Source organism: Pipistrellus hanaki (assembly GCF_964339955.1).
Source record: "Pipistrellus hanaki genome assembly, chromosome: 18".
In the NCBI taxonomy this organism is placed as follows: domain Eukaryota; kingdom Metazoa; phylum Chordata; class Mammalia; order Chiroptera; family Vespertilionidae; genus Pipistrellus; species Pipistrellus hanaki.
Genome location: NC_140520.1, coordinates 33070111 through 33209201, shown reverse-complemented (window position 1 = coordinate 33209201; position 139091 = coordinate 33070111). Strand labels below are relative to the sequence as shown.

Genomic DNA, 139091 nt, shown 5'->3' with positions numbered 1-139091 from the left:
CTTCGTCCTGGAGAGGATTCATTCCTCTCCCCATGAGGGTCCCTCTAGGGCCCTCCAGGGAGGTCAGAACGTCTTCTGATCCTCCTGCCCGTAGCCTTCATGGTGCGTCCACCAGGCGTCTTCGGGCACCAATTCCATGAGGGGTTTTACGTCCCTCCAGAGCGCTCACACACCTACCGCGGCCAGTCAGACTCTCCGGATTGGGGTCCCTCATGGTCCTGGGTGGGGATCCCGGACGAGCCCCCATATGTTATGCCCAGACTTCGTGATCCCCCAAGGACCACCAGGGAGCCAAGTCCGATGCAATAAACAAAAGAGCCTTCACCATGCTAGCATGGGCCCTTCCCACCAACGCCGGCAGCATGGCGGAAGAGCGCGAATTTCTCCCAGTCCAGGGGTTTTGAGGGCCAGGGATAACTCCGCCCTGCGGGGTGGAGTCGGGAGCTCATCCTTGCCCCGCCCTGCCCTCTCACTTGCACACTGCAGATGATGGGGCTTATAATCAGTGAGCCAATTCCTTATGCTAAATCTCTCTCTCTACTTCGGTTTCTTTGGAGAACCCTGACTAATTCAGATTTTTGGTACCAAGAAGTGGGGAACTGGGAACTGGGAACTGGAAACGGGGTTGAGGTTGGCAGAGTTTTTGACATGTGTGCTGGAAATATGGATGTTAAGGGCAGGTGAGATCTCAGGTGGAGATGAGGAACATGCTACTAAAAACTGGAGGAAAAGAGATCCTTGTTATAAAGTGGTAAAAAAACAAAAAAAAAACAAAAACAACAACAACAAAAAAAACTTGGCAGAACTACGTTCTAGTATTTTGTGGAAGGTAGAGCTTACAAGCAATACTATTGGGTATTTAGCTGAGGAGATTTTCCAAGCAAAGTATTGAGGTGGCCTATTTCCTGCAAAACACTGGGAAAGGGATCTAACAAAGGGAAGATAGACAGAGGAAGGTACTTGTCTGTCAGTCACACCTGGGTACAGAAATCAGTGGCCAGGATGGGTGTGGCCATTGCGAGCATGTGAACATTTGGGAATACGTGCTCTCCTAGACAAACGACTTCACTCTCCTGTTTCTCTTCACTCGTGGCTCTTGGTTGTCTTGTTGCCTGTAGCTCACTCTCTCGGCTTCCTTGCATTTGCCCGTGTTTCCTTCACAGCCATGTGGCCCAATGGACTGATAAACTGCAGCGGGAAACACAAAAGAAGCTAGTCTGATGTATTAGGCTGTGCAGACATGGAAAGGAGGCTCTGGACACTGTCTCTGATGTTAGTTCTACGGAAGCCCCAGCTACACTTCCTCCACGACTGGAGTAAGGGGAATGGGACTTTGGGAAATCAGGGATTTACTTCCATGCAAATAAAAATCATTCCTTCTCCCATGTGAGTTTCAGAGAATAGGATATTGCAAGAAAACAACCCACCAGGGGAGAGGAGGACTTCTATCGGGTAGCAAGACAATGGTGCTATCTTCTCAACTTGTAGGAGGTAACGATACAAATGAATACAGTCAAATACTTAAAATTAAAGTTTATTTTTTCTCTCCCATAGTTTAGATTAAAAACAAACTCAAAACAACTTCGTTGGTGCCTACTTATAAAAAGCATCATTCACATGGTTGGTTTAATCCTAATATGTTAAATTTTATCATATTTCCATAAAGATTATCATGACTCCCATCGCAAAGTGTTCATTTGATTGTCTTCCTCTGTCAAAGCAGTTAATTCTCTCGGATGAAATGATCCGTGAGCAGCCATGTTTGGGAAGGAGGGGAGAATAGCTGGGCTTGCCATCTACCAACCAGTCAAACTGGAAAATCAGCTTTGCAGAAGTTTCCCTCTGACTCCTCCTAGGCCCTTTATCTGAACTGGCCTACACCCCCACTCTCCAGATTAGGGGAAGGCAGAGCAGAGAAAACAATATTGAGGTTTGGGAGAGACTGCCATTCAGCATATTTATAATTCATTCTGAATTCTCAGCCTCGGAAGACAGGGATAGCGGCATTATCATCATTTTTGCAACATTCAGCAAGCCACAGCAGCCACGGCAACCACAGCAGCAGCTGTGTTCTTAGCACTCCTAAACCACACAGCAGCACAGCCACTGGGCGGTTCTTGTTAGAGCCTCATATGCTCTCTCACCCCTTCAGCATGTTCCTGTGTGTTCCTGTGTGTTTTCTGACATAACCTAATCATCTCAGAACGGCTGTCTCTGGCCCATAGGTAGTCCTCTGGTCAACACACACAGGGTATGGGCACAGAGGATGGCACTGCCTTCCACAGTCTAAGAACGATCCTATAGGACCAAAGCAGTTCTCGCTAAGCAATGACTCCAAGTCCTCAAGAAAGTTCAACAAAGTAGAAATTAAGTTACCCGGGAGTTGGGGGTGGGGGGGGAGGGGGGAGGTCTACTCACAGAATGTTAATGAAGATAGCAGAATATGCTACCTCGAAATATGCAACTTTAGCATAAGGATTACTTTGATCTGAAGACAACTGAGAAGAATCAGACACAAGGAAAGCTCTCTGCCCTCCCCCTATTTGCCTAAAAGCCAGACATAAATTTGCAAAGATGTCCCTGTTCTATCAGGAAGGACAGAAGTAAATCACTAGAGACAACTACCCTGTTTCCCCGAAAATAAGACAGTGTCTTATATTAATTTTTGCTCCCAAAGATGTGCTAGGTCTTATTTTCAGGGGATGTCTCATCTTTCCATGAAGAAGAATAAGGTACACATTTATTGTTAAATGAAAATAAAGGAAATTTATTACCTGTATAAGGTACGGTAGTACGGTAGCTGTCAACACAAACCAGACAAACTGTGAATCCTACAGTATCAAGAATTTACTCATTTATTCAATGACAATCATGTCATCATCTTCTGGAACATCATTGTAACAATCCAATTCGTGAATTTCCTGGTGAATTTCTTGTGACTCCATTTCTTTCAGAATCAGTGGACCAAATCTCTCATGTTTAGCAATAGCATTCTGAGACAGAGCCTGGGGGGGCCCTTATTTTCGGGGGAATGCCTTATATTTCACTCAGAAGGAAACCTGTAAGTAGGTCTTATTTTCGGAGGATGTCTTATTTTCGGGGAAACATGGTAGACCCTTAGCCCAGAAATGGCCCTGGAGGTATCTACATAACAAACTTTACTAAAACAGCCCTATGATCCATTAGTGCTCCATATACTTACCTTCCCACCAATTGCTGACTTAGAAACTCAAAATCCTTTTCCTTTGTCTTGTTGCTTCTCCAAAAATGTATTGTTAAGATGTTATATAAGCCTAAGTTCTAACCACCCCTCTGAGTTACTCATCACTGGGTACTCCCATGTGCATGCGGCTATACATATTAATCAACTTCTATTTGTTTTTCTCTTGTTAATCTGCCTTTTATCAGTCTAATTTACAGGGCCCAGCCAATTAACCTAAGATGGTAGAATAAAAGTTTTCCTCCCCTATGTTAGAGAAATGCAAGGGTCCCTTATGGAGATGAGGGGAAGGTGACCCCAAAAAAGAGAGCCTTTGGAATTGTGAAAGGTGCCCTGGCTCAGTGGATAGAGCATCGGCCTGCAGACTGAAGGGTTCCAGGTTCAATTCTAGTCAAGGAGACATGCCCAGGTTGCAGGCTTGATCCCCAGTAGGGGATGTTCAGGAAGCAGCCAATGAATGATTCTCTCTCCTCATTGATGTTTCTATCTCTCTCTCCCTCTCCCTTCCTCTCTGAAAAAAAAAAAAAAAAAAAAAAAAAAAAAAAAAAAATATATATATATATATATATATATATATATATATATATATATATATATATATAGAGAGAGAGAGAGAGAGAGAGAGAGAGAGAGAGAATGAGAGAGAGAGAATATATATATATATATATATATATATATATATATATATATATATAAAGTTGTGAAAGGTGGAAAAGGGATTGCAGCTACTGCTGATGAAAATGTAGGGCACACATAAAATAACTATAAACCTGACCTCTTATTTTAGAGTAAATAATACAGGGATTTGTTTATTTGCTTGTTTGTTTGTTTGTTTGTTTTGCCCTAGTTAAACCCCTAAGTTAAACCCCTAGTTCTAGCATTGTGCACTATTTGCACCCTCCCGGTCTCCATGTTCTTGCTCGCTCCCCGACCTGAAGGACACCTGGGAGCAGGGAGGCTGTCAGTTTTAAAGACGTGTGTCCAGCTGGCATACAGGGGGTTCACAGAGACTGCCATCTGAATGACGCCTGCTGGAATGAGCAATGATGCGCTAGCCCCGTTTTTGCTTATCAGGTTGATGCCCTGTTGGTGAGGCACCAAAGTCACCACGCTCTTTTCCATAAGCCTAACTTGTGGTGCCTAGATTGCTCTTATTGTCTATTTTGTGACTCTGTCATCTTCAAAGAGAAGTAAAATCTCAGCCCACCCTTCACTTCTCCGGAGGGAGCAAGTTAGGCTGTGGTAGTGGACTACTATTTTTCTAGGTGAGAAGTTTTATTTTTTAAAATACATTTTTATTGACTTCAGAGAGGAAGGGAGACGAAGAGAATGATAGAAACATCAGTGATGAGAGAATCATTGACTGGCTGCCTCCTGCACACCCCATACTGAGGATTTGTGTCCTGACTGGGAACCGAACCATGATCTATCTGGTTCATAGCTTGACATTGAACCACTGAGCCAGCTGACCAAGCTCTAAGTAAGAAGTTCCAAATCCTGAGTCAAAATTATCTTATATTTAAATAAATGCAGATATATTTTCAATGCAATCCATGGGTGATAGGAGAAAATGATCTCTTTTTTCTTCAAAGTTCTGTTCAAAACTCAGGCATTTCCCCTAACTGGTTTGGCTCAGTGGATAGAGCATCAGCCTGCAGACTGAAGGGCCCCAGGTTCAATTCTAGTCAAGGGCACATACCTGGCTTGTGGGCTTGATCCCCTAGCGCAGGGCATGCAGGAAGCAGCCAATCAATGATTCTCTCTGGTCATTGATGTTTCTAACTCCCTCTCCTCTCCTCTCTGAAAACAAAAATATATTAAACAAAAAGATAAACAAAAAACAACAACAGAAAACGCAGGCATTCTAGGATTAAATCCCTGACTAAACTGGCTGAGCTGTGGTCATTGAACATAGCTTCTTTCTTGGGACTCATTACCTACCTAGCCCCAATTCATCTTTGCTCTCAGGTGTTGTTGTTATTGTTTTTTACTCATTCCTGGACCAAGTTTTCTCTACGAGTTAGCTTCCTGTTTCATTAGGCATAGAACTGTGACAGAAAGATCCCTCATCTAGTCCTGCCTCAGGTTTGAAAAAAAAAAAAAAAAAAATCAACAAAAAGTTCTTTAACAGCAATTGTGTACAAGACACAGTCTTGGGATGAGTCCTGGGAGATGAGCAAAGACATACAATGAGTTGGAGGGTAGTTTACATCTAGTCTAGGGGTGTCGAACTCAATCAGAGAAGGGGCCAAAATCTAAAATCCAGCCTAAATCGCGGGCCGAATGGTTTGAACAGTCATAAACTGACAATGTCATAAACTGACAGCGGAGTGCAGTGATGACAGCGCGGTGCGGGCCACATTGCAAGGCCTGGCGGGCTGGATTTGGCCCGCGGGCCTTGTGTTTGACACATGTGATCTAGTCAGAGAGATCAGCATAATCACATGTAATAGAGAAAATTGATATTATGAGATTTCAAGATGGTAGTAAAACAGAAGTGAGAAGAAAGCAGGAGAATGTTCCAAGATAAAGTCCATGTAGGATTTGTTGGGGAGGATCCAAGATGGCTGCTCGGGTATACACCTAGCCGCAGCAGCTCACAACAATTTCAAAGGAATACAACTAAAATGTAGAGTGGACATTGCCCAGAGCTACAGGTAGTCGACTGACTGAAAACTCTACAATAGGAAGGAGGGAGAAAACCAGAAGGAAAATCAGAGGAGCTGAAAAAAAGCCTAAGGTACGGAGACATGCTGCGCGCTCGCACGCACGCGCGCGCGGAGAGGTCGCAGCCGGAGAGGAGGAGAGGGCTGGGTGCTGCCTGGCGTTCCCTAGCAGGAAGGAAATAGAACCCCCAGCCTGGGCTGAACCCCCGAATCGGCAGCGCTGAGCCCCAAGTTATGTGCCAGACCCTGGGGACCCAGGCTCCGGCAGGGGGAGACAATCCCGGGGGACGGCGAAAGGCGGGGCCCCCGGAGTCGCGCGCACATGGCGCGCAGAGGACTGAATGTTGACTCTGATGCTGGATTACCCTAGCCGGAAGAAACAAAGCCTCCGGCGGCAGCTCTGAGCCTCAGTCCAGACCTCCCCGAACTCCAGGTCTGGGCCAGTCCCTGGGGACCCAGGCTCGGGCAGGGGGAGACGGGGCTGTGAGGTGGAGTCCTGGGAGCGTGGCGAAAGGCCGAGCCCCCGGAGTCGCGCACACTGTGCGCAGAGGACAGTCTGTTGACTCTGATCCTGGACTTCCCTAGTGGGAGGGAGAAAGAAAGCTCCAGACTGGAGGAACGCCACGAGGAGCAGGAGCCCCTGCCGGACACCGGCCAGCTGGGCGCCAGCAAGGAGCCGGGCGACGGGGCCCCCAGTGGGGGGGGTGCCCCTGAGCCTTCGACTGCTGAGCGCTGGCAACGGAGCCAAGGACGGGGGCTGCTTCCTGGGCGGCGCCGACCCCGGCAACAGGCTGGAGCAGCGCGGGAGCCCGCGGAGAACAAAGGGGTGCCACAGGCCAACCTGCTGAGCTCCCAGGACACGGAGGAAGAAACCAAAGAAGTTCTCAATGTGAAGAAATCAAGTGAGAGCAAATGATAGTAAAATTACTTAAGAAAGAATACAAAGAAGATCTTGAAAAATCAAAGACTAAGTCAGAACTCAACGCACCAGCCAACATTGCAACATAAATGCGTTTTGTTGTTTTTTTTAAAAAAAGAAAAAAAAAAGAAGAGAAAAAAGGGACAGAATGTTGGAACAGCGGCGACCAGGCCTAGAGTGGCCAGGCACAAGGCAGTGGCAGCTGGGCCCGGAGCAGCAGTGGCCAGGCCCCAGAACAGCAGCAGCCAGAACAAGAGCATCAACGGCCAGCACTGGAGCAGCCAGACCTGGGGCAGTGGCAGCCAGGCCTGAGGCAGAGGCGGCCAAGCCCAGGGTGGCCAGTCCAGGAACACCCAGACACGGAGTGGCTGGGCCCGGAGAAGCCCGGCCCAGAGCAGCCGGGTTGGGAGCAGCCAGGCCCAGAACAGCAGTAGACAACCACGAAGAATCCAGGCTGGGAGCGGCCAGGCCCGGAGCAGCTGGGTCTGGTGTGGCCAGGCCCGGAGCAGCGGCTGCCAGGCTAGGAGCGGCCAGGCCCGGAGCAGCAGCTGCCAGGCTGGGAGCAGCCAGGTCCGGAGCAGCCGGGTCTGGTGTGGCCAGGCCTGGAGCAGCGGCTGCCAGGCTGGGAGCGGCCAGGCCCGGAGCATCCGGGTCTGGTGCGGCCAGGCCCGGAGCAGCGGCTGCCAGGCTGGGAGCGGCCAGGCCCGGAGCAGCCGGGTCTGGTGCGGCCAGGCCCGGAGCAGCTGGGCCTGGTGCGACCAGGCCCGGAGCAGCGGCTGCCAGGCTGGGAGTGGCCAGGCCTGGAGAAGCGGCTGCCAGGCTGGGAGCGGCCAGGCCCGGAGCAGCCGGGACTGGTGCGGCCAGGCCCGGAGCAGCTGGGCCTGGTGCGGCCAGGCCCGGAGCAGCGGCTGCCAGGCTGGGAGCGGCCAGGCCCAGAGCAGCCGGGTCTGGTGCGGCCAGGCCCGGAGCACACGGGTCTGGTGCGGCCAGGCCCGGAGCAGCAGCTGCCAGGCTGGGAGCGGCCAGGCCCGGAGCAGCCGGGTCTGGTGCGGCCAGGCCAGGAGCAGCGGCTGCCAGGCTGGGAGCGGCCAGGCCCGGAGCAGCAGCTGCCAGGCTGGGAGCGGCCAGGTCCGGAGCAGCCGGGTCTGGTGCGGCCAGGCCAGGAGCAGTGGCTGCCAGGCTGGGAGCAGCCAGGCCCGGAGCAGCGGCTGACAGGCTGGGAGCGGCCAGGCCCGGAGCGGCCGGGACCGGAGCAACCGGGCCCAGAGCAGCCGGGTCGGGTGCGGCCAGGCCTGTAGCAGCAACAGCCAAGTCCAGAGCAACTAGGTCGGGAGCGGCAGTGACCAGACCCGGAGCAGCTGGTTGTGGAACGAACCAGAGCAACAGAGGCCAGGCCCGGAGCAGCCAGGCCCAAAACAGCTCGCTCCTCGCCTGTCCCTGCCCACGGCTGCCTCTCAGACATGGCTGGAAACTTTTGCGGGAACTTGAGGGTCTGCTGAATCAAGTGATGAAGGCTTAGATCTGGATGTGTTGAGTTAGTATAGCGCTGGGGTGTTGATCTGTAAGTGCCTTGGGTGGGGCCTGGATGAGGCTGGTTGACCTATTTGGAAATGTCTTTTGTGTGAAGTGTATCATTGGGCATGTGGAGGTATTATTGATATGAGATAATGCTAAGTAACAGATTTACTATCTGAAAAGGGATTTACTATCGGGGAAAGGGAGGGAGGAAGAGACTGAACATAAACTGTGCACCTATGGATGAGGACAATGGGGGATGGGGAGGGGGCGGAGGGTGGGGTGGGAACCTGGTGGAGGGGGGAAGAAATGAGGAACCTTTGTAATAATATGAACAATAAAGATTGATTAAAAAAAATAATAATAAAAAAAATAAAGTCCATGTAGGTAATTAAAGAGACCATGGAAAATAGATCTTGAAGCAAAGGTGAAATTAGCCAGACAGAAAGGAGAAAGAAGACAAAGCATGACCTCAGGAAATGATATAAACAAATTAAGGCAGTTCTGCTCTAAGGTTTGTATTTAAAACATGATTTGTTCCAACCTGAGTCATATATTGGGGAGTAGCTTGAGCATAATATGAAGTCTGCATTTGCCTATGTTTGATTTTGCTCTGAGAAACACTCAGGGAGTGAAGGAAAATGCACCCAGCGGAACCAAGGAAGGTGGCAATACGTGACATGTACATAGCACACCCTCAAGTTCCTACCTGTACCTAAGTTCAGAGTGTTATAACCAGACCTGTCCATACCTGCTCTTTCCAGTCTTGCAACCCTCCTTCAATCACTTCACTGTAACTCATAAGCTACACCCCTTCCAATACCACTTCCATATGAACAATCGGGTCAGTTTCAAGGTGTAGTGCTTTATTTATTTATTTATTTATTAACATGTGCTACCATTTTATTAGGTTCCTGTATTTTGTTGTTGTTGTTACTGGCAAAGTTTTTGAGTATTGTGATCTCTAACCCCATTTCCCCCCCTAAGCCCTGTTTTATTGTATAACTTTTAAATAGTGTGACAATTTTTAGGAGCATATATATTATGTTAATAATATAATATTAATATAATATTATAGAGCAGGACTGACTATACAGGTTTTAGAATAAAAATAATACTTGGAGTACCATGAGTAAATGATTAATATTATAACTGAATTTATCTAGGAGAAGTTCAGACAGAAATCAGATTTATGTATACATTCAATTGGCCAATATTTGTTGAGTGCCCACTATAAGCCAGACTCTGTTCTAATTGCTGGGAATATGGGAGAAAAGGGACAAAAATCCCTCCCCTCCAGAAGTTTATCCCTCCTAATTGAGGAGAGAGACCAACACAAGGTAAATAAATAAAATATCTAGTATGTTAGAGAGTAATCAATGGTAAGAAGAAAAAATTAAGTGGGGAAGTCAATATGATGTGCCAGGGAATGGGTTCAGACATGATGTCAGTATTATTTATTGCTGTATACCAAATTACCCCCAAACGTAACAGCTGAAGACTACGATATCACAGACTTTTGAGGGTCAAGAAGACAGAGTGGCTTACCTGAAATGGTTCAGGCTCAGGATCTTTCATGGAATCACAGTCAAGGTCTTGGCTATGAGCTCCATATTCAGCTCACACGGCTTTTGGCAAGAGGCTCCAATTCCTTGCTGCCCTGTAGGACTGGTGATGACATGGCACCTTGCTTTCCCGCAGAAAGAGTGATTCAAGATGGAAGCAGCAGGCCCTTATAACCTAACTCCTAAGGGCACACCATCACTTGTCATCACACCAACTAACCCTGGTACAACGTGGGAGGGGACAACAGGAAAACCCGAGACTACAAACATTAGGACATGGGGATCATTAAGAAAACGACCGCCGTAGCCAGTTTGGCTCAGTGGATAGAGCTTTGGCCTGCAAACTCAAGGGTCCTGGTTTCCATTCCTGGTCAGGGCATGTGCCTGCGTTGTGGGTTTGGTCCCCAGGATTCTCTCTGATCATTGAGGTTTCTATCTCTCTCTCCCTCTCCCTTCCTGTCTGAAATCAATTTTTCAAAAATTAAAAAAGGAAAAAGAAAATGACCTTTGGATTAACCCTTGAAGGAAGTGAGGGGGTAGCTCTAGAACATCTGGGAGAAGATCATTTGCTCACAGAACATGAGCAGACACACATGCCAGGTGTGCATGGAGGACAGCAGGGTGCAATGAGCGGGAACAGAGTGAATGAGAGGGAAGGAAGAAAAGATGTCAAAGAAGTGATGGGGCAGGGGGGTGATTCTACCTTTACCCCGAGTGAAGCACAAGTTGAGCAGAGAAGTGACATGATGTGACTTAGGACTTAACAGTGTACAGTATCTGATCGCTGTGTTGAGAACAATAGTAGACTGAATGGAAGCAAAGTCAAAAGCAAGAAGACAAGTTAGGAGATGAGAGGTGGTGGTAAGAGGTGGATGAACTAGAGGGGGAAAACCCTTCAGCCTCCTTGGCTCAGGGTGTGGATCATGTACACCACAGCTCGCCTTAGAACAGTATTTATGACCCCCAGGTAATAAGCTAACAGGAATAAGTTATTTTAAAGAGCAATTCATAAAGAGATAGATTAAAATAAATGGAAAATCAAAATTGTAATTAAAGACAAGATATCAAGAGGTAAACCATAGCCCTGACCAGTTTGGTTCAGTGGATGGAGCGTCGGCTTGTGGACTGAAGGGTCCTAGGTTCGATTCCAGTCAAGGGCATGTACCTTGGTTCCGGGCACATCCCCAGTGCGGGGTATGCAGGAGGCAGCTGATTGATGTTTCTCTCTCACTGATGTTTCTAACTCCCTCTCCCTCTCCCTTCCTCTCTGTAAAAAGTCAATAAAATATATATATTTTTAAAAGTGAATGATTAAAAGAATCAAATAACTTTTAAAACCTAAATTAATAAAAGTAAATAAAATATAAGAAACTAAGAAGTAAGAAATCATAGTAAGACTCTAAATATGGAGCAACAACAAATTCAAAAGCCTAGCAATCTGTATGTATGGGGGGAAGGAATGTTAAAATATGTACACAGATAATAATTTAATTTAAAAAAAAGGTAAAAAAAAAAAAAAAAAAAAGCCTAGCAATCTTATGCTAAAGTTAATCAGAGTTCCTTAAGCTGAAGCAACCATAAAATCTAACATACTATGTGAGTGTCTTCCTCAACTAGGGTTCCTTATCTGAACCAAAAAACAGAAAAATATCTGAGTGACTATTTTCTCAATAGTCCCAAGGATGGTACATAGCTAGTTCCATTTAAGTGCAAAGGAGATAATTTAATGAATTGCACATAGTAGGGCTTAACTCTCTCACCCAACTGGCTGATCTATGTCCAAAAGTATGCAAATGAGAAAGGATCCGTCTAGTTGGCATATTGTTCCGTGATGTTTTGAGAGACAAGCGTTACGTGATAGGTGGAAACTAAAGTCAGGTTCCTGGGACACTTTTCTTCTCAGGAACTGCTCAATCAGGTGATGACTGACTGAAGTACAAGTCATTTAGGGTCATTTACTACAAATAATAAAGCCATCAACTGATGTCTTGACTTCACCCAAAGGAATTCAGAGAGGTAGCAGAGAACATTCATTTATTTGATTATACTCCATCAGCCTCCTGGCCAAAGGCACAAGGGAGGAATTTTAAAAATAATAATAAGAAGGCTTTTCCAAATTCACACTGTGATGGGCCAAACCATCTTGTAAGTGAGGATTAATGCTAAACCAGCCCAAGATGCTCCTTTCTTTTTTTTCCCTCTAACATTACACAAATGAAATAACAAGTGTCTGCTAGTTTCACACGATTGTACTCCTCCTTGCCAAGGGACTTTATAAAACCTTAGCTGGACTGCCTGGAACAATCCTCCAGAACCCAGTGCCCACCAGAAGGTCACCATGGGCACAGCCTGCCAAATTCTGCTTGACTTCCTAGATGCATGGACATGTTTGTCCACTCTTCCCTTGAAACTCTTCCTCCCTATTGTATTAGTTATGTGTGTTGTGTAACAAATTACTCCAATGCTTTAGTCACCTAAAACAACAAATACGTATTACCTCACAGTTTCTGTAGGGCAGGAATTCCAGTGCATCTTAGCTGAATGCTTTTCTTCAAAAGTCATCTACTTGCTCTTGGGCTGTTGGCCGAGACTGCAGTCATCCAAAGACTTGGCGAGGACTGGGGACCTACCAAGATGCCTCATTTACATGGTTTTGGGGCAGGAGATTTCAGTTCCCCTCTGGTTCTTGGCAGGAAGCCTCAACCCCTGGCCACGTGGATGTCTCCACGGGCTGTTAGTGAGTCCTCACAACACTGCAACATTTCCCCGGGAAAGAAAAAGGAAGACTTCTCAGTCTCTTTATGATGGAGTCTCCAAATTAACATATTGCCATTTCCACTTTATTCCATTTCTTTTGTTGTTGTTTTTTTAAATATGTTTTATTGATTTTTTTACAGAGAGGAAGAGAGAGGGATAGAGAGTTAGAAACATCGATGAGAGAGAATCATCTATTAGCCGCCTCCTGCACACCCCCCACTGGGGATGTGCCCACAACCATGTTACATGCCCTTGACTGGAATCAAACCTGGGACCCTTGAGTCTGCAGACTGACACTATATCCACTGAGCCAAACCGGTTTCGGATATTCCATTTCTGAGAAGTGAGTCTATATGCCTAGCCCACACTCAAGGGGAGGAGAATTAGACTCTGCCCTTTGAAGGGAGGAATATTGTAGGGGAGGATCAAACTTTTCCCTCTACCCTCTTAGGTGTATTGGCTGGGCCCCTGCAAATTAGATTGACAAAGGAGATGAACAAGAGACAGACAGCTTATTAACACATGCAGAGCTCATGCATTCAGGAGAAACAGCGATGAGTAACTCAAAGGGGTGGTTAGAACTTAGGCTTGTAACATCTTAGCAAGAAACAATAACATCTTAGTAAAGAGAGAAGACAAAGGAAAAGGGTTTAGGCTTCCAAGAGGGGCAAACAAATATCCAGGGATGCTAATGGATGCTAAGAGTTATTTCAGTAAGGTTTCTTATGCAGATTCCTCTCAGTGCTGTCTCTGGTGATTAAGAGCCTAAGCCTGCTTTTAGGCAAACAGTGGGGGCTTTTAGGCAAATTACCAGAGAGCTTCTTTTGGTATTTGCTGTTTCTCAGTTGTCTTCAGCTCAAAATAATTCTTATGCCAAAGTGACATATTTTGGGGTGGCATATTCTGACCCCCTATAGTATCAAAGAATTTGTGGACGTATTTTTAAACAGCCACACTTACCTTCTGCAGTAACACAACCCTCCTGGTTGTCTTCCTATGTCTCTGGCATCTCTCCCAGTGCTCACCTATGATTTCCTGTATTATTCCTCCTGTTTGAATGCTGGGTTTCTGGGCATTCTGTTCTCACTCCACATGTTTGCTCTGGGCCATCCTACACTCCTACATATCACCTGTGGGCTGATAATTCTCTAACCCAGGAGTTGGCATACTCATATGTTTTAAGAAAGGGACATATGGCTTTGTGGTCCAAATGATCTCTACTGCAAATATTCAACTCTGCTGCTATAGTGCAAAAGCAGCCATAGACAATCTATAATAATAAAAGCATAATATGCAAATCGACCCAATGGCTGAACAGTAAAACAACCATCCAGATGACCATGCTATGACACACACTGGCACCAGGCCAGCCAAAAGGTGCGATGTGATTGGTCAGGGGCCCCGCCATTGCCTCACAATCACCCCGCTGAGGGAGGTCCAGGCCACCAGCCGGCAGGGCGATCAATGGGGGGGCTCTGGGATCACTTCAAAGAGGGAGGCTCAGCCACCCTCTGCAGGGAGATCGATTTTTGGGGAGGGGGGAGAGATCTGCGATTGGTTGCCCCGCAGAGGAAGGCCCAGGCCACTATCTGGTGTCATTACAGCAGGTGGGCAGGGCCTCCCTCTGCAGGGCGATCAATCATGGGGCTCCCAGACTGCGAGAGGGCACAGGCCAAGCTGAGGGACCCCTCCCCCCCTGAATTTTATGCACCAGGCCTCTAGTGCATAAATAAATGGCTGATGATACTTTATTTGCAAAATGGGCTGCCAGCCTGCTGGCCATAATCTGCTGACGGCTACTCTAACTTGCTAGCTATGTCACTCTCTCAGACCCTTCTCTTGGGCTCCATATTCACTCCCACCTGTCCTCTAGGTATTTCTTCTTGGATGTCTCAGAGGTAGCTCACACTCAGCTCCCTGTGAATTGGATTGCCACACCTGGTTTTTCTCTTATGTTCTCTCTCTTACAAATGACATTCCCATCTAGTCAACTGTTGGAGCCTGAGAGCTACAAGTGATCCCTACCCATCCCTCTCCCTCATCTCTCACATCCCATCAGTCAACTTCCTAAAATTATCTCAAAGCGATTCCCTTGGCTCCATTGCCACGCCCACTACTCAGTGTAAGCTATCATTGCCTCCTGCCTCAGAAACCACAGTAGCCTCCATGGATGGCAGATCAGTGGCCCCCAAAGATGTCCACGTTCTAACCCCCAGAACCTAGGAATGCGCCACCTAAACATAGCTAAAGGGACTTTGCATTGGTGACTAAATTAAAAATCTCGAGATTGTCGTGGATTATCTAAGCGGGCCCCAGTGTAATCACAGGGGTCCTTGTGAGAGGAGGCTGGACGGGCAGGCACAGAGAAGGGATGTGTTGATAGAAGCACAGATCGGTGTGATGCCCTTTGAAGATAAAGGAGGGGGCCACAACCCAAAGGATGCAGGTGGCCTCTGGAAGCTGGGAAAGACAAGGAAGCAGATTTTCCACTCAAACCTCCAGAAAGAACCAGCATGTCAACATCTTAATTTGGGGTCAGTGAGTCTGATTTTGGACTTCTGACCTCCAGAACTGCAGGAAAATCTATATATATAAAAGCCTAAGTGACCATTGCAACTGAATGGACAACGGGACTGACTATGTGGGGTGACCAGGCCCACAGTAGGGCCAGTTGGGGGCGACCAGGCCTTGGGGGGGGGGGCAGTGAGGGGTAACCCAGCTGGAAGAGGGGGGCAGTGAGGGGTGACCAGGCCCGCGGAGGGGATAGTTGGGGGCAACCAGGCTGGCAGAGGTGGCAGTAAGGAACAACTAGGCCAGCAGGGGGCACATTTGGGGGCAACTAGGCCAGCAGGGGGGCAGTTAGGGGCAATCAGGCAGACAGGCAGGTGAGCAGTTAGGAGCCAGTCATCCTGAATTGTGAGAGGGATGTCTGACTGCCTGCAGTTGGACATTCCCCAAGAGGTTCCAGATTGGAGAGGGTGCAGGCTGGGCTGAGGGAATTCCTCCCCCCACCCCTGTGCACAAATTTTGTGCACTGGGCCTCAAGTACATTTATATTGTTTTAAGCCACCACATTTGTGGTAATTTGTTACATCTGCAACAGGAAGTGAATACACCTCCAAACCCATCCTCCAGGCTTGCTCTATTCCAGTCTGTCCTCCACACCACCCAAACACACTATGATCTCTCACATACCCATCTAAGCTCTCCTGTGATTCTCCTGTATCTCTAGGATAAATTCCAAGCGTCTTACAAAACTCCATCACTGGGTCCCTAGCAGTTTATACTCCAAAAATTCATACAATCAGTTCCACTCTCCACTTTCCCCAATTAGACTCAGTGCTCCCCATCTGTCACCCGACTATCTACCTGGGGTTAGACGTCACTTCCTCGGTGAGGGCCCTGCCCTCCTACTGAGCTGGGTCCCTGTGCTGAAGGCATTACCACAGCTGTCCCTTCCTTTTCCAAGCCCCAGGCCACTTTCTTGCTGTGAGTTGTGAACTCAGAGATGGCACAGCTCTCCTGTTCACTGTGGGGCGCCAGCACCTGGTATGATGGCTGGCACACACCTGTGCACAGTGAATGCAAAGGTTTGGGTAAACGTAGGTTTGCAGTTATTCGTATAGAAAATAATACAATAAACCCTAACCGGTTTGGCTCAGTGGATAGAGCATTGGCTTGAGGACTGAAGGGTCCCAGATTCGATTCTGGTCAAGGGCATGTACCTTGGTTGCGGGCACATCCCCAGTAGGAAGTGTGCAGGAGGCAGCTGATTTATGTTTCTCTCTCTCATCGATGTTTCTAACCCTCTATCCCTTTCCATTTCTCTCTGTAAAAAGTCAATAAAATATATTTTTTAAAAAAAAGAAAATATAATACAACAATTCATAATCATGCAAGAACAAACTCTGTGTTTTGCATCCGTACAACTGGGAACCTACTTTTGCCCGGCCCTGTATCAGTGGACGGCTGGTGAGGAGCCCCAGGACTGCCCATGGGGGACAGATCTGGAGCTGACCTGAGGCAGGTGGAAGTCCGAACTGCCCTCATTTTCCTTCCTGCTCAGCCTCGTGGGGAAGGCGCTGGGAAGGGGAACTGGGCTTCACCGCCCTCCTGCTACAATTAGCCGAGCCTTTTATTTCTCCTGTACAAAGAGGAGAGAGCAAATCAAAGGGAGATAAAAGTGCACATCCCACAAAGGACATGGAGAAGAGGGGGTGCAGAGGGAGGGGAGTGGAGGAGAGAGGCAGCAAGAAGCCCTGTGGCCCAAACAAAAGCCTAAAACCAGCCGATCCCAAGGATCAGACAGTGGAGACGCAGGAACAGGAAGGGAGCAGGCCGCGCGGGGATCCGCAGCCATGGGCCCAGGGGAGAGGGAAGGAGGGAAGATAAAACGCCTATGTGAACAGCCGGGAGAGGGTGGAGCAGGACCCCAAATGGAGATGGGACAAAAGCATGAAAAGGCAAGATTTGCCTCCATCCCTTGAGCCGCCCACCTGGGCAAAGCAAGCAGGAGCTGGCAACAAAGCCGAGCAAGGAAGGCGGTGAGGGAGGGGGCGCAGCACCAGGTCCTGCTCTGGCTGCGGGCTGTGAGCACAGGGTCAGCGGTGCGTTCATGAGGTGGCCTATATTTGGTGAAAGAAATCCTACCTGATGAAGTTTCTTGTGTTTGAACTTTATATATAGATGTTAAAGATGAGCAAACCAAAGCAAGGTGGTCTTGAGCCTTCCAACAGTTGCTTTTGTGTCTGGCTTCTTTCTCTCGACATTATGCTTGCTGTATAATAGTCCACTATGTAAATATGACTCAATGTTGTTGTTTGTTTGTTTGTTTGTTTGTTTTAAAAAAATATGTTTTATTGATTTTTACAGAGAGGAATAGAGAGTTAGAAACATCGATCAGCTGCCTCCTGCACACCACCTACTGGGAATGTGCCTGCACCCAAGGTACATGTCCTTGAATGGAATCGAACCTGGGACCTTTCAGATGGCAGGCCAATGCTCTATCCACTGATCCAAACTGGGTTTGGCTGCCTCAATGTTTTTTGTTTTTGTTTTTTAATAAATTTTTATTGTTCATATTATTACAAATGTTCCTTTCCCCCCCTCCCCCCAATTGCTCCCCTCCACCAGGTTCCCACCCACCCTCTGCCCTTTCCCCACCCCCCATTGTCCTCATCCATAGGTGCACAGTTTATGTTCAGTCTCTTCCCACATCCCCTTCTCCCCTTTTCCCCAAGAATTGTCAGTTCACTCCCCTTCCATACCTCTGATTCTATTATATTCAATATTGTTCATCAGATTTTTTTTAAATTTCCTTGGTTTTTAGATTCACTTGTTGATAGTTACATATTTATTGTTCATAATTTTTATCTTTATTTACTTTCTCTTCTGAAAGAATCCCCTTCAACAGTTCATATAATTCTGGTTTGGTGGTGATGAACTCCTTTAGCTTTTTTTTATTAGTGAAGCTCTTTAACTGACCTTCGATTCTGAGTGATAGCTTTGCTGGATAGATTATCTTTGGCTGTAGGTTCTTACTATTCATCACCTTGAACATTTCTTGCCATTCCCGTCTGGCATGCATGGTTTCTGTTAAGAAATCAGCTGACAATCGTATAGGTGCTCCTTTATAGGTAACTACCTGCTTTGCTCTTGCTGCTTTTAATATTCTCTCTTTGTCTTTTGCTCTTGGAATTTTAATTATGACTTGTCTTGGTGTGGTCCTCTTTGGATTCCTTTTGTTTGGAGTTCTGTGCGCTTCCTGGACTTGTAAGTCTAATTCTTTCACCAGGTGGGGGAAGTTTTCTGTCACTACTGCTTTCAGTATGTTTTCGATATCTTGCTCTCTCTCATCTTCTGGGACCCCCATAATTCTGATGTTGGTTCGCTTGAAGTTGTCCCAGAGGTTTCTTACATTATCTTCAATTTTCTGGATTCTCTTGCCTTCTAGCTTCTGCGGAGGAGTGTCTTCTGGCTCTTTATGTTCCAAATCTTTGACTTGATTCTTGCGATCTTCCATTGTTTTTAGGACTCTGTATAATATTTTTTATTTCAGACAGTGTATTCTTTATTCCTTGTTGATCCCTTATCATTTCTTGTTGATTCCTTATTAATTCTAGTTGATCCCTTTTCATATCCTCATAGGTCTTATCGATCTTTTCTAGGAAATTCTTGAAAAACCTTATAAGCGTAGATTTGAACTCTATATCCAGTCGCTTTTTGTCCTCCATTTCTTTCTTTTGTGATCTATTTCGTTGTCTTGGCATTTTTGCAACTTCCCTGATGGGGCAGGGTTTCAGGGTGCAGCCTACAGCTTTGGCTTCCGTCAGCCCCGCCCTATGCGGCTCCTGGGTCTCAGGGTCCTTCAGTACTCGTTGCAAGCGCCTCTGAGAGAAAGGTGCCCTCGATTTTCGCCTGCTACCAAACAGTCTAGGCTCTTCCCCAATGAGCCTGGTATTGGGGTTCAGTTCAGTTGGAAGTGGAGTTGGAGGTGGCGTTCAGAGCAGTCTGGAGCCCCTGTCTCCTTCCCGCCAGGGCAATCCCGTGGCACAGCCGGCTGTCCCTTCTCTGTGCGCAACAGGCGCCGCTGGGACCTCCTTTCGCCGCTCCCCCGGAGTTCTGCCTTAGCCCGGCTCCCTATGGATGAGCCTGGGTCCCCGGGGTCTGGCCCAGAACTGGGGTTCAGAGCAGTCAGAACTGGGGCCCAGCACAGTTGGAGTTTTTATCTCCTTCCTGCTAGGGAATGCCAGGCAGGCACTCAGCCTCCTTCCTCTCCGCGCACCACATGTCTCCGTACCTTAGGCTTTTACAGCTCCTCTGCTCTTCCTTCTGGTTTTCTCTTGCTTCTTGTTGTAGAATCTCCAGTCAGTCGACTTTTTTGTAGTTCTGGGTAATGTCTATTTTATATTTTAGTTGTATTTTATTGAAATTGTTGTGTGCGGCTGCGGCTAGGTGTTTACCTGTGCAGCCATCTTGGATTCTCCCCTGCCTCAATGTTTTTAAATCCTCACCTGAGGATATATTCTATTGATGAGCAAGAGAGGGAGAGAGATAGAGATAGAGATAGAGATAGAGATAGAGAGAGAGAGAGAGAGAGAGAGAGAGAGAGAGAAACATTGATGGGAGAAACATCGATCATTTACCTTCTGTACTCATCCCAACCAGGGATGAAACCCACATCCTAGGTATGTGCCCTGACCAGGAATCAAACATGCAACTTTTTGGTGATTGGGATGAGAATCCAACCAATTGAGCCATACCAGCCAGGGCTGACACAATTTTTATATTCGCTCTTCTATCTGGTGGAGGGTTTTAATCAGGCCCACAATCTTGTATCTGAAACATCAGGTCCAGTTGTATTTCAGAACTTTAGAAAAATAATAAGGTGCATGCAGCTCCCTATGCAGAGTCTGTGCTAGAACCGTGTCATCAAACACATCGGCGTTTCTGCAAGGAAGTGCACGAGTATTCATTCTGGAAATAGCTTCACCCCAGTCCAGCTCAGGTTTTGCCACCCAATAAGTGCAGGCCAGATCAGGTTATGCCTCCATGTAAGGGATGATAACATTTTTGGGTTGGGGGATGAGGGGGAGTCCCAGAATTGAGAACCAATACTTTACTAGTTTCCAATTACATTTGCTTTGGGAAATCCTGGCATAAAGACAAATTGGATACCACCTTATGTATATCAGCCAAAATCAGAAACAATGGACCTGTGATGTGTAAGCAGTCAGGTGTGGTCTGGGAGGGGAGCTGGAGTTGGCTAAAACAGGGCTCAAAACACGCATCGAACCTGGGACCTTTCAGTCTGCAGGTCGATGCTCTACCCACTGAGCCAAACCAGTTTCGGCTATCTCATCTTTTTGTTTTTATTGTTATTGCGCTATTTTTTGGTGACTCGTTTGGAGGGGCCCCTCCCTTGGAGCCTATCGCTCTGTGCTTGGGAAAGTTTCTTTCTGAGGAGATTGCTGGGTGGTGGGCAGCCCTCAAAATATGAGCTCAGGCCTTAACCAAAAATTGGTTCTGGGACTTTCAAAGCCTTAGAAAACATCCAGGCTAAAAGCCAGTAAGCTCTTCTAAGGGGTGGGCGTTTATTTCTAGGCAAATATTTCTTTGTTCGGGGAGAACAGACCTCAGATGCATACACCCTTGTCTGTCTGCACATATGAGTTCTCATCACCCTTTATCGAGCTCAAGAATACTCCGCAGTGAGGACACAGCAGCATGTGTTTCAGCTTTCCCCTAGTGACAGGTGTGTCTTTCCTGCAGGGATGGAGAGGATGCTGCTCCTGTAAGCCTCAGAGACTCATAAGGGCCGAAGCCGGTTTGGCTCAGTGGATAGAGAGTCGGTCTGCAGACTGCAAGGTCCTGGGTTCAATTCCGGTCAGGGGCATGTACATTGGTTGCGGGCACATCCCCGGTAGGGGGTGTGCAAGAGGCAGCTGGTCGATGTTTCTCTCTCATTGACGTTTCTAGCTCTCTCTCTCTCTCCCTTCCTCTGTGTAAAAAATCAATAAAATATATTTTTTTAAAAAAAGAGAGAGAGAGAGAGACTCATAAGAGAGGAAGGACCCTATCTGGCTATTGCTACATGGGGCACAGAAGCTGCCAGAAGGAGGGCCAGCACTATATGTCTCCCCACGTGGCAGAGATGCCCTTTACCAGCCGGACTGAGGGACCTAAGGCCCAGCTGGGGAGAATACTGGCATCTCCTCAGGAGGTTGCTGCCGACTGAAGAACCCTGACTTTGGGAAGTGTATTAAATGGAGAGAGAGGCTGGTTAAACCCTCTGTTCAGAGCTGGGTCGAGTCCTAGACTATCACTTTGATCCCAAGGAACAATTCTCTCAATTGTTCTACGATGGGTCAGACCCCAAGAGGGAGGGAGATGTGGGAGCGGGGGCCTGACAGTGCTTTGGGGGAGGGGGGGGGGTGCTCAGAGGATCCTTCTAAGAAAGCCTGATGCCTCCCAACCCCCAACCCACATCTGCCCTTTGTGGAGGGAGAAGGCAGGCCTAGGGAACACGGGGTTGGGGGACTCGGTGCATCTGGTTCTAACCGGTCTCTCTACATCTCAGGCCCCTCGGAGGGGCCCAAGTCTTCACCCCGCTTGTGTCTGAGCAGCCCCTCCCGACGCCCGCTCAGCTGTGCACAACGCGGGAGCAGCCTGCGTGGAGACCTGCCCCTCCAGCCCGTCCTCCCGGTCAGTGCAGTCAGGACAATGCGGGCTCCGCAGAGACTGTGGTGGTGGTGCTGTTGTGACAGCCGGGTTATTGTTTATCAGGAAAGGGGTGAAGGGAAGACTAGATAACACAGGCATGCCACTTACACAGCTCTGCTCATTTGACACGCTCCAGGTCGGTTACCCACTGACCACCGGGGGAAGGGACTGGGCCAAAGCAGGTTAGACACAGAGGGATGTGGGAAGCTGCTGGCCTGTCTGCCAATCACACCTGGGAGCAAGTCAATGGCCAGAGTAGGCGTGGCCACTGCAAGGGTGGGAAACCCGAATTTTTATTTTATTTTATTTTTATTTTTATTTTTTTAATATATTTTATTGGTTTTACACAGAGATGAATTGAGAGGGATAGAGAGTTAGAAACGTCAATGAGAGAGATACATCGACCAGCTACCTCTTGCACCTCCCCCACTGGGGATGTGCCCGCAACCAATGTACGTGCCCTTGACCAGAATCGAACCCGGGACCTTTCAGTCCGCAGGCCGACGCTCTATCCACTGAGCCAAACCGGTTTCAGCTATTTTATTTTATTTTATTTTATTTTATTTTATTTTATTTTATTTTATTTTATTTGGTGGAGATGCCGGGGAATGAACCTGGAGCCTCATACATGCACAGGAAACCTGAATATTTAAACTTCTGAGCAAAGGAGAGCACTCTCTCTCTCTCACATGCCAGCCTCATGGCTCTCCTGTGGCAGGGGGTGAGCGCCCCTGTGCTCACGTGGCCCGTGGCCATGGGAGAATCCACTCCATGGACCAGTGGACCTGAATGACCTGATGCTGAGCTAGAACTGGCTGCACTGGGGAGCAGAAGCTCCGGACACTGGCCTTGCTTTCAGCTCTCCTGGGGCCCCGGCTGCACACGTTCCAGGGCTGGCTTAAGGGGATGGGACTTTACAACCCGAGGAATGGAACTCCATGCAGATCAAGTCTTTCTCCACATTTCCTTCTCCCGTGCCAATCTCAGACAAATCATGCTGTAAAGACGGCGCAGAGCGCTGCCCGGGAGCTGCAGGGTGGTCTGACCCGGTGTCCGTGTGCAGGCGGCCTCGGGGCTGACCGCTGAAGAGAGGAGGGCTGACAGGGGTTATCTCTAGTTCATTTCATCCCTTCGTTGCATACTGCTTTTTATATCTTTTTAATAATCTTTTTATTTCTTTCCACTCACTTCGTCTTTTTTATGGACAATGGTACTATTTTTTATTTCCTAATTTCTATTTCTTCTCCTCAATAAACTGGGTGCCAGGAGGCCACCCGAGCAAAGAGGCTGGATCTCTGCCCCGGTGGATGGGACCCCATGTTCCTTTACCTGGTGTGTCTTGTCCCCCATGGCTCACAAACTTCAACCTGTGCAAGGCAGGCCCCCCCCCCATAACCCCCCTCCCCCCCTCCCCCCCGCCTGGGGTAATGATAGGTGATAATACATTGACACGTACTGATAACATATTTGAACTAGGAAGATGATGTTCACACACACTGTTTTACTTAGAGAGTCTTCACCAAAAAAATGCAAATACGGAAGTCACTTATTTTGTCTTCTGTAGCGGTAGGCGATTTCTGATAATGTCCTGGTCAACGATACAGAAGCACAAACCTGTTTGGGTTTGGAGAACCCCTTGTACCTGGTACCATCCCTTCTCCTTGGGGACCAGCTGGAATGGGAATGTGATACCCAGAGCTCTGGCATCAGAGTGTGACCCTGAGAGAAAGGCCGAGGGAAGCACAAGATGCTCTCCCAACAGTGCAATGCCCTCCACCAAGGCCCGCTACGACAGCCTCCAGACATCTGTGATGTAAGGAAATTAAACCCCGATTCATCTTAACCTTTGTAGTTGGCCTCTCTGGGTCTTGCCATTGAAAAGCATCCCTCAGCTGAAACCGGTGTGGCTCAGTGGTAGAGCGTCGGTCTGTAGACTGAAAGGTCCCAGGTTCTATTCCGGCCAAGGGCATGTACATTGGTTGCGGGCACAGCCCCAGCAGGGGGTGTGCAGAAGCAGCTGGTTAATGTTTCTCTCTCATCGACATTTCTAGCTCTCTCTCTCTCTCTCTCTCTCTCTCTCTCTCTCTTCCTCTCTGTAAAAAATTAATAAAATATATTTTTTTTAAAAAGAAAAAGAAAAAAGAAAAGCACCCCTCAGCGATAAACTTGCTTGTTGATGTTTGCATCAGGAGGAAAGCTTAGCAGAGCCCTCAGCCTCCAGAGCCAAACAGAGATGAGTCCCCAAGGCCTCCGTCTAGGAAAGGAGATGTCCGGGAGGCAGCTTGCCCCCTCCGCAGCGGGCCTGGCCCTCGGAGGGAGCTCTGCTCAGACGCCCGTCCTGCCTTCATCGGCCCCTGATGAAGGGCTCTGTGTTGCTCACCCTGCAGGATCGATCTAGGCCTCCGGGCTGCATGCCAAAGAACTAAAAGAGACAGCGTCACCCTGATGGTCCCTCTGCCCCTGTTCCCTGAGGCTCCCACAGGGCACTCCTGAGGAGTGAGCCAGCCCCGGGCCTCGCTCCCCGGGCGATGGCAGGGCTGCTGCAGAGGCACATGGGTCTGCAGTGCCTCTGCCCTCCCTCTCCTGGTTCCTGGGAGCCATGAGACACACACACACACACACACACACACACCCAGGAGGCTTCCAGACAAACTCTGGGGATGCAGGCAGCCTGGAATATAAAGAGCAGGCCCCAGGGAAGAAGCAGAATGGAGCTGAGTTTTCACTATGTCATCACATTCCCACCTTTGCTAGGGGATGTGAATCCCCTAATTAATCCTCACTCTGTTCCTTCTCTCTGTCTTAAGGACACCTCTGTTTCTCCCCCTGGCCTGCCCTCTAGTCATCCTCCCTCCTCCGCCTCTGCACTCTCACCCCTCACGCTTTTCTGTGGCTTCATAGCTCCTAGAACCCTGGCCCTCCAGAGCCCCTGCCTCGGATACCCAGCTATTTCTTGCACATCTGCATCAGATCAATTGATTTCAGAGAGGAAGGGAGAAGGGAGAGAAAGATAGAAACATCAATGATGAGAGAGAATCATTCATCAGCCGCCTCCTGCATGCCCCCTACTGGGGATCGAGCCTGCAACCTGGACATGTACCCTTGACCGGAATCAAACCCAGGACCCTTCAGTCCACAGGCCAATACTCTATCCACTGAGCCAAACCGGCTAGGGCTCTATTCATATCTTGATGGCACTAATACCCACTATATAACAGCTATCTTATACCTCTCCCACATTATATATTGGGTGCGAAGGTGGTGAAGATAACTTACCTCTTTGTTTAAAGTGATTTTGTGTATATATAGCATGTACTCTTTTATATATATATACCGTGTTTCCCCGAAAATAAGACATCCGAAAATAAGACCAACTTACAGGTTTCCTTCTGAGTGAAATATAAGGCATCCCCCGAAAATAAGGGCCCCCTAGGCTAAACATGAGAGATTTGGTCCACTGATTCTGAAAGAAATGGAGTCACAAGAAATTCACCAGGAAATTCAGGCATTGGATTGTTATGATGATGTTCCAGAAGATGATGTGACATGATTGTCATTGAATAAATGAGTAAATTCTTGATACTGTAGGATTCACAGTTTGTCTGGTTTGTGTTGACAACTACCGTACTACCGTACCATATACAGGTACGGTAGTAAATAAATTTCCTTTATTTTCATTTAACAATAAATGTGTACCATATTCTTCTTCATGGAAAAATAAGACATCCGCTGAAAATAAGACCTAGCGCATCTTTGGGAGCAAAAATTAATTAATATAAGACACTGTCTTATTTTCGGGGAAACAGAATATATATATATATATTCATTTCAGAGAGGAAGGGAAAAGGAGAAAGAGAGACTGGGGATCAAGCCAACAACCCCAGCATGTGCTCTGACTGGGAATCGAGTGGTGACCTGGTTCACAAGTTGACACTCAACCGCTGAGCTACTGGCTGGCTTCTCTCTCTGTTTAACGGGAAGAGGAAGCGTTCCTGTGTCTGTACGTAAGGAACCAAGCCTGAGAGCCTTTACTTCCCGGGGACTGGATTTAGAGATACAGCCGGTGCTAAAGGAAGGCAAGGCTTCTGGTCTTTGGGCCTGCGGGGCCTTGCTTCCTGCTGGTGAGGAAGGGGTGGGGCCCATTCTGCACCTCCAGAGACTTGAGAGCCCCCACCTGAGTGAAGCTCCCTGTGTGACGTGACCCTTTAGGAGCCGGGTGGACTGTGGGCACCGGAAACAGCCTGGAGGTGGGCAGAGGGGCGAGCTCCATGGCCAGGCACGGGCACCCCAGAACAGCTCTCTGTTCATCTCCAAGGAGAGGCCACTGTCTCCTCGGCCCCTCCCGCTGGGCCCGATGGGCTGGACGGAGCTTCCACAGATACTGAGGCCTCTGCTCTCCCTCGCGGGATTAATGAACTGTGTAACGGCCTGTCCTACTCTCCGACCGCATCGTGGCAAGAAGGCATGTGCCAGTGAAAGGATGGGGGACAGCAGAGAACGGAATTAGAGGCAGAAACAAAGGGAGGAAGGAGAAGGAGAACGAGGGCCATGGCTGCGTGGCAGGATTGGAGACTCTTTCACTTAATTTTATTTATTTTTTAAAAAATATATTTTATTGATTTTTTTTTACAGAGAGGAAGAGAGAGGGATAGAAAGCTAGAAACATCGATGAGAGAGAAACATCCATCAGCTGCCTCCTGCACACCCCCTACTGGGGATGTGCCCGCAACCCAGGTACATGCCCTTGACCAGAATCGAACCTGGGATCCTTCGGTTACCACCTATCCTCGGAGCCAAACCGGTTTCGGCAAGAGACTCTTTCACTTTAAAACTCCCCCTCCAGCTCCCTGGACACACAGCATCGCCCCACAGAGAAAGGCCTTTCTCAGAACAAAAGGCCTGTCGCCCAAAGCATTTCTTTAACAACAATAACAGCAACACACACAAGGTACAAAAAACATTTTTCTCAAGAATTTTTCCAATTCAATTCAACAAATATTTATTTTCCTGAAAAAAGCGGGGAGATAGAAAGACATAGAAACATGTGGGTTTTTTCTCTTGTTTTTGATTGAAAAGCCTATCGGCACGACCGGGAGAGAACGAAAAGCATTGCCCCAGTGAGCCGGAGCACAATGGGAACGCGCTTTTAAAATAGAAAAGAGCACTAATGTATAAATACACCGAGGTAATTTTAAAGCGGCAGAACCTCGGTACTACAGGGAGGGGATGGGCCCAGTGCTCTGTCTTCTGTGCAAGTTGCTTGGAGCCACGGTCTAATCCAAGGTGAACAGTGAACTTCCATTGTCCTGTTACCAGACCATGTGATCTGGGGGTCCATGTAAAGCTGTCATCCATGAAGATACACTCGATTAGCAAACACCAATGGAAAAAAATAGTCTAGAAAGCAAAGGGGAGTCCAGAGACCCACCTTTGGGTGAGAAAACACATTTTCTCATCTGGAAAATGGACTCGGTGACCTCCACTGTTCCTTCAGGCACTGATAGGCGTGATCCCAAAGGGGTTACTCTGCCTCTAGATGGCCTGGCTCAGTGGATAAAGCGTTGGCCTGCAGACTGAAGAGTCCCAGGTTCGATTCCCATCAAGGGCCTATGCCTGGTTGCAGGCTCCATTCTCAGTAGGGGGCGTCCAGGAGGCAGCTGATCGATGAGTCTCTCTCATCATTGATGTTTCTATCTCTCTCTCTCCCTCTCCCTTCCTCTCTGAATTAATAAAAATATGCTAGCTGAAACTGGTTTGGCTCAGTGGATAGAGCGTCGGCCTGCGGACTGAAGGGTCCCAGTTGGATTCGGGTCGGGGGCATATGCCTTGGTTGCGGGCACATCCCCGGTGGGCGATGTGCAGGGGGCAGCTGATCAATGATTCTCTCTCATCGATGTTTCTAACTCTCTATCGCTCTCTCTTCTTCTCTGTAAAAAAAAAAAAAAATCAATAAAATATATTAAAAAAAAATAAAAATAGGATAAAAAATAGGATAAAATAAAATAAAATAAAGGGGTCACTCCAGAATGCAGGGCCAAACATAGGAAATTCCATTGGGGGCTCATCAAAGGCACCCGTTAGAAACGAAGGACCAGGCCAATGGATTGCAACCCCCACCTCTTCCGAGGACAGCAAGCCCATGGGTCTGGCCCAGGGCCTAGCAGGATGTGCAGCCCGTGTGCAAGGCATTCATCCTCCAGCGTTTGATCATCTCTGACATTGATCTCTGCCCCGCCGTGCGTGTCCATCCATTTTAGTGATGTGTGTGTCACGCAGAACGAGGGCCTGGGACGGTGGTGTGAGAGGGTACCGGGCAAGGCACCACCTGCCGCCAGATCAAGGCGAGTGGCATTGCTGAGCACACGCGGACTCGGCCAGGGTGGTGTCGGGGAGAGACAGCTTCACCCCAAACCTGGGAGGGCAGGGGCCAGCGCCCCTGGCCTCTGCGTCTGCGTGGACTGCGGCCGTGGGTGAAATCGTGACCCTGACTTGCTTAGTGTTGTTTGGAGTTCCTTGAGTCCCTCCCAGGATACCGCCAACAATTGCAGTATTTGCGAAAGTGCCACGAACCCTGTAGAGGAGGCGGAGGGCAGCTCTCCCAGGGGCTGCCTCACTGGGCAGCTGGAGGACTCGGAGGGCTCATCCGGGTTTCTTTCATCCCCGGAGCTCCTGTCTGCCTCGGCTGCCTCTCCATCTCTGTCCCGCCCCTCGCCCACACCGAGGCCCCAAGGAGGGGGCTTGCCATAGCCTCTGCCCCTCACCCCACGCCCACGGACAATTCTCCTTCTAAGGCCCTTCCCAGGCTTAATTATTTGCAGGTCTTCTTTCTCTTCCCAGGCTCCCAAAGTCCAAAGACTGTTGGGATAATTAAACCTGGAGGGACCGGGAGGAAGAGGCCCACCCCCTGGGCCTGGGGAATCGGGCTGGTGATTAGGTCATAATTGATCTTTATTGTTGCCGCGGAAGGTTATTTATTCCGCTCCCAGAGGAGCCTTTGTCCCCGCCTGCCCCTCCCCCAGCCCGCTGAAGCCCAAGCCGAAGGGACCTGCCTGGGCCTGGAGCCCCGGCCAGGGGCGGCGCTGGGCTGTGGACTCATTGGCTCTGCTCTCCACGGGGGCTTCGGCAGTCGTGTCCCCCACCCCCAGGCTTTCCTGCATTTCTCCGTTTCCGGTCTCTGCCACACCTTTTGTCTTCCCGGCCATCTCAGCTCCCGGGCCTCCTTCCTGCCTGACCCACCCTCCTGGGGACCAGAGCCCAGGGCCCGGGAGGAATCGGCTTCCGAAGGGCCCTGCGCAGCCTCCATTCCGACTTCTAAGCGCTTTCCCAGGCCTGGCCTGGAAAGGAAACTGGGGCGGAGGAATGAGGTTCCCTAAAAATACACTTAGATTTCCCAGCGGAGGGGCGAGCGGGAGGCGGGAGGCCGGGACTCTGAACTACACTGGACATTCGGCTCCACTCGGCTTCCAAGGTACAGAGGGTCCCCGGAGGAGGAGAACGGGCAGGAAAAATGCTTCTGCCCACAGACGAGCCTCTCAGGGCTGTCCTGGGCCGCGGAGACATTATTGTTTGTGATAGTAGTATGTGTTGTCGAGGACACTAAAGCATTCGAGCTGATTGCATTTTGCTCATCAGCATGACCTCATCCGTCTGGGGCAATGAGGCAGGGCAGGGATCCGAGTCAGGGGAACTGGGGCCAGAGCAGCTAAGTGACTTGCCCAAGTCAAAACCAGCCCCGGGCCCTGCCTCTCTGTCCGGGCTCAGTGCTGTAGCTTCCCTGTGATATATGGGCATCTCCTCAGGGAGGCCCTGGCTTTGACTTGCTGGGTTGAAGATTGCCTGGAGGGCCTCGTCAGTTTTGCTCAGTGGATAGAGCGTCAGCCTGTGGACTGAAGGGTCCTGGGCATGTACCTCGGTTGCAAGCTCGATCCCTGGCCCTGGTTCGGGTGCTGGCAGGAGGCAGCCAATCAGTATGTCTCTCTCCTCACTGATGTTTTGATCTCTCTCCATCTCTTTTCCTCTCTGAAATCAATAAAAGTATATTAATAATAATAATACTAATAATAAAAGGTTGCCTGGAGGTGCTTTGCTTCCCCTGGCAGAGGATGCAAGGTCTCCTATTCTTTTAAGCAGCAGGTCCTCCCCTAGCCAGTTTGGCTCCGTGGGTAGAGCGGACGGCCTGAGGACTGAAGGGTCCCGGGTTCGATTTCAGTCAAGGGCACATGCCCAGGTTGCGGGCTTGATTTCCAGTAGGGGATGTGCAGGAGGCGGCCGATCAATGATTCTCTCTCATCATTGGCGTTTCTATCTCTCTCTCCCTCTCCCTTCCTCTCTGAAATCAATAAAAATATGTTTAAAAAATAATAAGTAAGTAAGTAAAGCAGCAGGTGCTTCCTGGGCGCACCCATGGCATCTTGCTCTGGAGAGTCGCGTCCCTCAGAATGCAGAGGCGATCACACCATGACCAACACCCACTGAGTGCCAAGAGTTTACAGACTATCGCACACACCTCTCCCAGAATTGTGATCACTCTCCTTTCTTTCTTTCTTTCTTTCTTTCTTTCTTTCTTTCTTTCTTTCTTTCTTTCATATATTTTTATTGATTTTTTCTTTAGAGAGAGGGGAAGGGAGAGGGAGTGAGATAGAAACAGTGAGAGAGAAACTCTCGATCGGCTGCCTCCTACACCCCTCCCACAGAGGACTGAGCCCGAAATGGGCATGTGTCCTGACCGGGAATGGAACTGGCGGCATCTTGGTTCCTGCGTCGATGCTCAACAGCTGAGCTACACCGGCCGGGCTGGCCACTCTTCTTTCTGCGATGAGGTGATAGGTTCTGAGAAGCCAACCTGCTCTTGGTCACACCGCTAGTGAGAGGCAAGAGCTGAGATAGAAGCCCGGTCCCCCTGGGCTCTGGAGCAAAAGCTTTAACCATAAAAGATGTATTGTGCCGAAGTAGATATTCTCCGGATGGGGGTGGGGGGTAACACATCTAAGCGTATGTGCCACCCATTCGAGGAGGGACATTGATAAGACAAAGCAACGAACAGCAAAGATGAATTCAGAATGCAGGCGGGGCCCCTAGAGGTCACCTACTGATGGCCACGGGTATTGGTGAGGACAGGGAGGCCCACAGGCAGGGAGTGGTTTGTCCTGGAGCAGTGGTCGGCAAACTCATTAGTCAACAGAGCCAAATATCAACAGGACAACGATTGAAATTTCTTTTGAGAGCCAAGTTTTTTAAACTTAATCTTCTTCTAACGCCACTTCTTCAAAATAGACTCTCGCAGGCCGTGGTATTTTGTGGAAGAGCCACACTTAAGGGGCCAAAGAACCACATGTGGCTCGTGAGCCACAGTTTGCCGACCATGGTCCTGGAGCAGGTTCCCTGGCCTCCAGATGCACAGCTGCTCCTTGCCTCCTCCCTGGTCACGGCAGCCTGCTCCTCTAGCTTTACAGTTCCATCCCCTACGGCCTGCCAGCAGAGGCCTTCAGCTGAGCAGCGCCCCTTTTTAGGCTGTAGAGAAACCCCCTAAGACACAAGCAAGCAAGCAAACAATTCCTCAAATAATTAATGGGGTCTCTGAGTTCTGCCCCTACAAGTGTCCTCACAGATGCCCATGTTCAACTCACAAGGGGCCAAGGAGCCACATGTGGCTCGCGAGCTGCAGTTTGCCGACCACGGGCTTAATGCAAGCTACCTAACATTCCCGAACATTCAACACACTTTTGGGAGCTGGCATGGGCTGGGCCCAGCACACCATCAGCCTCCTGTGCTGCCCACGCGTGGCTCCCAGATGTCTGACGCAGGGGAAGGTCTTAGTTTTGTCTCAGCCCCTGGCAGGTGTCTGACAGTCTAGGAAAACCAAGGCCCAGACAGGACCTCTCCCCACGTTCTCGGGGCCCAACCACAGGGTAGAGAAGCAAAGCCTTCATGCTTAAAGGGTTTTTCTTCCAAGGAGTTCAAAGCAGTTGTTATGTCTGATCTTATCCTCCCCACACCCCGGGAAAGTGTGGAGACAGTGGGTAGGGTTTGGGTATCTTCCCGAAAGATGGGGGCCCGGGCCCAGAAAGCTCCGGAAGAGGGGTCCAGCCTCCGGCAGTCTGGAGCCGAGGCTGGAACGGGAGCCCAAGGATGCCTCTTTCTCAGCCTCCGGCTGCTTTCCCTCCCCACTGAACCGCCTTCCCGTGCCCCCCCCCCCCCAGCAAGAGGGGATGGAGAGGCATGAGATCCTCCTGTGGTTTTCCCAGACAGAAGCCAGGTCTCTACCTCCGGCTCCCCCAGCCTCAGACCACACACCCATAGCGCCTCCGCCTCCGGGGGAGCTGGCCCGACTGGCTTCCCTTGGGGTCCTGCCAGCTCCGTCTCCGCTCATTAGCAGGTCTGTTTCCAGGTGGATCACCATGGGGTCATTAAAGCAATAAACAAGTTCCCGGATGGCTGGGCTGCGGTGGGCCGGCCCTGGCACCGCCGCGCCCTGCATTGTGCGGAGTTCCAGCGGCCCACACGCCCCTGGAACAATGCTCGCTTCCTTCCAGGAAGCGCAGACCCAGGCCAGTCTCCCCGGCTCGCCCACGTGCTCTGGCCAAGCCATTGTCTCCGAGTCAGACGCGGCCAGCCATTCCCATGACCAGGGCAATGGCATCCTCGTTGCCACCCAAAGGAGGAGGAGCAGGGGCCAGGGGCAGAGAGCCGTGGCTCCCGAAGGATGCCCAGGTCTCCACGGCCCCTGGCCCCGAGGTCTGTTGCCTTTCCTTTGAGAAAGAACCCCCTGGGCTGGCCACCCTCTCTGCTCCCACCTGAATTTTATGCCTCAGTCTCTCCCTGGATCGGGGCTGCAAAGGAGCCCTGACCAAACATCTCAGCCCCCCGGCACCCCTTTCTCTCTGTTTGGCTAAGATGGCTCCCTAGGTTCCCTAAGGGTTGTTTACATATCTCCAGGTGGGGGCTGCGTGAGGCAGGAAATAGGGCCCATCAGTCATGTGAGCAACCGGAAGTGGTCCAGCAGGTCCCTTGCCTGGAGGGAAGGAGCACTGGCCAGCCCAGGGGGTTCTTTCTCAAGGGACCTGTGCCACAGTCACTGCCCACATGGGTTTCTTTCTTCTTTAAAAATATATTTTTATTGATTTCAGAGAAGAAAGGAGAGGGAGAAAGAAACATCAATGATGAGAGAGAATCATTGATCAGCTGCCTTCAGCACACCTCCTACTGGGAATCAGGCCCAGAAACCAGGCATGTGCCCTTGGCCGGAATCGAACCTGGGACCTTTCAGTCCTTAGGCCGAGGCTCAATCCACTGAGCCAGACCAACTAGGTCTGGGTTTATTTCTTTTTAAACAGTTCTATTTGGGGTTTCTTAAATGGAAGGATGTCTCCAGCTCAGGAGAGAACCGGGGCCAGAGTAAGTTAGAATCTAAAAATAAGATGAGACTCAGGGTGCAGGGGAGACCGAGCAGCCTGGGAGGGGCCTGTGCAACCTGATGCACAGCCCGGGAGCCTGGCCCAGGTGGTCCAGGGAGAAGAGGCGCTGAGGTCTGAAGGCAAAGGTCCCAGCGGCTCCGTGTGCAGTCTCTTGTTCTTGCCAAGACCCAGCAAGAGCTGGTGAGGCTAATGTGGTTAATTGAACACAGTTTGTTAGGGCTGCTCAGTTTTGGCCCCCAGCCCTTACCTGGGGAAGCACAGACAGCTCATCCTTCAGGCCTGGCTGGGATGGAGGAGGCTGATGGAGAAGTCCTGGCGGGGCGAGGCGGGAGGGAGACCCTCCAGAGAGAGGATCCCTGCCGTGGCTTTGGGTGAAGACGCTGGACAGATGCTGGAGGGAGATGGGAAGAAGGACACTGAGACCAGCTTCAAACCTCACTCCTTCAACGTAGGACACAGAACTGCATTTTTTTTTCCCTCTAAAAATTAACTTTATTGAGGTATTCGGTGGCCTTCCCTCATATTTGGCTGTGTGGGTTGGGGTGACTGGAGCCGTTGGACCCTCCGTGAGATGTTTCAAAGCCTCATTAAAAAGGTTTGGGTCCCCAATGAAAATGGTTTGGCTCAGTGGATGGAGCCTCAGCCTGCGGACTGAAGGGTCCCAGGTTCAATTCCGGTCAAGGGCACGTATGTTGGTTGTGGGCACATCCCCAATAGGGGTCGTGCAGGAGGCAGCTGATCGATGTTTCTATCTCTCTCCCTTCCTCTCTGTGAAAAATCAATAAAATGTATTTTAAAAAAATGTTTGGATCCCATGAAGCCCTCCTACACCTGGGTGTACCCAGAGGTCTGGGTAGAAGGGGCTGATGGGCTCCAGCATTCACAAAACCAGGGGTGCTGATGAGAGAGCTAAAGCTTTGAAAGCTTCCAGTCCCACGCCTGCTCTGGTCAGCACTGACCCGCTGAGCTGGGAGTGTCCAGCGATGGAGCGTGGGTCTGGCTGAAAATCACAGCTCTGTTAGATGAGAATGTGGGACGTTCTGTATATTGTAGAAGTCCCGTTTCCTTGCTGGCATGAATAAATGTACCTGCAAGACAATAATAATAATAATAGTAATAATAAAAATAATAATAACTTTATTGCCCTGACTGGTTTGGCTCAGTGGATAGAGCGTTAGTCTGCAGACTAAAGGGTCCCAGGTTCGATTCCGGTCAAGGGCATGTACCTTGGTTGCGTGCACATCCCCAGTAGAGGGTGTTCAGGAGGCAGCTGATCAATGTTTCTCTCTCATTAATGTTTCTAACTCTCTATCCCTCTCCCTTCCTCTCTGAAATCAATATATATATATATATATATATATATATATATATATATATATATATATATATATATATAAAATCAATTAACAAAACATGTGTGGCCTATTTCTAGACTTTCTATTCTTTTCACTGATATATTAATTCTTACACCTATAACTACACTGACTTGATTACTACAGATAAATTTGGGGAGAACTAACATTTTAACAATATTGAGTCTTCCTATCCATGAACATGGCACATCTCTTCATTTAGATCTTCTTTAATTTCTCAGCAGTAGTTTAGAATTTTTCATATAAGTGTCTCATACATCTTTCATTACATTTATCTCTAGAAATTTTGTTGATGCTACTGAAAATGGCAACTTTTCATTTCATTTTCCAATAGTTTATTACAAGTATATAGAAATGCAACTGATTTTTTGTGTATTGACTTGTGTTCTGCTATCTTGCTCAATTGACTTATTAGTTCTAGCAGGTTTTTTTGTAAATTGCTCAGAATTTTCTGCATACGTATAATTTTAGCTGTGAGTAAAGATAGTTTCATTTATTCCTTCACTGTCTATATGGCCTGCATTTCTGGACTGATACTTGGTCCTGATATATTGTATTTTTTATATATTTCTGTTTTTTATTTGTAACATTTTGTTAAGGCTTTGTTCATGAGGGATATTAGTCTATAGTTTTCTTTGGTTGTGGTGTCAGAGCAATGGTGGGCTCATAAAATGAGTTGGGAAGTGTTCCTTTCTCCTCTGTTTTATGAAGCAATTAATGAATGATTAGTATTATTTCACCCATAAATGATTGATAGAATTTTGACAGTTTTTTTTTTCAATTTTAAGTTCAAGTCTTTAATCAATAAAGGGCTATTCAAATTTTCTATTTCTTCTTGGGCCAATTTTTCTATTATGTGTGTTTCAAATAATTTGTCCATTTCATGTAAGTTGCAAGGTATATTCTATAAAGTTGTTAATAATACTCCCTTTAGCTGAAACTGGTTTGGCTCAGTGGTAGAGTGTCAGCCTGCGTACTAAAAGGTCCTAGGTTCGATTCCGGTCGAGGGCATGTACCTTGGTTGCGGGCGCATCCCTGGTGGGAGGTGTGCAAGAGGCAGCTGGTCGATGTTTCTCATCGACGTTTCTAGTTCTCTATCTCTCTCCCTTCCTCTCGGTAAAAAATCAATAATTATATTTTTAAAAAATTAAAAAAAAATACTCCCTTTAGTCCTTTTACTGTCTGTAGGATCTCAAGTGATGATTCCCCCCTTTCATTTTTGAAATTGATAATTTGTGTCTTTCCTCTTTTGTTGTTGCTCAATCTAGCTATAGGTTTATCGATTTTACTGATCTGTTCAAAGAACTAGCCTTTGCTTTCATTGATTTCCTTCATTGTTGGACTGTTTCCTAGTCCACTGATTTCCACTCTTATCTTTATGACTTTCTTCCTCCCATCACGTTTTGAATGTTGTAGATGGGCACAAGTCCCCTCTCTCATCTTCAACCACAAGTCATGGGACGTCTTAATGGAAAGGGGTCTTAGACAGGATCTTTCCAACCTCTTTTATTTCATCGGTGAACAGAAATCCTGGGAGGAAGACATTTTCCTCAGGCCACTAAGTTCTCTTCCCAGGTCAACTGGTTTGGTAGTTATTCCTTCCTTTAGTAATATATTCCTATTCATTCCTGTAAGATATATTTGTTGAACTTATCTATATGCCAGAGACTGTGCTCTGCTCTAAGAACAAATGAATAAGTCACAGTCTCTGCCTAATGAGGGAGATAGTAAATAATCAGACAATTACAGAGCTAAATAGCGTGACAGAGGTGCTCTCAGAGCGCCATGAAGGCACAGAGGAAAGAGTGACAAAGCCACCAGGAAGATGAGGCTGGAGGAGAGGATGGTGGGGGTAGATGTCAGAGAACATTTTTAAAATGGAATCACCAGCAAAATGAATTCACTCTTCTCTACCCCAGAAAGAGCTTTGCGAATCTACTAACTATTGGTTTAAATAAGGCAAATCGAAAACAATGCAAGTTTCAGTAAACAGCCATCAATTAATCAACTAGCTATTTTTGTGTCCAGCATCATGCTAGGAGGTTCGGGAGAATACAGATTATACAGATGACTGAATCATGATTTCCAGAGAATAAATATTCTCTCGGGTTCCCATTTCCAGATTTTCTTTTTTGCAGGTGGCCTATCCCATCCATAGGAAGTAAATATACTTGACGCCGTGGAGGTATCTATATTGACGTCCTTATCTATTATCTCCTTACCTGTTGCTGCAAACAAATTACCCCAAATCTTTACAACTTTGTTGTCATCCTACAGATATATTTTAAAAGATATATTTTTATTGATTTCAGAGAGGACGGAACAGGGATAGAGAGATGGAAACATCAATGATGAGACAGAACCATTGATCAGTTTCCTCCCTCACGATGCCACTGGGGACTGAGCCTGCGACCCAGGCATGTGCCCTGACCTGGAATCCAACCGTGACCTCCTGGTTCATAGGTCACTGCACAACTACTGAGCCACGCTGGCCAGGCATCTTAGAGTTTTTGAAGGTCAGGAAGCCAAAAGTGGCTTAGCTGAGTGTTTCTGAATCAGTGTCTATTGGCGGCTGTGCCAATCAGTGTTTCTCTCACATTGATGTTTCTCTCTCTGCCTCTCCCTTTCTCTCTCTCTCATGAAGTTAGTGGCCGGGCTTCAATCTCTGAAGACTTAACTGGGGCTGAAGGGTTTGCTTCCAAGATGCTCACAGAGCTGCAGGCAGGAGGCCTCAAATCCTCAGGGTGTGGGCCTGTCCACAGGGCTGCTGGGCACGGCAGTGGCTTCTCCCAGAGCAGACGATCCTGTCTTCATGACCTGGTCTCCAATCACACATGATCACTTCTGCTTTAGACGTGAGTCACTAAATCTATCTTATACTCCACGGGAGAAGATTACACCAGGGAAAACGAGTACACCAAGAGGTGGGGATTATTGGGGGCATCTTAGATATTTCCTTACCACGGAAACCCTCCTAAGCTAGCCACAGTTTAAAAATCTGGAACATTAGCGACATTAAGATGGAAATAGCCAATTAATCTTTGCCTCATTTTCCCACATAAAAATGTGAAGAAAAGGGTCTAATTATTAGCAATGAAATTATTTTGTAGAATTTAGTCCTCTTTATAAACAGTACACTGTTACATCCGCAAGTACAAAGTTTTTACTGAGAACCAAATCCAGCCCCATACTGAGAGAAATACCTTGGATATTAGCATGTAATGAACCTTCTGGAAGTGTGTAACCATTATCCCTTGACATTTAAAAATTATGCAGGATTATGACTCTATTTCTTTTAGAGGCTGAGGATACAGCAATGAACAAGACAGAGGGGAGTGGGGATGAGGGGTGTTATGGACTGAATGTCTATGTCCCCCCTAATTTGTATGTTCAAGCCTGAACCCCCAATGCGGAAGTGGGACTTTGGGGATATAAGTAGGTTTAGATGAGGTTATAAAAGTGAGACTCCAGCCAGAACCAGTTTGGCTCAGTGGATAGAGCCTCAGCCTGAGAACTGAAGGGTCCCAGGTTCGATTCCGGTCAAGGGCATGTATCTTGGTTGTGGGCACATCCCCAGTAGGGGGTGTGCAAGAGGCAGCTGATCAATGTTTCTCTCTCATTGATGCTTCTAATTCTCTATCCCTCTTCCTTCCTCTCTGTAAAAAATCAGATATATATATATATATATATATATATATATATATATAAATATATTTTATTAATTTTTTTACAGAGAGGAAGGGAGAGGGATAGACAGTTAGAAACATCCACCAGTTGCCTCCTGCACACCCCTCATTGGGGATGAGCCCGCAACCAAGGAACATGCCCTTGACCAGAATCAAACCGGGGACCCCTCAGTCCACAGGCTGACGCTCTATCCACTGAGCCACACTGGTCAGGGCAGTAAAATATATTTAAAAAAAAAAATTTCTGTTAAGCCACCCAGTCTATGGTATCTTGTTATGACAGCCCAAGCAGACTGCTGTCACCTGACCAAGGACATGCCAGGCTAACATCACAGTGTTTGGAGTCTACAGTTTGCCCTGGAGGAGGAATCATCAGAGTTCCCCAACAGCTTCTGTCTGCCGAGGGGCAGGACTGATGGCAGGGAGCACCAACCACTGAAAAAGTGACTGAAAATGTGACTGGAGAGCAGGGAAGTAAACATTTTAAGGGCCAGCTTGGAGCTCTAAGTCAGCAGTAGAAACTGGAGAGGAATCACATTGTCGGTAGGAGGGTGGGGTCAGTATCATTATTGGTGTAGCTTCCACTGGTGAAATTTTTTTTTTTTTTTTTTTTAACAGACTAGATTCTTCAGCTTGCAAAACATTTTGTCATGAAAAAGATATCTGAAGCTGGAACAAGCGCTAGCTTTCTTTCCCAGGCCTCGGGAGAAGGGGACTCAGTGGGAGGCTTGGCGGACTCAGAGGTCCAGCTATGAACTAAGCTGACACCCATCCTCATGCAGCCTGGTGACCAGGAAGGACTCTGGTTCTTACCTCCAGGAGGAACCCCGTAGCGATGTATCTAATTCTTCTCTAAAAGCTTTTGGAAAGATATGATTCCAGACTCACTTCAAAATAAGAGAAAGTCTTAGGGGAGACTTACATGCCAAAGAGAACCGATTCAGTTGCTGCAATAAAAGCCCATGTCACAGTGGCTTATGGAAGACTAGTGGCCCGGTGCATAAAATTCGTGCGGGGGGTGAGGGGTGTGGGGAGGGATGTCCCTTAGCTTGGCCTGCAACTTCTCCAAATCTGGGGGATGTCCGACTGCTGGTGTAGGCCCTATCTGGCAGTTGGACATCCCTCTCGCAATCTGGGACTGCTGGCTCCTAACCGCTAACCTGCCTCGCCCCTAACTACTGTGCCTACCGGCCTGCTCGCCCCAAACTGCCCCCCTCCCCAGCCAGCCTTCTTTCCCGCAACTGCTTCCCCTGCTGGCCTGATGGTCCCCAACTGAACCCCCTGCCAACCTGCTTGCCCCCAACTTTTCCACAGATACTGGGGGGCAGCTAGCAGCCTGATCACCCCAACTGCCCTCCCCTCCTAGCCTGATTGCCCCTAACCGCCTCTGCCTTGGCCCTGCCACCATGGCTTTTACCCTTTTATTAGTATAGATAACAGCTTATTAGTCTCTCCTGTAACTGTCCAAGAATAAGCGGTACAAAACTTTCGGGGCTCCATAGTATCAGAGACCAGACTCCTTTTCCTCTGCCTCCTTTCATCACAGGGACTGGGATAGCTACGACAGCTCCTGCCAGCATGCTTACAGTCCAGCCAGCAGAAGCGAAAATGGCAGAATGGGAAGAAGGATTGGCTGTCATTTTTGAAGCTAAAACTTGTATTATTCTACAAGGGAAAAACAGATACTGGGGGGCAGCTAGCAGCCTCTGACGTAATAACCTTCGGTAACCTTGCTGGAAAGGAAGGCCAAGGAGATCAGTCCTAGGCAGGCAAATGCCCTTTCATTGGACTTTGAACCTTCTGACAGGAAGGACCCTGGCTGTTTTCGCTCTTCACTTTACTGTCACTGTCTGGCACAATCCACGGCACAGAGCAGGCTCTTACTAAATACTTACCAAGTAAAGAAGTGAATGAGGGGCAGCTGGATTTGAGTTCCAGAAGGCCCTCCTTGTGCTTCTTGCCAAGGATTTTTGTTCCAAGGATCAAGACACCTTGGTTTCGCCCTGACCGTTTTTGGCTCAGTGGATAGAGCGTCAGCCTGTGGCCTGAAGGGTCCCAGGTTTGATTCCGGTCAAGGGCATGTACCTTGGTTGTGGGCACATCCCCAGTAGGGGGCGTGCAAGATGCAGCTGATTGATGTTAATAACTCTCTATCCCTCTCCCTCTCTGTAAAAAAATCTATATCTATATCTATATCTATATCTATATCTATATCTATATCTATATCTATATCTATCTATCTATCTATCTATCTATCTATATATATATATATATATATATATTTAAAAAGACACCTTGGTTTTGCCCTGGTCAGTGTGGCTCAGTTGGTTGAGGATTGTCCCATGCACCAAACGGTCCCTGGTTGGATTCCCAGTCTGGGCACATGCCCAGGTTGCTGGCTCCATCCTCGGTGGCGGCCGTGCAGGAGGCAGCCAATCAATGTTTCTCTCACATTGATGTTTTTCTCTCTCTCTCTCTGCCTCTCCCTTCCTCTCTCTCTCTCAAATCAGTGAAAACATATTAAAACAAAAAACAAACAACAACAACAACAACAAAAACTTGGTTTCTCGTTAAAATTAAACCTCAGGCCGAAACCGGTTTGGCTCAATGGATAGAGCGTCGGCTTGGGGACTGAAAGGTCCCGGGTTCGATTCCAGTCAAGGGCATGTACCTTGGTTGCGGGCATATCCCCAGTAGGGGGTGTGCAAGAGGCAGCTGGTCGATGACTCTCTCTCATCGATGTTTCTAACTCTCTATCTCTCTCCCTTCCTCTCTGTACAAAATCAATAAAATATATTTTTAAAAAATCTATAAAATTAAACCTCAGAAGGTATGTTGAAAGCTCTTCCCAAAGTGAAATTTCCCACCCGGCACTCCCACCCTGACAGGTATAGTGTGATTTCTTTATGGCCTTGGCCTAATGTCTAATCATGGCGGGTTTTAGATGACGTAGTGCACAAAGAGCAGTTTGATGGCAAATGGTGTGAGAAAGCCCGGCTCTTCCGGCCGTCCTAATGTGTTATCGCTCCGAGCAAACCAGGTGCCTTCCTGAGAGAATTGTATCCCAAGGTCTATATTGCACAGATCATTCTCTTAGCTGGGAGGGGCCAGCCTTGCCGGCTGGGACAGCTACGGGGAGGTGCGGAGAGCCAGCTGAGCAGGCAGAGCCCGGCCTCCTCAGCCCGAGGTGGGCTAGCCTCTCAGCTCTCCCCGGGGGGCCGTGTTTCCAGCCTCTGCATTTAATAAGCTGAGGGCATCGAAAACAGTAAAATGGGGGAGATAATACAACAGTCAATAAAAAGATAAAACAAACAGAGAAGAAATAAAAAGATGGTTAAAACCGTAAAAAAAAAAAAAAAAAAGGCAGCAGGCGAATGATAATATGACCTAAAAATAAACCAAATAAACTTAAAAGAAATGAAACGATAGAACAAAGACATAATAAGGCAAAGGTTAGAAATAAAAGATGGAGAAGAAAGAGGGAATACAATAACAATAAATCTAGAAGATAAGATGAGAGAATATAAAACGGCTAGAAGAAAGACAAAACGAAGATTAAAAATGACTGAGATAAGTGAAATAATTAAAGCCAGGAAAATAAAAGACTTCAAGGGATTAAAATAATAAAATGTGTTAAACCCAAACCACAAGGAATAAAAAATTTAAAAGAATGGCTACGCGGAGCAGTGCCACAGATTCAGTTCGTCTCAAGTTAAAATAATGCTGCAGTGCAAGGCCCTGAGCCTGATCCTCGTGCAGATATCTATATTTTTAAAAGTTTATTTTCATAAACTATTTAGATTTAGAGAAGTCTGAAACAGATTCATTTTTATTTTTTAAAAATATATTTTTATTGATTTTTTTTACAGAGAGGAAGGGAGAAGGATAGAGAGCTAGAAACATCAATGAGAGAGAAACATCAATCAGCTGCCTCCTGCACACCCCCCACTGGGGATGTGCCTGCAACCAAGGTACGTGCCCTTGACCGGAATCGAACCTGGGACTCTCCAGTCTACAGGCCAACGCTCTATCCACTGAGCCAAACCAGTTAGGGCAGACCAGGACCTTTGACCCCGTGCCTGCCGTGCCTGGTGGTGGGCCTCTGACACAACTGACTCCTTCCCTTCCCACCCCCCAACCCCCCTTGATTTTAGTTTCGGATTAATATTCTTCATTTCACTTGCAACCACACCGGGTGGTCCTGCTGAGCCCTGGAATAAGGCTCTGGAATCCCTAACCCATCTTCTCGCGGGAGGTCAGGGTTGCTGCAGGTGGGAGCTGTCCCAGCAGCCGGTGCCCTGTGGCTCCCACAGCGGCCCCCACAGGAGGCTGAGCTAGTGCCCTCGGCTTCTTGGGCCGGAGAACGTCTGCTTTGGCTACAAACGCCTGTGACACCCAAGCTCGCTGGTGGTGAGGTGGAGCTTCCTGCACACCTCCCTGTCGCCAGCCTTGCCCGCACAGGGAAGCCTGGCACAGCTGGGCACCAGAATGCCTCGCTCGGGGGCATGACCTTTCTGTTCTCCGTTTCTCTCTTGCTGTAAAGGTGGAGCTCAGGACGGTGTGCAGGAAGCACGGAGCCATGGGGTCACCTAGCCCAGTGGTCGGCAAACTCATTAGTCAGCAGAGCCAAATATCAGCAGGACGACGATTGACATTTCTTTTGAGAGCCAAATTTTTTAAACTTAAACTATATAGGTAGGTACATTGTTATGAACTTAATTAGGGTACTCCTAAGCTGGCCTTGGCTAAAAACTCAAGGGGCCAAAGAGCCGCATGTGGCTCGCGAGCCGCAGTTTGCTGACCACTGACCTAGCTCAAGTTCCTAGTTAGTAGTTGAAGAAATGGAAATCTAGGAAGGAAAGACTTCCCCCCAAAATAAGTGTTCTTGTCCCTCCCCCCCCTCACACACACACACACACACACACACACGCACACACACACACACACACACGCACACACACGCACACAGTGGGCAGGCAGAGCACACACACACCACACACACACACACAGTGGGCAGGCAGAGCACACACACCACACACACACACACACACACACGCACGCACACACACGCACACACACGCACACACACGGCAGGCAGAGCCCAGGCCCCAAGATGTCTTCTGACAGAGCTGGCTTCATAGCTCAGCCTGAATAAGGCCCTGTGCTCAGCAGAGCCCTGAGCGTGATTGAATGCCCCGCTGTCGCCATCTTGACTTTGTAAACATTGGGGAACAAGGGGCGCTGTGTGTCACGTTGCAGCGGGCCCTGCCACGCGGGGTGGCCGTCCCACCCCGGCTCCCCTTCCCACTGCGCTGCGAGGAGGACGGAGCCCAGCCTCCCACACTCCTGCCCATGCGCCGTCCGGAGCAGAGGCTGTGGGTGCAGGGTTAGCACAAGACAAGCCCTGCAGAACAGGATGAGGAAGGGGGCAGCCTTTCCCTGAGGCCCCAGGGCTCTCTGGCTCGCCTTAAGTCCCCCGGGGGTCTTAGCTAGGGCAGGAACCCGAGAGCCCCCATCTCTCATCTTCCGACCGGACCTGTTCCAGCCTTGTTCTCTTCCAGACCCCCATCCCCTCAGTCTGTCTCCCACGTGGCCCTGAGAGGAAGGATAAAAGGAAAGTGAAAGTATCAGCTTCTCTGGATGGCCCTTTTCTCCTCCTCCTCCTCCTCCTCCTCCTCCTCCTCCTCCTCCTCCCTCTCTCTCTCTTCTCCCCACCATCGTTGCCATGGAGACCAGAACAAAGCCTCTCTTTCCCCTCTTTTCTGGATTGTTAATTGTCTTTTCTCCATGGTGCCTTTGTTAATTGTTGCCAGTCCCGCCCAGGATGAGGATCTAGGCCTCCTCAAGACCGGAAAGAGGACTAAGAACAAAAGTTAGGTGGTGGGGGTGGGGCACATAGCCAGGTGGAGGGGGAGGTAGAGAGGAGAGAGGAGGCAGCCGCAGGGTTTTTAACTGGCCCAGGCTTCTGGGAAGGGAGCACCTCTTCACCTCTTCACCTCCCGGCCTCAATCAGCTTCCTGTCCAAGTAGGGCCCAGTGTCCATCCCCGCTATGGGAAAGGACAGGAGAGAATGGACAGAAGAAAGAAAAACAGCCATTGTGTGTATGCACATGTGTGTGTGTGTGTGTGTGTGTGTGTGTGTCTTTGCACTGCACCCATTTCCAAGTAAGATATGCAGCCCGGTCTTTACTCCCAGCATTTGGGACTACCGGTAACTAAATGTACAGAGAGCATCGACCTATGAGCCAGGAGGTCATGGTTCGATTCCCGGTCAGGGCACACGCCTAGGTTGTGGGCTCCATCTCTAGTCGGGAGGGGGGGGGGGGTATGCAGGAGGCAACCGATCAATGACTCTCTCTCATTGTTGATGTTTCTATTTCTCGCTCCCTCTCCCTTCCTCTCTGAAATCAATAAAAATATATTTAAAAACAACAACAACAAAACAACACTCCCCAGGCAGTAGGACAAAGAGTTGCTACCCAAACAAGCTCCACTAGGTTGGCCTCCCCTGGCCTCCCCTGGCCTGACCTGCAAGTTCCCTCCTCTCCATGTCACAGACAAAATGGCCCTTGGTTAGGGGAGAGCCAGGTGGGGGCAGGGGAGAGGGGAGCAGGAAGGCCTTCAGGCGAAGCAGTGAGAAAGGCTTTCAGTGTGGCTCCCTCCTTCTACCTCCTCCCAGCCTTCTCGCCCTCACCCTGCTCCCGGAGCACTGAGGAGAGCTATTCACATAATTTGGTGAATTTAATCCTGGTGTGACTTCTCCCAAGAGAATTTGCGTTTTACGTCTTACCTCTAACTTCAGAGGTTAAAAAAGTGCGGGGCACCCCAGGACCCTGGGCACCTGCAGCCCCCACCAGGGTCTCAGGATCAGGCTCGGCAGCCGCAGGAAACGGAGACTCACCGAAGCCAATCAAAGTCGTCCCTTCAGCAAGTATCTTTTGAGCGTCTACAGCAGGCCCTCAGACAACGTCGTTTGCTTATAGGGTTGTTGAGATGTCCTGGGAACTTAACTCTTCTTTATATCCATTAGCCTACAGTGACATTGGCTTCTACACCTCATTTTTCAAGTCCAAGAATCGCTGAAACCGGTTTGGCTCAGTGGATAGAGTGTCGGTCTGTGGACTGGAGGGTCCCAGGTTCAATTCCAGTCAAGGGCACATACATTGGTTGCGGGCACATCCCCAGTAGGGGGTGTGCAGGAGGCAGCTGGTCGATGTTTCTCTTTCATCCATGTTTCTAGCTCTCTATCTTTCTCTTTTCCTCTCTGTAAGAAGTCAAGAAAAATATATTTAAAAAAAAAGTCCAAGAATCTATTGACATCATTAGGTGAGAACTCACTATCCTCTGGGCTCTGGAAATGAAGCGGAAATTAGAGCAGGCAAGGTTCTTCCCTCACAGCCGACACACAGTCTACAGGGGAGAGAGAAGAAGCACAAGAAAACAGAGGAAACCAACTGCATGCTAAGTGCTGAAGGAAGCAGGGCCCGAGGAGGGTAAGAGGGGAGAGGATGATTGCGGGTGGGGAAGAGGACAGAGGAAGGGACACATTTGCTGAGACCAGAGGGTGAAGAGGAGCCAGCTCTGGGAAGAGCAGGAGCGGGTGTGTGTGTGTGTGTGTGTGTGTGTGTGTGTGCTCCCCAGATAAACTGGTACTTACAGGGTCTGACGCCTACTTTAAGGCAGGTTTTCAGTATGGAAGATCTGATTGAGGCTGGGCAGAATCTGCGAGATAACAGTTTAGGATTGGAGGACACGGCGAGGGAAGGATCTCGAAAAATAAACAGTTGTTCGATAAGCTGGTGGTTTGCTGGGTTAAGCAAACTATTATCCCGGGGAGGGGGTTGTTGGGGCAGTCTATTGTTCAGATAAATGGATTTTCAGGAAATTTCGGAAGCAAATAATGAAGTTATTTACTGGTTTACAGTCCTATCTTCCCGGACGAGAAATCTCTGAGCCAAATATTGAAGTCACGTGGGTGGAAACAGTCTTCCTTCAATGATGCGCCTGCAGGTGGTCTCCGCTGGAGGCAGGGAGGCTGTGGGAGTCCAGCTGAGAGAGGATGAAGGCCTGGGCCAGTGTGGGGGCATCGAGGAAAGGGAAGGGGATGGATTGGCGCGTATTTTTGGAGATGGGTCAACGGCACTGATTGGATTAGATGGAAAAGGAGGAATCAAGGATGAGTCTTAGGCCTCAGCCACTGGGGAGGTGGTGGACCTCTTCCTGAGATGGGCCAGATGGTGAAGGGTGTCAGCAGGCTTGGGAGTAGGGGCTACAGGTTCACTTTTGAACATGTGATATTTAGGGGGTATGTGTGAGATCCTTGGGTAGGAATGTCAAGTGTGCGGTTGGATACATGCATCTGAAGTACATGAAACAGATGTAATGATTTAAATAAAAAATGGAAAGGATAGCCGAAACCGGTTTGGCTCAGTGGATAGAGCATCGGCCTGTGGACTGAAAGGTCCTGGGTTCAATTCCGGTCAAGGGCATGTACCTTGGTTGTGGGCACATCCCCAGTGGGGGATGTGCAAGAGGCAGCTCATCAATGATTCTCTCTCATTGATGTTTCTAACTCTCTATCCCTCACTCTTCCTCTCTGTGAAAAATCAATAAAAAATATATTTTTAAAATGGAAAGGATAATCAACATATAGTTGTCATTTAAACTATGGAAACTAATAAAATTTAACCTAGGGATAGAAGGTACAGAGAAAGGAAAAGGTGGCACAGGAAACACCCATTAGGAGACAAGGGTAGAGGAAGGGATATAGATAATGGGGGTTGGAGGGTGGGGGCTGAGGAAGGCAGCCAGGAGGCCAGAGGGAATTGAGGGGAGAGTGAAGTTGTGAAGTGAGTGTTTCAAGGAGGGAGTGGGCAGCTGGGTTAAATGGTGTAAATGTGATAGGTGTGCCTAGGAAATCCTATATAATAAAGAGGTGATATGCAAATTGACCACCACTCCAACACACAAAGATGGCCACCCTCATGTGGTCAAAGATGGCTGCCTCCATGTGGACACAAGATGGCCGCCACAAGATGGCCAGCAGGGGAGGGTAGTTGGGAGGGACCAGGCCTGTAAGGGAGGGCAGTTGTGGGTAAGCAGGCCTGCAGAGGAGGACAGTTGTGGGTAAGCAGGCTTGCAGGGGAGGGCAGTTGGGAGTGACCAGGCGTGCAGGGGAGGGCAGTTAGGGGCAAACAGGCTGGCAAGGGAGGACAGTCAGGGGTGACTGGGCCAGCAGGGGAGAGCATACTGTATATGAAAGTAGCTCCACCCATAAAACATAGAAGGCAGGTACTAAAAATACCCCAAGTTAGTGGCAGCGCTAGGGAAGAGTGGACAACTATGAAGGGAAATACAATGGGTGGGGGGTTTTGGAGAGAGGACAGCCCACCTCCCATCTCCTACCTCCCTGCTCTTCCTCTCTCAGTCTGCAGTGGCTAAGGACAGCTACAGGTAAGAACCCATAACGAAGCTGCCCACTGAAGCTTGATCAGGAGCCAGAGGAAAACATCCGAGTATATGGCAAACACAGGCATGCTGGCTGGTGGCCCCTGGCTAACTCCCCTGGTTTCCGAGATGGCTTCATTCACAGTCGCCCAAAAGCCAGGTTGTGATGAGTGAATACCGATTCCTCTGACCTGCTTATCGCCACCTGTTCCCTCCTTTCTGTCTTCCCTACCCCTGCCTTAGCCCACGCCGGCCTCCGGTTATTGCCCTGCCCTCCCTGTCTCCGGCTAGGATGATCTCTGCAGAGACCCTGCTTAGAATTCCTTACGGACTCCCCGTTCCCTTCAATCAACCAAATGATCAACAAGTATTTTTAAAAAATATATTCTTGTTGATTTCAGAGAGGAAGGAGGGGGGAGGGGAGAAAGAGAGAGAGAAGCACGCATCAATGATGAATCATTGATTAGCTGCCTCCTGCATGCCTCCTACTGGGGATCGTGCCTGCAACCTGGGCATTGCCCTGAAATTGAACCATGACCTCCTGGTTCATAGGTGGATCATCAACCACTGAGCCATGCCGGCTGGGCAGCAAGTACTTTTCAAGGGCCTGCTCTCTGCCAACCCGTGGACACACCCCCGCCCTAGTGGAGCTTACAGTCCAGTGCGGGGTGTGTGTGTGTGTGTGTGTGTGTGTGTGTGAGAGACAGACAAATGGACTGTTTTCACACTATCTGCGACTGGGGGCTCTGGAGCCCTTATACAGACGGGGCACCTGACCCGGATTGGCCTGTCAAGAGAGGCTCCAGGAGAGTTGATATCTACACCGGGAAGGAAAAGTTGAATGGAAAGAGTTAGCAACGAAGGCGATGGGGGATGATGAAATCTCACGCCCTTAGTAGGTCTGTGTGGTCAGCTGACCGTCAATTGCTGAGACCCTGGTCACCTACACCCCGGGCACGTTGTTTGCAGATCCACCACTGGCACTCCTTTAACCTGCTCCACTCCCACGGGTCCTTCCAAACTTCACATGACACTTTCCCCAGGAAGATGCTGACCCCCGCTCCGGCCCAGGTGCTTAAGGGGGCTCCATGCCTCCTGAACCCGCCCCGTCTCAGCACTCCTGCTCCACACTGTCATGATATGTTCCCTCATCTGTCTCCCTCACTAAGTGGGGATCTAGACAGGGCAAGGCGCTCTCTCATTCATCCTGGCGTCCCCTGCACCCAGCTGGGCCAGGCGTATTCTAGGTTTTGTTTTGTTTTGTTTTTTTAAAATACATTGAGCAGAGACCGGTTTGGCTCAGTGGATAGAGCATCGGTCTGTGGACTGAGAGGTCCCAAGTTCGATTCCCGTCAAGGGCATGTACCTTGGTTGCAGGCACATCCCTAGTGGGGGGTGTGCAAGAGGCAGCTGATCGATGATTCTCTCTCATCAATGTTTCTAACTCTCTATCCCTCTCTCTTCCTCTCTGTAAAAAATCAACAAAATATATTTTAAAAAATACATTGAATTAAACTCGCAGTGTTTCCCAAAGTGTGGAAGGGTACGGGAAGAGTTTGGTAGGGGTACGCGTTGCACCGGAGTTGGGTGGGGATATGCACTGCACCGTGCTTACCTGCACCTAATTCTACGTTCTCATGAGTAGGAGGGGTACTCAGCCATACGAAAATTATAGAAGGGGGACATATGTCAAAAGTTTGGGAAACACTGAATTAAAGGAACCCACCCCTCTATCTATACAGAACAGGTCAGGAAAAACTCACCAGGATGACAGGACTAGGGACTGGTCGGAAGCATCAGGGAGCTGTCTAGCTGCCGGAAGGATGAGGTTCCTAAGGGAGATTCTGAAATGGGGGTTTTAAAAACCCGACATCGAGTTTATCTGTCTGAAGGGGTTAGGACGCTGGGAGCTGGAGGAGGACAACTTCTTGGGGCTTGCCCTAAGGAGCTAAGAGTTTCTGTAGGACCCTCCTCCTTCCTGGGCCGTGGGAGAAGGCAGGATCCACGTCTCTTTAATATTCTCTCTGCCCCCACCCGCCCCCGCCTCTCGGGAGCCTCCGCTCTCCCCTTTGCACCCGACGTCTGCAGCTCCCGACTCCAGGATGGACCTGGCTGCAGGGAGGAGGAGGGAACTCTCTGTCCCTCCCTCCTCCTCCTCCATCTCCCCACCCTTCCTCCCTCCCTCCTCCTCCCCTTGCCCGCCGTGTCTCCCTCCCTCCCTCTTTCTCCTCGGAGGCTGTGGAGCCGCCTCGCCGCCGGCTCGCAGACCCGCCGGGGAGCGAAGTGCGGGTGCGGGTGCCCCCACCACCCGGGGCGGCGGGCCGCGCGGAGGCTCGTCCGGGACGGAGCCCGGGCGCGGGGCCGGGGAGCCGGGGAGCCGGGCGGCGGGCGGCGGGCCGGCGCCGCGTCCGGGGCAGGAAGGCGGCCGCAGCCGAGGGCAGAGGGCAGAGGGCGGAGAGCGGAGAGCGGCCTGGCCGCCGGGAGCCCCGCCCGGGACGCCGCCGGCCGCTGGGCGCGCACCCGGGCGGCCCGGAGTCCGGAGCGAGGCGCTGGCCGCCGGCGGGGGGCGTGCCCCTCCCCGCCCCGCGCGGCCGCTGCGCCGGGCATGTGAGCGGGAAGCCGGCCGCGGCGCAGGACGGCGGCGGAGCAGCAGCGGCAGCAGCGGAGCGCGGAGCCCGGAGCCCGGAGCGCGGAGCCCGGAGCGCGGAGCCCGGAGCGCGGAGCCCGGAGCGCGGAGCCCGGCGGAGTAGTAAGTGCCCCCCTCGCGCCCCCTCCCGCCCTCGGAAGTTTGACACTCGCGCCCCCGCGGGTCTGGGCACACGGCGCCTCTCATCGCTGCGACTTTCCATCCTTTGCAAAGTTTTCCCAGGAAGGATGGGTCCCCTCCCGGCCCCAGCAGCGCCGGCCGGCGGCGGGGCTCCTCGTGGGCGGCGGCAGGGTCGGCGCGGAGCGGGGTGGCCGCTGGCGAGGCCGCGGGCCGGTGCCGGTGCCCGTGCGCCCCGGGCGAAGCCCGCTCCGGGAGGCGCGGCGGCGGGTCTCGCACGGCGGCATCCCGTCCCCTCGCCCCGTTCAAGGACTTCCCGGCAGGAAGCCCCGGCGACCTGGGAGCGCCCCGAGCGGGTCTCCGGGGCCGGCGCCCAGACGGAGGTTCCCCCTCGCCCCGCCCTGCGTGTGGGGTGCGGGGCTCCCGCCAGAGCCACCCTGCCCGCCCTCCAGGCCGGTCCCCCCGCCGGCCAGCCGGGCGCTGCATCCTGTTTGTTTTCTGCGCCGCTGCTCCCGCCTCACCCCCTCCCGCCTCCACCTCCCACCTTCTCCCTGCGCCCCCCGCCTCCCGCCGGAGAATGCCGGAGGTGAGCCTTTTCTTCCCGGTTTCACCGTCCGCGCACATCGCGCCCGGGGGTGGGAGGTGGGGGGGGGGGGCAGTCCTGTTCCCAGCGGTTCGCCATTGTTTTCCCACCCGCGCGGCCGGTGCGTAAACACACACAGTCTCTCTCCTGCTCTCGATCTCTGACCGTCTCGGTGTCTCTGTGTCTCCCTCTGCTTCACACCCGCGTGCACACACTCTGCTCCGAGTCCCGAGACGCGCGGGGATGGCCGCGGGGTCTCCAGCTGCGGGACCAGCCGGCAGCTGCTGGGTGACTCCTCCGGAGCCGGGGCGGGGGGCGGACCGGAGTGGCCGGGGCGGGGGGCCGGGGTGTCCCGAGAGCCCCGGGCTGAGCTCGGGCGGGAAGTGCATGTTGAACTTGAGCCCCGGACCTTTCCGGGGGGACCCCAGCGCACAGCGGCGGCTCCGCCCGCGGGGTGGCCGGCAGCTGGGAGGACTCCAGTGGCGCTCTTGGCAGCCGCGGCGGGCCCGGGCCCGGGCAGGGAGGAAGCCGGGGAGTCTTCCTGGGAAGTTTGCTGGGTTCTGTGGGAATTTCCGGGCGGGGCGCCCCGGCGCTGGGGAAGGGTCCGGCGAAAGCAGCCAGGGAAGATGCTGCTGCTCCCTCCGGGGGGCGTTTGCAGGGACCCTGTCTTCCGCGGGCTGCTCCCTGAAGAGGCTGCGTTCCAGATGCTGGGGTTCAGGACAGACACGGGGGACCCAGTTCCCCACCAGCGTGTCCTTTAACTTTTCTAGATTTTCCCCTTATGCAGAGTGGGCAGAGGTATGCACACATCTTTGGAATTGGCATCCAATAATTAGTTAAAGAATAGTGGTCTGAAAGAAAAATTAAACAAGAATCGTGGTTTGCAAGGCAGGAACTGCAGGAGGGCAGGGACCCCTCTCATTGTAGCTCTGAAAGGCAGCATAGCTTAGTGGTTGAGAGCCCAGGCTCTGGAGTAGATCCCCTCGGTATTGCCACTGGCAACAGGATCTTGAGCAGTTTGATCTGACTGCTCTGTGCCTCGCTTTGCTTGTCTGTGAAATGGGTTTAAATTCGAACAGTACCTTCTTCATAGGGTTGTCTCGAGGATCAGAAGGCTTATGAATAAAGCACACAGTGCCCAGCACAGAGTAAGTGCTGGGGAAATGTTAGCTGTTCTTGTCCTTATTGCTAACCTGACCTTGTCCAGAGCCCAGAGAGCACTCCTGGATCGTGCTCCCTTCATCAATTACAATGATAATTGTCCGCTTCTGAGAAGGGAGAAACCTCACACTTCCCACCCTTTCCTGTTTTCCGCTCGTTAAATCCTCCCTTACTCCTTTTTCTAGTTCCATCTTGTTAAGCCTTTTATCTTTTCTTTCGTGCCCCCTTCCTTCCTCCCTCTCTTTCTTCACAATTTTTATGAAAGGCACTTCATTCCCTCCTTTAAAAAAAATCAATCTTGGCCCAACGGCAGTGTTCTCAGTGGAAATCAGGCCCCAGGAAGTGTCTCCACGGGGGGGCCTGCCCCCTGAGGACAGGGCACGGGCTGCTGGCTCCGGGATTGGATGTGCATTTGTGTCTCGGGGCTGGGTGAATTTCCAGAGAGCAGAGCCCAGGTGTCTGGGGCCCCGGGGAAGAGGCAGGTGGGCCGGGCCGGGCGGGCGGGCAGGGCTGTTCCTGGGGAAGGTGGTGTCTGTGCTGCCTGCTGGCTGCGGCTCCCTTGGGAACCTGGAACCTGCCCCGGGTGGAATGGATATGGGATGTGGGGTACATGATGGGCCACAGTGTCCCCTCCCAACGCTCCACTTGTATACAGAGTATTTTCTAGGAATGTGGGTTTGTCCCAGCTCCTTGGATTCCGGACTCTGAGCGGGGGACAGGGGAAGAGCAGGCAGCTGCCGGCCACCCACGCTGTCTCTCTCTCTCTCACACAATGGGCTCTCTCTCCTTCCCCTGACCCTCTGACTCCCAGCCCAGGCAGGAGGGAGGATGGCCAGGTGATTGGCTCTTGGTGCTCGGAGATCCTGCAGGTGGGCGTCCGGGGATGAGAACCAGCCAGTGCAACCATCCCCAGCCATTCCTTTGACAGAAATTGGCTGAGCACCTACACGTGCCAGCAATGGGGTGACAGGATAGAGAACATACGTGTGGGGGGTGGGCAGGGGTGGCCCTCGTTTGGGAAGCCAGTGAGAGCTGCCCTGGGGAGAGGACAGCTCCGTGAGGCCTGAGGTAAGGAGCCTGAGGTAAGGAGCCAGTGGCACAAAAAGGAAGGAAGCAGATGAAAAATGGTTGAGGCCAGAACTGGGTTGGCAACAGCAGTGTGGCCGGAGGGGGACCGGGGAGATCCGAGGGGTGCGGAGCCTGGGCACGGGGACCTGGTAGGACTGACTGGTTAGGAGCCTGAGTTTTACAGCCAGGGCGATGGAAGCCACTGGAGAGAGAGTGATGGGATCAGATCTGATTTACGGTTTTAAAAGGTTAGTTGGTACACAAGACGCGGTAATCAGAGTTGCCCCAGGGGAGGGAGACGGCGGCTGAGGGATGGATGGAGAGATGGTGTTTTCACTGGAGAGACTCTTTTGTCCTTTCTGACTGCGGGACCATGTGCACGTTTCAACCTTACCTCCCCTCGCCCAAGCCCAAACCCAAACCCAAACCCAAACCAAAAAGCATCTTTAGAAAAAGGTTAGTTTGTAAACTGGAAACTATATAATAAAGAGGGTAAAAATGGCATAACGCCATACTATAGTACCGACTTCACAAAGATAATTAGATGTCTGCACACGTGCAGGATGTACACAGAGAAAACTAGACGGCCAATTTTTTACAGAGGTAAATTCTAGATCCTGGACATATGGTGGTTTTTACTTCCTTTTGTATCTTCTGTTGACTTTTCCAATCTGCTTTTATAAGGTGGAAAAAAAATGTTAAAAAAATTGCTTCAGCTGCTAGGAGGCTGACTCGGAGCTGGAGTGATGTCTTGGGTGAGGGGGGCCGGCGGGACATGGTTCTGGAGGTCAAGCCAACAGGTCTCCCTAACACCCTTGACTGAAACGATGTTCTGTTGCCTGGAGATGTTGTAACCAGGAGTGTGGGGATGAGTGATGTGAAGGGGCCATTTCCAGTGCTGCCCTGGTTTTGGAAATGACTCCGATTTCAGCCACATTCTTATCTCCGTTTTAACTCCTGGGGGTGGGGGGTGGGGGGAGAGTGGGAGAGGACAACCTGGGGCCCCTCCTGAATATCTTGCTACTTTATTAGCAGATTCAGGGCAATGTGATGTGTAAAGGGCCCTGGGGTATGTGCAGTACATAACATCTCCGAGCCTCCGTTTTCCCGTCTGTGAAATGGGACAATAACAATGAGACTCCCTATCTCTTAGAACATCTGGTCAGGATCTGCAGTAGGAGGTCCGTGCATGGTGGGGGTCTGGAGCTTGCTGTTGCCGGACAAGTATTTGCTTGGGCTACCCTTGATTCTGCAAAGGTTTCCGCCTCTCTTGGGGTGCTTTGAGACTGGCCCTTTCTGGGTAGCTCCCTGAGTGAGTAGGTCACTAGGAAGCCGCAGCCGATGGGGATGCCTCTGGAAAAGGTGGAGTGAAATGCAGCTGTGCCCTGCGCCCCTCCCCCAGCCACCCTCAGGGGCAAAGCGGAGTGTTTGCAGAGGGCTCTGTGCTGGGAAGGCCTGGCCAGGCCCACAGCAGGTCGTGCTTTGACTGAGAATTATTTTTGTGCGTGGTGTTTGCGTAAGAGGGCTCCCTGCTGCCGGAACTTCTGCTGCTCCCCTCTCTGGAGCCGGATGTGCCAGCCAGGTCGGCTGTGCCTATGGCCAGGCGGGGAGCCTGGGCCCAGGAGGGTCACTGGAAGGACCCTGACACCTTCCTGCTCCCACACAGGAAGGCGTGCCCGGGATGGGAGTCTGCCTGGGTGACCCCATTGTGAAAATTAAAAAAATCATTAATTGATTTTAGAGAGAGAGGAAGGGGGCGGGGTTGAGGAGGAGAGCAAGAGGAACACGGGTTTGTTGTTCTGCTTACTTATGCATTCGTTGGTTGATTCTTTTTAAAAAAATATGTTTTTATTGATTTCAGAGAGGAAGGAAGAGGGAGAGAGAGAAACATCAATGATGAGAGAGAATCGTTGATCTGCTGCCTCATGCATGGCCCTCACTGTGGATCAAACCTGGGACCCTTCAGTCTGCAGGCAGACGCTCTATCCACTGCGCCACTGGCCAGGGCTCACTGTTTGATTCGTGATGGGAACTGGACCTGCAACCTTGGTGCATCTATCAGGATGATGCTCGAACCAACGGAGCTACTCTGTTAGGGCGAGGGCAGCCCCGTTTCGAGTGCCTCTTCTTTGGTCCTCCTTCCAGCTCCGGGGAAAGACGTGGTGGGCAGGTTTGTGACAGGCAGCTCAGCAGGGCCGCCTTCAGCCTCCTCTAGTTTCTGGGGTCACGCTCTGACAGGCAGCAGTTTCTTTAGAAAGTTTCTCTGAGCAGCGGGGGTGCGGTAGTTCCCTCCTGAGGGTGGGGTGAAGTGGGGAGGAGTGCCTGCTGGTCGGCCTGAGTGCCACGGACCCCCCTTCCCCCCAGAAACCCACGGGACCATCTGTGCGCCAGCCTCCAGGTGCCGAGGCCCTTGGGCTCCCCCAGGAAGAGGTTTCGTCCACCTGTGGGGCCCATAGCACGGACCCCGCAGGGACCGGCGGCTCGGCTGCCCCTGACCCGCCCCCCCGGTGTGGTGACCTGCCGTAGTTGGGAGGGGCCGGGTGCCTGGGCCCCCCGGCTCTCGCCTGGGTGGCCCCAGAGAAGGGACAGCACCAGGGGTTAGACCCAGAGGCGGGGAGGTGAGTGGGAAGTGGCTGGGGCTTCCCCTGCCTCCTCCCAGGGTCACCTGTGGGCAACCCCAGGATGTGCCGTGTGCACATGGGGACCAGCCAGGGGGACGGGGACTGGGACTTGTACCCAGAGATTGAAGGTTCCAGCCAGAGATGTTTTATGGGGCTGGGGAGGGGGGCAGGGAGGCGGGGGGAGAGGTGTGTATGGGATAGTACAGGAGAGGCAGGAAGATGGGGGGCACAGTCTCTCTCCCCTTTTTCCTAAATAGCATCACTGCCCAGGTGCTTTTGTCACCAGGAAGCCTGAGCAGGCCCTGAAATAGGAATTGGGTTCCCTCGTCCTTGATACAGCCCGGCATTCTGCTCCCCTCCCTGCAGAAGTGGCCTTAGCATTTGAATGGCCTTGGCAGAAAGCCCCATACACAGCCTGGGGGGTTGTGGCCCGGTTTGGGGGGAGGGGCTTCGAGTCCACACCCACCGTGTCCCTCCCATGTCTTCTGGGGAGATGTCCAAGGTTGGGTGCCTGTCAGTAATTGAACTTGAGGAGCCTGGGAGGGGCCCACAGACTGAGCAGGAGCCCTCGGCCTCCTTCCCTGGTGGCTCAGCTCTGTGCTCCCTGCCAGGCCCGGAGCTCCCCGGGGGATCCGCCCCAGAGGAGGCCAGACCGGGCTCCGCCCCTGGCCCTGACTCCCCCATCCCCGCCCCTGCTTGACTCAGAATGGAATGTGCAGCCTGTGGAACTGGACGGAGTAAAAACTGGCTCCCCGAGGGCCTGACCCGGCCCCCTCCTGCCCTTCCAGGTCCTTAGCTGGGCTAGAGGTGCCCCTGGCTGCCCCAGACCCTGTGCGGAGCGGGGGCAGAGGTACATGCCACAGGGGCCCAGGGTCGGCCATTGGAAGGGGGTTAGTCCAAGAGGAGGGTGGGTGGCCACTTAGAGGCCAGGGTGAAACAGGCAAAACAGACCCCCTCCCCACCTCCAGTAGCTGGGGTGGCCTGCCCTGGTCCCACAGCCTTTGGTGACTCCTCTCTCTCTCTCTCTCTAAATATATTTTATTGATGTTTTTCAGAGAGGAAGGGAGAGGATGAGAGAGTTAGAAACATCGATGAGAGAGAAATGTTGATCAGCCACCTCCTGCACACCACCCACCGGGGATGTGCCCGCAACCAAGGTACATGCCCTTGACCGGAATCGAACCTGGGACCCTTCAGTCTGCAGGCTGGCGCTCTATCCGCTGAGTCAAACTGGTTAGAGGGGTGACTTTTAAAAATTGTGGCTCATACTTATTATTCCTATAGTTTCCAAAAGTAGTAAAACCATGTACTTTTGTCATCAGGATGGAAAGAATTTGAAATCTGTCTAGAACTGACAGCGGGACAGAAAAAGTGGTCACCAGTGGACTCCCTGGGAGACCCAAAGGAGCCGGGGCTTGACCAGCGCTAGGATCTCCCGCAGAGAGAGGGCCCGGCGGAGAGGGGACGGGTAGGAGGAGAAGCCTGTAAGACCGGCGGAGAGGGGACGGGTAGGAGGAGAAGCCTGTAAGACCGGGCGGGTTCCTTCAGGTGACAATTGAGTGGGCCCCAGAGTGGGCTCAGCTGGGGTGGGCGGCCCCGGTGCCCAGGCCCTCGAGACTCCTGCTTTGGCCCTGGCACCTGGGAGGAGCGAGGAAATGGAGAGAAGCCTGGGCTGAAGCTGACCTCACGTGACTCCAAAGAATTAACTCTCGCCCGGCCCGGCTGCAGCGGCGGTCGGTTGAGTGTTGTCCTGGGCACCACAAGGTTGCCCTTTCTATTCCGGATCAGGGTGCATGCCTGGGTTGGGGTGCGATCCCCAGTTGGGACACGTACAGAGGGCGCAATAGATGACTCTCACCTCCCTCTTTCTCTCTCTCTCTCTCTCTCTCTCAGCATGTCCTCCTGTGAGGATTAAATAAAAACAAACCCTTGCCTGCCACACGAGGCCGGCCCTGCGCCCTCCTTAGCGTGCAGAGTGAGGGAAGTTCTGTTTCGGGGGGGTGGGGTGGGGTGGAGCTCTCTGGAAACCTGGCCCCTCCCCGCCCTGAGAGCCTGAAGCCATCCATTCCCTCACGCTGGGAGGCCTCTGTCCTGGGCCTGTCCCAGAGGGTGCAGTGGGTGGGGAAGGAAGGGGAATAAAAGGTTAGTGGGAGGGGCTGGAAGGACACCCGGTGCAGGTACTACCAGGCCCTCCCTCCGAGGCAGGTGGGGTGAGGCTGGTGGGTGCGGGGAGTGGATGGGGAGTGAATAGAGCTGTTGAAAGCAGAAGGGAGTGGCCCCTCCAGCCCGGCCGATTCCCTGGCTTACCTGGCTCCCTGTTTCTCGGCTGGCGGAGAGGGTGTGCATGCATGTGTGTGTGTGTGTGTAGGCAGCCGGTGGGGGCTCAGTCAGCCCCTTCTGGTGCCTAGGGGGGGCAGTGTCTCTGAGAGACCCCGGGAGACCGTGGAGACCTTAGGCCAGGCAGCACAGGGGAGAGCGGACTGGGAGGAGAGCCAGGCAGTGGTGTGGGGCCTTGCTGAGGAGAGGCAGAGGGGGGACCCTCCTCTCCGCCCTCCTCACTGAGTTCCAGTCCCCAGCAGCCTCTGGGCCGCACACAATTGGGGTTCCCGTCCCAGTCTATCTGGAGAGCAGCAGGCCGTGGGCAGCACCTCCTTCCCTCCCGTCTCTGAGCTCAGCCTCCTGCTGCTGTCCTGGGAGCGTGGAACCACGGCCGCCCTCACTCCAGGAGTGGGTGGGGCGGGAGTCTGGCCAGGTGAGGGGCCGGAGAGAGGTGGGGGTGGGGTGGGAGGGGAAGGGTTAGTGGTGGGGGCTGTGGGCTCTGCTGGCTGGGGCTGGGGGCGGGGCAGAGAGGGCGGCCTCTCCCCTTGGTTCGGGAGATGGGCTCAGCTCAGCCTTCACTCACCCGCACCCTCGCCAGGAAACAGGTCAGAGGACAGAGGAAGGGGCCTGAGCCCCAGCGGGCCTGGGGCAGAGTGTGTACGTAGCGGGAGAGCTTCCTCTTCGGAGGAAGTGAAGGGATGGACTTGACTGCTGTCTGCCAGAGCGTGACTGCAGCAAGGACACGAGTCCAGGTGCATGAGGCTCTGTGGGTTGTGCCGGGCCATCTGCACAGCTGTTCCCGACGGCTCTGCTGGAACTGGCTCAGCATCGGGGGCCCATTGCTCTCATGCCACTGATGTTTGTTTCTTGTCGTTGATTTTTAATTTGTAAATATTACTTTTAATTATAGTTGGCACACAATAACATATTAGATTCTGGTGCACGAGACAGTGAACCAACATCTGTATACCTTGCAGAGTGGTCCCCCACGAAGTCTGTCGTCATACATGCTGATCATGCTATTGACTCTGTGCCTTATGCGTTACATTGTAACTGGAAGTTTGTACTTCTTAATCCTCTTCCCCTTCCCTACCCAACCCCCCCCTCTCTGGCAGCCAGGAGTTTGTTCTCTGTATCTGGGAGTTTCTGTTTCGTTTGCTTATTCATTTATTTTGTTTTTTTAGTCTACATACGGGGTGGGCAAAAGTAGGTTTACAGTTGTATGTGAAGCAGAGTTTATTTATTAATTGTATTATTTTCCATATGAACAACTGTGACTCTACTTTTGTCCACTCCATATAAGTGAAAAGATAAGGTATTTGTCTTTTCTTTTTTTGTGTATGCAATTTTTATTTATTTGTTTTAAATGTGTGCATATGTATATTTTTAATTTCAGAGAGGAAGGGAGAGGGAGAGAGAAACATTAATGATCAGAGAATCATTGATTGGCTGCCTCCTGTATGACTGAAAAGATAAGGTATTTGTCTTTCATTGTTTTGTGTATGCAATTTTTTATTTATTTATTTTAAATATGTGTGTGTGTGTGTGTGTGTGTGTATATATATATATATATATATATATATATATATATATATATATTTAATTTCAGAGAGGAAGGGAGAGGGAGAGAGAAACATCAATGATCAGAGAATCAATGATTGGCTGCCTCCTGTATGACCCCCTTTAGGGATTGAGCCTGCAACCCAGGTATGTGCCCTGACTGGGAATTGAACTGTGACCTCCTGGTTCGTGTCACGCTGAGCCGAACAGGCCGGGCAGGTATTTGTCTTTCTGTCTGACTTATCTCACTTAGTAAAATGCCCTCTGGGTCCATTCATGCTGTAGCAAATGGAAAATTTCATGCTTTTTTATTGCTGAGTAATAGTCCATTGTTTGTATACCACATCTTTGTCCATTCATCTATTGATGGACACACAGGTTGCTTCAGTAAAAAATGCTTGTAATAATGAACATTAGTGTGGGTATGTCCTTTTAAATGAGCACTTTTGCTTTTTTGGGGGGATAAATACCCAGAAGTGAAATTGCTGCCTCATACTGTAGTTCTGTTTTTAATTTTTTGAGGAACTTCCATATTGTTTTCCATAGTGGCTGCACTCATTTACATTCCCGCCGGCAGTATGCGAGGGTTCTCTCTTCTCCGTGTCCTCGATAACACTCCTTATTTATTGCCTTTTTTTGGTGAGAGCTGTCTGACCGGCGTGAGGTTGGGACCTATGGTTTTCATAATGTAAATCCTCTTCTCTCCCACCACCTGGACTGAGAGCCACCCTCCCCCACAGGCCACCCCCAGTCCGGAGGTGGTTCTAGGCTATTGCCGGACACAGCGCGGGGACCAGAATTGCGTGCAGGCGCGGGTGCGAGTGTGTTGGGCGGCTTAGAGGGGGTCTCGAGGTGGACTGTCCCCACTGTCCGTGGCGTTGGAAAGGTGGCCACAGGTACAAAGGGCCCTGTGATTCCTAAGTTGCAGACGTCCCGCTTTTGGCGGGACAGTCCCGATTTTAGCGGGACGTCTGGTCACCTTAGTTTAGGAGGGGGTGGGAAAGACTGACGACAGGTCCTTTAGCCAGTCTCCAACCCAAGGGTCTCCGCTGCCTCCTTCCTTCTCCCTCTCCTGTCATCAAACCTCACCCACCCCTTGCCCTTCAGGACCCTTGATCTCACCCATGGGGGTTTACCAACCTGAATTCACGTCCTGGTGACACATCAGCAGGTAACCCCTGAGCACCTGGGCCTCTTAAGCAGCCACGCGCCTTCATAAGCCCAGAGCTGATTGACAGCGCGGGAAGGTGTGGGGCGGAGTGGATGTTGGGGTGTGCGTGGGCCTGCTCTGTTCACCCGGGCACCCAGCATTCGGGCCCGCTCCCCCTCCCCCGGGGCTGTGAGAGCAGCCTCGCTGCTGCACAGTTTTGAGGAAGATAAAGAGGAGTCAATAATCAGCTGGGCCGAAACCGGTTTGGCTTAGTGGATAGAGCATTGGCCTGCGGACTGAAAGGACCCAGGTTTGATTCCGGTCAAGGGCATGTACCTTGGTTGCGGGCACATCCCCAGTGTGGGGTGTGCAGGAGGCAGCTGGTCGATGTTTCTCTCTCATCGATGTTTCTGGCTCTCTGTCCCTCTCTCTTCCTCTCTATAAAAAAATCAATAAAATATATATTATAAAAAGAATAATTGGTTGGATCCTGACTGACAGAAGTGAAGGTAGGGAGGTGCGGGGGTTCAGGGCTTCCAGGAGCACCCAAGAGGGGGCACCACAACCAGATGTGGGCAGTCAGGGAAGGCTCCCTGTCAGAGGAAACAAGGACCTAGAGGAGGAGGAGGAGACAGCTTGGCGGGAACCAGTCACCCTGACTTTGGGGAGGGGGGTGAGTGTGGGGCGTTCAAAGACGGGGTGGCGAGCGGCCCCCGGCACCCAGAGGCTGTTTTCCGCTGTGAGCTGTGTGTGCCAGCCCAGGGGGAGCATAGGTTTTGTTTTGTTTTTTATTTATTTTTTAAAAAAAAGATTTTGTTGATTTTTTTTTTTTTTTTTTTTTTTACAGAGAGGGATAGAGAGGGATAGAGAGCTAGAAACATCGATGAGAGAGAAACATCGACCAGCTGCCTCCTGCACATCCCCCACCGGGGATGTAGCCGCAACCAAGGTACATGCCCTTGACCGGAATCGAACCTGGGACCCTTCAGTCCACAGACTGATGCTCTATCCACTGAGGCAAACCAGTTTCGGCAGGGAGCATAGGGCTTTTTTTTTTTTGGGGGGGGGCGGTGTTGGCTGCCTGTGGTTCAGTGTGATGCTGCGGGTACAGTGGACTCAGGCGCAGTGTGGTGTGTGGCCCGAGTGGCCCGGGTATTGGTAGGAAAGGGTGTCGGGGTGGGAGGGTCTCCGTGGCAGGATTGCCAGGGCCAACTGCAAATGAGCCAGGCTGGCGTGAAATGCCTTTGCTGCTTCCCTCCTCCCCTCCCCTCTCCTCCCTGCCCGCCCCTCCCCTCCCCAGAATCAACAACTGTGTCAACAGCAGGGTGATTGTGCTTGGCCAGCAGCCTCCGGGGCTGCCAGGACTGGGCAGGTGCTGGCAGGGGCTGGGGAGCCCCGCCGGGAGCGGGCTGGGCCTGGCTGCCAGGCTGCAGGATAAACACGGCCGCACACAGGCGGCCGGCGGGCTGCCGGGAGGCCGCAGGCAGCAGGGAGAACAGGTGTCTTAGGAGCGAGGCAGACACAAAGGGCCTCTTGTCTCCTCCCCCCTCGGCCCCGGGGAGCAGCCCCCTCCTCCAAGCCCAGCACCCGGGGTCATGTCAGCCAGGGGCTGCTGGGGGTGAGGGAGGGGCAGGTGCTGACCTCCAGACCCCCCTGCCCCCTGCCCCTGGGTGCTTGTTTTTTCTTGCCCGAGATGAGGTGAAACCAGTGCTGACTGCGTGCAGGAAGGTAGAGGGGGAGGCGGCCCCACTAGTCCCACCCACCACCAGGCCACTGCGAGTCTGTCCCACCTGAAGGCCTGCAGGACTCCTCACCCCCTCGGGGTGCCCAAGGAGGGACAGGGTGGGGGGTGGGAAGGGCACTTGCTGCTCTGGAGAGGAAACTTAAAGACCTGGAGATCGAGGAGGTAGTCAGGCAAGAACCATGGCGGTGGTGCTGGAAGTGGGGCGAGAAGTAGGGCGGCTTGGGCCGAGGGGTTGCAGGTGGCTGGGCTGTGGCAACGCCCTCCTCCCTCCGTGCCCCGTTAGGAGACAGACCTTCACTGAGCACCTGCCCTGTGTTCGGATTCGGGGAGGCAGGGACGCAGAACACAGGGCCAGCACAGACGGGCGGATCCTGGGGCCGGCTGCCTGTGCGGTCTTTCTTGGTAATAATCGGTCTTTCTTGGTAATAATCGCCACGCCTTGGTCTTCTCGCCTGGAACGTGGGGGAGGGGACAGTCGCTGCCGGTGGGGCTGCTGAGGTGGTTCAGTGTGGGAAGAGGTGCGCGTTTCACGGTGAGGACTGTGTAAGATAAGGCCGCTATTGTCCCTGACTCAGAGCAGCCTGAGCCTGGGAAGCAGACAGGTAAGAAATAATGGCCTTGGGGCCGAGTACGAGAGACCAGGATGTCCGAGGGCCTCACTCTGCTGGGATGGTCAGAGAGGGACTTGTGAAGGTGGGGAGCATTTGAACGGGGCGTTGAGGGAGGGGTAGGAGTTTTCCAATCAGGAATGTAGGGTGGACCTTCTAGGCAGGGGCACCGGGTGAGCCAGCGCACAGAGCACATATTTATGTCCATAAGAGAGGCCCAGTGCACGAAATTCATGCACGGGTAGGGGCCCTAGTGGCTGCCGGCTGCCGGCCTGGGCTTCCCTTCCCGAGGTTGGCTGGCCCTGCCCCCTGGCCGAACTCCCAGTGGAGGGGACAACTTGCATATTAGGCTTTTATTTTATAGGATTATAGATTTGTGAGGACAGCAGCTGGAAGGATGGGGGGGGGAGTGTGCTAGGCTGAGAAGGGGCTGCAGGGCAGGCGAAAGAGGAGGCTCAGCCCAGCTTCTGCAGGGTGAGCTGGCAACTCGAGTCGTCACAACCGTCTTTCCTCTGCCCCCCGACTCCGATCCATTCTGGAAAATTCCGTCTCGCTCGCTCTGGACTAGTCTTCAGTGTATAGAGAAGCAGGATTGTTTCGTGAAAACACCATTGAGTTTTAGGGTCAGAAAGTTCTGAATTGGAAGCTTTTGGATTTTGAATCTCGATTTGGGGCCATTTACCTAATTTCTTGGAGCCGTGTAATCTGCTCTCCCCCGGGGCCGGGTGGTGGTGAGTGTGAGAGAGAAAGCTGTGCCACGTCTGCTGTGCACCCGGGAGCTGTGAGGGCCCCTCCGGGTGGGCCTGCCGGCATCAGCACCCGGCTCTCTATTGCGGCCTCCGTCTCTCTATCGGGGCCTCTCTCTATCTGTAATATGAAACAACTGTGCGTCTCCTTCCCTCCGTGATTCCGAACTGGCAGGGGGCTATGGGCAATCAGTCAGCGGGAGGCCCGGGACCAGAGGGCCTGGCTGGCCTCCCCGGGCAGCACTGGGCCTGAGGGACCGCGGTGGAGGGAGCTGGCCCCAGTGGCTGTGGCAGGGGGCCTGTGTGGGCAGTGGGCCCCCATCCTGCCTTTGCTCCGGGGGGAGGTTCTCCGGGGACCTCGGACACCTTCCTGTGACTGCAGTGCTGGTGTCTGCGGCCTCCAGCTTGGGTGCCCTCAGGCCTGTCCCTTGGCCGCTTGGAACCCCGCTTTTCCCATCTGCCACTTGGGAAGGCCCAGCGGGACCCCACCCGCGCTGCTGAGGATGAGGATAGCCACTCTGGTCATTTCAAGCTCCAGATGTGTAGCCAGACCTTCGCCGCAGTCCCACATCTGCACTTGGCCCAGTGCCTCCCCTGGTGTGCCTCCCTCCCCACGGCCGACCGCGGGCGCCTCCCAACGCGGGTCAGGAAGGGCCGAGAGTGTCTGCCCGTTTTGTGGATGAGGAGACTGAGGTTTGGAGATGGGGACTCGTCCAAGCGGTGGAGCTCCCTTGTCCCACGGGCTGTGGTGGCTGTGGGTGTGCAGGACAGCTGTTCCGCGTGGTGTTTGACCCTGAGCAGAGCCGGTGGAACCACCCTGGGATTTGCCCCCAGGCCTCCTGCCATTGGTTTTGAGGACTCGGTGACGGGAAGGGCGAGGGGCCCTGGAGAATATCTGGAGCCCATTCCAGGGCGCCCGTCCCGAGACCCGATCGGAGGTGTGTTTGCCTGGGCAGGGGCCACCGTTGTCTCCTCTCTCATTTGCCGCTTTGGCTGTGCCCCGCACGGCGGCACCTCCGCTTTCTCCTCCTTCCCTGCACTCAGGTTTCCCCGGGGGCTGTGAGGCGGGGTGCGGCCGAGAAGAGAACGGGGTGCTGAGGGGCTGCCGGGAGACGCGGAGGGGACAGTCCTCTGGGATGCCCCGGCAGCTGGGCAGACGGCTTCCTAGCTGCAGTGACCCTTGGATTTCCTTAAGGTCCATGTACATATTTACATGCAATTTGCATGTAACCAGAACTCCGAACCAACTTTATAGTCTATCTCCAAGCACACTCAGAGTTGCCTTTTATGCTGCTGTTCTTCGTGAAGATGGCTGCTCCTGGCTGTGTGGCCTTGTTTTCGCCTTCTCCCTCCCGCCCCGTTTCTCCCCTGACCCTCGCTCAGAGGGCAGGTGACTGGGGACGGAGTCTGCTCAGGCTGGGCTGGGCCAGACACCGCTCCGCAGCAGGGACATCCAGGCCTGCTGTCCCCATGCCCAGAGGCAGCCCTCCTCTGTGCGTGGGGACCGGGGCACAGGGCTTGGCACTTAGCAGGTGTGCAGTGAATGTGAGGATGAGACAACAGCGAAGCTGCTGCTTGGGGCCTGGTTTTGTGCCCAGGACTGGAGCGGCTGGTGGGGAGCGGGGAGCCCCTGGGGTCCTGGGGTGGTGGGGTCCATCTCCCTCTCCTTCCGACTGTGGCCAGAGGGGCATGGCTTTCTCCTCGGGCTTCGCAGGAAGTAGTGTTGGGGGTGAGAGGAGCAGAAAGGAAGGGCCAGGCCCTCTGTGACTTTGTTTTCCAGACTGAGGATCTGTTATTAGCATAATTTATGGCATCCAGGTCTCCAGCCAAGCACATTCTGTTCCCCAGTGTCGGGGAGACACAGGGACCACGGCGGGCTCGAGGCTGAGCAGGAAAGAAGACAAATCAACAGTTCTGTGATGGACGGTGGTGTCTTGGCTTGGGCGCGGGGACCGTTTTAGTTTGGGGCCCAGTTTTTTTTTTTTTAAATATACATTTTATTGATTTTAAAAATATATATATTTTTATTGATTTTTTACAGAGAGGAAGGGAGAGAGATAGAGAGCTAGAAACGTCAATGAGAGAAACACCGACCAGCTGCCTCTTGCACACCCCCCTCCGGGGATGTGCCTGCAACCAACGTACATGCCCCTGACCGGAATCGAACCTGGGACCCTTCAGTCCGCAGACAGACGCTCTACCACTGAGCCAAACCGGTTTCGGCCATTTTATTGATTTTTCACAGAGAGGGACAGAGAGTTAGAAACATCAATGAGAGAGAAACATCGATCAGCTGCCTCCTGCACACCCCCCACTGGGGATGTTGCCGCAACCAAGGTCCATGCCCTTGACCGGAATCAAACCTGGGACCTTTCAGTCCGCAGGCCAACGCTCTACCCACCGAGCCAAACCAGTCTCGGCTTGAGCCCAGTTCTGTGTGGGGGAGACACCCTTCCGGACGGCATGGCCTCCCCCGTGAACCCAGTGGCTCCTGTGAGCAGGGTGGCGGCTGTCTTCTCACACGCCTGCCCTCGGGCCCTGGGCTCCAGGTTTTTCTCCGTGAAATGGGAGTCAGGGCCCTGACATTCGGAACAGAGTCGCTGTAGAGTTTATTTCGGTGGCGGGCCCGGGAAGACTCTACAGCTGTGCGTGAGAGCACCCCGGAAGGAGGAGGAGGGGGAGCGGGCCCGATGGACACCTCTGTGGAAAGAAGGGCGCACACGCCAAACGCCCCCCTGTCTGCAGAAGTGCTGAGCCAGTGGAACTCAGCCCGCGGCCGCAGAGAGATGGGGGCAGCAGATAGGGCTGCGGTGCCCAGGCACTGTGTGTGTGTGTGTGTGTGTGTGTGTGTGTGCGCGCGCGCGAGGTGGTATGTGGGGCTCCCGGAAGACGATGGAGAGGGCAGGAGCTGCACCTGGGGCGCCCCCTCCACCAGGCTGGCCTCCGCGCTTCCTCGGGGTTGTCACCAGTCCCCGTTCCTGGGATCAAGTCCCCTTTCCCCACCCGCCGCTCACCTAAGTTGGGTCTCGTTCTTTCCTCGTTTTCCCCTCCTTCTCCTCGGATGCAGCTACGTTAGCCTTTCTTTGGGGAAATGGGGGGATTTCTCAGGGTGAGGGCTGGTGGTGCCCGATCCCCTGGCTTCTGTCTCCAGGCGGGGAGGGTCCCCGGTCTCTAAGGAGCGTGCACCTCTTCCGCCGTCGAACCCTGCCATCCAGCGGGTCGCCTGGCTGGGAAGGGCAGGCTCTCTGGAGGAGATGAGGTGTCCTTGGGTCCGAGTTCCAGGGCAGAGGACGTTGCATGGGGTGGGAGGGGGGCTGGGCAGTGAGTGGCCTGGCTGCCAGCGGTGAGGGCTGGCCGGTTACCGTGTTGTCATGCTCACGCCGCCTGGGCGGGGACGTGTCCTCTGGGTTGGCATTCTCCTCGCTGGCCGGCTCGAGGCTCTCGCCAGGGGTCATGGAAGGATGAACTCGGAGACGCAGTTCAGTAAAGCGTGAGTGTGGAGCACGCGTTCCGGGCCCAGCACCAGCCTCGGGGCTCGGGGCTCCCCTAGCACCCCCAGTCCTGGGGAGGCACACGCCGGCTCCTCTGTAGCGGGTGCGGAGCGGGTCCCGCTGGGCACACCCAGGGCCGGGGCCTAGCCTGCAGGGAGGCCGGGGCCGCCGGGAACGTGGGCCAGGAGGGACCCGAGAAAGTTTCAGAGCTCCCGGAACCCGGGCCCCTTCCTTCGGGCTGGACCTTCTCGCATTGTTCGAGGCCAGCGGTCGGCAAACTCATCAGTCCGCAGAGCCGAAGAGCAACAGGGCAACGATCGAGATTCCTTTGGAGAGCCACTTTGTTTAAACTTAAGCTTCTCCTAACGCCACTTCTTCAACACAGACCCGCCCAGGCCGTGGTGCTTTGTGGAAGAGCCACACTCAAGGGGCCAAAGAGCCACGTGTGGCTCGAGAGCCACAGTTTGCCGACCACGGTCCTAGGACATTCCCCATAGACCCCTGCTCCCTTTCTTTCCTGTAAGACCTGTTTGCTGCCTTCAAATGGTGCCACATCAGCCGGGATGGGGACGGCTGTGGGCCGCGCTGGCACCCTGGGCAGTGGGATGGCTGTTCCTTCTCCCCCTCTGCCCTGAGCCCTGCCGCCCGGGCTTCGGTCCTGGGCCCAGGTGAATGCGTGTGGCTGGCTCTCCTGGGAAATCGATGGGCGGGCAGATTTATGTGGCTCAGGATCGAGGAGTAGGAATTGATCTCTGGGTGTCTTTTTAAGAGGCGTTTTGGACCAATGAGATAGGGAATGGACAAGTCCTCATGTAAGTCCACGGGGTGAGGCCGGGCGAGGACCAGACCCTGTCCTCAGGGAAGCTGAAATCTGTCTGGGGAGGCGAAATCCTAGGAAACGGAGCTGCATTGTGGGAACAAAGCCTTTCACCCCACTTGGCCGGGGCCCCGGGGCGGATGGTGGCAGCTCCGTCCCCGCAGCCTGGGGTGGAGGCTGGGGACCAGCCGGAGCCTCAGACCGGGTTTGAGTTGCTGGTTATGCTTCTTCTAAGGTGCGTGCTTCCTGGCAAATACCAGAACCTTCCGAGAGCCCAGTTTTCTCATTTACAGAGTGGGAAAAGGGTGCTAATACCTGGGGAAGTGCTGTGTATAGCACCTGTGTATCACAGGGCCTGGAGGAGGGGGGCCGCAGAGTGGGGAGCCGACACTAGAATCATGGCGGCTGGTGGCGGGTGCAGGGGGTGTGGCTCTCCTGGGGCTGCCTGGAATGGGGGTGGGGGGCAGCCCCTCCCTGGGGTCAGGAGTATGGCCTCTGGATCTGGGAAAGGAGGAGGCACACCTCTTCAGAGTGTGGTGGGGACAGACTGTCCGCCTCGCCCCCCAGTATTCCTCCTCCACACGCGGACGTGCTGTGTGGCCTTGGCCAAGTTACTCAGCCTCTCTGTGCTTCAGCTTCCTCAGCTGCGCCGTGCTGTGGACAGCCAGGCCTGCCTGTTGGGGAGGACTAAAGAGGATTCCATGGGAGGTGTGCCCAACAGCGCTGGCTGGCCCGTGGGACTCTTGCCCAGGTGTTTGGCGCTGGTGCTGTGGTGTTCTGTACCTGGAGGGAGCCATCTTAAAGGGCCAGAGCTGCTCTCTCTCCCCATTCCGGAGCTGGGAGCTTGGGGTGGGGGCGGCTGGAGGGGCCTTGCATGCTGGTGCTGGGGAGAAGCCCAGAACAGGGAACACATTACACTAGCTTCGGGCAGGGCATTGCCTGGAGGAGCCGAAATGCCAGTGTGGCTCAGAGCACTCCGCCTTGTGCGGCCCCTTCACTGACACCGGTCACGAAGGCGGGTCCTCTACACCAGGCAGGATGGATTTTTGTAAAAAAACAAAACAAACCAAAGAAGTTCACATGTCGTCGGGAATCGCTTTAAAGCCCGGAACGTCCACGAGTCATAACACCCAGCTGCCGGTGGGTTTTAATAATTCATCGTCGCCAGCAGCCTGTCTGTCGCTGATCTTTGGACTCCGGGTGCCCGGGAACCGCCTTCGGGAGCCTGGCAGGAAGCGAAGGCCACCCGGTCGCACCCATGCCCACAGCGCCGGGGCTCATGGGGCTCGATAAGGTGGCCAGACGTCCTGCTTTCTAACAATGTGTCCCGCGGCGTTTTAAAAAAGTCCCGATTTTTGGCCAAAAATCGGGACTTTTTTAAAACGTCGCGGGACGCGGGACACATTGTTAAAAATCAGGACGTCTGTGCCAAAACCGGTTTGAGCGTCGGTCTGCGGACTCAAAGGTCCCGGGTTCGATTCCGGTCAAGGGCATGTGCCTTGGTTGGGGGCGCATCCCCGGTGGGGGGGGGGGGTATGCAGGAGGCAGCTGATGGATGATTCTCTCTCGTCAATGTTTCTAACTCTCTATCCCTCTCTCTTCCTCTCTGTAAAAAATCAATAAAATATATATATATATATATATATATATATATATTAAAAAAAAATCGTTTGGTCACCTTAGGCTTGGAGCGCCTGTGGGTAGCGGCCCCTTCCCCCAGGTCCGTGTGCTGTGGGTGGCTCCGAGCTCGGGGCCAGGCGGACCTGGAGTGGGACTCTGCCTCCTCTCCTGGCTTCGGTCGCCGCGTCTACACAACGGGTTTCATCTACACAACGGGTTTTGTCTACACAACGGGTTTTGTCGGTGCTGAAAGCGCCTGTGGTGATCACGGTGAGGAAGCGCAGGTGCTGTCAGCATCCTTCTCCCTCTTGGCCGCACCCTGAGGTGCAGGCAGGGGCTCGGCAGCACCTGTATCCACTTCACAGCATCAGAGGCCGAGGCGCCTCCCCCGCAGGCAGCCTTGTTTGTCTCTGGGGGAGAAGGAAGACCTCGTTCCACGTGCCTGAGAGCTGGGAAGGCGGGGTGGTGGGGTGTCCCGGATCCATCCCCTCCTCGGGCATATGGGGTTTTGCAAACCAACCACCGAGGCCACCGAGTGCTCTGGCATTTAGAAAACCACTCAGCCAAGGCTCCCAGCAAGCTGGTGGTGGTCTGGCTCCCCGTTTCCTGACGGGAAAGCCCAGGTTCAGAGAATTAAGACCGATGGCGGCGGAGCCAGGGCGTGTGCTCAGGCCCGCCTCCAGCTCCAGGGCTGATTTCCTTCCCCGTGCACGCAGAAGGAAGTCTCACCCCGCTGCCTAGATGCTCCGCACTTTCCCGCCCCCGTGCAGGTAGGCCTGTCAGGGTGCGTGGCCGCGAGCTGGCGGGAAGAGGGTTAAATTCCCCCGGAGCCACAGAGCTGGTTTTGAGCTGGCGCCTCCACTGACCCCATCACTGACCCCCATCCCCTGGGTCAGGGCAGCAGGCTGTGGGGGGAAGGGCAGAGGGAGGGCCTGGGGAGGTAGGGGGGAGGGGAAGGGGACACTCATCCCTCTTCCTCTCTGGACAAAGATGCTGGTGGCTGTTTGGTTTCCATAGGACCGTGGCTCGCGAGCCACATGCGGCTCTTTGGCCCACGGCCTGGGCAAGTCTATTTTGAAGAAGTGGCGTTCGAAGAAGTTTTAAGTTTAAAAAATTTGGCTCTCAGAAGAAATTTTAATCGCTGTACTGCTGGTATTTGGCTCTGTGGACTAATGAGTTTGCCGACCACTGCCTTAGGAAACCCCTAAGGGTCCCTGGTGGTGGCCTGCACTCATTCCCTTTTTTAATTTTTTATTCACGTGTTCATAAGGAAGCATTACATCGAGTAGTGCCATGGAGCACAGGCAGCTCTTAGCGACACAGGAAGCCCTGCAATGGGTTCTGGGCGGGGAGGGGGATCACTTTTACCCGTAAAGGCGCTAGACACAGAAAATGGAATGATCTGCCCTGACCGGTGTGGCTCAGTGGATAGACCTATCGGCCTGCGGACTGAAAGGTCCCGGGTTCGATTCCGGTCAAGGGCATGTACCCTGGTTGCGGGCACATCCCCGGTAGGGAGTGTGCAGGAGGCAGCTGGTCGATGTTTCTCTCTCATCGATGTTTCTAACTCTCTGTCCCTCTCCCTTCCTCTCTGTAAGAAATGAATAAAATATATATATTTTTTTTTAAAAGAAAGAAAATGGAACAATCCAATGAACCTTAGGGCATAGGGAGACTCTGGCACCGGCTTGCCAGTCCTGGAGGGGAGGGGGATTTGGTGGCCGACGGAAGCCAGCGATGGTGAAACGGGGGGCTGTTTCCCTCCTTTTCTCCTCAGGTAGCTCCCACCCCGTCACCCCCTCTGTGAGCACAGACCTCTGGCCTAGCGTTTCCCTTTGGACCACTGTCACTGCGTCCTCTCAGGCGGCGAGGACACCAGGAGTGACCCCCAGGGAGGAGGCCCCGGGCAGGAGGGTACTGCACCCAGGTTGGCCTGCAAGTCAGGTGCACACCTGCCTGCTGTGGACCCAGGTGTCGATTGGAAGACAGGGTATCCAGGAAAGCCGATTTTAAGGGAAGACCAAATCTTTGCTTCTGTCCCCATCTTACTGCCCCGATCCCCTCCCCTCCCTGCTGAAGGACCCTAAGCACACCGGGTCTCTCTCTCTGCGGGTCTCTCTCTGTGGGGCAGGTGGCAGCCTTCCGTCGTCCCTAGAGGCGTCCCTAGAGGCGAGGGAGGCTTCGGGGAAAGGCCTTTCTGCCTTCCTCACTGGTGGGGCAGGTCTGGCACTGTCTGGCTCTGGCCTTTTCTAGACGCTTCAATTAGCGCTGTTAATTATGGCTCTCTGAGCCGGTCCCCTCCCCCCCATGCCCAGTCTGACATTGTTCCCAGTCTGGAGGCGCTGTGGCTCTCACCTCTGCCCATCTGCAAGATAAAAGGTGTGGGAAAGTGCAAGTGATTAGCAGTTCCACGCTCCCCACCCTTTCCCTCTTTGTGGTAAATACGCATGACAAGATGTCTCTCGGTCACCATTTTTGAGTGAACACAGCTCAGTGGCGTTAACACATCACCTGTCACCACAGGCCACGCCAGAGCTTAGCCTCATCCCAGACAGAAACTCGGGTACCATTACACAGCAGCTCCCCTGCCCCTGCCCGCAGCCCCCGTGACCTCTGTTCTACCTTCTGTCTCTGAATTGAGCCACCCCAAGTTCCTCTCAAAGTGGAATCCTGGATCGCCAGCCCTTTTGTGTCTGGCTTACTTCACTTAGCGCGGTGTTTTCAAGGCGCACCCACGCTGTGGCACGTGTCACACTGCCTTCCTTTTCAAGGCTAACACCCCATCATACGCACGGGTCACGTCTGGGTCTCCGTTCATCCCTCCCTGGACGTGCTGGTTGTTGCTACGTGTTGTCTGTTGTGCATGAGCGTCAGTGTGCAGGTCTCTCTTCAGGACTCCCGCTTTCCGTTCTTTGGGGTTCGCACCCAGAAGTGGAACCGCTGGGTCTTACGGTCCTTCTGTGTTTAACTTTTTGAGGGGCTGCCATATTGTCATCCACGGTGACTGTACCACTTTACACGCCTCCTAGCAATTGTCCACATCTTTGCCAAGACTTCTTGAATTTAGTTTCGTCATGGTTGTGGGTGTCATCCTCCCTGTGGTTCTCCATCTTTTTAAGGGGAAGTCGAGGCCTCAAGACACGCTGAGACGGGCCCTCCCCGTTGCAGAGGCAGCTAGACCTGGACCCCGGCTTCTGGGCCCCCTCATGGCCTCCACACTCCACTCCGAGTACTCCCCCGCCGTCCGCAGGAAGCAGGGCGGGGATGGGGGGGGGTCCTTCTGCTGCCTCGCTCTCTCTGCTCACTCTCGGGCCCTTCCCTTCCCATCTGTCACTGGGCAGAATGGCTGTGACCCACGGAGGCGGGGGCAGCGGAGGAGGAGGAGGAGGAGGAGGAGGAGGAGGAGGAGGAGGAGGAAGAGGAGTCAGTAACACGGGCTTCATGAGTTGACCACTTGGACCGTGGGCACTGGTGAAGTCCAGTGCACTGTAGCAGCCGTTACCCGTGGCTTTGCAAAGAGTGTTTTGTAATTTCCCATTTTTAGTGGCACGAAAACTCCCCTTCTATTAATATGTTCTATTAAGTGTGTGGGGGTGGGGGGAGGGATATAAAAACTCGCTTAAGCGCTCAGTGAGGAAAAAGAAAGCCACTCGTGGAAGAAAGGTCTGGAGACGGGCCACACTGTTATCAGCAGCCTCTTCCGGGCTGATGGGAAGTGGGTGGCTCGTTAATTTTTCTATTCTTTATGTTATAAATCTTGCAGGTTTTCTACAATGAGCACACATTCCTTTTATATTTAGAAAAGTCTGGTAAGAAAACAAGAATGACGGCCGCCATTCATGAGGCCTGTGTGTCGCAGGGTCTGTGGAGGGCATAGCTGCCCAGTGCCGTTGAGAGCCAGGCGTGAATGAGAAGCTGAGGGCGGGAGCTGCGGGGGTGGGGTGGGGGTGGGGTGGGGACAGGCGGCACAGGGACGCCCAGGAAACACCGAAGTCATACATACCTGGGGGAGGTCAAGGGTGGGGCAGCCCTGTGACCTCCAGAGCCATGCGTCTGGGAGATGCTGCGGCAGGGCCCTGGCTTCTAGTCCCTTTGTCTCTGTGGGGAGGGCAAGTGGTGCACTTTGACCCCTCCCAGCTTTGAGCGGGTCTCCTGGTGTGGCTGGCAGGAGGGAGGCCTGCAGCCTGTGAGACCAGGGCTTTTGGGGCCCCAAGGTGACCTTTGACTTTTCTCACATCAACTGAACTCGGGACCTGCCTCGGTCCCTTGAGCCCATGCAGTGGCCCGGCAGAGATCGGGGGTTGGGGAGAGGCAATCCGGGCTCTTGAGACAGAGAAGCCAGACCAGTCCAGCGCTTAAAAGAAGAGACTCGCCCTAGCCAGTTTGGCTCAATGAGGACAGCGTCGGCCTGCGGACTGAAGGGTCCTGGGTTTGATTCCGGCCAAGAGCACATGCCCGGTTTTCGGGCTCCATCCCCAGGGTAGGGCATGCAGGAGGCAGCTAATCAATGATTCTTTCTCATCTCTGATGTTTCTATCTCTCCATCTTCCTTCCTCTCTGAAATCAATAAAAATACTGTATATTAAAAAAGAAGAAGAAGAAGAAGAAGAAGAAGAAGAAGAAGAAGGGACTCAACAGCAGCCAGTCTCTTGGTTCAGGTCGCCACTCACTGGCTGAGACCTCGGGCGATTGCTAAGCCTCCTGAAGCCTCTGTGTCCTCATAGGCCAGCGGTCGTCAAACTCATTTGTCAACAGAGCCAAATATCAACAGTACAACGACTGACATTTCTTTGGAGAGCCATATTTTTTTTAAACTCAAACTTCTTCTAACACCACTTCTTCAAAACAGACTCGCCCAGGCCGTGGCATTTTGTGGAAGAGCCACACTCAAGGAGCCAAAGAGTTGCATGTGGCTCACGAGCTGCGGTTCGCCGACCACTGTCATAGGTAAGCCGATGCTGATAGTGACTGCATCTCAGGGCTGCTGAAAGCATTAAGAGAACCAGTTCCTCCAGGTGGCACTTAGCTTGGCGTGTGCGCGTTCCTGTCGGCTGGTTGAGCGGAAGATTCTGACACCAGGCTACTCGGGCTAGAGATACCAATACCATCTACCTCAGTGATTATTGTAAAAATTAAACACATGAATGCTAGTCAAAGTGATTCTAACAGTGCTGGGTGCCAAGTAAATGCTTAGTAAACGTTAGCTCTGACCCAGGGGGGGTCTTCAGCTGCTACACACCAGAGTGACCCGTTTGTTGGCAGCTGGCATCTGCCCACTCCTCTGATCGTCCCAAGAGTCCCATCTACTGGATCAGCGTCCATTACTCACGTGTGAAATACGTTGAGTGTGCGGTTATTATCTTATTTTTATTATTAGCGCCGTGGGCTCCGGAGGTTACAGTCCCCTCCCCAAAATCCCCCTCACCCCACCCCTGGGCCAGCGCTGGCGCTTTTCTTGCTTAGGGTGCTCCAGCCTCAGTTTGGGGTGTTGGCGCTGGAAGGTCGGGCCCCAGGCAGACGGGGGTGCAGCTGGCTGCTTTGGGGGCTGTGTGCTGAGCGTTTGGATGGAATCGGAGAGGTCGGCGCTGCTCTCCTCCCCTTGCTTCCCTGCCCTTTTGGAGAGGAGTCAAAGCCAAGAAAAAAAACAAAACAAAAGACATAACCCATAAATAAAGGGGACCATGAAAATAACAAAAAGGAGAGATCTTGCTTTTGCGGCCGGCTTGGCTGTCGATGGGGCAGATAATGGGAGAGGAAACGCGGCCTTTGCTGAGCAAAAGAACGGAACACTGTGTTCGCCTGAAGAATGAAGGCTGCTTGAGCCCCAGCAGCTGCGCCGGTTTCCGACGAGCGAGCTTGTCTGGAGGAGATGCTGGCGATTAGGCCTCCACAGGCAGGGGGGGCGGCCACAGCGGGGAGGGGTGTGCGGGGGGAGCAGCAGACCTGAGTGGGGTGCCCAGAGGTAAGGCCAGTGCACCCAGGTCCAGCCCCGGGGGCTGCCGGTCACCTGGCTCCTCCATTGTCTGCTCAGGCTGTGGAGTTCAGTGTTCAAGGATGTTGTTTATGGTCCGACCCTCTGGGAGCCCCAGGCCTTATCTGGAGGTCTAGCTTAGGTGGAGCCTTCGGGAAGCACACCCAGGGAGGAGGCAGGAGGCCGGAGGCGAAGAGGCTGAGGTGGATGTGCTGGTTATTTGCATGCTGACCTCAGGCTCAAGGCTGTGCTCTATCTACATTACTTGGTGGCCTAGCCTTTTCGGAGACCAGCGTTTACCTCTTTGTCTTGCACGCTCACCCATCTTGATTGCGGGCCCATTTCCCCTGCCCTGCAGCGGGGAGCTGAGGCAGGGATGGGGAGAGGAACTAGGGGAGGAATCCGATACCTTGGTGAGCTCCCAGGATGCAGTGGGGCGGTGCCCGCTTTGAGAGGGGCTGCGGGCTCACGGCTGTGTGGAGGCTGGCACTGGAAACGCCTTTAAGAAAGGTTCTGTGGACAGAAAGGGGCCACGTGCTGACCTGACAAGCTCAGGGGAGGCCTGCATGGCGGTCTTGCAAACTCAGAGACCTAAAGTCACCACAAAGGGCGGTCTGAAATGAAATTTTTTAATTAAAAAGCAGTTTATGGTGGGTAGTCAGGTCTTAGGCCAGTGCCTTCCTTGACTACTAAGATCAACTTCGATCTTTACTGAGCCTATTGTCTCTTTGCATCTAAGATAACACACCTTTGGAATGTCAGCGTAAGTTGTAACTTCCCTTTCTCTGGTCCCCGAAGGGCACAACAAATGGGGGTAAGGAGCAGAACACAGATTGCCTCATTGTTATTGTTATCTGTTAATTGTTGTTGTTTTTAAAAACATTTTTATTGATTTCAGAAAGGGAGGGTGAGAGAGAGCTAAAAACATCAATGAATAAAGAGAATCATTGGTTGGCTGCCTCCTGCATAGCCCCCAATGGGGATTGAACCTGCAACCCAGGCATGTGCCCTTGACCAGAATCAACCCACAACCCTTCAGTCCACAGGCTGATGCTCTGTCCACCGAGCCAGGGCTGTTAATTGTTGACTGTCAACTATCCTGCACCCACTTAAGAAAAAATAAGTACGTGCCTATCATTTTACTTTTTATCCAATCCCAGAGGTTTCCCCACTTTGCTTTTTCCTGCCTTCCTAATCTATCACCAGTGGAGTTCATGTAGCCCACTGATGGCTCCTTTGATTGTAATGTTTTATAAAACAAGGTGAAAAACTGCCATTCTCCGGAGCATTATCTCAGTACACGTTGAGATTCTGCTTCCTGGCAGTTGGCTCAAATAAACTCACAAAGTCTGAACAGGTTTGAATGCTCTTACACTGACAGTCCCCACAGCATAACAGTGGCTTGGGGCCAAGTGCTGTGCTGACAGAGGTTCCTTGGAAGCACGATCATTCATTCATTCTTTATTCACTCATTCATTCATTTGACCACAGCAGTACTCAGGGGCGGTCTCCTATGGGCCAGGCATTGTGCTAAGCATTATATATTAAAAGGCTAATATGCTCAATGTCCGACCGTTCTTCAACCTTTTGACCAGTGGCTATGATGTGCACTGACCATCATGGGGCAGAGGCTTCGACCGATAGGTTAGCTTGCTGCCGGGGTCCGCCGATCGATCGGGGCTGGGTGAGACTGCCTGGACATGCCTGGAGCCCTCCCGTGGCCCCTCCCTGGCCTGCACCCTCTTGTAATCTGGGACCCCTGGGGGGATGTCGGAGAGCCGGTTACAGCCCCATCCCTGCAGGCCAGGCTGAGGAACCCCACCACCGGGCCTCTAGTTTTATAGACGACACTTACTCTGAGAATCCGTGGCATAAAGAGGCTAGGTCTCCAGTGCTCCCTGGCTCCTGCTTAGGGCAGCATGGAACGGGGGACCCTCACTTCTCCCGCCTCCTCCGTCATGTTGGCAACATCCATCACAGATGCTGCACGCGGCCGTGTGCCGGGCGCTGCCTTTGCCTGCACGGTGCTGCTTCTCCTTCACCGGCATATCTTACCGGTCCCGCCTGGAGGCAGCGTGGTGGGCTGAGAGAGGAAGTGGGCTGTCTGTGCTGCTAGGGAGAGGGTCTGGGGTTTAGACAACTGGAATGTCTCAGAGCCTCCGTGTCACTCTCTCCTTGAGACAGACTTGAGCCAGCCTGGTTCCCCCTGGAGCCTTCCCTCCTGCGGTCCTTCCTCTGGCTCCACAGGGGACTCCGCAGGGGCTGGCAGAACACGTACCCTCGGGCTCCCCTCGGGCTCTGGGGGCTCCGGAGGAGATGCGGGGGACTGATTGGCTCAGAGGTTCTGCAAAGCTTTTGGGCATCCGCTGGGAAGGGCAGGCAGGCAGGTGGGCTCAGCTGGATGAGCCGAGGCACCGGGTATGTGGGGTTCCCTGGCCAGTGCTGGCCCTCTCAGTCAGCCTGATGCACACGGGGCCTGGACCCCTGACCCTGGCGTAGGCACCTGCCGGGGAGATCCGAGGATGATTGGGAACGGTGACGGGGTTGAGAGGGTAACGAGGGAGACCCTCAGGGGGTGGTGGAGAAGGACGAGGGCGACAGGCCCTCGCTGGGGTGGGGAGGGACCAGGGCGCCTGCTTTGCTTTTGCTTTCGGCAAACATCACGTTCGATGCTCCTAACACTCCCGGTAAATTTTCAAGATGGTCATTGTTTGGCTGGTTTTGGAGTTGGAGAAGCGGACACTTTGTCCTGTTCACACAGGGAGCCTGCGGTGAGCCCGGCTTCAGTCAGGTGTGCCTGACAACAAAGCCCATTGTCTGTTAGCCTCACAGGACGCCTCCCACCCAGCCGCGCGGGAGGGTCACACCTGCCCACCTCCGGCTCCGGAGAGCCAGGACGAAGAGCCAGGGCGCCTGCCTGCTGCCGGGAGCTCTGGGCAGCGAGACAAACGGCCTTCTCTGCTTTACGTCTGTCTCCCTCTTTCCTTCCCTGAACACATCTTCTGCACCAGATTCTTGAATTGTGGGTTACCAGCTAATCGTTCACAGGGAAAAGCGAGGGTTTGAGAGGCGAGGCTTCTCCGTAAGTTCCCCACAGCGGCCCTGGGTTCTCTGGACTAATTCTTCCTTGGCTGCGACCAAGAACAACTGGATCCTGTACCCGGCGACAGTGGCAGATCTGCTGGGTCGGGGGAGAAGGAGGGCCGGGCCTGGGCGGGACGGGGAGTGAGTGGCGAGCCCCCCGCTCAGTAGTGAGTCCGAGGGAGTGGCACACTTTTATTATTTTTATTTTTTTAAGAACATGGCGTTTTTATGGATTTCAGAGAGGAAAGGAGCAGGGGAGAGAGATAGAAACATCAGTGGGACAGAGAATCACACGAGGAATTGAGCTGCAACCTGGCTTGTGCCTTGACCCGGGAATCGAACCTTGACCTCCTTGTTCACAGGCTGATGCTCAGCCACCGAGCCACGCCGGCAGGCTGTTAGTTTGCCTCCCTTCCTTCGTTCAGTATTCGGAGCTCTCCCAGAAAGGAGCCTTTGCCCAGGCCCGTCAGCCCCAGCAGCGGAGTTTCTGTGGTGCGGGCCCCGGGCTGGCCGCTGCTCATGCCGAAGACCGGACACACTCCCCTGTCCAGGCTGCAGGCGTGGCTGGCCCCTGGGAGACGGGAACAGGCCCCGCGGCTGCCTGCTGGGGGTGTGGGAAGAGCTGGAGACAGCATCAGGCCCCGAGGGCAGAGAGGGCACTGTTGGGAGTCCCCTCTGTCCCTTCTCTCTCCCTGGGCTCTCCCTCTGGGCTGGGAGCAGGCCCGGGTGCCTCAGGGGCCTGACCACCGGATGGGGCTGTGGATGGGAACCTCACAGCTCCTGCCTCTCCCACCTCCTCCAATCCTACATGCCCTTGCGGGGTGGATGGGGGGGGGGCGGGTGAAGGTCAGGTACAAAGAAGCTCTGTCTGGAGCTGGTTCTGCACCAGAGAGAGGGGGGGGGGGGCGCTGCCTTCTCTTGCAGGCTGGGCATTCAGGGAGCCTCCGTTGGCTGGTGTTGGCGGCTCTGCCACCTTGGCCAGCCCAGAGCAGCCCGGGGACTGGGAGTGTTGGCTGTGGCCCCCTCCTGAGCTGGGCTAACCAGATGGGCACGCGCCCTGGGCCCACAGAGGCTGGGCAAGGTGAGGGGCCTCTCGGGAAAGCTTTGTCTCAAGTCGGCAGCCGGCCCAGCCCCCAGCTCCCAGTAAACATCGGAGATAGGATCGGGCGGAGCCAGGAAGGGTGGCAGGGTGCGGCCTGGGAGAAGAATGGCAGGATGTGGCACCGGGGCACCGTTCTGGGCACCCACGCCTCGGGCTATTGTTCGGGGCTGCCTGAGGCTCTCCGCTCTCTGGAGCTTTGAGAGGAAGTGCCCTTCCCCTGGGACTCAGGCCCTGCCCCACCCCTGCGGCCTGGCCCTCTCCTTGGCAATGCCGTGGGCACCACCCACGCACTCAGGGCCAGCCTGGGGCTGGGAGCCTGCCTCGGGGGACTCGGTGTGTGCCCAGGGGTAGGAGGAGGGTCTGCCGGTCTGTCTGTCCAGGCGGTCTTCTTCCTGTTCCCGGGGGCCTGAGTCACCCGTCATGCTTCTATGACTGGAATTTATCTCTGTCTTTATCTGCATCTAGATTTGCGGGGGGGGGGGGGGGGGGATTTGGGGGCCCTCGCCGTGGAGGGAGGAAGGGCTGAGTGAACACTCCTTTGATTCCAGGCCAGCCGGGCTGCTCGTTGGCTGCTGGGGAGAGGAAGTGGCTGGTGATTTGTTTGGGGTGGAAGGGGCTCCGTGTGCGCGCCTGTGGGTGGGTGGGCCGGGCGTGGGGAGGAGGAAAGGGAGTCGGCACCTGTGGTGCTCGGAGCCACTGGCCCCCCATGCCAGGCAGGCGCCTCTGTGCCTCGTCCTGGGCGCTGGGTTGGGGCCCCAGGGCCCCTCAGGCACCAGCGGAGACTCCAGGTTCTGCAGCATCCAGGGCCAGGATGGCTGGAGCCCCCTCCCCTTAGGGGCCTTTACGTGTGATGCTCAGGTGAGAGGAGGCCGAGGAGGAGGCTGCAGTTGAGGAGGCAGCGGAGGGCCTCGGGTGGGTGGGTGCCTGTGGAGGAAGGAGGGAAGGAGGGGAGAGCTGGGATGCTGTTCGGTCCCCGCTGGTTCGGCTTCTCCGACTCTTGAGTTCTGAAGCAGCGCTGCCCCCAGAGCCATGTGGATTTGACCTCCCGGGCCTCAGTTTCTCGTTTATGAAATACAGAGTACGTCTGGGCTAGAGGGAGGGCGGGTCCACAGGAGCCTACCTCCAGAGTGGGCGGCCGCCGAGCCCCATATGCACATCTCCTGTGGGCTGAGCCCCTTGGCTCCTGGGTGGCTGGGGAGACGGGTGTGTGGCTGCTGAGCTTCCAACCTCCTGTGGAACCACGTGGATGGGTGAAGCGGGGAGCACGCTTGGTAAGAAAGGGGTGAAGGGCCCTAACCGGTTTGGCTCAGTGGATAGAGCGTCGGCCTGCGGACTGAAGGGTCCCGGATTCGATTCCGGTCAAGGGCATGTACCTTGGTTGCGGGCACATCCCCAGTAGGGAGTGTGCGGGAGGCAGCTGATTGATGTTTCTCTGACATCGATGTTTCTAACTCTCTATCCCTGTTCCTTCCTCTCTTAAAAAAATTTTTTTTAATTAATTAAAAAATATATTTTTTAAAAGAAAGGGGTGAAGGAATTTGAGGGGTTTTTTAGCCTCTGTAGGGAAGACTCCCACAGGGTTTTTAAATCTGAAAGTTACGAGAATTGTTCTCACCTGTCCCAAGGTAAAAAACAAAAGGAACTGGACTCGCTCTGCGGCTGGGGGATTCAGGTCACTCCCAGGAAGATCTCAGATGCAAGGAGAAGGCAGCTGAGGATAACCGTGTGGGCGGCGGGGCCGTGGGAGGGAAGCCGCCCGGAGCGGCATCTGCCTGGTAATGAGGGTAATTGTAGCTGTCACTTGTGAGGCGGACCTGGATGCTGCTGAGCTGTAGGATACGTTCCGATGGCTGCACGCATACTTACTGAGCACCTCCACTCTGCTCCAGGCACCGTGCTGGATCCCGGGGCCCCAGGGAGGAGCAGAAGCAGGCCCCTGAGTGGGGGTGAGTGGGGGAGGCAGAAATAAATTACGCATGGAAGTACGTTGAACACCAAATTCAGGGTGCCGGGAGAGTGTAAAAAACGGCCATATATTACAGCGTCTGGAGCAGGGGTCCTCAAACTTTTTAAAGTGGGGGCCAGATCACGGTCCCTCAGAGAGCTGGAGGGCCGGACTATATGAACTACTAATTCCTACTGTAACACCTCAGCTGTGCTCACTGCCCAAAAAACCTGGCGGGCCGGATCAGACTCCTCTGCGGGCCGCATGTGGCCCGCTGGCCATAGTTTGAAGACCCCTGGTCTGGAGTCTCAGTGGAAGGCTCATCTCTTCATAGTGGGTTTTTAAATTTCCATTTTACTGAGGAGGAAACCGGCTCAGAGAAGTCAAGGCACTGGCTCAACGTTGCACAGCAATTCATTGGGCCAGAATTGTGACCCACAGGCTTTTCTGCATCCTGGGGCTGTAAGACAACTTAATGGATGCTCACCCTGTATCATTCCATCTTCATGGGCTCCTGTGCTGTCCGGGCTCTTTTGTTTTATTTTTAATCCTCACCCCAGGATATTTTTCCACTGATATTTTATAGAGAGTGGAAGAGAGAGGGAGAGACAGAGAAACATCAATGTGAGAGAAACATCGATTTTGGTTGCTTCCACGCGCCCCTGACCAGGGCCCAGGCTGGGAGGAGCCTGCCACCGAGATACGTGGCCTTGACCAGAATCAAACCCTGGGACCCTTCAGTCACTCTGTCCACTGGGCCAAACCGGCCGGGGCCAGTCTGCGTCCTTATACCCAGTCTATGGTCGAGGAGGCAGAGGTTCAGAGGTGACTTAACTCGCCTAAGGTCACACACGTCAGCTGGCAGTAGGGCAGGAATCTGAACCCAAAGCCTGTGCGTTTTCCACTCTATCCCACCCCCACCCCGGGTTTCCTGTTTTCAGAGACGGCAGAGGTGACGCAGCCTGGGCAGGGACCGTTACCTCCGCGGCAGGGTGTCCCTTGTCTAGTTCATCACACATGACTTGGGCTCTGCGTTCCCAAAGAGCTGGGGAGGTCGGGCCTGTGCTCGGGGGGCAGAGGAAGGAAAAGAGGGGCCCAGGGACCTTCTTCCCCAAAGCTGGGACCGGGAGGTGCCTCCCGGGAGGACCCGTCGGCCCCTGGGCGCAGGGAGCACCGGCCGAGAACCAGGGCCCGGTGTCGGGTGTGAGGCCGGGGGTGAAGGGCCATTGTCTGGGCGGCAGGCTCTGGCAGGGTTACTGGTGGGCACCCCGGCCTGGGGAACAGACGGACGCTTCCCAGCCAGCTTGGCCGGGCACCAGGAGCCATTTTCTTTGTTACCAGATGCTGGGCTGGAGGCCGGGCTGAGCCGGGGGGAGCTCCAGGAGACGGGCTCCCACAGAGACAGGCGATCACAGGGCCCACGGAGGACTCGGGGGGCGAGATGTGGGCGGAAAAGGCCAGAGAGGAAGGAGAGACGTGTCCGAGGGCAGCACTGCCCACGGAGATGGAGTGTGAGCCACGCGGGTCAGTGCATCCTCTAGTGGCCCGATGGAGAAGCAGGTGGGCGAACCCCCCAGGTGTTTAATGTGTCAGCTCACCAGGGCCAACACCTGAAAACCCAGGTGTATTTCACATGGAGCCGCTGGGGCTGGGCAGGTGTACGTTCTCAGTAGCCTTGTGGGTTAATTCAGACTGAGAATCCTCTCCCCTGCTTCCACTTCAGCTGGGGACAGGCGGACGGCCAGCATCTGGCTCTGGGGACAGGCTGATGGCCAGCATCTGGGTCTGGGGACAGACAGGCGGACGGCCAGCATCTGGCTCTGGGGACAGACGGACGGATGGTCAGCATCTGGGTCTGGGGACAAATGGACGGTCAGCATCTGGCTCTGGGGAAGTGGCACCCAGCCCCACACAGGCCTCGAGGCCTCGGACCTGCTCTGCTAACCGCACGTTGCTGCGGGGTCTTGGCTGCCGTGGGAAGAAAGGCTTGGCGGAGGGAGCCGGAAGGCCACGAGGTTGGGACCGAATGGAGGAGAAAGGCTCTTAGGACCCAAGTCCGGTGGCCTGGCCTGGCTGCCCTGCCGGGGCCAAGACCGGCAGAGTGTGGGTGTGGACCGAGGTGGCGGGCCCGGCGGGCGGGATCAGGGCCCACAGGCCCCATTGTTCTCCTGTCACACTTCCTTTGGCTTTATTGCCTTTGTCCAACACCCTATTGTCTGGCTTCCTTTTGTCCCCCTTTCAGCACCGCTGCCTTTTATTTCCCAGCCTGCCTGGTTGTTTTCATTTCTTTTGTCTGAAGTTCCTGAGAGGAAGGTTTTATTTTCAGCGGTTTGATTAATTCACAGCTTGAGCCGGGGTTTGTTTGTTATGTAATTGCTGCCCTCGGCTTCAGGATAATACCCCCCTCTCCCCCCCTCCCCCACCCGCCCGCCTGCCTGGACCTGGCTCCGCGCCCCTCCCTGTGCCCGGATGGGCCGGGCCGCCCACTTCCTGGATGCTCTCCAGGTCCCGGCTGGTGGGAGGGCACCTGGAGCTGGACCCCAGAGCCCTGGTGAGCTGGTAGTGGCCTCGGCTCCTGGGCTGGCGTGCCCAGGGTCAAGCCTGCCCCTCCTCGCCCTGCAGCGCCCTGTCCTGGGTCTCCCTGCCCCAGCCCCAGGGCACCTGCCCTCTGAAAGCGGCAGCAGGGTCGGGGCTGGCCTGTAGGATGGCACCAAATCACATACATCTTACGCAGCTGTAAGGCCTTTCCGCTCCCTTAGTGTGTTTACGCGGCACATTCCGTCACGTGTTCCAGATCATGAGAAACACGGAGTTGCATGGAGTTGATGCGACATGCAAATACAGTGCACCTGCAGCTTAATTAAGGGATGTTTTACGACATCCGATTTCTGCCTGGCGCTCCCCTCCTTAAAAAATGAATGCCCACATAAAAACAATTTTACTTAACAGTGCTTCTCAAACCAGTATGTTCCAGAACCACCTGGAGGGCCTGTTAAAACAGGTCCCCGCCCCACCCACAGAGCCCCACCCACAGCGCCCCACCCACAGAGCGTCTGATGTGAGAGGGACTTTACCTCTCCAGCCTCCTGGCATCTGCCCAGGTGGTTCTCCTTGTGCTGCTTCCCAGCTGGCCATGGTGTAATGGACCACATCGGCGCCTACTGCTGCCCGGTAGTGTCCAGACACCGCACAGGTAACAGTTCGCAGCCCATTTTACAGATGAGGAAACTGAGGTGTGGAGAGGCTAAGTAACTCCCTCGAGGTCACTCAGCAGCTAGCTGAGTGTCCGAGGCAGGACCCAGGCATTCCTTGGTGGGACCTGCGGTGGGGCCCCGCTGGCCTCATCTCGGTGACTGTGGAGGGTGAGCAGGGTGGGCACCTGCCTGCCTCTCCGGCCCTGAGCCTGGCATGGCCCCCGGACACCGCCCCCCGGGACCCTGGGACTGCCCTGCTCCTCTGGAGGGGACGTGGGGGGGGGGGAAGGTGGCAGTGGGCTCGGAGTGCTTAACCAGGGATTGCAGGTTCCTGCTGGGCCGGCTCTCACTGAGACTGTCGCTATCGAAAAGGACATGTTTTCTTTTCTTTAATATATTTTATTGAGTTTTTTTTTTAATAGTAAATGTTCTTTTTTTATAATTTAAAAATATATATATTTTATTGAGTTTTTACAGTGAGGAAGGGAGAAGGATAGAGAGCTAGAAACATCAATCAGCTGCCTCTTGCACAGCCCCTACTGATGATGTGTTAGCAACCAAGGTACATGCCCTTGACCGGAATCGAACCTGGGACCTTTCAGTCCGCAGGCCGACGCTCTATCCACTGAGCCACACCGGTTTCGGCAGGGCATGTTTTCTTACAGCCCTTCATCCACTCTCAGCCTGTTATCTTCCCACTTTTGGTAGACATGTGGATATGTGAAACAGTTCTGTCTTGTCATCTCTACTCTAAGGAAAGCAAAGGATAACTATTATATAGGGTAGCCGATACCTGGTTTCCCTTTTGGGGGGTGGTAGGGAGTGGTGGGGAGGAAGGCAGACTGGCCTGTCCGTGGGGGTACCTCATTTCCAGCCAGTTGTTGCCACAGAAGTTCAAATCCAGATTTCTTTTTTAATATATATTTTATTGATTTTTTTATAGATAGGAAGGGAGAGAGAGAGTTAGAAACATCGATGAGAGAGAAACATCGATCAGCTGCCTCCTGCACATCCTGCTCTGGGGATGTGCCCGCAACCAATGTACATGCCCTTGACTGGAATCGAACCTGGGACCTTTCAGTCCGCAGGCTGATGCTCTATCCACTGAGCCAAACTGGTTTCGGCCAAATCCAGATTTTTATGTGATAACTTACTGATTTTTGAATTTTGGTAACATCACAAATGCGTATACACTGGTTCCGTCTGGTGTGGGTGCCTGTGTGGGGCTGGGGGCGGGGGGGGGGGGCAGGAGGCGCTGCCCCGGGTCTCGGGACATGCCTCGCTCACGCTGCCCTCCTCCCTCAGGATGTCCATGAGGAGCCCCGGCTCTGCCCAGCTGGCCCCGGATGGCGGTGGCGCCATGGTGAACTGCGCCCTCAAGTCCGAGGGGAAGGAGCCCTGCCCTGAGGCCCCCCCGGGCCCGGCTGCCACGGCTGACCCCCAGCCCGGAGACCCGGCCCGAGCCGCCCAGGATGCTGCTGACCCCCGAGCTCCAGCCCAGGTGCCCAGCGCTTTCCCCGGGGCTCCTGGGTCAGTGTCCCCACCACATCCACGCACCCCACCCCTCCCTGCCCCCAGCCCCCCAGCTGGATGGAGGGGCAGGCAGACATTGTCAGCTCTGGGGCAGACTTAGGTGAGTGGGGAGGAGCGGCCACGTTCATTGGGGCCACCTGTCCGCGCGGACGTGGACTCACACCTGCGCTCGCTCGCCTGGCACTGACGCTCACCTGTGTGAGCAGGCCTTCCCCCGAGGACTAGTTGGGAGGAAAGGATACTTTTTTTTTTTTTTTTAAATATATTTTATTGATTTTTTAACAGAGAGGAAGGGAGAGAGATAGAGAGCTAGAAACGTCGATGAGAGAGAAACATCGACCAGCTGCCTCTCGCACACCCCCTACCGGGGATGTGCCCGCAACCAAGGTACATGCCCTTGACAGGAATTGAACCTGGGACCTTTCAGTCCGCAGACCGACACTCTACCGCTGAGCCAAACTGGCTTCGGGAGGAAAGGATACTTATACTCAAAAAGTTTAGCTTTTTTTTTTTGAACATATAGGTAAATTTTTGGGAACATATAGGTAAAATTGTATACTTAACTAGTGCTCTAAGCTTAGGGAATTTTGGGGAACTAGTGCTCTAAACTAGAATTTTTGGGAACATTTAGGTAAAATTGTATTAAGTAAACAATTTTACCTATATGTACCCAAAAATTCTAGTTTAGCACTTCTTAGTTGGGATTCAGGAATCTGTGTTTTAACAACTCCACCAGGTGATTCTCATCATGAGAGAAGTTTGGGAAACACTGGCTTAGAGGCAGTCCCACCAGCTTTCTAATCTGATTTAAGAAAGTCGGTCTTATTACCACAGCCAGGGTTAAGTTGCCATTAGGACAATCCAATGCCTCTCCTTAAAATGAAGGCGCTGAGCTACAGGAGCAGTAAGGATTCTCGCAGTGCTTAGAAATGCTGTGATTCCATGTAAGAGACGTAAAAAGGGAATAAATATACAATTAAAAGCCAGGTGAGGAGGAGGAAATAGGAGGGCTGCAGAGTGCTGAGCAGGGTTCCAGCCTGGAGGTGTGTATGGGAGCAGGTTAGGGGGCTGGATGGTGATCAGGGAAGACTTCCTGGAGGAGGAGGCCTGAAGCTGGATCTCAGAGGAGAGGAGTCAGAGGACAAGAGGGGTCAGTGTCCTAACATATTGCGGACCAGTAGCTGTATTACCAGCTTTACCCAGTGGCCTGATAGGTTTCTGTCGAACGAGGTACCCAAAACGTTCTACGTAAATGTTAGAGGGCACACTTTACAATTAAATACCCGTTGCCTTCTGAGGTTATTTATTACATGTTCTTACAAGCTAATCCCGTTTAAAAGAAGTCTCGTGATGGACCGCAAGCCCCAGAGCAGAAAACATGAGAGTTCTCGTGATCTGTCTGCAGTGGGTTGGCGAGGCGGGGCGGGGGGGCCCTCGGGGAAACCCACCTGGGTGGAGCGGTGGGTATGTACGTACAGGGGAGGGCACGCTGGCTGTTGGCCACGGCCATCGCTCCCTTTATCCAGCACAGTCCCGGGATGGGCGTGGTTCCGTTCTCAGCAGAGGCCGGGGCAGGTTCAGAGAAGTTCAGGGACTCCTGTGAGATCCAGGCAGGACCTGAGTCACAGCCTGGACCCAGCCTGGTGGCTTGTCTTTAAGCCTCTTATTCTCTTTAGGAAATCAGGCAAATCAGAGCAGAGGTAGGGAAGGTGGAGGAAGGGAGGGCCCTACGGGGGACATCTCCGGGGTGCTCGGCCCAGGCTGCAGCCGGCCCCCCTCTCCTGGAGGTGACAGGGGCATCCGGGGTGCCCTACAGGATTGCAGCTCGCCAGAGAGCAATGTGTCCCCCGATCCCAAGAGACCGGGCGACGCGGAGGCTGCTTCTGGGAGCCAGGAGAAGCTGGACTTCAACCGGAATTTAAAGGAGGGTAAGCGTCTGTCTGGTTAGAGATGGGGCCTCGGGCAGGGCGGTGTGGGCCGGCGTGGTCCTTATACCTTCGGTCTCTTCCAGTGGTGCCGGCCATCGAGAAGCTGCTGTCCAGTGACTGGAAGGAGAGGTTTCTGGGAAGAAGCTCCGTGGAAACAAAGGATGTCAAAGGTGAAGGCCACGGGGGCGGGCCGGGGAGGGATGGCTGACCCCTGCCCCTTCTCCCAGCCTGGCCGCGCAGTCCGGGCCGACAGGGCAGTTCTCGGGTCTCCCTGTGTCTCAGAGGTGGGCTGTGCCACCCGCTCCTGCCTGCCTCCGGCCAGCACACACCGGGGCCCCAGCATGAGGTCTGCTCTCTCCCAGGCGGGACAGGCCTGGCGGGAAGGGAGCCTCATGGGTATGGGTTCGGGCTCTCAGCAGGGACCCTTGTCACTTCCCAGGTCTAATGATAAACTGACCCGAACATTCCTTTTTCTTTCTTTCTTTTTTTCTTTCTTTCTTTCTTTCTTTCTTTCTTTCTTTCTTTCTTTCTTTCTTTCTTTCTTTCTTTCTTTCTTCTCTCTCCCTCTCTCTCCCTCTCTCTCTCTCTCTCTCTCTCTCTCTCTCTCTCTCTCTCTCTCTCTCTCTCTCTTTCTCTTTCCCTTCCTTCCTTCCTTCCTTCCTTCCTTCCTTCCTTCCTTCCTTCCTTCCTTCCTTCTTCCTCCTCCTTCTCCTCCTCCCCCCCCCCCCCCACACCCGCCACTTCCCAGGTCTAACGATAAACTGACCCGAACATTCCTTTTCTTTCTTTCTTCTTCTTCTTCTTCTTTTTTTTTTAATATATTTTATTGATTTTTAATTTTTAAAAAAATGTATTTTATTGATTTTTTACAGAGAGGAAGAGAGAGGGATAGAGCGTTAGAAACATCGATGAGAGAGAATCATCGATCAGCTGCCTCTTGCACACCCACTACTGGGGATGTGCCCGCAACCAAGGTACATGCCCTTGAACGGAATCGAACCTGGGACCTTACAGTCTGCAGGCTGACGCTCTATCCACCGAGCCAAACTGGTTTCGGCAATTTTATTGATTTTTATAAACGAGTCATTTTGAGGCTCAGGGCCTTGGCCTGGCACTTCTGCATCTGCATGGCAATCGGAGGACAGGGAAGCACTAGCAGGTGTCAGTTGCCAGATCCTGGGCTAACCTTTTGCCTTCCTTATCCTTCAACCCTGTGTGCTCACTTGTAGATTAATAAACTCAAGCGCCAAGAAGTTGGTATCTTGCCCGCAGCTCCTGGGCACAATGGCTGCCAGGGGGGATTTGACCCCTGGTCTGTCTTGCTCCAGAGTCTGAGCATGTCCGCTGAGCTGCGCTTGGGGGATGGTTGTGCACCCTGACCCTGTGGCCCTGGGCACTGGAGGATGTCCGAGGGGTGGGCGGGGCCCAGATGCCCTACCGTCAGCATTTCCAGGGGCAGCCGGTTGTCCGGCAGCACGATACGGAGCCCCCTCGGGGGCAGGGCTCCTGTGTCCGCCACCTCCATCACCCCTCTCGGGCCTGAGGCTGCATAATTGTTTCCTGCGCATCAGGCGACGGGTGTAGACAGGTGACCAACAGCACTGCTTCCCTCGGAACAGGGACCCAGGAGAGCCTGGCCGAGAAGGAGCTCCAGCTGCTGGTCATGATCCATCAGCTGTCCACCCTGCGGGACCAGCTCCTGACCGCCCACTCGGAGCAGAAGAACATGGCGGCCATGCTGTTCGAGAAGCAGCAGCAGCAGATGGAGCTGGCCCGGCAGCAGCAGGAACAGGTAGGCCGGCTCAGTGTGGCTCTCTTCCCAGGGGGCAGGGCTCTCAGGGCCTGGAGGGGAGCATCTTGGGGGGCAGGCTTTGCCAGTGTGGCCCCCAAGGGGTAGGCAGGAGGGGGCGTCGGGGCAGGGGATGCTGAAGGGTCCTGCCCGACCTCCATCCCTGGCCTCTTAGGGAAGGCAGAGCTCCCAGCCAAAGGAGAATCAATGCTGTGGGTAGGCTGTTCTGCTTCTTGCCGGCTCAGCTCTCCTCCGGGTCTGGGCTCCTGGGAGGCTGGGTGTGGTGGGGCCCAGAAGGATCTGGGAGGTGGGGCCCAGGGCCCGAGCCCACGCCCCCTTTGCCTCCTCTCCCCTCTGCCAGATCGCTAAGCAGCAGCAACAGCTAATCCAGCAGCAGCACAAAATCAACGTCCTTCAGCAGCAGATCCAGGTGATGAGAGGGGCGGGCTGGGCGGTGGGGGCGCTGGAGCTGAGGGGCTGGCACCTGCTGGGAGGGGGGGCTGGGACCCAGGGGCAGGTGGGATCATTCAGACGTGCCCCTGAGGAGGGGGCTCAGTCCTGCTCCCCTCCCCTCCCCCGGCCTCCTCCTCCCAGCTGGGACCTGAGGGCAGGCAGACAGCCCACGGAGGTGGCGCGGGGTCAGGTAGATCCTTCGGAAGACGGTCCCTGGCCCAGGCCCTGCGCCTCTCATCCCCAAGCCTGCCCTCTGTCTGGGGCACTCACACAGGGTTTCTTTGCTCTCAGCAGGTCAATATGCCTTACGTCATGATCCCAGCCTTCCCCCCGAGCCACCAGCCCCTCCCTGTCACCCCGGACTCCCAGCTGGCTTTGCCCATCCAGCCAATCCCCTGCAAACCAGGTGAGTGTGGAGGGCAGTCCCTGAGGGGAGGGGGAGGCCCGGACCACGCTCCCCCAGGAACTAGTGGTGCAGGCTTTCTGGGCCTCGCCCAGGGGAAGGAGAACCGTTGTTTGTGAATGTCACTGGGAGAAGGAACACTAGCACACTGGCGACCACAGTGCCTTCCACACTGAGCAAATCTTGGCCCGGTCTCCCCAGCTCTGTTCCAGTTACGATACCAGAATGTTAGTGTTTCCAACGTTCACTCGGGGCCGGCCCTCCGTCCACACCCGTGTCCCAAATGGATGCTTCTGTTCTCGCCTGGCCTCAGCACGCTCGCGCCCTGCCCTGTCCCTGAGACACCCCCCGGCCGTGTTACGTGCCGCATAGCTGTGGGGTGGCCACGGGGGACACAGCGTGGACTTGCAGCTCCAGGAGTTCAGTCTGGGGAGGGAGGGAGGGGGGGAGGGAGAAGTTTGCCGGGAACCAGGGACTCTGGGACGGTGTCTGGAGGAGCTGGCGCTTGCCTGGGTCCTGGGAGAGTGGACTTATTGTGAAGGTGGAGCAGGGCTGAGGGTGGAGGGCATGGGAGAGGCGTAGGAACTGAGGGGCGTGTGCCTGGGTGGTGGGACGTGCTGGGAGGGCAGTGGGGACCGAGTGCGGAGCTGGGCTCTGTTCTGCAGGCTGTGGGGTGTGCTTGAGGGGACTCCAGCACTAGCAGGTGACAGCCTGAAGGAGGGCCGTGACAGTGGGACAGAGGCAGAGACAGAAGCGTTAGGCCACCACGTGGATTCCTTGCGGGTGGTCGTGGGCAGGGCAGAAGCGCTGCCTGTAATGGCCCCGGGAAGGGGAGTAGCTTTTACGGCGCCTCCTCCGGCCACCCTCCCTGTTCCGGGGAGTCGGACAGGTTCCCCACCACGCCTCTGGCCATGGCACAGCTCCGTCAGCCCCCGACCCCGCCGTGAGGGGAGATTCCAGTGGGCTGTGGGGAGGCTGGAAGGGGAGAGGGGGAGGGGAGGGCAGCAGCACAAACCAAGGCAATTCCAGGTGAACATAGAGCCGCAGGAGTGAGGAGGGCAGGGATGAGGAGGGCAGGGGCCTGCTCAGGGGAGGGACCACATACTTTGTGGACAAGGGAGGTATGAAATAAGCTGAGGGAGACCTGGATGGCCGCCAGGCGGCCACCTGCCTCGTTTGCTCCAGAATTGTAGTAAGCAGGGGGTCTGCAGGCCAACACATGCCGCTTCCTAGACCCCCGTCGCCTATAGCCTGGGGTCCAAGCTCCAGAGCTAAGCCTTCCCAAGCCCACCTTGCCCACCCTGTGCCCGTCCCACCGCCCACATCCTGGTCTCATACACCACCACTTCGGCTCCCCTGTGCACCTGCCAGGGTCAGCTCACGTCTCAGTGCCCCCAAGCAGCCTGCTCCACCCCTCCATCTGGAACCAAGTTCTCTCGAATGCTCGCTACTCGGCCCATATGACCACGTATGGGTCGCGTGGTCGGTGATTTGTATGCATGGCTCTCTCTCCATCTGAACTGCCCACTCCTTGCTTCTGGGCCTGGCTAAGGAGCCTGAGGTGGATGAAGAAGAGGAGAGTGCCGTGCAGAGGGGAGAGAACAGGCTGAGGACCCGGGTTCACATGTCGGTGCTCCCATCGATTATGTGGGCAGCCCGTGTAACTCCTCCAGGTCTGTGTCCTTCTCTGTAACATGGGACGATGCATTGAGCACCGATTACAGACTCAGTAAGGATTACTGTGAGATAAGGCACGGGAGACAGGCTACATGACAGGCGGCTGCTTTTGTACCCTGCACACAGTAGGTCCGACATACAAAAGCCTGTAGAGTAGGGGTGTCGAACTCAATCAGAGAAGGGGCCAAAATCTAAAATCCAGCCTAAATCGCAGGCCGAATGGTTTACTGAACAGTCATAAACTGACAATGTCATAAACTGACAGCGGAGTGCAGTGATGACAGCGCGGTGCGGGCCACATTGCAAGGCCTGGCGGGCTGGATTTGGCCCGTGGGCCTTGTGTTTGACACATGTGCTGTAGAGTGAGTAGATGGTGTCCCGCTCTCATTTCACCGTAGGCTGGGAACCCGGGCCCTGTGGCTGGGAAGGGCAGGACAGGTGGCGATGCCTGTGGGCGAGCAGGCGGTGGGGGGAGGGCCCAGGAGGTCCCTCTTCGCAGCACCTCGGGGCCGGGGGCACAGTGGTTGGAAGCAAGCAGGGCCGGCTCCGAGCCTCGTGCGCGTGGTGCTGCTGGGACCTCGCCACGCTGTCCTGTGCTCACCCGGGACCTCTCTCCTCGCCGCCTTTCCACAGTGGAGTACCCGCTCCAGCTGCTGCACAGCCCCCAGGCCCCAGCTGTGAAGAGGCCGGGGGCCATGGCCGCCCACCACCCGCTGCAGGTACAGTGCTGCCCACGCCCTCGCTGGGCGGGCGGGCTGGCCGCCGCCGTGGCTGTCCTGGGCATGCTCATCCCCTCTGTCCCCGTGGGGCCTCCCTGGGGGTCTCTCACCCTCTCTCTGCCTCTGGGTCTCCCGTAGGAACCCTCCCAGCCCCTGAACCTCACGGCCAAGCCCAAGGTCCTCGAGCTGCCCAACACCTCGAGCTCCCCCAGCTTGAAGATGAGCAACTGTGGGCCCCGCCCCCCCAGCCACGGGGCTCCCACGCGGGACCTGCAGTCCAGCCCGCCCAGCCTGCCTCTGGGTAAGCTTCCTACCTCCGGGACCTTTTCCCTCAGTCCCCGTCTAGGGGCGAGTAGGGAGTGTGATAGGACCTTGGGAATGACCTTTGCCCTCTAGGTTAGACTCACTCTGGTTGGCCCCCTTTTAGTTCCTTCCCCCCACCCCCACCCATATCCGCCTGGTACCCTGGCCTCAGGGGGTTCAGGCCCCTGGGATGCACAGTTTTCAGGGCGTAATATCCTTATTTCCAGTCTACTGACACGACAGCCCGGGTAAATGGCACCCCCTTGAGGATGTGCAGTGCAACAGCCCTGGGAAGGGGCCCGAGGGAGCACAGGACGGGGCATGGCATGGGGGTGACCCCTCAACTCCTCTCCCCTGTCCCTGCTTTCCTGCCCCGCAGGCTTCCTCGGCGAAGGGGACGCGGTGACCAAGGCCATCCAGGATGCTCGGCAGCTGCTGCACAGCCACAGCGGGGCCTTGGACAGCTCCCCCAACCCGCCCTTCCGGAAGGTAGGGCCCTGCTCCCCGGTGCTCGGGAGCAGGGAACTGATGGTGGCGGGGGGCGGGGGAAGACAGGGTTGGAGGCCACCAAAGGGAGAGGTGGGGGGGGGGGGGTGGAGGCGGGAAGCAGGGTGACAGAGAGAGGCTGATGTACAGGTTGTCCGTCAACCCTAGGACCTCATCAGCCTGGACATGTCCCCAGTGAAGGAGCGACTGGAGGAGAGCTGTGTGCACCCCCTGGAGGAAGCCATGCTGGGCTGCGACGTGGATGGTGAGGGCTCCGGGCCCCGAGCTGGTGGGCAGGAGGGGGCCCGCCTCTGCTGCCCCCAGGGCCAGAGCGGGCAGGTCATGTCTGTGGAGTCCGGTATGTATCTGTCCATCCTTGGGCCCCTGGCCTGGCCTCTGCCGGCATCTTGCTGCTGGCCACCCCTGGGTGCTGTGGGGGTCCCTGGCGTGCCCTAGTGGTTAACCCTGGGGTGTTCTTTCCGCTGGCTCGACAGACAGCCCTCCCCTATTCCTGCCGCCCCGCTGACCCCGCCCCTGTCCCCCAGGCTCCCGCCACTTCCCCGAGTCCCGCAACAGCAGCCACATCAAGCGGCCCATGAACGCCTTCATGGTGTGGGCCAAGGACGAGCGCAGGAAGATCCTGCAGGCCTTCCCGGACATGCACAACTCCAGCATCAGCAAGATCCTCGGTAAGCGCGGGAGGTCGGAGGTCAAGGTCTCAGAGCCACGGTCCAGCGGGATGTGGTTGCAGGGGCCTCTGGGGTCCCTTGGGACAGTCTACACCGTGTTGAACTCTGGAGGAGTCTGATGGGGTGTGGGAGTCGGAGAGCTGGGCCCTGGGTCTTATACCATTTTTTGAAAGTTTTTTTTAATTGATTTCAGAGAGAGGACGGGAGAGGGAGATAGAAACATCCGTGATGAGAAAGAACCATCGATTGGCTGCCTCCTGCACACCCCCTCCTGGGGATCGAGCCCATAGCCCGGGCATGTGTCCTGGCTGGGAATCGAGCCGTGATCTCCTGGTTCATAGGTTGATGCTCAACCACTGAGCCACACCGGCTGGGCAGTAGAAAGCTTTAAGTGGGGTTTCCTGATTGGAGGCCACGGTGGGGTGTAGGGTGGGGCGGGTGAGGCGAGAAGAGGGCAGTGGTTTTTAAGACCGAGGCTCCTTCTGTGTCTGTGCCGGTCTGTGAGCACAGACACCGGACACTCTGTCCTGGGCGGGAAGCCCGTTTTATTGGGGGCCTGCGGTAGCTGCTCTTCTGTTCGTGCAAATCGTGCAGACAAGAGGCCTCCAAGAAGTTGCTGGGTGGGTAGTTAGGAATGTGTGTGGGTGCTGCATCGTAACACGGACACTGGGATGCCCATATATGTGCCAACTCCATTCATTCATTTGCCTGACATCCAAGGGGCCCAGCTAAGGGATTTTGCGTCTCTCTGGGAGTGAAAACCTTCTCGGCGCCTCCAGGGCCTGCAGGGGGCTGGGGGTGGCGGGCAGGGCCAGCGCTGACTGCCTGCCTGCCCCGGGGCGGGGCCAGGCTCCCGCTGGAAGTCCATGACCAACCAGGAGAAGCAGCCCTACTACGAGGAGCAGGCGCGGCTGAGCCGGCAGCACCTGGAGAAGTACCCGGACTACAAGTACAAGCCGCGGCCCAAGCGCACCTGCATCGTGGAGGGCAAGCGGCTGCGGGTGGGCGAGTACAAGGCCCTGATGCGGACCCGGCGCCAGGACGCCCGCCAGAGCTACCTGCCGCCGTGAGCAGCCCTCCCCCCTGTCCTCCTCCCCTGGTGGCTGAGACGTGTGTGTATGTGTGTGTGTGTGTGTGTGTGTGTGTGTGTGTGTGTGTGTGTTGATATGACTTGCCTTTGTGACTGCATGTGCCTGTCTATTGGCTGTGTGCATATATGTGCGCATAGGTGTGTGTGAGCATCGTGTGTGTGGCTGCAGGGGCAGCTGTGTGTGGCGGGTACCCAGTGGCCCAGGATATACATTGGTGAGTGGGTGGGGGTCTGGCATGCACCTGGAGAAACGTGCCTGTGGACCCCATTCCCGACAAACTCAGTAAAACGTCAGGGGCACCATTCCTGACTTGACCGAAGCAAGCATTTAAACACACAGTTTCCGCAAGTGGGATTCAGGCACAGTCCTCCGGGAACATCTCTTGGACATATCTGTGACCCTGAGACCACCCGTGCGTGCCGGGCTGTCGCTGACAGTGCATGTGGCATCAGACGGGAGGGTGTGTGTGTGTGTGTGTGTGTGTGTGTGTGTGTGTGTGTGTGGAGAGAGGGCCTGGCGGGAGGAGGCCGGGAGGGGAGGGGAAGGTGCTGAGTAGCCCGCCTCTTGTCCGCCCTGAAGCCCGCAGGCAGACCAGATGCAGATGAGCGCCCCGGAAGTGCTGTACCCGCGGGTGGCAGCGCCCCCGGTGGAGCACTACGTGCCCCGAGGCCTGGACCCCAGCATGCCCGTCATCGTGAACACCTGCAGCCTCCGGGAGGAGGCGGAGGCCCCGGAGGACCGGCACTCAGTGGCCGATGGGGAGATGTACCGGTACAGCGAGGACGAGGACTCGGAGGGCGAGGAGAAGAGCGACGGGGAGCTGGTGGTGCTCACGGACTGACCCGGGGGGGACGGCCTCGGTGGGGGGCGCAGCCGGCTCGTCTGGACTCCGTTGGTACTTGGACTTGGGAGGCTGGGAGAGGGCAGAGCTGTGTCCCTGGAGACGCAGGCCCCCTCCCCACCACGCCCGCAGGCATGGCTACATGGCAGGGCCTGCGTGGTGGTGATGGCTGAGCTGGGTCTTGGGGGCTCATGGCCGGGGACACTGTATGACCCTCCCCTCCTGCAGGTCTCCCCTGCTGGGGGATTGGCAGCTTCAGACCCATCTCCCGGGAGCCACACGCTTTGTTCCCGTTCTTGTCCTGGCGGGCCCAGCCACCACGGGACAGACCCCCCCTACCCCCTCCACACGCGCACACGGCTCCTCTCTCACCGGGATCGCTTTGTACTCGGTGCAAAAAGGCCTGGCTGTCCCTCTGTCTTAGCGCCGCCAAACCCGGTGTGCCTCTGGCTGCTGTGTGCGTGCACGCGTGTTCACCCGTCGTTCACTGCCTATTTATTGAGTGCCCACTGTGTGCCAGGCACTGTTGCTGAGTTCCTGTGTGTCCCCAGATGCTGTCTGGCTTCTCTGGGGGCCTCTTTCTGAGCTCTCTCTGTCCCCACATGGCTACCTCTGTCAGTCTGGGTGTCTCAGGTTCTGTGCCTCCTCCTGTGCATTTCTGTCCTTGTCTCTGCAGGGCCCTGTCTCCCTCTCTCTCCCTTTCCCCTCCCTCCCTCCCTCCCCTCTCTCTCTCTCCCCCTCCCTCCCTCCCTTCCCTCTCTCCTTCCTTCTCTCCCTCTTCTCCCTCCCCTCCTTGGTGTCTGACTGCTGCTCTGCCCTGGTCACTCTGGGTCTCCGAAGGACCCTGGGCCTCCCCGCCCGCCCGTTCACCCCCTCCCTGATTGCTGGTGGGTCCCCACAGCCTCTGTCAGTTCCCAGCAGCCTGGGAATGTGCTCGGCCTCCAAGGAGCTCTGTCCCCTGGCCCAGACCCTGGCCCCACCCAAGTGCCAGCAGTGGGAGCAGGAGGGCGGGTGGCCCCCTTCCCGTCAGTGACGGAAGGCCTGGAGAGCGGGCTCCTCGGCACTGGTCTCCACCCCTCCCTGTGCACAGGGGCTGGAGGGGGGCTCTCCTGCCCTCCCACACAGCTCTGCCCGCTCCCCGCCTGCCCCTCACTCTGCACTGGGGGCCTGACTCTGCTCCCGATCACGTCACAAGTTATTTCCTTAAGGAAGTTAAGTTTCATCGGCATGACTCCAAAGACCCAGGTGGGCCAGAGGAGGAAGGGGACCCCAAGTCCCACAGGGGCAGGTGTGGAGTCTGTGCCTACCCCCATCTTCTCCCCAGAGCCCGCCTCTCCAGGCTGTTTCTTTTTTTATGACTGTAAACATAGTGCTTTATTTTGTTAATAATAAGATGATGAGTAACTTAACCAGCACATTCTCCTGTTTACACTCGGGAGTTGTTTTCTGTGGGTGTAATAAAGGCAGACCGTCTCAGAGTCACGGGCCCTGGCACGAGGGAGGGGGAAGGCAGGCTCGAGTCAGGGGACCCTAAATGTGCCACCAGCTCGGGCACCCCTGTGCCCTCGTGGCTGCTCGAGGGACCTCCAGGCGGAGGCTCAACTCCACCCCCCTCCCATCCCGTTCCCGCCTGCCACTCCCTCACCCTGTCCCCAAACCACAGCGCGCACTGAATGAGGGAAACCCTGCCCTCCGCCTCCAGGTGGAGAGCCAAAGCCAGACCTCATCCCAAAGTGTCCGCCCAGGCCCAGGACAGAAGGTGAAACAAAACACTGTAACGAGCTAGGAAGCAGGTGTGTGTGTGTGTGTGTGTGTGTGTGTGTGTGTGGTGGGGGTGGGGGTGGGGGTGGTGTGGGGGTTGTCAGGATTCCCCTTTGGGCCTCATTGTCCTCATCCAAAAACAAGGAGGCTAAGCCTTATCCCTGGTTCTTACCCCTTTAAGAGGCGCCTTTGAGAGCCCAGTGAAAGCCCGGGGGCCTCTAAAGATGTGTTTCAGGGCTACATGATAGATTAAAACTCCCAGCATGGACATTAACAGGGACCCATAAAAAGACTCGTTAAAAATCAATCCTGCTAATACGGAACGGGAGCAGCAGAGCCGAATGGCAGAGCTGTGAGAGTCAGATCTGGGTTGGAGTAACAGAGGCACGTGCTCACAAAAGGAGGAGATGAGCCAGTGTGCACCCCGCCGGCCAGGCCCCGGGTGCATCATGGCGGTCCTAGGCCCTCACTAGGAAAGGCTGCGGTCACACTGAAGGGGCCGGAGGCGGGCCCTCGGACAGAGGGACCCTCATGGACCCTGGCTAACAGAGATGAAGGGTAAGACCACCTCAGCGTTGTCAGATGCCAACAACCTGCAGCTCCTCTGGATGCTTCTCCAGGGCCAGTATTTTGGCTTAGAGTAAAATACAACTTTGTGACAAAGATGTTCAGAGCGGTGGTGAACCTCCCACCACAGGAAATGTTCCAGCGGAGGCTCCTGGATGGGGAAAGGGGCTCTGAGCTGGAGAGGGTGCTGGAGAGAGAAGTTGGGTGTGGCTGATTCCAGGGCCACGACTTGGAAGACCCCCAACAGTGAGGGTCCAGAGAGGAAAGGAGGGGGAGATGGAAGCATCTGTGATGAGAATAGACCAGCTGCCTCCTGCACGGCCCCTCACTGAGGACTGAGCTCACAATCCGGGCATGTGCCCTGACGGGGTTCCAGAATCGGACGGGGACCTGCTGGTTCATAGTTCAACACTTGGCCACTGCGGCCTTTGGATCTAGGGGTCATCCTGGCTCCTGACCTGGGGTGGTTTATCCCACCCTGGTTTATCCATTAGGCCTCACCTCGGCCCTCCCCACCCTGTGTCTCCACAGCAGAGCCCAGCTTCCCTGGCTGCTGAGGAGATGCAGGTGGTCCTGGGGCAGAGAAGCCTGGCTGGCTGCAGCGCCTGCCCTCTAGTGGTCACATGGGAGAGTTGCTCATTTCAACTAATGCCCATCTATACCCAACCCTCCAGTCTCCACTACCACCCCGTGCGCTCCCAACCAAACGCAGGGGGCCTGGGCAGGACACTCCCAGCTGTGCTCATCCTCACCCTCACCCCCTGCCACCCCGAGTTCCTCCTGCACCCCTACTCCCGGGTCCTCTTGGCCTTGGAACCTGAGGCCAGTACTGCTCCCTCCCACACCAGGAGTCCTTGTCCTAACCCAGTGGTCGGCAAACTCCTTAGTCCACAGAGCCAAATATCAACAGTACGACGATTGACATTTCTTTTGAGAGCCAAATTTTTTAAACTGAAACTTTTTCTAACGCCACTTCTTCAAAATAGACTCGCCCAGGCTGCGGTATTTTGTGGAAGAGCCACACTCACGGGGCCAAAGAGCCGCATGTGGCTCACGACTGCGGTTTGCAGACCACGGTCCTAACCTCATTGGAGCTACAGAGACAGCCACGCACCGGCATGGTTTTGGGGCCAGAGAAGCCTGCCCTCCCTGGCAGCCTGTGTTGGTGCCCCGGAGCCCCGCCCCTGCCAGGAGAGGAGGGTGGGGGCAGGTGGGTTGGTTGCAAAATCAAGAACAGCGTGTCCTGAATCATTACCTGGGTTACAAGGTCATTCTCTGCCTCCGCCTCCCCCCTGCCCAGGCCAAGGGTCTGAGCCCCAGCAGGTGAATCCTGCCCAGGCAAGCTTTGTTCGCAGTGCCTGCTGGGTCTAAAAAAGCCCAGTGCTGCCCGTCTGCAGTGACGGTGGGACTCCAAGGCTCATGGAGGATGTGCCTAAACTCTCACCCACTCTGCCCCACCTGCCCTCGTCCGTGGAGAACTGAGGAATAAGGATGCTTTTCCAAAGAAGGAGTAGGAGGTGCCTGCAGGTTAACACCCTTGTGAATGTGGTGACCAAGCCCGCAGGGGCCAGAACGGTACCTGGGGGTCCCTGGACCAGCCATGCCCTGCTCACCACTGCAACACCAGCCGACACTATGGCATCAAGGCCCGGGAGGAGGGTCGTTCCTGCCCTCAGCTCCGGAGGTGTATCTGAGAGGAACAAAGAGCGGGCACTGCCCTTCAGTCCACAGGAAGGCTGCCCCATGACCTGGCCCCCACAGAGAGCCCTCAGGCCTGCCCTGCCCAGTTCTGGCACCACCCGTGCGTCACTGGCACCCCTAGGCTCGGTCCTGTGCCCACTGGGGCCCACCCACAGTGGGTCACCGGGACCTTGGAGGCAGTTCCGGCTGGCTCAGTAGTTGCCATGGAACCCTGGTACTTTTACAGGCAAAAGCCAAACAGCCAGAGTCCACCTGGCGGGGCCGATACTGCCCTTAAGGGCATGGGGCACCTTGGGGGAGGGGGTGCCTGGAGGCACTGCTGCCCAGTCTAGGGAGGGCAGCCCTAGCAATCTGAGAGGGGCACCCCAGCTCACCTGGAGCTCCTGCTCCCTTCCCTCGAGCCTGCTGAGAGGGTCTGAGGGACAGATGGGTTCCGGGTGAGCAGAGCCAGAGGACCACAGTAGGAGCCCGGGACTTCCCCTCAGTGTCCCACTGGTTCCTCTGGATAAAGCCACCCAGTCCAGGAGTCCACAGCCTGTCCCCTCCAAGCAGCATCCTCCTGGGGCCAAATGACTCTAGCAAGAGGGTCAAAGGCAGCAGCCACCAGATCTACCCCAAACCAGGGGCCAGGGCCAGGCAAGCCAGGTGCACCCAGTGCATGGGACCCCTGGCTCACCTGAGGGGACCCAAGCAGGGCTGGAACCCCCGCCGCCCCCCACCACAGGCATGTTAACCACACTCTCCAGTCAAAGCCTCCTCAGCTGCACTCGCACACAGAGTGATCCAGAAATGGCCATTTTTAATGCAGAAAAATCAAGATAATTTACAAAGGCTGAGGGCCCGGGGGGGCTGTGAGGGCAGAAAGGAGATGGAGACTGGCGAGTCAATGCTGTCAGCACCTTCAGACAGCCGACCCAGGCTCCAGCTTGCCCCGAGAGCCCTGGGCCTGCCTGCTCCTTGGCTCCCACTGGTCAGCCCCAAGTGGGAGGCCATGGAGAGACAGATGCCTGGAAGGCAGGGGCAGGAACAAGGCTGCGGGCCCCTCCGGCTGGGCCTGGTGGCGTTCCCTGGCCTTCCTCCCAGCAGGCTGCAGGGGGCGGCACAGAGCAGAGGGCACAGGACAAGGCCCTGGGCTGAGGTTTGGGAAGGGCTATTTGATTGGATCTGGCTCGGAGAATGATCGCAGATGAGGCAGTTGCTAGGAAGGTCTCAAACCCTTCGAGAGCCCCCTTCCCCCGTTAAGTACATCCACCTGTCAAGAGTTGGCATGGCGCTGGTTTGGGCTCCACACCTCCCACCTGGGGCCTGTGGGCGATGGCTGCAGGCTCAGGGCACTGGAGGTAGAAAGGACCTTCCCACCTTTCCCCCTCCCCAAGCCAGGGAGGGGGGTGGGGGGTGGGGGGTCAAAGACACCTCTAAGGCAGCCCAGACTCCGGCCTGGCCCGGGGCTGAGCACGCTGGCCTCTCAGGGGTGGCTGTGGTCCGAGTTATGGCTGCTGCTGCAGGCACGCCCCCCTCCAGGTCTGGCCAGGTAACGGGGACCCCCAGAGCTAGGTCCATCAGCCCCTCCAAACAATAGAATGTGGTCCCAGCAGCGCCCACGAGGGGCTGGCAGTGTCCTCCCCGGATACCCACCTGTCCCCTCTTCCCACCTCGTCCGAGGGTACAGACCGACCCAGAACAGCGCGAGTCCCAGAGAACCAGCCTGCCAGGCGGAGGGGGAGGGGAGGGAGGGGGGTGCGGTCACTTTGGCATCTCCAAGGCGGACACCTGAGGCTTCACTTTGAAGTACTGGTTGAATCGGATCACTGCGTACCTGCGGAGACGGGTGAGGGAGCCGGGTGAGGAGGGGAGCGTGCTGGGGGCTCACCCAGCTGCTCACCACCAGCCCACCCGGGTCTGTGCAGGTCCACCCCAGCCCAGGCTGGTTTATCTGTTTTTTACTCCAACTATAATTTTACTTCTAAGCACAGACTAAGCCTACCCTCCTCCAACAAGGTCATTTTTGATGTTTTACCGTTCAGCCATGTCACGCACATTCATGCTGCTGAGCAACAGATCTCCAGGACTTCATCTTACAGAGCGGACCCTCCATACCCCTTAAACGGCGACTCCCCGGCCCCCTCCCCAGCCCCTCGCACCACCGCTCTTCCTGTTCCTGTGAAGCGGCGTTTTATTAGTATTTCAGACGCGGAATCCTACAGCTTCTGTTTTTGTAACTGGCTTATTTCACTTAGCACAATGCCCTGGGCCCATTCATATGGTAGCACGTGGGGTGAGCTTGCTCTTTAAGGCTGCGTGTGTTCCACTGTATGAATTGACCACGTTCTGTGTACCCATTCATCCATCGGCGGGCATGGGTGGCTTCTACCTCTTGGCCATTGTGAAAAATGCTGCCACGGACTTGGGCGTCAAGGTACCCCGTGGAGACCCTGATGTCACTCCTTCTACCCAGCAGTGAGCCTGCTGGGCCTTCCAGGCACTCTAAGGTGTGAGGAAGTTCAGTAATGGTTCCCACACGTTTCTCTACGTCCTCGCCAACGCTTTCATGTTCTGTTCATCTGCTAGTGGCCATCCTGACAGTGATGAGCTCATTGTGCCTCTGACTGCCTACCTCTGATGGCAGTGAACACCGAAACCAGGGCAGTGATGCCCTTCAGGCTGAGGGCGGATGGGAGGAGCAGGTGAGGAGACTGGACCAGAATGAAGAACAAGGTGGTTCCTGGCCCTTAGGGACCTATGCACCCACATGATGTAATCCCCCACCCACCCATGGGGTCTGTGTCCGAGTACAGTGTCGGTACAGCCTGCAGTGCGTCACTGGGGGCCACTGAAGGAGGAGTGGGGATCTGACACCCCCCACGGTAAGCATGAAACCACCGAGCGGCCTCAGCAAGTCACTTCTGCTCTGGACCGCTGACCCTGCTGCTATGGAGTGACGGCTGGGCTCACGACCTCTCAGACTGGTTTGTCACCGTCCCATCCCCACCAGGCCCCGTGGCTAGGGTCCTGGAGTTGCAGGAGGAGGCAGGGAAAGTGTCATCGCCCGCCAGGCGGGCAGGGCAGGTGCATAAACTCCAGGCTCCTCCGAGCTGCTCCGGCTCCTGACCTCCCCTGGAGCACTGACCCCCAGGCCCTGGCCGGCTGGTGGGGACACGTTAGCAGGTGAGTGGACTCTGGACGTTCCATTTGGGCTGTCCTTTGCCCTCACACCCTCAGCTTCCTTCCCCCCTCCGCCTGGCCCCTGCCCCGAGTCAACGGTGCTCACCTGAGGAAATCGAAGTCGATGGTGGAGAACTGGTTCTGGATGAGGGCCCAGAGCGCCCAGAAAAAGTGAGAAGCCTGCAAACGGAGCAGAGGGTGGCACGGTGTCCTGCCAAGCCTGGCCCTGACCCCGTGTGCGCGAGGGACGCAGTCTCTACGGCAAACACAGAACCAGGACGCTGGCGGGGACACGGAGGTCACCGGGTAACATCAGTGGTGAGGTCACCGGGTAGGATCTGGGGGCTCCACTCCCTCTAATTGAGTCGGTTCTTCCCGAATCCCACACCCCCCGGGGGTGTCGGCGAGATGGTGCTCCCGGCCCACACCGATTCCCCCTGGCTTCTGCCCTCGGGCAGCTCCTCCTCAAGTCTCCAAGGCCAGCAGATGAGCCTCTGAGCGAACCCAGGGCACCGGCCAGTGGAAGGGGGGTAGGTAGTGCCCCTCAGCAGTGCCCTGGCCACATGACCATCAAGGCCTGGCCTGCCAGATAGCCCCTTAAAGCGACCTCTCCCTACCTTCTGTCAGGAGGTGGTCGGGTTGGGAAATGAACGTAGATGTGGGAATAAGAAGCCAGAATCTGGGCACTACGCTTTCAGCTGTTTCCCCCAGAGCCAGAGGCGCCCAGGGGCCCAGGTCACCCCAGGTTCAAGAAGCCAGAGAGCCGAGCATCCAGCTGCCCCCCAACAAACAGTGGTGACACACGTTATTTTTCCTGCTGGGGTCCCGCACCCCGGCCCAAGACCTGCTTGCTCTGGGTTGACTATCGGGTACCTTCCTCCCCTTTCTGCCTTTTTCAGGACTTAAAGGGGACGCGTAGGCCAATTAGCACGTATGAAAGATTACTAAAAACTTTAGCGAGAGAAAGACGTGGAGTGAAACGAGTCAGGAGGAAGAGCCTGAGGGAGAACCAGCTTTGTGCGGGCGAGGACGGAAAGGGCAGCTGAACTCCCAGGTAAGCAACGATTTGACTTCAGCTCCTGGGCGGATTGTGAAACTCGGGGCAGCTGACTTACTCTTGTTTACGCATGGCTGACAAGAGTAAGGCTCGTTAGCATGCTCCTGGGCACACACCAGTGGAGACCTGGCACGAACCACAGGCGCTGAGTAAGGAAGGGGCACACGGGATCAAGAATGGACAGCACGGTAACCGGAGCAGAAAGAGCCCGATGGGAAAGGCTGACCGAGTTCTGAGTCAGCAGAGGACCCTAACCAGGAGGATTAGAGCTAGCATTCTCCGTCTCCTCCGAAGGCTCTGAAGAAGAAGGGGCGTGCTTAGCATGAAAGACCAAGGTTAGACACTAGGAAGAACTACTGGTCCCAGTGAGAACTGCTAACAGAGGAAGCGGAGCTCTTTCCTGGAAGTAGTTTCCCAGGAAAGGGGGAACCTAGACTTGAGGGGGAGGGGGAAACAGGGTGCAGGGCACCTTCATATGATGGGGGTGCCCAAGATGGCTCTCCCTAGGTCTCACCTCCAGGGTGGGGTTCCCGGGCTCTGTCTGCTTCCTCCTCTACCACAGGCTGCCAGAGGCAGGAGCTGGGGGTGGGTCCCTCGTCCCACCTCCTGGCTCTGCCCTGCCCTGCTCCTGCCGGCCACGAAGCCACACACACTCACCAGGGCAAACTTGTTGACCTGCACGTAGAGCCGCTGCACCTCGCTGGCGGTCACCGCCATCCCCTTCTGGGCCTGTAGGTAGTAGCGCAGCCACTGTAGCTGGGTCTCCCTCGCCGGGTAGAGGCAGTAATCGACTTCATTCACACCTGGTGGGAGGCGGTACCACAGACGTGGCTGCGAGATGGCCCACCGGGGCCTCCTCCAGCCCAGGTGCCCCTGCTTCGCAGGGCGGGGCCTAGCAAGGCAGCCTGCTGTCAGCTGCAATGTAGAGGGTTGAGCCCCACCCCAGCTGAGGCGCTGAGAGGAGCAGATTGGCTGAGGAGCAAGGGCTAGTCCTGGGAGTGATGGGGACCCCCTGAGCACCGCTGTCTCCCCCATTCCCTACATAACATGATGCCATATAGAGATATGGGGCACAGCACTGAGTCAGGGCTCGGTTGTCCTAGGTGCGATGCTGACCTCCAGTTAACCTCGGACCAGCCCTTTCCTCTCACGGGCCCAAATCTCTCCATTGCAAACGAAGGCTCCGTGTGACGCAGACGCTGCTTCCTGAGGGCTGGCTGCTTAGACATCACCTGGAGTGATCACAGCAGACTCCAAGGCCCCTGCCCCCCACCCACTTCTCCAGACTGGGGAACAGCCAGGACTCAGTGGCCTCCATCCCTCTGGTCCGCCGAGTCCTCAAGCTGCCAGCCCAGCACCTGGGCACATCCTGGGCCCAGTGGCAGAGGCCTGGGCTTTAGACAGAACTAGGCCTGGACCACCTTCCCCAGCCTCGCCCTCCCTCTCCCCTCCTTTCCAAGCTTCCCTGAGGTTTCTGGAGAAACACACTCAGTCGCCCAGGGCCCTGAGAGTATGGCTAGAAAGAACCTCCTTGTGCAGATGTAGAAACTGAGGCCGAGAGAAGACCCTTTGCTCAAGGTCAGGCAGCTGGTTAGAGGTGGTTCAGGATGGGAACACGGATTTCCAGCTCCCAGAACAGACAGACCCCTTGTTCCCACGAAGCCTGGAGGGCCCTCTCCCCAGCTCCCAATCTCCTCCCTGGCCCTCCTCCCTCCCCCCTGCTCAGTCCTCCTCCTCCATTCGAAGCTTAGGAGCAGGATGCAATCTGCCCCTTTGGAGAAATTCCAGCTGGACTTCGCTCTGTGTGTTGGGTGAGAAGGGCTTAACACGCTTAAGCATGATCCCTTCTGGAAAGGTCAGTGGCCTGGCAGCTGAGCATGCAGAGGCCCCGTGCCCTGCGGATGCCAGCCTCAGCTCGTGCCAACCCCCACAGTTCAGCTGCTCGGCCCAGCTGAGCCTCTGGTTCCCGAGAGTCTTACCCTCAGGTATAAGTATACTTGTCAGACCTGTGGTCGGCAAACTCATTAGTCCACAGAGCCAAATATCCACAGCACAACGACTGAAATTTCTTTGGAGAGCCACATTTTTTAAACTTAAACTTCTTCTAACGCCACTTCTGCAAAACAGACTCGCCCAGGTCGTGGTATTTGGTGGAAGAGCCACACTCAAGAGCCACAGTTTGCCGACCACAGCGATAGACCAACAGACCTGGTTGGCTGGGGTTCCAGAGGGTCATGATCAGCCTCGATTGGGCTGCGGAGTGGCTGAGGCTGGGCCAGGTGAGGTTTATCCTAAGCCTCAGCAGCTGCTGAGTGCCTCACCCTGCCATCCTGGGGTGCGCCTCCAGCCCCAGTGCCGGGGGCTAGCTTTTCGCCCCACAGAATTGTTTTTAACAGGCCCTCAAGCTGGGAACAACCGCCCTGCTCCCTTACACACTGATTCTATGTACAGGCTGCCTGCTCCTAGGATAAGGTGACCAGACGTCCCGATTTTTAACAATTTGTCCCGTGGCATTTTAAAAAAGATTCTTTCCAAGAATCGGGACTTTTTTAAAACGCCTCGGGACGCAGGACAAATTGTTAAAAATCGGGACTGTCCCGCCAAAAGCGGGACATCTGGTCACCTTATCCTAGGAAGCACTTCCGGATCCACCATCCAGCCCTGCTCCAGTCTCCGGGCTGCAGAAGGCTTCCCGCTCTATATCAGCAGCCAGGGCTAGTATCTGCTTAGTATGTGTCATGTTTGTGTGTCTCATGTCGATACTACGACGCCAGTCCCAGTATTTTATCTCCGGTCTACAGAGGCACAGAGGAGGCCAGGGTCAGGCAGCAAGCACCAGAGCCAGGATTCCAAGTCGAGGAGCCATGCTGCCGAGCACAGACTTTAACCGGCTGCAAGGAGGTTCTTCCCATCATGCCCCCAGGCAAGCAGCTGCTTCCAGCTGGTTCTGCTCCCCACCTGCCTGCTGGGCCCTCATCCACAACCTCACCTGCAGGTTGCACTGGGCAGAAAGGAGCGTGGGCAGGGGGTGAGGAGAGGCTGAGGTTGTCCTGTGCCGGCTCCGCTGGCAAGGGCTCATGCACCCAGAGGGAGGGGTCTTTTTCTTTTCTTTTTTTTAAATTAAATTATTATTTTTGTACATATACCATTGCCCCCCCCCCCCCCCCGTACATAGGGAGGGGTCTTTTTCGAAGTCACATGCCAAGCCAGGGATCCTCGGGATCCTTCGCAGTATCGACATGAGACACACACATGGGCATGTCTTCCTACTTTGTACCAAGCTGCCAGACTGGCAGCAGGTGCGCTCTGGGCAGGAGGACCCTGCCTCTCCCAGGAGACTGGAAGCTCTCCAAGCCAGCCTGTGTCTCCCCATCCACCTCCCGGCCCCGAGCTGGGATATGTCTAGGCTCCACCCCCCAAGTACGGGACCCCTCTCACCCTCTCTCCCTGACCTGGCCATCCATCACTCAGAGGGAATGCTGGACAAAGGCCAGAGAGCAACGCCCTTCTCACCTGCAAACTCGTTGAAATGGTTGCCAATGTCAAAAGCTTGGTAGTTGTAGCCGGCGTATTCATAGTCGATGAACCGTACGTGACCTGCGAGGCAGAGAAGCACTGAGGTTGGCCCTGGAGACCCGGACAGGCCCGGTCAGGCCGCTGCAGACGTGCGGAGTTCACCCGCTCCCGTGCAGGCCTGGCAGCCAGCTGGCCTCGCCCAACCTCTTCAGCAGCATTCTTCAGCTGCTTCCTTCTGCCTGTCCCTCTGTCCACCTGCCCCCTCCCCCATCCAGCTGGCCCTCACAGAGCAAGTCCCTGGGGCACTCCCCAGGTAAAGACATTTGTCCTCAGCACGGCCAAGGGCCTGATTTATAAACCAAGGGGTTCCCACCCTCGCCGGTTTGGCTCAGTGGCTAGAGTGTTGGCCTGCAGACTGAGGGTCCCAGGTTCGATTCTGGTCAAGGGCACATGCCTGGTTTGCTGGCTTGGTCCCCAGTGGGGGGTGTACAGGAGCCAGCTGATCAACGATTCTCTCTCATCATTGCTGTTTCTACCTCCCTCTCCCTGTCCCTTTCTCTGAAATAAAAAAATATATTAAAAAATAACTTGCCGGGACCGGTTTGGCTCAGTGGTAGAGCGTCAGTCTGCGGACTGAAAGGTCCCAGGTTTGATTCCGGTCAAGGGCATGTACCTTGGTTGTGGGCAAATCCCCAGTGGGGGGTGTGCAAGAGGCAGCTGGTCGATGTTTCTCTCTCATCGACGTTTCTAACTCTCTGTCCCTCTCAATTCCTCTCTGTGTAAAATCAATAAAATATATATTTGAAAAAAATAAATAAATAAAAATAATAAAGCAGCCATGGCCGGTTTGGCTCAGTGGATAGAGCATCGGCCTGCAGACTGAAGGGTCCCAGGTTCGATCCCGGGCAAGGGCATGTGCCCTAGTAGGGGTGTGCAGGAGGCAGTTGATTGATGTTTCTAACTCTCTATGTCTCTCCCTTCCTCTCTGTAAAAAATCAATAAAATATATATCTAAAATAATAATAATAATAATAATAATAATAATAAAGCAGCCGGGACCGGTTTGGCTCAATGGATAGAGCGTTGGCTTGGGGACTGAAGGGTCCCGGGTTCGATTCCGGTCAAGGGCATGTACCTTGGTTGCGGGCATGTCCCCAGTGGGGGGTGTGCAAGAGGCAGCTGATCGATGACTCTCTCTCATCCATGTTTCTAACTCTCTATCTCTCTCCCTTCCTCTCTGTATAAAATCAATAAAATATATTTAAAAAATAATAATAAAGCAAAGGGTTTCTGGGAGAAGCTCAGGTCAGGCCACAGGAAGGCTTGAAACAGCAGAGAAAGCGTGGGAAGCCCAAAGCATTGTGGGGGGGAATCGCTCGGGTGCCCTAACATTAAAGACCCCCACAAGCCCTGCCGGTGAGCCCTTTCGGGGCGCAGACTTTTCTAAGTGGGAGTTTGTTTCCTTTTCCATTTCTCTCTGACAAACGGACTGACGATCTCAGTGGAAAGGTCTCCTTGTGCTCGCCCCCGGACCAGCCTTGGGAGCAGAGCCCCACCGGCTGCCCGGCCGCCCGGCCCACAAAGCCGTACCTTTGGTGCTGTCATAGATGATGTTCTTGCAGAGCAGGTCGTTGTGACAGAACACCACCGGGGAGCCCAGCTGGGACAGGTGCTCCTTCAGCCAGGCCAGCTCCCGCTCCAGCACCTCCAGCGTGGGGACGTCTGCGGAGAGGCTGGGCGGGCGAGAGAGATGGGCCAGCTGAGGGCAGGAACAAAGCCCCCGGAGCCCCTCTGCCCCCCTCCTCCCCCCACAGCATACACAGGCCCTGCTGCTGAGGAGTGAATGAATGGGTCCCGCAGAGGCCTGGGAAGCTGACGAGGAGCCACTGTGCATAGAAGCTCTGAACCGTGGTCCCCGGACGCACAGGTTCCGTGCACCCTAACAAGCCAAGGAGTCAGCACGGCCCTGAGACCCCCAGAACCACGGATGGGATAGCGGGGGAGCAGGCGTTTTGCTTCCACACATCCATCTCCTGTTTGCTCTCTCGTCCAGGGCAGGGAGAGGATGGGCAGGGGCGTGAGAAGGAGAGAGGTCCCCCTGGTGCTCCCACGGGTGCCCCCACCCCCAGCCCAGAAACCGGAATGTGCAGAAGGGTTCTCAGCCACTAAGGTGTCCCCATGTCCCCCCGGGAATGGGTGAGTGGCAGACTGCCTCACCCTTTGAGAAGGTCAAAGCTAAAGAGGATCCTCGGTCTCCAGACCAACCCAGTGCGGAAACTGACGCTCAAGGAAGGGCAGTCTTCCTTCCAGCCTCAGGCGTCTCCTGTACAGCTAGACCCTCTGCGTCAGTGGTTCTCCACCTTCCTCATGCCGCGACCCTTTAATACAGCTCCTCATGTTGTGGTGATCCCCAACTATAACATTATTTTTGTTGCTACTTCATAACTGTCATTTTGCTACTGTTACGAATTACAATGTAAATATCTGTGTTTTCTGATGGTGTTAGGTGACCCTGCTAGCGGTTCTTAACCAGCTGAGAACCACTGCTGTACATCCCCCTAAGGAGCTCAGCCCTCAGCCTGTCTAAGGATGGGAGTCAGGTCAGGCCACTAACCACGAGGGCCCGGTGCCCCGAGGCTCTGTGCAGGCCCTCGGAGCGCAGGCACCTGTTAGGGGCTGCCAGGGAGGCCCCCTCCCTCCCACACTCACTGGAGTTTATCTGTAACCACAGGCTGCAGAGTCTGCATTTCCTAGGCTCTCCCTAAGAAGCTACCTTTTTTTTTTTTTTTTTTTTTTTTTTTTTTTAAGATTCTCCTTTTTCTTGGACAGAGACCGTCCAAAGATAAAACTTAGGAGGCCTCCTTCAGTTTGCCGAGGTCTCGGCTTGAAAAACATGGCTTTGACATCCAAGATGCCTGCTGCCCAGGCCCTGACCTCTGTCTGACCCCCACGCTACCCACCCCAAGGCCACAGAGATGGTTACCGTGGGAACGATTCTGGCCTCCCTCCCTCCCCCGAACACCTGGACTATAGCCAGTGCAGCTTCCCTCAGGCCTGACACCACCATCCTCCCCGGGGCTGAGGGCTTGAGTCTCATCTCGGAGACTTTCACATCCCTCTCTGAGCCTGTCCCTCCGAGGCCACAGGCGCAGGTGACAGGGCCTGGGGTCCTTCCTGAGGAAGGGACTGATGCCTGGCCGGTGTCCACTCAGCGCTCAGGATCGGAGCGGGGAAGGCCGGACTTTCCAAGGGCTCGGCTTGCATTATCTTTGCCCTCACGCCGCTCGGCCTACCTGAGTCTCCTTGTGTTGCCCCAAAGCCTTTATCAACCCCACATCCTCCTGGCCACCCTGGCCACGGCCGTGCCGACCCAGATGCCTAGGCTACCCTATTTCCACGGGGTCTCTGCCTCAGCCCGCTCCATCCCTGAGGCTGCGGGGGGCAGTGCTCCTCCAAAGTGGACCTGCTCCCCTGCCTCAGCATCACCAGGAGCCTCTGAAATGCAGACGCTGAGGGTCATGTGAGACCTCCCTCCACTGTCCGGGGTCAGAACCTGCATGGAGCAAGCACCCAAGGGAATCACATGCTCAACCCTGGGAACCCCAGCATTAGACAGGAGGAGAGCGCGGACGATGGGCCAGGCACAGAAACGCACCAGGGCCGAAAGCCCCGGAGGCCCAGCAAGGGGGAGAGCTGGGGAAACAAGAACCTTGTGCCCAGGGTAATCTATCTTCCCCCGGCATATTGCTGATCGTGACCTTTTCCTCCCTGGAGATAACATCCAGGCCTCCGTTGCATTTCAGCTCCAGGCCCAGAAAAGCAGCAAAACCAGACAAGTGCCACGTAGCTGCCTCAGGACCAGCTGCACTGACTAATGACCCTGCCCTGGCTCCAGCCAATGGGTGGAGACCGTGACCTAAAAAAGCACACCCAGAAAGCGGGTGAATATTCTATCAGACCCTCCCTGAGACCTCCCCTAGGATTTCCACCTGAGGGAAAGAGAGAGAGACTCTCAGGATGAGAGAGAAATACTCTCAGGATGAGGGACCCAGTGTGCGCTCTCCCTCCAAGGAGCACTCCCTGCCATTCCCTTCCCCTCTTCCCTATAAGGACCCAACCAGGGGAGCAACAGGCAGCGGCAGCTCATCCCAGGCTAACCCCCTGAACCTGTCTCCCAGGCAGGTTCCTGAGCCAGAGCAGCCCAGCCTAGGCTCTCCTGCTGCTGCTTCTAGGCCCTTCCTTGTTTCCCTGTCCTGCATGTATCTTTCCGTCACCTATGGACCCAATACCCTTTGGCTCAGTGCTAGGTAGCCCCTCCTTTTGGATATCCCCATCCCTATCCCCTTTCCCTTAAGTAAATTAAAATTTTCTTTATTCAGTCTGAGATGGCTATTTAGCCTGCCCTCCCATCAGTGACTTTCACCTTTCACCTAGTTCTAAAGGCTGCCCATTTAACTCTTCTCCAGCTGGTCTCCCTGCTTCCCTAACTCCCACCTCCACCATTTCCTGGGCAGGTTACTGACCCGAGTCCCCAGCTCAAACACCTTCACAATTACTTCCCACCCCGGCCAAATGGAATCTTCCTTCCTCAACTTGACCTTGAAGGCCCCCTCACACTTTGGCTCCAGCTCACAGGACCCTTGCAGCACTCTCTCTCTCTCTCCAGACCCCTCCCAACCCTTCCTGAAGATCTGCTCCGGCCAACTGGTCTACCCCACATCCACCAGCAAGCTGCGCTCAGGCCACCTCCTCCAGCCAGAGTGCCTCCCTTCCCATCTCTGCCGAGAAGACCTTCCCTGGTTCTCCCCCGCCTGGCACACACTGCACACCCTGCTCCTCCTGTGGCTCTGCAGGGGCAGGTCCTCTTGACCCACAGGGCTCCTAAGCTTCTGTAGGCAGCGCCAATGCCACCTCGGCATTTTTTGTTTGCTTTAAATCCCAATCAATCGGTGCTTGTAAAATGAAGGATGGACTACATCAGATTTATCAGGAAAATTATTAGAGAGGGTTATTACAGAACTCAGGTACTTCATCTTGTCTGAGTGGCTGCTCATCACAGCCTGCTCTGGGGTATTATGGGCAGGACAGGGCAGGCATCACCCCCTAATGAGGCTCGAGAAAGTTAAGCCAGCTGATTTGCCCAAGGTCAAAGCTGTGGCAAGAACAAAGGGAGTTGGTCGGCTCCTCTCCAGAGAAGACTCTCCTCCCAACAAGGTCACACCCCTCCCCCAAAGGATACACAGTGGCCGCAGAGTCAAAGGAAGCTGCAGTAGCCAGGGTTATGCCTGAGCATTGGCCTGGACGCCAGTCCTTGAGTTGCCACTGATAAGTAATGACCTTGGGCGAGTCCTATCCTCATCCAGGGTCTCAGTTTCTTAATCTGTCAGATGGACGTGGTGGGCTGGGAGCTCTCCGGTCCTGTCGGCTGAGATGGCAGGGGTCCCACTTCTCTGCGTGCTGTTCTAGTCCTAAGAGGCAAGGCAGTTCTTGCCCCAGAGATAACACTTAACACAGAAGGTCTGAGCGTGCGCCATGCTGGACAAATAGTCCCAGAGCAGTGTTTGATCATCCCTGAGTGGGAGGATCCAGATAAAGCCTCCTGTGTGTGAGAGTGGGACAGAGATACGCGATCGGGAGAGATTCCATTAATGTCTCATCATCTTCAAGGAGGGGAGGGCGTACCCTGCGCTCAGACCTGGGTACCCCATCTCATGAACACCTGGAAAAAAGGGTGTTCAAGCTTTTTTTGGGGAAGGGGCAGGATGACACCCCTCTTTCTTCCTTGCCCCATTGTTGACTCAGGTAAGTGGGTGAGTCAGGTACCTGAGGCTAGAAGGACTCTCAGGTGGCTGGTCTGGGAGTCCTGTCTTATCTGGGAAAGGATGCTGTTACAGTGATGAAAAGAGCAGAGGAAACAGCAAGCTGTCAGTCGGAATAAGGTGGAAAGTGAGGTTGCCAGGCGGGGGTGGGGCTGGGGCACGAGGGGATGAGAGGCATCCAGACAAGCAGCAGGAGTCTTGATGTCCCAAGACCTTCTCAGCTGATGAGCTGACTTCTGACTGGCTGGAGGATCTGACTGGCTGGAGGGGCTGGCTTCTGACTGGCTGGAGGGGCTGGCTTCTGTCTGGCTGGAGGGGCTGGCTTCTGACTGGCTGGAGGGGCTGGCTTCTGACTGGCTGGAGGGGCTGGCTTCTGACTGGCTGGGGGATCTGACTTCTGACTGGCTGGAGGGGCTGGCTTCAGACTGGCTGCAACAGCCTCACCGCTCTCCCAGAGACTGGCTTCCCTCCTGGGCTAGAAGGCAGCTCAAGTAGCCCTGACACTGGGCAAAGCTGAACTCTGAGCCTCAGGGCCCTTTAAGTAAAATGGAAGACACTGTCTCTGACCCCAGGCCCTGCCACACCCAGCAGGCTCCAGTAGTAATAAGCAGCCCTGGCCGGTGTTGCTCAGTGCTTACAGGACTATCTCGTGCATTGAAGGGTCTTAGGTTCGATCCTGGGTCAGGCTGTGTGCAGGAGGCAGCCTATAGATGTTTCTCTCTCCCCCATACCTCCTCTCTCTGTAGAATCAATGAAAGAAACAACACATCCTCGGGTGAGGATCAAAAAAAAAAAGAAGAAAGAAGCACAAGCATGGGTCTAAAACTGTGGGTTCAAGGTCCTCAGGTTTCTCAATTGGCCCCACTCTCCTTGGCAAAAGAGGCTCAGCGATCGGGACTGAAACCACTGACCCTCCTGCGGGGTAGGGTGAAGCAAAAGAACGGGGAGCAGGATCACATGAAGGCGGAGGAGACGGTGGCAGCCTCGAACCCTCCCGGATCTCTGTACCTGGGGTTGACCTCGTTCTTCACAAGGGTGAAATAGGTGTGCATCTTGTGCCAGAGGGTGGGCTTGGGCAGGCTGCCGTTGGTGTGGATGGTGTGGATCTTTGCCATTTCCAAGGCAATTAGCCTACAGCAGAAAACAAAGAACAACACAGGAAGGGTAGTGTATCAGTCCCTCCTGACCGGAAAGAGGCCCTACAGTGTCCAGGAGGGGGGCTGGCCAGAGGGCAGAGTCTGCTGGGGCTATTACATATCTTTCCAGAGCTCTCTCTACGCCTCAGCGGAGGCATGGAAAGGAGATTGGCCTTTGGCCTAGCAGGTCCTTTTCCAGAACTAGAGCTGGCCTAGCAGAAGGGCAAAGCAGTGGGCTGTTGGCTACTTGGCCAGTGACCCTGCCCCACCCCAAGGTCATGTACCCACAGCAGGCCCTGAGGACAGAAGGGTCCCTTGGGATGGGGGCAGTGTCCCCCCCCCTCCCTGGACTGTGACCCTCAGGGGGAAGTGAACGCAGGGCACCAAGGGATGGGGGGGAGCGGTCATGCCAGGCGGGGAGGAAGGCCCGCCTCTTATCAGCCCGGCCAAGGTGGGGAGGGACGCAGGCGGGCCCCGGGCAGCCCCTCTCTGGGGCAGGGAGTTGATGCTGGCGGCTGGGTGCCAAGGACGCAAAACAAACCAGTTCTATTTTCAAGTTCTCCCGTGGACATTATCCAAGGTCCCCGGAGGGAAGGAGGGGCGGTGGGGAGCTGAGAAGGCAGCTCCGGGAGGGTGGAGGTGGGTGGAGGGCTGACCGTCAGGGAGGGGGGGGGGGTGCTTGATAAGGACTCATCAGCGCCTGAGGCCTGGGTCCCGGCTGGGCTCCCCCACGGCCTGGGCCAGCTCCCCCTCTGCAGCCCCACTCCCGCCCGCTGTCAAGCCTCTAACATCCGAGCTTCCTCTACCTCTGCCTGTTGCTCCAACAATCATCTGGGAAAGACAACAAAGGCACTGTTTGAAACCTTGTTGCCGAGCTGTCCAGGGACACCCACGCCCGCCCCTTGCCGGGTCCTGGGAAGGGGCAGGGCCATTTCCCAGCAGGACAAGGGGCCGCTCTGGGGCCCCTCTGGAAGCCCCCAAGGCTCCCACCTCCTACAGGGCGGAGGGGGCGGGGCGTGGCAGCAGCTGAGTGGGTGAGAGAGGAAGGCTGGAGGCCCGGGAAGAGGAGGGAGCCCAGGGCATGGCCTGGGCGAGGCGAGAAACAGACCTGAGACCCAGGCCTCCCCTCCCCTCCCCAGAGGAGGATTCGCGAGCTGAGCGTTTCCTTGAATATCAATAGGGATGCTGCCTGGAATAGCAATGGGAGTGAGCCTCAGCGCGCAGCATCTTGATGCCGCAAAGCCTCAGCAGGCCCAGGCTGGGAGGTGGGACTCAGGGCCACGCGGTGAAGTGCCCCCAAAGTTCTCCCCCTCCCCACCCCCGCCTTCCCTCCTGGACCCGCCTTTATCCCAGGGCGAGAATGGTCTATCCTGGGAAAAGGACTCAGGAAGGGCTACCTCCCACACTTCGCTCAATTTTTGGCTTTTCCCCCCAATGAATGTCAGGTTCTTATTATTGGACCCTAATCCACCCTCCTCTTCCTGACAATGGTAATTATTTCCACGAGAGGGGGAGTGACGGTGTCAGACGCACAGGGGCGGTGAGACTGGGAGTGGTGAGGACCTGCCAGTATTGGAGCTGGGAGGAGCTGGTGGGGTAGCAGGACAGGGCTCCGCACCCTCTGCCCTGCCCAGACCTCCCTCTCCGGCCTGGGTGCATGTGCCGCTGCTCAGCGGGGAGCCTGAGCTGTCCCTTAAGTGGGCTGGCACACCCCCCAAACCCAGACACAAACACACAGCGACAAATCACAACTCCGGGGGATCTGCTGGGGCCTCAGCAGCCAGGAGCCCTGGAGTGGAGGGTGAGGCTCTTAGATTCCCTCCTTTCAAGTCCTTAAAAGGCCTGACAGGGGTTCCCTGCAAACAGGGCCAGGGACACTACCTTGGGGTTAACTGCAGCAGGCGAGGGAGCAAAGGAGCTGTTTGGTCTACTCCCCAGGGGGGCTTTGCTGTTGCCCCTCGGAATCTGGAAGGTTCCTTCCCTGCGGGTGGGACAGGACAGAGCCCACGGGCCCTGGGCAGGCCCCTATGCCACTCTCCCCAGAGTCACCTGGGCGCTCACTCCGGTCTGAGTGCCCTGCACATGGCCGCAGCATTGGAGGGAGGACGGTGGATCCTGCCCCGCACAGAGGAGAGTGCACCCAGCCCCACAGCCCCAGGGCCTGAGGGTCCTCTAGATGTAGGCATCCCCAGGACTGGCTCCCTGGGGCCTGTGGGGTTCTGTGAGGCTCTGGAAGCTCAGCAGCTCCCCGAACCCGGGTTCCCACTTTGTCAGGACATCTGAAAGGAGCTCACAGTGTGGGAGGGATGGCATCTCTCTGGGCTACGAACCCTGCTCCCCCCAATACTGAGCTCATGGCAGGAGGGGAGGGGCTCAACTCCCTGAGGGGCTGGGATTTGGCTCAGATTTCATTTCCAAGGCTGAGCAATGCGTCCATGGACCAGGACGAGGATCCCTGCCGCATTCAGGGACCCAGACGCTTGGTTTGGTCCCACGCTCACCCAAGTTCTCCAGCGCCTCCCCTGAGATCTCCTAGCAGACCCCACTGCAAACCTACACAAAGCAATTGCCCCTCTTTGCACAGCAATGCACACACACACCCACACCCCTTTTCCATGCAATTTCAGGGAGTTCTCAGATCTTATGACTCGTTCACGGACTCCACGTTACACCACGGAAGCTGGCCAGGGCTTCCAGAGCCCGAGGCCCGAGGCCCGAGGAAGCGTGGAGATGGCCAGGACCCGGGGCGCCCGCCCTCCTCACCTGAAGAGCCGGGGCTCCCGGATGTGCTCAGGCCCCAGGGCCACGCCCCGCATGTACTCGTAGCACAGCCCGTTCTGGAAGGTGCAGTAGAGTTTGGGGGCGCAGCCGTGGGCTCGCAGCAGCTGGAAGTTCCTGACCTCGCTCTCCCGGTCCACCAGCAGCTCCGTCCGCTCCCCGTACACCCGGACCAGCACGCAGTCCTGCATGTCCTCCTCCACGTAGCAGGCCACCAGCTTGTTGGTGATGCCGTCGGTGAAGCGCTGGCACGGGGAGAGGGCAGCACGGGGTGCCTGGGGCAGGGCGTCTCCTCTTGCCCCACGGCCGCCCAGCGCCAGCCCGACCACACGGAACCCCATCCTTCACACTCCTTTACCACAGAGCTCACACCCCCCAACGCCTGGGATGGGTTAGAGCAGTGGTTCTCAACCTTCCCGATGCCGCGGCCCTTTAATACGTTTCCTCCTGCAGCGGTGACCCCCAACCATACATTTATTTTCGTTGGGACTTCATAACTGTCATGTTGCTACAGTTAATGAATCGTAATGGAAACATCTGTGTTTTCCGATGGTCTTAAGCTCTACAGCAGCGGTTCTCAACCTTGTGGGTCGCAGCCATTGGAAAACACAGATATTTACCAAAAAAGTGGCAGCTCTGGCTCAGGCCAGGCACCCCGCGTCTACCTCCAGGGCTGGGTTTGTTTGTGTGGGGAGTCTGCACACCCCTTGAGGGTTAGAAGCCCCCTCCTCTCCTTCCTCCTCCGCCCTGGCCCCGAGGGGAGCCCCGACTGACCAGCATGTGGCAGAGAAGACACCGGGGACTCACTCTGGTCTGAGCCCAGGACGAGTCCATGCCCACTGGGCCAACTCTCCCTGCCCGTAGGCACAGGGCGTTCTGCTGTCCCTCCTGCCCATCCAGGGTCTTGAGGGTGGCACCCACCCCAGGGCTTGGGTGCTCAGAGCTCCTTAGGGCCTCTGCGTTCCACACCAGAAGAGACCATCGACCCTGAGCGGGGAGACCAGGCTCCCCAAGGGGCTGACAAGGAGGAAGGAACCATGGAATTGACAGGGCACAGTGGCAGTGCTGGGAGGGGCCTTACAGAGGACCTCTGAACCAATTCTGGGCAGGGAAACTGAGGTCCTAAGAGGGAGGGACTGGCAGGTAGCATGCTAGGCCGGTAGTGGCAGTAACTCGGGCCTGCCCGATGCTTTGGGCCTCATCCTCCAAAGGAGATCTTTTGTTTTGAAAATGCCACCTCCCCACCCTTCTCCCAGGAGGGGTCTGTGAGCTTCCACACTCGGTCCAGGACCTCCCAGAGGAGGAGCCGCTCCAGCGCAAGCTGCAGGTGCCTCCCTCCTGTCCAGGGCCACCCCCCAAGCAGCTCCCAGAGGGATGGGAGGGTGGGCAGGCGACACATTTTTTTTCAGAGGACACAGGTCAGCTGGGGTGTCAGCCAGAGACTCCCTGCACATGTGTCCATTTGGGTGTGGGAGGCGTTGTGTGTGTGTGTGTGTGTGTGTGGTGCGTGGCTGAGCCTGGGCCAGGGGAGATGGGGAGGGCTCCCACACAGCGCAGTGGCCAGCTGAATCCCAGACCCGCAGAGCCTGGAGGCTTTGCTACCACCACATGGTGCAGAGAGGCAGTACGGTGTGTGTGTGGGGTTCCTGAAAAGTCCCTGCCCGCAGGCTTCACAACCCGCTTGGTATACGCTCAGGCAGCCAGGGGCAGCGGTGGGCAGCCAGGGGCAGAGGTGGGCAGCCAGGGGCAGCGGTGGGCAGCCGGGGGCAGCGGTGGGCAGCAGGGGGCAGCGGTGGGCAGCCGGGGGCAGAGGTGGGCAGCCAGGGGCAGCGGTGGGCAGCCGGGGGCAGCGGTGGGCAGCAGGGGGCAGCGGTGGGCAGCCGGGGGCAGAGGTGGGCAGCCAGGGCAGCGGTGGGCAGCCGGGGGCAGCGGTGGGCAGCTCGGGGCAGCGCTGCGACAGGGGGTGGGGCCCGTGCTGCACACTGACAGTGGACAGGTGGACCTCCGGGGTGCACGCCCGCCAGCCCGAGTGGAGAGGGGAGTGGAGGGCGCAAGAGGCAGACGGATCAGGAAACATACATGCAAACATACATGCAACACCACCCTCCTGCTCAGCGCCGCGCCCCCTGGGCCCCACGCCCATAGGGATGCCCGGATCGACGCCCGCACCCCTGCTCGCTCGGGTACCTTGGTCCGAACTTGCTCGGGCTTCCACTGCGGCCGCAGCTCGCGGATGAGGCGCAGGGCGCCGGGCAGGATGTCGTCCGGGTGCACGGAGACCGCGAAGCAGGGGACGGCCGCCCGCGGGGGGCCCGGGGGCTCCCGGCAGCGCGCGCCGGCCGTCGCGCCCTCCTCCATGCCCCATGGGCACTGCGGGCCGGGCGCCGGCCCCCGCAGGTAAAAGGGCGCGCGCGGCACGGGCGCCGGAGGGGGCGCAGCCATTCCCGGGGCCGCCCCCTCGGAGCCGCCGCGCGCACGCGGGCCGGGCCGGGCGGAGGGGGGCCGGCGGGGGCGGCGCAGGCGGGGAGGGGCCGGGGTCAGGCCATGCCCCGGGAGCCCCTGCCCGCCGCCGCGTCCGCCTCCGCGCAGCCCGCCGCCCCGAGCCGCCCCGGGGACGCAGCCGGGGCCGGCCGCGGCGGTGACATCACGGGCGGGCGCGGGGCGGGGGGCGGGGGCCGCGGGCCGCGGGCACGCCCCCTCCCTCCGCCCCTCCGCCCCCTCCCTTCGCCTTCTCCCTCCGCCCCCTCCGCCCCCTCCGCCCCCTCCGCCCCCTCCGCCCCCTCCGCCCCCTCCGTCCTCTCCGTCCCCTCCTCCGCTCCCTCCGCCTCCTCCTCCGGCCCCGCGCGGCCGGGACCCGGAGGCGCTACCAGCAGCCCTGGGCCGCCGCTACCTGGAGCGCCGGGCAGGGGCAGGGGGACGCCCCTGGGGAGGCCCCGCGCGGGGGCGGGGCCGCGGCATTGACGCAGGGACGGGGGCGGGGCCGTGGCCGTGGCCTTGACTGGGGGGCGGGGCGCCTGGAGGGCCTGCGGCTGGGGCCCATCTCCCCCGCACCCTGGGGCACCCCCGCCTCCACCCAGGGCTTGGTCCTTTGCTTTCGAGGCGGTAGGGTGGCTTCCCAATTCGGCTGGAGCCGCCTCTCTCTCTCTCTCTCTCTCTCTCTCTCTCTCTCTCTGGGGCAGGCCCGGGGGAGGGGGCTCTTCCTGCGCCCCCACCCCATTCTGTGGGGGTGGGGGGGGGGAAATCCCGCCCTCTGCCCCTGCCCAGCCCTCTGCCTCCAGGCCCTGGACTCCTGGGGAAAGGCTCTGCAGCCCATGCCGAATTTCAATGGTGGTTCCTTGCAGGGAAGCCCCCAGGGAAATATCTGCCTACACACACACACACACACACACACACACACTCACACACACACACACACACTCACACACACTCACACACACACACACACACACACACTCACACTCACACACACACACTCTCACACACACACTCACACACACACACACCCACACACACACACACACACACACTCACACACACTCACACACACACACATACACACTCACACTCACACACACACACTCTCACACACACACTCACACACACACTCACACACACACACACACACACACACACACACTCACACACTCACACACTCACACACACGGAGAAGGGACATTGGGGATGATGCATGTTGGGGGTCGGGGTGCTAATGGGTATCTCACTAGTGACCAGCCTGGTGGGAGAGCTCTTACTGTCCCCCCCAGAAAACCCCTAAAGAGAAGGGGCCCTTTTCTGTTCCTCCAGGTTGCCTCGCTGACCTGTTGGGGAACCTGTCGCCCACAAGGGCCCATCGTGATTGCTGTGCGGAGCCCGGCTCTGCCCGGAGAACCGTCTGTGATGACGGGAATGTCCTACATGGTCTTGTCCAGTGCAGCGGCCACGAGCCCCACGTGACTCTCCTGCACTTGAAATAGGACCAGCGTGGCAGTGAGTGTTAGTGTGGATAGCCGCATGTGGTTATCATTGGACAGCGCAGGAGATGGTGGGGGCTGCACACGTAAGGTCAGGGTGCCCAGCATGTGGGCCTTTTTGCAGTCAGGAAATAAAGCAGGGCAGGCAACCTCCGAGAAGCATGCTCTTGGCTCTGCAGGACTCTGCCCAGGCAGGGATGGTGCCCTGGAGGAGACGGGGGTCCCTCACGATCCTGAGTGGCAGCTTTCTAGAAGGTGTGAGGTTTGCCGGGACCTGATCAGGCTACTCAGTGCCTCCCCCTTTTTGGTCTTACCAGGAAGAGGGACAGCGCCTGTGGCTTTTGGGGGATACCGGCCCTCATTCCCTGAGCCGGACATCCCTGCTGACGGCCCAGGGGTAGGAGGAGGAGGAGACTCGGCCTGTCTCCAGTTCAGGAGGTGGAGAGAGCGTGTACGTCTGTGCTCAGGGTGTGTGTGGGGGGATGTATGGGGGGAGGGAGGAGGGGGGTGTCTTTCTGTCAGGTTTGCCTGCATGTAGATAAGGTGGAAAGCCCCTAAGACACAAGTCTCAGAGGCTGGGTTCCGGTCTTGAGTGCTCACACTTTGCTGAGTGATCTCGGCCAAATGCCTTCCACTCTCCGAGCCTCAGTTTCCCCACATGTAAAAAGGGAGTACCGCTCAGATCGCTGGCGTTCCCCCTTTTCAGGTGACGGTGCCTTGGCCTGCACTGTACATGGCTCCATTGGGCCGGGGGTGGGGATGGGGTCGCGGGGGTGCTCTGTGCTGGAGAGGCGGGCTTGGCTAGCTCATCAGGGCAGAGCCTGAGCCGGGGTCCGCTTCCGCGGCTGGGAGGGTCTTGCTGATCCACAGCCTACGGTCGGTAACAGCCCTGGCCTCGGTCCTGGAGGGGCCGGAGGGGGGAAGGGGCTGGCGTTCTGCAAACCTCCCACCCAAGGTTGTGTAAACAAGTCCGCGGAGCCCTGCAGACGTCAGGTGAGTGTGTTTGTTATTCCGGGCCGCATTCCTGTCTGGACAGGATCACGCGGCCGCCCCTCCCTCCGTTTCCAGCCCTATGGACCCAGGTGCAAGAGGGCTGTGAGCATGGAGTCTTTATTCTGTTTGTCCTCCAAGCGGGGAGGAGCGGGGCTGGGGCAGGGCTGCATCCAGGAGGCGCTCTGTGTCCTGACCCTCCCGTGAGGACACAGGCGTGGTCGGAGGCGGGCCAGCGAGGGCTTCCGCCCAGGCCAGGGCTGCCGGCGGCCACAGGGCCCGCGGAGGGCCTCAGTGGGCCAGAGCGAAGCCGATGCGATTGTTCCGCCGATCGAATTCCGTGTAGAACTTGCGGATGAAGGTGGCGCCCAGGACCCAGACCGGCCCGGTGGGCGGCGGGATGTCCATACCGTGGAGGGCCAGGGTGCACAGGTCATCGTTACTGTAGGGGTCCTGGCGGGAAGCACGGGGTTTCCTCACTGCCCAGCACGTGACCATGCTGCCCTCATCCTGCCTGACGCCAGGGGCCTTCCTCAGCCACGTCCCTCCTCTTCTCCCCCTCCTCCTATACTGCGCCTCCAATGCATCCTGCCCTTTCCACTCCTCATGGACCGCACCCCTCTGCACGCAGGCACCATGCTAGACACCGGGCACACGAGGCAATAGGCACAGCCCAACCCCCACCAGCTGACCTGTAGAGCTGCTGATCCCGGCAAGTTCTCTAATTCTCTAAGTCTATTGAGTGGAAAGGGGGATTTGAATGCAGGAGCCTTGCATTATGGGAGCATTTGATGAGAAAAGGGAGAGAAGGAGCTGAGCACTGTGATCCCTAAACTCGGCTGCACATTGGAATTACCTGGGAGTTGTGACAACACGGACGCCCAGGCTCTGCCCCCAGAGGCTCTGACTCAATAGGTGGGGGACGTGGCTTGCTCCTGAGACTTTTAGAAGCTCCCGGAGACTCCAACAGCCAGGTTTGAGAACTGCTGGGCTAGTAGGTAAACGGCCACAATGACTTGTCCCTTTCTGAGGGTTCCTGCCCGCCCCCCCCTGCCCGCCTGCAACTCACCTGTAACACGTAGTCTGCGCTGGTGAGGGTGTAGGCTCTGCCTCCGAGGTGGAAGGAGATGTCAGGGAGGGTGGGCACCTTCTGACAGCTCACGACATACTGGGGAGAGAGTCAGGGAGGCCCTTGGAGAGGGGAGGCCTCCCAGCAGACCCAGCCCCGTGCTTGTGGCCTGTCCCCTGCTCCGGCGGGGACCCCACCACATGTGAACAGTGTGAGAGGTGAGGAGGGGAAGGCCTGGATGATCTACCTCCTGTGGGACCCAGTGCTGCCTGGGTGACTTGGGGGTCTGAACCAGTAGCACCTCCCACCCAGCACCGCCTCTCCAGCGACTCACCTCGTCGGTGCTCAGCTCCCGGGCCCCCAGCGCCTCCATGAGCAGCTTCAGGGAGCTGGTGGGCCCCGAGATGTAGGAGGCGCCGGTGTCCACCACTGCCATGCAGCCCTCCTTACAGAGCAAGGTGGACGACCTCACAGACACCCTGGGGGAGGCCAGAGTCAGACGGACAGGCAGACAGGCAGACAGACAGGCTCAGGGGGCACCAGCCGGCTGCAAGGCTTTGTGGGCGCGGCAGGCGATGGGCGGCCATGCTGGCCCAGCGATGCGGTGAAGGCTGACTGAGGCGGGAGCTGGAGGAGGAAAGGGGCTGCCCGCTCTGGGCATGTGCTTAGTGACCCCCACCTCCTCTCAGGAGCCCCCTCCCTCCTGCCCCTCACATCTCACCGGTCCGCATTCCCGAACAGAGCAGGCAGAGAGCAAAGGCTGGCTGTGCCTTAGGAGGTAGCTGCATTGGAGCGAGGGCAGGGCGGCAGCCTCGCCCCTTCCCCACCCCACTCTTAGCAGCAGCAGCAGCAGCAGCATTTGGGGGGAGCGGGCAGGGTTGAGTATATCTGACCCTTTCATCTTGATCTGCCAGGAGCCGGGCTTGCTGATGCTCACGTAGTGGAAACTCCCCTGGAAATACTGGGGGTCACTGCCTCCCAGCACAATCTCTCCCCCCTGCAAGTGGGAATTTCTAAAGGAAAGATCAGAAGTTCTTGGAGACCGGTGACCCCAGCGACAAGGGGTAGGGGTGCGGGGGGCGATGGGGCCCTGGAAGGCAGGGGGCCAAGCTGGGAAACTGCAGCGTGTGTCTCTTCTCCACCTTCCCTGCCTGCCCCCGCCCAACCTTGGTGCCCGGAGGATGGTCCCACTGCACCAATAAAGCATCCCCGTCGTGGTCCCAAAAAAGAGCGGGCACCAGGACCGACAAGAATGCAAACAAGACACACCTGGCCCCACCCGCACTTGGGTTTGGGCTGCTGTGGGCTGAAGAGGTGCACGGGAGGGACCTGGGGAGCTGTAGGGTGTGGGTGGCGGGCAGGGGCAGGAGAGCAGGAAGCAGGGAGAGTACATCGGTGTCCAGCAGAGCCTGGGCCTGTGAGGTGAGTTTTGGGCAGGTGGAAGGTCAGGGTCAGGTGGGGGCGGTGTGTGTGTGTGTGTGTGTGTGTGTGTGTGTGTGTGTTTCCTCTCCTTACTTGGAATTCCTGCAGAGAAAGAGACAGCAGAAGGAAGCCTTTGTTTCAGAGCCCCTCACTAGCCGATGCCGGGCAGGCTAGGTCTTTTGCACTTTTCTCAGGAAAGGGTGTCACCAAGAGGTGAAGCTACTTGCCTGAGGGCATCCAGGCAGGGGGGCGACTGGGGGACTGGAGTCAGGGCTGCTGGGGCCCAGTCTGGAGCTGACCCCCTCCCCTTCCTCTCCTCCACACTGCACACTGCCTCCCACGGAGCCCGCCTTAGGGCTGGTTTCCCGTGTGTGTGTGTGTGTGTGTGTGTGTGTGTGTGTGTGAGAGAGAGAGAGAGAGAGAGAGAGAGGGAAATGGGGCTTCCAGCATTCCTAACAGGAGGCATGTGTACATGCTCATGTGTACCCAGTTATGTAGCTCTGCACATCCTGTCTGCACAAGTGTAATTCATTGCATTTTTACAATTCTAGTCAGCATGCCTATGGGCTGGCACACGTTCCCTCAGCCCCTCTCCCGACACTTCAAGATTCTCCGATGTGCTGGGTCCCCCTCCCTTCCATGGTCTCCTGTGCCCTCCACTATCATCCCTGCCCCACATGTTCAGTCTCTTGCTGTCCATGGCCTTCTCTCCACCTGCAGGCTGCTCAGACATGCTCTCGCGTTTAAAAACACCCACCCTTCTTTTCTCGGCTCCCTTCACCGCTGCCTGCACCCGCACCTGACAGTCCTTCCCTGTGGATTTCTCGGGGCCAACACCTGCCCTTCGCTTCCTCGCACCCGTGTTCGCCTGCTAACTCCCTGCCACCTGGCCTCGCTCACCTCTGAACCAGCCCCTCCCGAGGCGCCTCTGGCTGCAGAGCCAACCTGCGGTCTCTCCGCAGTGTTTCCCTCGCACCCAACCGGACGCTCCTCTTCCTTTTACCCGAGGCTTCTCTGGAGTCTGACCCTCCCCTCCATGTTCCCTGGCCCCCGTGTTCCTGCCCCTAGGATCCTGTCTCTCACTCAGGCCATTTCTCTGAACCCAACAGCTTGGAGCAGATCACGAACGTGCTCAACAGCGGACAGTGGCCCTCCCAAGGCCCACAGACCTGCACAGGGCTCAGGCCAGAGCGGGAAGGCCCTCCGGTGCCAGCCCCGGGCTGCCTGCTGTCACGTTCCGTGTCCTCCTGCCAGACTGCCGGCTCGGTGAGGGCAGGACTCTGGCACACTGTGTTCCTGGCTGCAGCCTCAGCACCTCACACAGGGCTTGGTGCAGAAGGGCCCAGTATTTATTGAATCATTGAATATATAAATGAATGAATGAATGATTGATGTCCACTCTCTCTGTGTGGGAGGAACATGGCCCTTGCAGGGAAGGCCCCAGGCCACAGCAATGCTTACCTCCCATCACCCCATGTTCTCTTGTCCCCCAGCAGTGCTGACAGAACTCTCTGCGATGAGGGAATGCTCTGGGTTTGTACTATCCAATACGGTAACTGGTAGCCACTGTGGCTGCTGAGCGCTTGTGATGTGGCTAGTTCCACTGCGGAACCGAGTGCCTAATTTTATTTTAATTTATGTAAATTTGAGAGGCGGCTTCCCTGGTGGGTAGTGCAGCTGTAGATATGGATTGAATGGTTGGATACCACCTGATCCCCAACATCAAAGTCCTGGGCCACCTCTCCTCTTACCCTCCAGCCCCCGCCCCCGCCCAGGCCAGGCCCACCTGCTGTAGTAGACGGAGAAGACGTCCTCCTTCAGCACCCGCTGCGAGAGGATGTGGTCGAAGACGGGGGTGACCCCAGCCACGGCCTGTGCGGGGAAGCCCATGCCCAGGACCCCGTCAAACTTGGCCAGCATGAAGGGGATGACGGGCAGCTCCGTGACCTCTCCGAACGTCTGCATCACCGTGATCCCGCCCACCTGTGGGAGGAAGGCCCAGAGGAGACCACGCCACTGCCCACCCGCCAGGGTCTAGTCTGGCTTCCACACGGGGGCGTGCGGGGGACGGAGAGGGGCTCGGGGCTGCACAGGTTCTGGGGTGAGACCTTTCGACACCCCCCCCCCTCAACTACAATGTCCTCTCTTCTAATGCATCCAGGCCAGTGGTTCTCAACCTGTGGGTTACAACCCCTTTGGGGGTCGAACGACCCTTTCACAGGGGTCGCCTAAGACCTCCTGCATATCAGATATTTACATTACGATTTATAATGAGCAGCAAAATGACAGTTATGAAGTAGCAAGGAAAATAGTTTATAGTTGGGGTCACCACAACATGAGGAACTGTATGAAAGGTTGAGAACCACTGCTCTAGGCTGTTGGGTCTACAGAGACCTGGGGTTGCCAGTGAGGGGCGGGGCAGAGGCTGAGAAGATGGTCCTGCCCAGCAGTAGTAGGAAAGCTGCCAGGAGCTCCCACACCCCCTCCCCAGTGCCCACTTTCCCTTTGGCAGGACGGGCTCAGTGCCCACCCCCATCGTGGGCGGAGCGCTTCTTCAGCACCGCCAGGCCTGCCTCCCGCTCCTCCCCCCGACCTCACAGACAAGGGCAGGGGGAGGGTGCACACGGTCTCTCAGGTCCCACAAGTAGCCCTTCCCCAACCCTGACCCAGCAGGGGCTGGGCAAGCCCTGGGATGGGGAAGGGGTGGGACACAGGCCAAATGGAAAGGCAAACCAGGCTCTGACCCTAATCCTAAACGCTAACCTTAATTATGGCCCTCCCGGGCCCCCAAACTAACCCTGCCCACAACGTCCACTGCCCGGTGGCCCCTGATGCTGACCTCGGTCTAGGGCCGTAGTCGGCAAACTCATTAGTCCACAGAGCCAAATATCAACAGTACAACGATGGAAATGTCTTTGGAGAGCCAACATTTTTAAACTTAAACTTCTTCTGACGCCACTTCTTCAAAACAGACTCACCCACGCCGTGGTATTTTGTGGAAGAGCCACACTCCAGGGGCCAAAGAGCCGCCTGTGGCTCAAGAGCCGCAGTTTGCCGACCACGCGTCTAGAGTCTGGGGAGGGGCTCAGTCAGGGCGCGACCCCCTGGGGCAGGTCACTGGACTGCAGGCTGTGGGGCTCAGACAAGCCCTGTGTGTGAGTCAGACGCATAGCCTGCAAGAATCACCCGCGCTGAGGGGCAGCGGGGGCTCGCTCTGTCCAGCGGCAGAGCTGTTCTCAGACCGCAGGGGGAGCTGGGTGCCACCTCTCCCGAGTACGGGCCCTAGAGTGGCAGGAACGTCTGGGGACAAGACGGGCAGGAGGTCGGATGACCCGGGCGGGTCTCGCTTACCGTCACTGTGTCCTGGCTCAGGAAGCCGTTGACTTTCCCGGACCCGTAGTGGATGGTGAACTCTGTCCCATTCTCCAAGTAGGTGGAAGAATCCAGGGAGTTGTAGAGGCTGTGAATCTCTGGAAGAGGGACATGGGCTCAGTGTGTCCCCGAGAGGGCGGTCCTGGCAGGGGGCCGGGAGGCAGGTGCCCTGGGACATGGCCTGTGTGCTTGAGGACGTAGGGGCAGGGATGGGGTGGTCCTGAGGTGGGCCAGAGGTTTGGAAAGATGTGTTTCATCAACCGAGGACTGTGTTCCTTGGGGCCCTGTTAGGTGCCCAGGCCTCTGAGAATTTTGTCTCAGACGAAGCACGATAAAGTGAGCGCTAACCCTGGGGTGAGGAGAAGATTCTGGTTCCAGACAGCACTCCGCATGAAGTTGTTGGCTAAGGCAGTGTGCCGGAAACCAATCATTGTCTCACTAATGGAAAGAGGCTGGTCAACCTTGAAGCTCTGAAAGGTCAAAGCCAACCACACCCTATCTAATTAAGACAATAGTAACTGAGGCAACTTCCCCATCTTGTAATCATGTAAATCCTTACTGGTGTGATAATCCGCTTATTACCAGCCTAAGGGCTATGGGTGTTTCCCAAAGCTGCTTAAGGGTACTGGGTGTTTCCCATAGCAGCCTCAATAAAAGGGAGAGCAAGGCCAGAGCCTAGAGTAGGGGTGTCGAACTCAATCAGAGAAGGGGCCAAAATCTAAAATCCAGCCTAAATCGTGGGCCGAATGGTTTACTGAACAGTCATAAACTGACAATGTCATAAACTGACAGCGGAGTGCAGTGATGACAGCGTGGTGCGGGCCACATTGCAAGGCCTGGCGGGCTGGATTTGGCCCGCGGGCCTTGTGTTTGACATATGTGGCCTAGAGAATCTTCCCACTAGAGGTTGACTCCCGCCTGGCCCCCCATTTGTCCCAAATTAACTCTTTTCTAGTCTCTCTCTTCATTTTAGTGTGTGGCCTCCTCCAGAAACCGGACCCTGAGTGGGCTCTAATCACACAGGTCATGTTAAGGGTTCCCATAGCAGTGGTCGGCAAACTGTGGCTCAAGAGACATGCCGACCACTGGATAGGGGCTTAATCACAAGGAACAACAGCAGCCTGTAATTATTGGAATTGAGAGTCTAGGTCAGTGGTCGGCAAACTTATTAATCAACAGAGCGGCAAACCGCGGCTCGAGAGCCGCAGTTTGCCGACCACTGGGCTAAGGAGAGTGATGGAAGAGCCCCAAAGCCTGCGGGTCTGAGCATCCTGTCCGCTCTCAGTGTCCGGAAGGGTGAGAGGCTGGGAGTGGGGGTGGGATGGGGGTGTCTCCCAAAGCTTGCCCTTTTACTGTGATGGCCCCCTCGGGAAAATGGGGGACATTTCCCTCTCCTTTCAGGGGCAGTGGGAGCAGAGGAAGAAAAGGAATAGCACCAATGAGAGCAGGACGGGTTGAGCTGGGCACGAGGCAGGACTGCCCAGGCATGCAGGGGGGCGGGGTGCTGGTGCTCACGACAGGCTGTGTAGAGGGGGCTGCACTTGGTGGAGGGCACCCAGAGGTTGGCCGATCCCGTGTCAAAGATGACTTTGAAGGTCTGGGGAGGGGTGCCAATGCCGATCTCGCCATAGTACTGGGTCTGTGGGGGTGAAAGGAGGAGGTAGCTGGAGGGACTTGGGGAGCCTTGGACCTTGGGATTTCCCTTGGTTTCCCCTCCTTGGCACTTGGGGTGAGAGTAGGCAGATCACACAGCCTCTGTGGGCTTCCATTTTCCAGCAGGGCTTGGACTGGGAGGCTCAGCGCTGTCATAGGACTTCCCAGGAAGTGAGGCAAGAGGCAAAATTCAAATACTGAAAAGGAAGTCGGAAGGCCCCCCCGCCCCTTGAGGAACCACGGGAAGCAGCGGTTTGTGCTGATCGCAAACACCCGCATCCGAGGTCACACACACCTGCCCCCAGCGCGTCTGGGCCTGAGGCCGCGAATTCCGAGTCCCAAACCCACCCTGCCGCCGGGCTCTCCCCTGCCTCCGTGCCTCGGGCTTCCCAGCTGTGAAATGGGGATGTGGTGGGATGCTGAGTGCTTGCTCCTCAGCAACTCGGTGCAAGCCTCGGGCCCAGGAGCGGAAGGAGGGGGGCGGCGCTGGCAGGCACTCACGTCCAGGTAGTTGGTGAGGATCACGAAGGCAGTGCTGTTGGTGAGGAGCGACCGCCCGGAGGGCTGGCTCCCTGCCGCCCGGAGCCTGGACACTTCCACGCCGCGCTCCTTCAGGCTTTCCCGGACGGAGGGCATTTTCTTCAGGACGATCCTGGCCCAGAGCGAAGACAGGAGAAGAGGAGAGTTCTGTGTCTCCCCCACAACCACAGGGGAGTCCCTGGCGCACCTAGGACCCTCACCCCGAGCCTTGGCCCAGGCAACTAAGAACCACTCTTGCGCCCGTGGGCCTCTGGTGGAGGATTTAGCAACCTCAGTGAACTCCTGCACTAGTATTAAATGACCCTCAACTACCTTCCCCCGCTGCCTAACTTTGATCCATTCGTTCATTCATTCATTCATTCCATGATCACATGTTTAGATCTCTCTATAATATTAGATCTCTCTATAATAATAAAAGCATAATATGCTAATTAGACGGGACAGCCGAACGACCTTCCCGATGACCTTCTGGATGAAGCTGGGGCTGCGAGGGCTGAGACCCTTGCAAGAATTTCATGCACCAGGCCTCTAGTACAAAGATGAAGGCCATTGCTGCCTTTGAGGAGCTCCGACAGGGGAGACAGAGGAAACACAATGGCATCCCTTCAAACTAGAGGAAGGCTGGGAGTGCCCCGCCAGCAGGGCAGGAAGAGGCAGTTCCTCGTGCGGCCTGTAGGTGGCAGCAGACACCCACAGCCCCCTGAGGGGCTCCAGGTGCCTGGGGCTGGAGGGTGGAGGAAACCCACTGAGTGGGGGACCTGTGCACCCTGTCCTTGGAAAGTGTGCCTTCCTGAGCCTCATCCCAGCCCCGTGGCTTCTTGCCCTGAGGCCCTCCTTCCACCTGTGGGAGGCAGCATCCGAGACCCGAAGAACTCCCAGCAGAGCGAGCTGCCACGCCCCGTGTAACCGGCAGGCCAACGCCACGCTAGGGCTGTCCTCCCATTATGAGGAGGGCATGGAGGCTCACAGGGATGAGGTGAGGCGGCGTGTCTGGCCCTAATTCCTATATACCCCCCACCTCCACCCCCCGGACTCTGACATGAAGGCTGTTGGCAGAAGCCTGAAGGCAGATGTCCCTGGCTGTTGGTGGGGAAGGTGGGGGGGTCCCAGGATTGCAGCCCAGTTTACGGAGAAGCCCTCTTCCAGCTGCCAGCCCTCCCCCCACTGTCCGCACCCCACCATGCCCACCAGTATGGATGCCACTTTCATATTCCACGTTGAAGGCACGTTTCCTGCGCCTGTCAGTGACTTGTCAGCCACCACAGCTCATGATTCGAAAAGCCATTAGGATCTTATTCGATTCTCAGTCATCCCACAAGGTGGTAATTTTATTATTCCCATTTTACAGATGGGGAAATGGAGGGGCAGGGAAGGCTTGACCCCAAAGAGGGGGCATTTTTCCACTATTTACTCTGAACAGCCTCTGCTCTGGCCCTTCCCTTTCACCGTTCTTCTTTCAGAAAATCCCTTTCTCCACCTCCCACCCCCCTTTCTTTCATTCTTCCAAGCTTAGCATTTACCGCCTCTGCCAGGACACTTGCCCGTGAACTTCCCACTGGCCTTGCCTCAGCTTAGGCTCCTTCTCTGTGCTCCCCGATGCCCACAGCCACCACCGCACAGCCAGGCGCTCACAGGTGCTGCTGGCTGGTGAGGGCACGGTGGTGGCGGCGACAGGCTTGACCCCCTCACTCCCTGTGTAATTCTGAGCAACTTACCTAACCTCTCTGGGCCTGTCTGAGCCCCCAAGAACTCCTCTCTAAAAATGGACTTAACACTAATTCAAAAGAATATATGCACCCCCATGTTCATTGCAGCGTTATTTACAACAGCCAAGATTTAGAAACAGCCCAAGTGTCCATCCGTGGGTGAGCGGATAAAACAGCTGTGGCACATGTACCCCATGGAATGCTACTCGGCCATGAAAAGGAAGAAAATGTCACCCGTTTGCGACAGCATGGAGGAACCTGGAGAGCACGACGCTAAGTGAAATAAGCCAGTCAGAGGAAGACAAGTACCATATGCTTTCACTCATAAGTGGGATCTAATGGACAATCTGAACGACTAAGCAAAATAGAGACAGACTCATAGATAGAGATAGGCAGATAGCTCGGTGGGGGAGGGGGAGGGAGGCGGCGAGTTGAGCAAAAAAGAGAGAGAGAGAGAGAGAGAGAGAGAGAGAGAGAGAGAGAGAGAGAGAGAGAACTCATGGACAAGGATAACAGCGTGGTGACTCCAGGAGCGGGGGAGGTGGAAGACAGCATAGAGGGGATAAATGGTAATGGGGAAAAAAAAAAAAAAAAAAAAAGCAAGCCTTAGATAAAATTTTACCTCACACAGCCAAAACCGGTTTGGCTCAGTGGATAGAGCGTCAGCCTGTGGACTGAAAGGTCCCAGGTTCGATTCCAGTCAAGGGCATGTACCTTGGTTGTGGGCACATTCCCAGTAAGGGAGTGTGCAGGAGGCAACTGAAAGATGATTTTCTCTCATTGATGTTTCTAACTCTCTAGTTCTCTCTCTTCCTCTCTGTAAAAAATCAATAATATATATATATATATATATATATATATATATATATATATATATATAAATTTTACCCCACACAGAAAAAAAAAAGGTTACTGAATGGTAATACCTACCTCAGAGAGTCACTGCACAAACTGCATGACCCGCACACTGCTCAGTGAAGGTCAGTGTGTATGCAAAGGGCTGCAAGGCACCGTGAGCATGGAACCTAAGTTCATGCGGGCCCCTCCCAGCAGCACAACCCGTACAGCTGTGTTCCCAGCTCCTTCTCCACTGCTGGCCCGTCCCTCTTCTCTTCTCTTTTTGAAGAGAAGAAGGGAGGATGTTTTTACTTCTCTCTGCCTGCACCCTGGGGCGGAGGCTACACCCCGGCACAAGCTGCTGGGACACCCCCAGCTTCTCATCCCCCAGCTTCCCCGCCGCTACGGCTGTGTGACCATGGACCAGTCCCCTGGCCTTTCTGTGCCTCCATGCCCAGCTGGCGGTGAGGGCTGGATGGCATCACGTATCTGAAAGCCGGGAGTGTTAGGAAGGAGGGCGCCCCTCGCCCCTGCCACCCTCTCCCGCCCGGGTTACCGTCGGAAGGAGCCCGTGTCCACGGCGAGGCTGGAGGTGCAGGAGCCGCAGAGCAGCAGCAGGAGAGCCCAGTGAGGCGTGTGGTATCCACCCATGTTCCCTGCGCCCGGCTCGCTCCAGGGTCCACTGAACCAGTAGCTCCCCGGACCTCCTCCTTTTAAACTCTCCGCACAGGAGGGTGGCAGGCCTGCCGGGCTGGATTGATTGCCCCGGGGGCAGATGGCAGGGCAGCCGGAATAACCTGCCCCCCCCCCCAGGGGACTGAGCGAGATGAGGAAAGGGTAGCCAGGTGGGGACCCAATGCCCCACCAGTGACGCCAGCGGCCGGGCCTCAGCCTGGCCCTGTGACCCCGAGGGGACAGAGGCTGATGGGAACCAGCCCTGCTCAGGAGCGAGGTCAGGGCTGGGACAGGCATGGGCCCTGAGTTTCCAACCCCCACCACGGCTCCACCCCCTGCCCTCGAAGCTGCGTCGTCTCCATTGGCCTTAGCCAGACTGCACCTCAGTGTTTCCATCCGGAGCATGGGTGACTCCTCCCTGCTGGTTCCCTGACAGAGCCAGACCCAGGCCCCTCCCTGACCTCCCAGGCCGGTCATCAGGGCTGTTTACAGGAAGTGCACCTGGCCTCGCCCTACGAGAGCCGGGCTGGAGCCAGGGACCATGTCCATCGGCACGTAGGTTGGGGGCAGCCTCAGCGGCTCCGGAGGCTTCTGCCTGAGAGTGAGGTGGGGCAGCTGCTCGTCCAACCGCTGATCCTCTTTCCCCGTGGCCCCACCCCTCTTTCCCTCCGGGTGCCGTCCCTCGCCTTCCCTGGATCTTGTCATTTCCAAGCGGCCTGGGACAGCTCACAAACCCGGCCCTGAATCCCAGCATGGGGGCTGCTCATCCGGATACCCTCTCCCCTCCCCTTCCTGCTGGTTCCTCAGGGCCCACTCCAGTTATTGCCGCTTCCTCCAGGAAGCAGGCCCTGATTTAGCCCAGAGTTGGCTGCTTTCTGATGGGGGCTCCCACAGCGGGGTAGGAGCCCCCTTAGGAGAGGGCGGGGCTCAGCTGTCCCGTATCCGTTTCCTCTGCACGTGAGCCTCCTCCTCTTGGGCTAAATCCTCACCGACTGAGCCAGCTCGTGGGCTGCGCTGGGCGGTGCGGGGAGCTCGGGCTCCTTGTCAGGGACCTGGGCTCTATCCCCAACCTGCTGTGTGACGTTGGGGATAAAACCTCCCTTCCTTCCCTGGGCCTCCGTTCCTAACTCTGTGCAACGAAACAGGTGCTCGGAGGCCCCCAGAGTGCCTGCCTGCTCACAGTCTAGTGTCTCTTCTGTGCCTTCAGGGGACAGAGTGCTCTCTGCACCAGCTGTGGGCAGCAAAGACTGAATCAGAAGAGCTCTTCTTGATTGCTACTGTGACTACTAATGATTTTTTAGAGAGTGTGAAAGGGAAGGGGGGAGTAAAGAGAGCGAGAGAGAAACATCGATGTGAGAGAGACACATCGATTGGCTGCCTCCCACACGGGCCCCAACCAGGGCCAGGGATCGAGCCTGATGTGCCCTTCAGTGAATTGACCGGTGATCCCTTCAGTCTGAGGGCCGACGCTCTAACCACTCAGCAACCCTGCCAGGGTGCGAGGACATTTTTTAAGCCCTATAGCCAGAAGCCCAGCACAGTGCACGGGACCCTCACACACAGGCATTTGAGATCAATACACTGCAGTCTTCCATGTCTAGGCCCCCTATGGACCCAGGCTCCCTTCCCTCCCCACCTCCCTGCCTCCCGCCTCCTGCCAGTGCGTGCAGCACAGCGCGGGCTGGCCCTGGAGCGGCAGGGGCACATGTGACTAAGTGCGAAGCACCTTGCCCGCCCGGAGAGACACAGAACAGGAGGAGGCCACAGGCACATTGTACCCAGGGGTCGCAGGGGCCAGAAGAGAGGCAAGGAAATCAATGCGGGTAACAGGGCTGGAAAGAACAGTCTCTCTTGCCCGTCGGCGTGACTCAGTGGTAGTTGAACCAGGAGGTCACGGTTCGATTCCCGGCCAGGGACTGGGTTGCACATGCCCGGGCTGTGGGCTCTAATGGGGGACTGGGAACGCACTGTGGGCCCAGGCACCCTTGTCACGGGCTGTTCGGGAAAGTGGTTGTATCCGCAGAATATATTTCCCAGGAATGGACCCTCCCTCCCCTCTTTCATATATATATATATATATATATATATATATATATATATATATATATGGTATAATATGTTTTTATTGATTTTAGAGAGAGAGGGGAAGGGAGAGGGAGAGAGAGAGAAACATCAATGATGAGAAACATCATCAATCAGTGTGGGGCCTGCAGGAGGCAGCCAATCAATGATTAGCAATAATTCACTCTCATCACTGATGTTTCTCTCCCTCTCTCTCTCTCTCTCTCTCTCTCTCTCTCTCTCTCCCTTTCTCTCTGAAATCAATAAAACATCATTACAGAAAAGAAGGAAGAAAAGAACAGTCTCTTGTTTTCCTGACACTCCTCTCAGAGGCTGGGCGAGGGCAGCCTTTGGGGCTCCTCTGAGGCCGCCTCTCCGTTCAGCCCCGGGGCCCTGAAGCCTTGACGGACTTCCCAGGGAAGCAGAGCCAGGCCCGCCTCCTCTGCAGCCGGAGCCCGAGGCCAGGCCGGGAGAAAGGGCTGGTTCCTTCCGCCTCCTCTGCAGCCGGAGCCCGAGGCCAGGCCGGGAGAAAGGGCTGGTTCCTTCCGCCTCCTCTGCAGCCGGAGCCCGAGGCCAGGCCGGGAGAAAGGGCTGGTTCCTTCCCGTCTCAGGAAGCCGTGCCTCCCAGCCAGCACTGCCCACAGGAGGAGCGCCCGTGAGGCCGGAGCTCCAGGAGCTCGGCCGGGCACTCGGCTCTGTGTGTTCTGACCCGTTCCTCCGCCATTTCCAAAGCTGGGGGGGGGTGCGGGTGGGGTGGGGGGGAACCCTGAGGAGGAGGGGGAGCCACCGTGAGAACCCCTGCTCTCTGAACTTGGCCTTCCAATTCCCCGGGCTGCGGGCCGGAGGGTCGAGGGTGGAGGACCCTTATCAGGTCATCTGCCAAGCCCCGTCAGCCAGGGGCCCCGCTGTTCTCACAGAAGCCCCCAGAACCCACATCTGGGCCCCTGGCTGCGTCACCACGGGGTCAGGGCCGGCGGAGCGGGCGGAAGCAGAGGGAAGGGTTGCGTGGTACCTGCCCTTTCCCACGGGGCGGCCCCGCGATGTCAGGAGATGCATAAATCCAGCTGGAGCCGGGCCCGTGGTCTTGCTCCAGGGCCCACGGCCGGGCGTACAGGGTGGGGGCAGAGCCTGGGGGAGGGGTGTCTCTAGACGAGTGGTGCTCAGGGGGCTTCTCTAAGAATGGCTCCAACTTCCAGTTTGCCTTACGGTGACCCCAAGGAGCTTCTTCTTCTTTTTTTTTTTTTTTTTTTTTTTTTTTTTTTTTAAATATATTTTATTGATTTTTTACAGAGAGTAGGAGAGAGTGATAGAGAGCTAGAAACGTCGACGAGAAACATCGACCAGCTGCCTCTTGTACACCCCCTACCGGGGATGTGCCCTCAACCAAGGTACATGCCCCTGACCGGAATCGAACCTGGGACCTTTCAGTCCGCAGACCAACACTCTACCACTGAGCCAAACCGGCTTCGGCTGCCCCAAGGAGCTTCTGCGTTCAGACCGAGTCTGGGCATGGCCAGCAGAGGTCACGGCGGAGGGCGAGGACGTGGCCTGACTTTTGCTGTGGGACGGGCATGGGTGTGTGCCTGGCATTGGGGCGGGCATGGTTCTGTTTCGGGAATACTTTCCAGGGCCCCTGCCCCAGGGCAGGCGGGAGAGAGGTAGAAGAGGGACTGGCTGAGACTCAGAGTGGGGAGCGGGGCAGCTCTGGGCCAGCCCTGCCTCTGCAGGAAGAGCCAACGGGGAAGAGGAGGAAAGGTGAGAATGGACGTGTCTCCGTCCCACCCGCCTCCTCCCCCCACCACGCTCAGGCCCAGCTGGCTCCGGAGGAATTGTCGATCAGAGGGAGCCGCAGAGCTCCACAGAGATGAGCAGATGGGGCCCTGAGGGGAGAAGGAGGACCGGAGGGGGAGGAATGAGAAGCTGGGCGCCAGTGTGGGCAGTCAGGGCGCCTGTGTGGGCGGGAGGACCCAGTGTCCTTCTCTGGGGATTCCTGAGGAACAGGAAGCCAGCCACAGGGCTGGGGTTGGGGTGATCCTGACCTGAGCTTGCTCAGG

The 139091-nt window shown here is 55.4% G+C and overlaps 3 protein-coding genes and 1 long non-coding RNA gene across 11 annotated transcripts; 2 read left to right on the top strand and 2 right to left on the bottom strand.

Moving 5' to 3' along the window:
- Positions 1-50330: 50330 nt before the first annotated feature.
- Positions 50331-98659, top strand: SOX13 (SRY-box transcription factor 13). 5 transcript variants are annotated; one of them, XM_084865862.1, is made up of 15 exons: positions 50331-50440; positions 50506-50533; positions 86638-86833; positions 88682-88793; positions 88877-88963; positions 90413-90585; positions 90944-91012; positions 91327-91441; positions 93749-93834; positions 93973-94135; positions 94517-94626; positions 94792-94888; positions 95169-95312; positions 96162-96378; positions 96983-98659. In XM_084865862.1, the coding sequence occupies exons 3-15, from the start codon at positions 86639-86641 to the stop codon at positions 97242-97244; spliced, it is 1830 nt and encodes a 609-aa protein (XP_084721988.1). In that variant the 5' UTR covers positions 50331-50440; positions 50506-50533; position 86638; the 3' UTR covers positions 97245-98659. The 5 variants fall into 5 exon arrangements, with proteins under 5 accessions (XP_084721988.1, XP_084721987.1, XP_084721986.1 ...); XM_084865861.1 differs by having other exon boundaries at positions 50365-50452; positions 50509-50533; XM_084865860.1 differs by lacking the exons at positions 50331-50440; positions 50506-50533 and adding an exon at positions 50882-51134 and having other exon boundaries at positions 96990-97153.
- Positions 98660-102055: 3396 nt separating this feature from the next.
- ETNK2 (ethanolamine kinase 2) lies at positions 102056-121353 on the bottom strand. The gene is made up of 8 exons (XM_084865907.1): positions 120929-121353; positions 118727-118986; positions 115836-115958; positions 110599-110741; positions 109006-109089; positions 106150-106295; positions 104542-104615; positions 102056-103089 (listed from the first exon to the last, which is right to left on the bottom strand). Exons 1-8 carry the CDS (start codon positions 121181-121183, stop codon positions 103017-103019), a joined length of 1158 nt encoding a protein of 385 aa, XP_084722033.1. The 5' UTR covers positions 121184-121353; the 3' UTR covers positions 102056-103016.
- A 292-nt stretch (positions 121354-121645) lies between these two features.
- Positions 121646-127906, top strand: LOC311612747. The gene is made up of 3 exons (XR_014793344.1): positions 121646-122728; positions 123030-123163; positions 127303-127906. It is a non-coding gene; the product is annotated as an uncharacterized lncRNA (long non-coding RNA).
- On the bottom strand, positions 123504-134986 carry REN (renin). 4 transcript variants are annotated; one of them, XM_084865893.1, is made up of 10 exons: positions 134858-134986; positions 131720-131870; positions 131081-131204; positions 129545-129663; positions 127980-128176; positions 125665-125784; positions 125106-125250; positions 124772-124870; positions 124559-124693; positions 123504-124155 (listed from the first exon to the last, which is right to left on the bottom strand). In XM_084865893.1, the coding sequence occupies exons 1-10, from the start codon at positions 134950-134952 to the stop codon at positions 123994-123996; spliced, it is 1347 nt and encodes a 448-aa protein (XP_084722019.1). In that variant the 5' UTR covers positions 134953-134986; the 3' UTR covers positions 123504-123993. The 4 variants fall into 4 exon arrangements, with proteins under 4 accessions (XP_084722019.1, XP_084722020.1, XP_084722022.1 ...); XM_084865894.1 differs by lacking the exon at positions 124559-124693; XM_084865896.1 differs by lacking the exons at positions 124559-124693; positions 125665-125784.
- Between the last annotated feature and the right edge of the window lie 4105 nt (positions 134987-139091).

Bases quoted from the DNA above. Each gene is read 5' to 3' on its own strand.
- SOX13 (XM_084865862.1), top strand. From the start codon at position 86,639: ATGTCCATGAGGAGCCCCGGCTCTGCCCAGCTGGCCCCGGATGGCGGT. The intron at 88,964-90,412 runs GTGAAGGCCACG...CCCTCGGAACAG, and splicing joins GGAAACAAAGGATGTCAAAG to GGACCCAGGAGAGCCTGGCC. The intron at 91,442-93,748 runs GTGAGTGTGGAG...GCCTTTCCACAG, and splicing joins GCCAATCCCCTGCAAACCAG to TGGAGTACCCGCTCCAGCTG.
- ETNK2 (XM_084865907.1), bottom strand. From the start codon at position 121,183: ATGGCTGCGCCCCCTCCGGCGCCCGTGCCGCGCGCGCCCTTTTACCTG. The intron at 118,987-120,928 runs GTACCCGAGCGA...TCCCCGTGCCAG, and splicing joins CCGAGCAAGTTCGGACCAAG to CGCTTCACCGACGGCATCAC. The intron at 104,616-106,149 runs GTGAGTGTGTGT...CTCCGTTTGCAG, and splicing joins AGGTCAACAAGTTTGCCCTG to GCTTCTCACTTTTTCTGGGC.
- REN (XM_084865895.1), bottom strand. From the start codon at position 132,106: ATGAACGAATGGATCAAAGTTAGGCAGCGGGGGAAGGTAGTTGAGGGT. The intron at 131,205-131,719 runs GTGAGTGCCTGC...TCACCCCCACAG, and splicing joins TCCTCACCAACTACCTGGAC to ACCCAGTACTATGGCGAGAT. The intron at 125,251-125,664 runs GTCAGATATACT...GGCCTCCCCCAG, and splicing joins TGGCAGATCAAGATGAAAGG to GGTGTCTGTGAGGTCGTCCA.